The 121,896-nt window shown below is 34.7% G+C and overlaps 2 protein-coding genes across 2 annotated transcripts; both read left to right on the top strand.

The window, feature by feature from the left end:
• The first annotated feature begins 339 nt into the window (after positions 1-339).
• On the top strand, positions 340-113,282 carry NNT (nicotinamide nucleotide transhydrogenase). The gene is made up of 22 exons (XM_074199998.1): positions 340-439; positions 7,626-7,809; positions 10,023-10,252; positions 12,477-12,694; positions 13,376-13,463; positions 17,893-17,981; positions 22,831-23,018; positions 37,169-37,302; positions 38,143-38,334; positions 38,562-38,715; positions 42,092-42,253; positions 44,742-44,852; positions 46,100-46,245; positions 52,798-52,993; positions 54,498-54,731; positions 55,904-56,064; positions 59,184-59,363; positions 67,082-67,241; positions 69,965-70,046; positions 108,786-108,904; positions 109,781-109,896; positions 112,192-113,282. Exons 2-22 carry the CDS (start codon positions 7,659-7,661, stop codon positions 112,339-112,341), a joined length of 3,261 nt encoding a protein of 1,086 aa, XP_074056099.1. The 5' UTR covers positions 340-439; positions 7,626-7,658; the 3' UTR covers positions 112,342-113,282.
• Positions 91,768-95,351, top strand: LOC141503435 (heat shock cognate 71 kDa protein-like). Its single transcript, XM_074208680.1, has 2 exons — positions 91,768-92,074; positions 92,409-95,351. Exons 1-2 carry the CDS (start codon positions 91,768-91,770, stop codon positions 93,293-93,295), a joined length of 1,194 nt encoding a protein of 397 aa, XP_074064781.1. The 3' UTR covers positions 93,296-95,351.
• Positions 113,283-121,896: the final 8,614 nt, after the last annotated feature.

The following is a 121,896-nucleotide window of genomic DNA, read 5'->3' as shown; positions in this document are numbered from 1 at the left end:
GGGGCTGAGGCGGGGCGGGGGCCGGGAGGAGGGAGACAAAGGGCTCAGGCCCCCCCCCCCCCCCCGCGGCTTTGCCCTTCCCCCGGCTCGGAGGGCAGAGGGGCGGGGGGCGGGGGAGGGGGTGTGGGCGCCCAGCCGGAGTCACGTGGCGGCTCTCTCCCGAGCGGGCTGCGCCTGAATTTCCGGGTTGAAGGTGCAAACCCTGGCCGGGTTCGGAGCTCGCCGCAGCCGGGCCGAGCCGGGGCCGATCCGGGCCGAGCCGGGCCGAGCCGGGGCCGAGCCGGGGCCGATCCGGGCCGAGCCGGGGCCGATCCGGGCCGAGCCGGGCCGAGCCGGGGCCGAGCCGGGGCCGAGCCGGGCCGAGCCGGGCCGAGCCGGGCCGAGCCGGGCCGAGCCGGGGCCGCTCCCCGCCCGGCAGGCTCTCTCCCTCCGAGCAGAGGTCAGTGCGCGGGCGGGCGCGGGGCACGTGCGGGCTGCGGGGCCCGGACCGCGCGCCGAAGGAGCCGGTGTCGGCCTCGGAGGGGCGGGGCGGCTACAGTGGGCGAGAGGGCGATTTGGGGCAGGGGCGCGGGCGGCCAGGCCGGGGCTCTGCCCGCGGCGAGGCGGGAGGAGGCGGGCGGCGCGCGCCCGGCCCGGTGCCAGCCGCGCCGCGCGGCGAGGGCATCCCCGCAGGACCAGGGGCCCCCGCAGGACCAGGGGCTCCCGCAGGCCGGGGGCCCGAGCCGGGCCGGGCGCCGGCCGCCCCGCTGCAGAGTATCCATTCTGCGGCCGGACCAATCAGCGCCCGGCAAGGGCACGACTAGCGGTTTCTTTCAGTTGTCGACGTGGTGGGGACCCCGGGGCGGCGGCGGCCCGGGCCCGGGCCCCGCGGGGCTGACGTGGGCTGGGCCCGCCCGCTGGCACGGCTGGCACGGCGTCCCGCCGCCCTCTTGTGCAGCGGAGTTTGCAGCCCTTCAGCGCTGGGCAGCGGCGGCTGCGGCCGCACCAGCGGCTCGTGTCCCCTCAAACTTGAACTTGTGTCCATAGTCGGCCTCGTCCTTCCGCGCCACCTTCCCCGGGCCCGAGCCTGTGACTTTGAACCTCCCGTCTGCACGGTGCAGCCGGGACTGGTATTTACCCGGGAATCTGCCAAGAAAAGCGGCGGTGCTTCATTATGTGCCCATCCACCAGCTCTGCCCTGCCCCCAGCACACCGATTCTGTGCAGCGTGCTGTTGTTGGGGTCTGCAGGGGACAAAATAAGTTGGGATTTTTTTTTCCCCTAATGAAGCTTAATAGGGAGCCTGATGGAAAGTGTAGTGAGAGAGGTGCAGAGCCATTGAGGAGTTCAGAAAAAGCAGTCTCCTTGGGATCATGGAGGAAAGAGGGGAAATAACTCACACTGTTCTCTTGATTTGGACTTGGAGACTGAAAGATGGAAAGGGAACTGGACAGGTGGAGGGAGGACATTCCAACCGGCGGGCACATTGTGAGCTGTTAAGGAGGCAGAAAGTCATGGGACCTATTTGGGGAACAGGTTTGGCTGGAGGGAATAGAGTACAAGGTCAGAAAGGCTGGAGCCAGATGGAGGAGGGGCTTCAAGTGGGGAGTTTATCTCATGGGTAAAGGGGAACTGCCCAAGTTTCTAACAGCTTTGATATGATCAGTTTTGAGGATATACGATAGTAATTTAATAATATCAATAGCAGCCTCATAAAATTATTTTTATGAGAAACAGTACATATACATATGGATGTGTATTTAATTGTCTCCTTATTGCACTGGCACAGGCAATTCCTCTTATTTATATTGTCAAGTCAGCAAGCATTTATTATTGCTGTGTTCCAGGTATATTATTGCCTACTAAACACTAAATTCTGGTGATGCAAAGAGAGGGGCTTTGCTCTCTAGGAACTTACAGTTTTTTTTATTTTTTTATTTTTTTGCAAGGCAATGGAGTTAAGTAGCTTGCCCAAGGCCACACAGCTAGGTAATTATTAAGTGTCAGGTTGGATTTGAACTCAGGTCCTCCTGACTTCAGGGCCAGTGCTCTATTCACTGACACCTAGCCACCCGAACTTATAGCTTAACAGGGAAAAATAACATGCAGAAAAACTTTGTATAAACAAGACATATGCATATATAAATTGGAGATGATGGATAGTGGAAGGATACTGCAATTAAGGAGGATTGCGGAATATGGGATTTTAGCTGGAACTTGAAGGAAGCCCAGGGGAAAAAGAGAAGGTGAAGACGAGGAGGGAAAGAAGTGATTACTAAGAATGCATGAAATGCCTTCTCTGAAGAACAACAAAGAGATGACACTGGAACACAAAGTATTTGGAGGAGATGAATAAGGTGGTAAGAAGACTAGAAATTTATGAAGGGGTTCAAAGTTATGAAGGGTTTTAAGAGCCAGAGGACTTTTTATTTGATTCTGGACTTAATAGGGAGCCAGTGGAAGTTATTGAATGGAAGTGGGGGTGCAAGATAACTTGATCAGTCTGGTGATTAGAAAGTTCACTTTGACCACTGAATGGAGAGGGAATCACCTACTTTTCTGAAACTTAGAATTTTAGTTGCTTGTGGCATTGGGGAATTAAGCAACTTATCCTAGGTTACCTAGATAGTGTGGGACTTTAAAACATGTAATTTTGACTTATGAAGCATACTTTCTTTTCTTTTTAAAAAATTTATTTGTTTAGTACTTTATTTTTCCCTGGTTTTATATAGAAACTATTTTTAACATTCATTTTTGCCATCCCTATTGAGAAAACACATAATTTGCTTTGTTATAAATGTGTAGTTATGCAAAATATTTCTATTATAGTCATATTATGAAAGAAAACATGAAGATCCATTCCCCACCCCAAAGAAACTTCAAGAAAAATAAAATTAAAAAAAGAAAGTAAATTCAGTTTGTATTCAGCACTATCAATTCTTTCTTTGGGAATGAATAGCATTCTTTATCATAAGTCCTTCAGAGTTGTCTTTGGGTCACTTATTGTTGAGAAGACTCAAGTCATTCGCAGCTGATCATCTTACAAAATGATTGTTACTTTGTAAACAGTACATTTCACTTTGCATCAACTTTTGTAATTCTTTTCAGGTTTTTCTGAGACTATCCTGTTATGAAGCATTCTTTCTATTCCTTACTACATATTGCAAGATTACTTTTATAGCAATGTACAGGATGAATTGAACAATGAAGAGATTCAATATATGGATAGATAGGATTTAAAAAATTCTTTTATTTATCAATGTACAAGGTTTTTCCCAAACAAAATTTAAGTTTCTTGAGGGCAGGAATGGTTTCAGTTTGGGTCTTTATGTCAGAGCCTGGTATATGGTAAATAATTGCTGTTTGATTGCTTAAATTTATTTTTAACATTACTCCTCTTCAATTGTTCTTCATTACAAACTGATCCATTTTATGTTTCCAATATGAAACATTTCATATTCCATTCTTTGTGCTATTGTCTCTTCTATGCTCTGTTTTTCTGTCTCTCCACCTTCTAGAATTTATTGCTTCCTTCAGAATTCAGAGAGCACCTCATTTCCTTTTCTGGATCTTCCCATCCCTAGTTGTTAGGACTCTCATATTATTTAGTACTTTTTGGGTACACATACACATAAAAAGCACATATATATATATTTCATACTTTTCAAACTTATCAGTGTATGTTATCTTCTTTTACTATCCCCAGTCTCCCAGTTCCATGTACATTCCTTGAGGGTTGGGTATCTTTTTTACCTTTGTTGCCCTTCCATATGGTTTGATGGCTGGAACATAGCAGGCACTTGATAAATATTTGAGTCAGTAAATGTAAGGTACTAGGCTAGAAGCTATAAGAATACAGCAGTAAATAAGACATGATATATTCATAAGGAGCTTGCTTACACTGTAAGGAAGAGAAGACATTTTCATAAGATAAATGTTGTATAACAAATTACATGATCTATACCATAAATTCTAGCTAAAATTAGTCTATTGAATTATAATTGCTGAGGGTAGGGAGAGAGAGAGAGAGAGAGAGAGAGAGAGAGAGAGAGAGAGAGAGAGAGAGAGAGAGAGGAGAGAGAGAGAGATGTTCTGAAAGGGTAAAAGCTGTTGACTCACTCTACTTAAAGTCCTTCTTGTTAGAGCCCTATACCATAGCCTGGAATTTTGAAAATGTTAAAATGAATAGCCTTGGGAGATTCCTGGCAAGATTCTCTGGCAGGAATATTCTAGAACAGTGGCAAATCTCAAGTCTTGTTCTGTAATTTATTGAGGATGGGATGGAGGCCAAAGGGAGGATAGACTCATTGAGGAGAGACTTGTGGCAGACAAAATCATCCAATAGGTTTTTGCAATTGTCCAGACAATATCCCAGTAGTTGCAGAATCAGGGGAGAGAAGGTGGTTATATTTGAGAGATACTGCAAAAGTTAGATCTACAGACCTTGATAACAGATAAGGAACTGGGAATAAGAGATAGTGAGGAGTGGAAGATGACACCTAGATTGTGAACCTGGAGAACTGGGATAATTTTGGTGTCCTTGGCAGTGACAAAGAAGTTTGAATAGGGGAGAGGGTTTGGGGGAAAGAAAAATGAATTCATTTCTGGGCATATTGAGTTTAAGATATCTGCTGAACATCCAGTTTGAGATGTCTGAAAGGTAATTGAAGATGTGAGACTGTAAGTGAGCAGAGAGGTTAGGATTGGTTAGGTAAATTTGAGAATCTTCAGCATAAAGATAACAATCAAATCCATGGGAGCTGATGAAATCACCAAGTGAAGAGGTTTAAGGGGAGAACAGAAGAAGATCAGCACAGATTCTTGTGGTACATTCACTGTAAGTAGAATGAATCTCTAACAAAAGAGACTAAGAAGTTCTCGATGATTCTGTGTCGAAGAGGTCTCCAATGAAGTATCCCAGGGATCTGTGCTTGGCAGTGTGCTGTTTAACATTTTTATCAGTGACTTGAATAGATATCAGTGGAGTGTTCATCAGATTTGCAGATGATAGATTATGGATTTGGTCACCCAGAACAGAGGCAAACACAGACATATTTATCCAAAAACAAAGAATTGGGGAAAGTATTAACTTCCTGATTGGACTAATAATGAAGGTTGAACTTTCAACAGTCTGAGGGCAGGACAAGTCTTCCAACATCCTGAGCATTGTCTTCCAGAGTTTGTAGTTAACCTAGGAGGAAATAGCCTATGACTTCTTACCCACTAAAGTGAAGGTTCTAAAGATGTCAGCCTTTTTATCGGAAATATAGTTTTCAAAAACTCTTATTATTATTACACTTTGACATTACTCAGAGGACAAAACCAAGAGCTGAAGGTAGAAGTTGCAGAGAGGTTAATTTAGGCTTAATGAATTCCCTTTCTCCTGAGATGCCTCTGGCCCACCATTGCACGGATATTTTATAAGGCATTTAATGATGTCTCAGATTGACTCAGATTGCAACTATAATATCACTAGAATGAATTTATTGTCAATTTCCTCTCTCAGAACATGATCAGGATAAATTAAGAATTTTTTTAGCAGTCTTGGTAAAGTTGAATCTGCAAAACTTATTTATTTATATTAAAATAACAGGTGTTTGCTTGGTTAAACTTATAATTTATAAAAGATGTCATTGTTAGCAGCTAATTAAACCTGCTTTTTTATTTTTATTTATATTTATTTTTTTTTAGGATTTTGCAAGGCAATGGGATTAAGTGGCTTGCCCAAAGGCCACACAGCTAGGTAATTATTAAGTGTCTGAGGCCAGATTTGAACTCAGGTAATTCTGACTCCAGGGCCAGTGCTCTATCCACTGTGCCACCCCTAAACCTTCTTAAGAACCAGCATTTAAGATATATTACAAAACTAATTTAATTATTATTTTTAAAAATAGAATTGCTACTTTTTAAACTTCTTTCATTATTTCAGCTTCCTGAATATTCCAATAAAAATAGAATAAAGGAATCGGCAGTCTTTCAGAATGAAGAATGTAGAGAGTTTAAAGCTCCTCTTGCTTGTTGATTTAAAAAAAAACTCAGATGAAGAAAATGTAACCTTGAAGGCTATTGTTAGATAAAATGATTCCCATGTGAATGTTCAATACTTTCAAACTCCCATAAGAAATTCAAATGGAAGTGATTTTGTTCTCTGATCTTTTGAATATTTACATGAGAGAAATTAAATGTGGTATTTCCCAAGAGAAATTAAACATGAAGATATTCACTGTGGTCATTGACCATGTCTAATATATGGCTCAAATAAAAAAAAATTCTGTCTGTTAAATGAGTTTCTTTAAATATTTGAAGATGACATTCTACTGATAAAATAAAATTCTACTGCATTGAAAAACTTCTTTAGTAAAATTCACTGTAATATAAAGAGAAGGGCTTAACCATCCATACTGGCAGAACAATGTTTTGCCGATTGCACAGATTTTATTTTCTAAAATATATGAGTAGTCTGTGTAATTAACCTGTTAATATAAATAAATTGTATAAACACTCCTGGTAGTTAACTGGACCTGGAATTGAGCAGGAAAAAGATTTGGGAAATTTGGGAGTGTGCTCATTGACATTTGCTTTTTGCAGAAGTGCAAAGTCTCCTGGTAATTTTATAAAACTGCAAGGATATCAGATGTGGCAGGATATCTGATAAGTTAAAATTATAATTTAAAAGGCAGTGATTGATTGCAGCATGTTAGCAGTATGACTTGTGTTTAAATAGTGTGATGATAAGAGCGCTAAAGTTGAGGTCAGAAATGATTGAATTCAGATCCTACCTCAGACATTTCCTGGTTGTATGACCCTGGACAGGCCACTTAATTTCTTTCTCTGTTACCTCATCTATAAATTGGGGATACTATGAGAATCTACCTTATAGGATCATTGTGAGAGTTAAATGAGGTAACATTTAATTGGTGTTTCATCTCTAGTTCAAAAGCCCAGAAAAGAAGGTAGACTTGTCATGTAGCAAGAGAGGAAGACAGTGCTTGGATAGCTCATTTGGTATATTTGTACCTCTGAGATACTAAGATTACTAGATCATTCATTTATTCATTCTTTATTCAATCATTCAATATTCATTCAGTATTGAAGAGCATTAGCTATGCTAGGTGTTAGCAATTAAAAAATCCACAAATAAACAGCTCTTCTCTAAAGGAACTTTTATATTGATTAGACACTTTATACTCAGAAAGTGAAATACAGAAATATATATATATATATATATATATATCAACTAAATACAAAGTAATTTCTGAGAGAAATGCCCTCAGTATCAGGGTAGGCCACATGTAGGAGGGCCTTGAAGGAATCTGTGGAAAGGAGGTCCTTGAATAGGTTAGGTAGATTTTTTTTGTAGGAAAACGTTTGGTGAAGAGGGGGAAGGAATAACTGCAGAGTATCTTTTAATGGGTTCAATAGACTTTACTAAACAATGTTGGGAATCTGGCTATTTACTTTTAACTTTCTGTGGGACATGTTCTGAATTTCCAACAACTGACTTTCAGATTAAATTCTAGAAGGCTTGCTGTGTATGAATTTGTTGTGCATCACCACAGACAGTGATATTTTCTTGTGTATTTTTTTGAGACCTCAAAAGCAAAAAAAATGATTTCCCCCCCATTTTTCTGTTGGATTCATATGCAGAACACTGGAGGGGATCGCTACATTAAGGTCAACATGGCAAGCATATTGAAAACAGTGGTGACAAGTTACTCAAGTCCTCTACTCATTAATTTGGGATCATTTAAGGTGCTACCAGGGAAGACAGAAGTTTTACGAACCTTTCACACCCATCAGACACTATGGTGTAAAGCACCTGTAAAACCAGGTAAAGTTTAAGTCTTATGTGAATCAAAATGCAAAGTAATTTTAGAAGAGAATCAAACATTGTGATATAAAGAACAAAAATGTACTATCTTCTGTCAATTCTGGTTCTCTTTGTTAATCATCCTTAGAAAAATGGAGAAAGGATCAACTTGGATCCTTTTGCCAGTAGAGAGGATCCCTTGCAGAAAAATGCAGATAATTTTTTAGCTGATGTGCAATGTTCCTTTTCCAGTTGAGAAATTTGAGCAATTTCTTAACCCTCCTCCATTAGGTCTTTTGAAGATGAGAATAATGCTTCTCCAGTTTGCTTCATAGTGCCTATTAGTTTAAGAATTTGACTCAGGGCAGGGGTGGGGGGTGGGGTGTTGATTTTTTGAAGCTTCTATTAGTCCTTATTTCTTTTCAGTCAAATCCTTTATACTTTAATTCTTTATCCACTGAGAGCAGGGAATTGACCCTGGCTCAACACTTTGTAATTTTCTTTCCCCAGAATTCACTAGGGTAACTTCCATTTAAATAATTCCTTTGATAACAGGATCACTCTTTGTCATGGGAATAATCACAACTCCATGTTACTCCTTCAGGGATTAGACCAACACAAATCTAGCATGAATCTACTGTAAACATTGTCTATAGAGTAAGGATTGGACTAGGAGAGACCCATGCTATTGAGTGAATGGTGGGCTCAGAGTTGAAAAGTCAACTCCAAATGAAGAGAATAATTGTGTTACTGAATCTACTCATTGGAGTTCTCTAAATTTCATAAGTTAGAGCTTGGCTTCTTAATGTGAGGTGTATGGGCCTCTTGCAGTCTCTAATCATATTTCATAGGATCTGCAGACTTGTCTGGAAATAAAAAAGCTGTGTCTTTATTTCAATATAATTTTTCCTTTGTAATAATATGCAAAATGTATTTTATGTGTAAAAATTATTCTGGGAAGGGATTCATAGGCTTTACCTATGACATTCCAAAAAAATATCCTCTGACCTAGGGAATCTTTGATCTGAGCAAAATTATGTCTTTACTAGTTTGGATTAAATAAAAGCTACAATATGAGTTTCTCTTTGGAAAAGATATATTTTGAGGATATTCTAGTAATAAATATATCAATATATTGGAAAATTTCTGTGCATAAGAAATTTTAGCTCCAATAAAATCTTAATAAGCATAAATCCTTATATATTAAAGAGATCTTTTTTAGACTTTTGCTGTTCTTTGGGCAAAATCATTCCACTAACAATAACTCCTTTAAATATTAGGGCAGGAGTGAGGGCACTGAAAGGATTTGAGAAAAGAAGTATAAGGCAAAGTGTGCAGGAACGCCTAAAGAGGTGAAAAAAAATGAAACAAAGGAAAGCAAAACTTTTGATCTCCAAATACCTCCTATATGCTAAGTTACATGAACATAATGGGGAACTTATCTCTTTTAGATTACTTAATGAATGGTAGTTTAGTTAAAATGACTTCATGTAAATTCTCTTGAAAATTATATATTTTTTCAATACACTATAACTCAATGATGAAGTAAAAACTTGATTAATAATGAAATTTCCCAATTAAATACTATAGTGAAATAATCCCAGAATGTAGGTGTTTGATTTAAAATGATTAGCAAATTCTGATTCACAGTGATAAAATATAGAAACTTAATAATAATGGTAGCTTGTACATACAAAGTTGATAAGTTACAATAAATTTTATATATATGTCATTTGATCCTCATAACTCTGTGAGATAGGTAGGGTGAATATTATTTTCTCATTCTACAGATGAAGAAATTGAGCCCTAGATAGGTGAAGTGATTTATTCAAAGTCATTCAGTAAATGGTAGAATTGGTTTTTATCCTCACCATTTTATCATTTTTATTACATGGCAAATAAAATGGAATTTCTTAACTTTTGCCCAGAGTATATCATTCTTCTTTTGATGCTATAGGATCTGGGTCTCTTTATTTATCCCTGATAGGAACTTGAAATTGTCATGATGTGGTAATAGTTTGTTGGGAAGTTGGCATGTTAATGTTTTCTATCAATTGAGATCTACTTCTAAAAAGAACATTTACATTATTCAGTTTAGTCTTTGGGAAGTGGTGGAGAATTTTTGTGTGCTTTGAACAAGAAAATAGCCTTTTTCCACAATAGAAGTCTGTTATTCCATTGTTTTTCTTTGTTTCTGTTGAATCACATGTGTTATTTCTCTTTTTGTATTACAGGAATTCCATATAAACAGTTGACTGTGGGGGTCCCCAAGGAGATTTTCCAAAATGAGAAGAGGGTAGCTTTGTCACCAGCTGGTGTTCAGGCCTTGGTTAAACAGGGTTTTAATGTGGTGGTGGAATCAGGTGCAGGTGAAGCCTCCAAGTTTTCTGATGATCACTACAGAGCGGCAGGAGCTGTGATCCAAGGGACACAGGAAGTATTAGCATCTGATTTGGTTGTCAAAGTAATTGCCTTTTTTTCCCCATCCACCTAATATGCTGAAATAACTCCATATTTGTGCTTTATTTGATAATGAAAACTTATAACATTTTTTAATTTTAATAAGTGACTCATTGCTGTGAATTTCATTTAAATTCTTATATATATTTTATCAAGTTGTCTCCTTTTAGCCATATGGAATGGAGAGGAAGATTTCAGTGATTACTCCTATAGAAATGTGAGCCTTTTTTTTTAATGACTAGGGAAATTATATGCCATGAAGTTCCATCTCTCTCAGATATTTAAAACACATATTTATGTGATTTTAGAATGAATCAAAGGGGCAGATTACAAACTGGACTTTGCTGTCCCATAATAACTAAAAGCCATAATGATTTAAGGTATGACAAAAGGGGTGGGCTTTACACCAAGGAAAGGTGGAATAACAGTTTATATTGTTAATATGTCAAGAAGGCTGTATTTTAGAATTCTTAGCTTCCTTAGGTGGCAAATCAGTCTAACCTCTTCACATCACCAAATGCAGACTCTCACTTGAGGTTTAAAACCTATTAAAATAATTGATGCAATAGCTAGCTTCTCTAATAAACGTAAAAAAAGTTAAGGGAAGTAAAAATTACTGTTCTCATTGGTATACTTATAGGTTTATGAAATTTATTAGAGATTGTCTAAAAGTCTGAGCAAATTATACTAAGATCATGATAGTTAATAAAACATAAGAAAATTGAAAATTTTTTGATTCTTGATATTTTCTTAAAATTAAAAAATTTATATAAATCCTAAGCAGCATTTTAAAAGTTTAAAATTTAGAGTACTTATCTTTTTCTGATTATTAAAGGTCAGGGGACTAAATCTGACATTTTAGTGATGTAGGAAATACCCTCTATCCAGCAGGATATTTGCACCTTACAGTCTTTTTAGAGTTGCTTAGGCTAGTGTGTCAAACTCAAATAGAAACAACTCCTTTCAAGCCATATGTTGACTTAGAAAACCACAAATTAACATTATGTATTGTATTTTTCTTTGTTTTGTTGGCATTTCCAATGATATTTTAATATTTTTTGGGCTATATAAGAATTCATTATTTGTGATAACACTGAATTGATTCTGGCAGCTCTTCCATATGTTTATAGTCCATTTGGCAAAATGTAGGTGAAGAAAATTACTCAGCCTTCAAATTTCACTAATAAAGGTAAACTTTTAATAATAATAATGATGGCTAACATTTATATAGTACTTACTATTTGTCAGGCACTGTACCAATTTCTTATCTCATCTGAGTTTCATAGCAAACCTGGGAAATAGGTGCTGTTAATGCCCTCATTTAAAAACTGGAGTAGATAGAGGTTATATGTGCTTGCCCAAGGTCACAAAACTAGAAAGTGTTTGAAACTAGTTGAACTCAAATCTCCCTGATTCCAGGTTTGGCACTCTACTTTACCTCCTAGCTTGTTGACATGTTAATAAGGAAAAGCCCATTTTGATAAGAGACTTAAATTAAAATCAGAACATATAATAAGAGCTATAAAGACATTGGAAGCTATGATACTTAAGGGATACTTTGTGTGATGATAAAATATTGATAGTTTGTTATTTGTGGCAGTATTATTTAAATGAATAGTTTATTTCTGAGCTTATTCATCCAAAGCTATTTTATTAGCACAAAAATGTAAGTCTCAGTGGATAAAGATATAAGGCCATCTGAAACAAAATGACAAAATATTCACATGTTTTTCTGTCTTTGGATTTGCAATTAAAGGATTGAAATGGAGAGTGTTGTTAGAAACATCCTCTACTTGATCAGGAGATAGTTAATTCTCTTGTTTTGAGATTGTATTTTTTAATTGTTTGTGTTCTTTTTTTTTAAAGTCATTTGGAGTTAATTGACTTGCCCAGTATCACACAGTAGTAGGTATCTAAGACTAGATTTGAAATCAGGACCTCTTAACTCCAGGGTCTTTGTGCTAATTAGCTGTCCCCATGCTTTAAACATTAGAAACTAAATAAGGTTATTAGATAAGTTCAGATATCACTAGTGGATTTTTTAAAATAAATTTTATATAATCCTACTCAGTGATTTATTGATTTATTATTTATTTGGACTAAAGTTTTAATTATCTTTAATGTTTTAATAGTCTTTAATTATAGCCTTTTTGATATTTTTGATGAAATAGGAAAATATTTTATGTGTTATGGTTTTTAATCTTAAAACTGTTGATTTTTTTCTTCAGGTTAGAGCTCCCATCTTAAACCCTGTATTAGGCACCCATGAGGCTGAGCTTTTAAAGAAATCTGGCACACTGATTAGTTTTATCTATCCAGCTCAAAATCCAGACTTACTGAGCAAACTTTCTGAAAGAAAAACTACGGTTTTGGCAATGGACCAGGTTCCAAGAGTCACCATTGCTCAGGGATATGATGCTCTTAGCTCAATGGCCAACATTGCTGGGTAGGTTAAATATTTTAAAATTAAAAATTGTTCAGTGTAAATGAAAACAGGACTGAATTGTAAAATCACTTTTCATTGTAATTACAGCATTATGCCTTTGATTTTTCTGTATATTTGTTTCTGATTTGACTTTTTGTAGACAATTGCAAGATTTAAGTCTTGTTTCATTTTATCTTTATAGGCAAGGGATCTTTTCCTCCTTTTATTTTGTTGAAGTAATGACTTCTTTATTTTAGCACAATTTCTACTACATTACCTTTCAGTTTGTTTTCATTAATGGATGAATATAGATGATCTGAGTAGGTACTAATAATTATTTAAAATTCATTAAATATATATATATATATACACACAATTTTAGCATATTTGTTTCCTTAATTATGCTTCACTTAATTTACAAATCTGGTGATATTTCTTGAGTGTTTGCCCTCAATTCTGGGGATGGTGTTTTAGGAGCATATTGGGTGAGAGAGAGGGGAAGGCCAGGTTGAGGGAAAAGTCCATAATAGGGTTATTTTCAGGTTCTGTCTTCAGATAAACTCTAAAATATCTTGTGGAAATAAAATATGGAATCGTTCTGGTTTTAACTGTAGTAATAGTTGCAACTGTTGGCATTATTGTGGTGCTTCAAAGTTAATAGTAGTTCATTGTTAATTTTGTATTTTGTTCCTTTCCTTCCAGTTACAAGGCAGTTGTGTTAGCAGCAAATCATTTTGGACGTTTTTTCACTGGCCAGATCACTGCAGCTGGAAAAGTTCCTCCAGCTAAGGTAATTAACAAGAACTCATTACTCACTAGCAGAGATCATTTTTCTGCTATTGAGATTTTTAAGGAAAAGTTTTCTTAGCTTAAGTTTACCTAATGCCAAAAAAAAATGATTGTTTTTGAATTACTGTACTCAGTATTTATTATTCAGCTTGAAGAGTTAAGTTTTTGCCAGGTGAGATGTATACATCTCTAATATTCTGCTTCCAGAGAGGTGGTGGATCTTTTTAGCTCAGGAATTCTAAGTTCTAGTAGGGCTAAAGCTGACTGTCTACATTAGATATGTGAATATGAAAATTCCTTGGTGACAAAGGTCCACCAACTTGCCTAATGAAGGATAAAGTAACACAAATCAGAGCAGATTAGAATGGAAGTCAGAGATGCCAATCAGTTATGGGGTTGTGCCTATAAATAGCCTCTGTACTGAGAGAGAGAGAGAGAGAGAGGTGGGGAGACCCAGTCTGTATCCCCCACTCCTGATCCTTAAAGTGTATAATTAAACTTGCTCTGAGACAGAGTTACAAAACTCTCTTTACTTCTTATTTCCCACCCCTCCTGCTTCTTCTCTTGATTTTCTCTGCTTCCAGTCTCTTCTTTAACCCTATCATTCTTTACATTGGTGCCAAAGTAATCTTCCTCATTCAAAGGTCCAGCAGCATAGATGATAGAGTGCAATTTTAATTTTTCCAATGACCAACTGAGTGCTAAGATCAATTATGACTTTGGAATCATTGTGAAGGGTGATTTTGATCAGGAGAATTAGCTTGGCTGATTCTAGCTATAGTACATCAAGTAGGGAAAAGGTAATGAGAACCTGAATTAAGTTTCAGGCAGTGTGAATGGAGTACAGTGGAGTGGAAGGGAGAAATGTTAGAAACTATTTTGAAGGTAGAAATGAAAGTATAAGTAAAATTGGTCATTGACTTGAGTGAAAAAGGGGAAAGGAGGAGGCCATAATCAGAATTGTCAGTGACTAAAGGAATATGGAAGAAGATAAGCACAGAGAAGAGGACATCGGTTTTTGCAATTTGTTATTGATGACCTTGAAAAGAGCAAGTTTGGTAGAAAATGAGTATTCAGAGTCATGTTGCAGAAGTGGAAGAATGGGCAGATGATAAGGTGTAGATGCAGTGAATATGAATCACTAGAATTTTGGAGGAGAAACATAGTATGATAGATTTAAGGCTTTTTTTTTTCCCCTGAAAGATTAAAGAAATGAATATATTGCTAGATAAAAAAGAAAACAAACAGTAGAGAGGGAAATAGAAGGGGGAAAGAAAGTAGAAAGGAAACAAGATCCAGAGGAAATGGGAGAGAAATGTTCCTCAAAGGAGTAAGTGCAAGAGTTGATCTTGGCAAGAAGACGGTTCCATCACATTTTTTTCAGACTGGAGGATAAGAAAAGAAGAAGGGAGAAGTTAAAAGGCATGGGGGGGGCAGCTAGGTGGCACAGTGGATAGAGCACTGGCCCTTGAGTCAGGAGTACCTGAGTTGAAATCTGGCATCAGACACTTATTAATTACCTAACTGTGTGGCCTTGGGCAAGCCACTTAACCCCATTTGCCTTGCAAAATACCTAAAAACAAACAAACAAACAAACAAACAAAAAGACATCTAGGAAGCAGAGTGTTAAGAGTTCAACATCAAATGATCTGAGCCTTTCAGGAAAATTTAACAGCAGGCCATTTTAGAGAAAGGGATTTTGGACTCGGGAAAAGAAAAGTTGTTGGGAGAATATAGTAGAAGAGAAAATATGTAATCAGTGTGAAGTGCTCTGTGTGTGTGTATGTGTGTGTGTGTGTGTGTGTGTGTGTGTGTGTGTGTGTGTGTGTTTGTGTGTCAATAGCTAGGAGATGAATAAAAGGGTAATCATATAGCAGTGATGGGCCAGCTGAGATTTGATTCATAAACTGGACTCGGGTGATGTTGTTTTGTGGCTTTCTCCAGCAGCTTCATAGATCAGGAATAGGAACAGAGATGAGGACATAGGACAAGTTTGGTTCAGGTCAAGAACATTGGAAAATGAGCCACAAAATGGCTGACTCTGGAATCAAAACTTTAAAGGGAGACCGGCGAAACTAGAACAGGAGAAAGAAGCTGGGGGAGCATGGAGAAAGGAAGTCACTGAAGGTCATGTATCTGTTATGAATATCATTAGAATTATGATTATTTCAAGCCTGGGGCTTCCTTATCACACCCAGGCTTGAAGTAGAGCTGCCACTCATATGTCTGATCCTAATTGGCATAAGAGTTTTACCCTGTTATATATTTTCCATCCTGAGCTAGTTTATTCCTCTTTAGGCAGACTGGTGGTTCTCCACTACTGAGGTTTAACATATAAATGCTAGGCAATCTATTAGACTTAGTCAGTCATTGCTTATAGGCAGGTGTGTACCACCAAGCCTGTTTATCATATGACTTCTTTTTTGATCTCTCTCTCTCTCTCTCTCTCTCTCTCTCTCTCTCTCTCTCTCTCTCTCTCTCAGGTTTTTGCAAGGCAAATGGGGTTAAGTGGCTTGCCCAAAACCACACAGCTAGGTAATTATTAAGTGTCTGAGGCTGGATTTGAACTCAGGTACTCCTGACTCCAGGGCCGGTGCTCTATCCACTGTGCCACCTAGCCACCCCTTTTTTTGATCTCTTTAAAAAAACCCAAACAAACCCAACTTTTTTCTTACAGGATATTCTCTTTCTTTCTGAAAAAAGCTTTCTATTGATAACTTGTTTTTCCATTCCCTGAAATTACCTCTGTATCTTTCTCCTTCCTCCCAGGGAGCCATTTCATATAACTAAAAAAAAATTTTAAACAAAAAAAGAGTGAAAAAATCAGCATAACTAATGAACACATTAAAAAAACCTGAATATATATAAGCAGTGTTTCACACCTTAGATCTTCCATTTCTGCAAAGGAATAGAAGGAACTGCTGCTCCTGTCTTTTCTTTGGGGCCATGCTTGTTTTTTCTTACATGATATTTACATTAATTGGGCAAGGATTATGTTTTAGATAAAGGAACATTTCTCTGGTAGCTAGGAAGAGTTGAATTCTTATCTTGCTACTTATCCAGTAAATAGCCTTTGCTCTTATCTTGTGTTTCATTTTCAGCAAAATGGAAATATTGAACTAGAAGAATGTCTAGTTCTAGAATCCTGTGATTCTGAATTAGTCCTTGTGACTGTTAGGTTCATTTGTTTGTGAAAAATCATGGTTCTGTTTTTAAGGTCATTCCTAGATTTGGGGGGAGGGTAGGTGGTGGAATAGAAGATGGAGAAACAAGCCTAGAATTATTATTTGCTAAAGATATGGGAATTACTTAGCCTGGAATCAAAAAATTGGACATGTGATCTGGTAAGAGGAGTAGTTTTACTTTTTCCACTGAGACTAGAACAATATTAAAAGTGTTTAGTTGAAGCATGAAGGATTTAAGTAGATACAAGAAAGAACCTTCCAACAGAGAAGAAAGTTAGATACTAAATAAGTTACCACAAATGACAGTGTGATCCTCTAGCCTGAATTCCTTCACCAATAGGAATAATTCTCATCAGTTGAGAATTGGTTTTAAATGTAGTCCTTTCCACCATCAGGGTATTGAGAAGATAACCTTTCTAGATTCTGTTCTATATGAAAGATCAATGTATTTACTTGGCAGTTACCAGGTCCCCTACATCCTTTGTTATTTCTCGATGCCATTGCCTGTAGACTAGAATTGAGGAAGTGGTTGACATTTGTGGGTTGTTGTTTGTTTATAAGCATCATTAATTCTGCCTTTAATCAGACTATTTATGGGCAGTGTACCTATTAGGCTGTTTTTGAAATAGTACTCAGGAAATTCTTTTCTAGGTTCATGGACATTGTTTCTACTTAATTCTGGAAAATAGGTAGGCTCTTGTATCAAAAGAATTATAAATTCATGTGATCTCTTATATTATACCCTTAGTAGTCAATCAGTTTCCATTGTTTTAGGTTTTAGTTTAGTAGTATAGTAATGCCAATACTGCATATTTGAGGTAGGCATTGAGAAGACACCTCACTAAAGTTAAACTCATCTTAAATGTCTTAATATTCCCTGAACTTGTAGGGGCAGCTAGAAATTTGAATTAAGAGAAATAACTAATATGTTCATAATTGAGATTTTTGTGGAAGTAGCTTTTATAAGTAGGAACAATTTGTTAATTTTTAGATATCTTATAATATCAATATTGCAATAACAAATTTGTGTATTGAAATGCTAATTGCTAGATTGAATGGAGATAAGTGGTTGATTAAATAAGAAATTTCTATTTTGAAAATCTGTTTAAAGGAAAAAAAAATTGATTTAACGACCTCTTCAAGAATAACCAGGCTACTGCAGCTATATTTACCAACTAATAATCTTTCAAACACTTTGATAATGAATGTTGTTTTTAAAATAATAGATTACGTTTTTCAATCTAGATTCTTATCATTGGTGGTGGAGTTGCTGGGCTTGCTTCTGCTGGAGCTGCTAAGGCTATGGGTGCAATTGTTCGAGGGTTTGATACCAGGTGAGTATTTCATTAGTGATTTTGTTAAGAGGACAGTATTTAATTTCATTCAGAATGCTCTGTTTTTTGCATAATATCTGATTGCCTAATAAATTGTAAAATTTTCTACTTTATGAAATTGCATAGTGAAAACCTTTTCCTCCTAAGCTCCTTATGCTCAAATGAATTTGGGTTCTCATAAATTTTGTAGATCATTAATTGCAACCCATCCATTCTTGCCTGTCCTATGTTACTCTTGTCTCTATCTTTACAAAAATTCATCATAGAGGCTCTGCTCAATGTATTAGAGGGCTCCATTTTTTCCTTACATTGAATGGACAGTTTGTATGTTTATATATATATATATATATATATTCATAATTTTATTATATATTAGAAAATTAATGTTATTATCTGGAGATTTTTAGAAAATGTTACTTTCTAAAAGTTTTTTAAAAGTTCTGGGAAAAGTGAGCAATTTCAATAAGGAACTAACAATATATATTATTAGTAATTCAAAAATAAAGACAACCAGCCCTCCTCCATTCTTCTCTTTTCTATACTTTACACCTTATAAAGTTAGTTTTATATAGATTGTTAATGGGACCAGAGTTGAATGGAATCTTAGAATTTCTCAATCATAAGGGGTAACTGTGAAGCCTTAGCTCCCCAAAATAATATCTTTTACATCAGACCTGAAAATTGGTGATTTGGTCTATTCGTGAATCTTAGGTTTCTCAGTGTTACATGGACTGTCACAAATTGGTTTTTTTGTTTGTTTGTTTTTTAGACTTTTGCAAGGCAATGGGGTTAAGTGGCTTGCCCAAGGCCACACAGCTAGGTAATTATTAAGTGTCTGAGGCTGGATTTGAACTCAGGTACTCCTGACTCTAAGGCCAGTGCTCTATCCACTGTGCCACCTAGCCACCCCATACAAATTGTTAATAACATAAAACGATTGGCACTCAGGGTGTTCTAGTTGCTAGGTCAGTGGACTTATCACCACCCAACAATATTAGATTCAACCTAAGACTTTTCTTTTTCAAGTTAAATATCACCAACACCTTCAGATGATCTTCAGTCATTTGTGTTGTCTCCCCCTGTTAGTGAAGTAGAGCGGAGATTGTTTCACTTTATTATTTATATCCCCAGAACTAAGCAGAATTCATTATAGATAATAAATATTTATAACCAAGTGTCTTTTTTCCTCATTCATCTGCTGGTGATGTGGCTTAAAATCCTGTTACTATCTTATTCACTCTGCTGGTCACACTCTATCTTGTCAATGCCATTTCAGAATATCCTCAAATCCGAACATGGTATTCCAGGATATGTTTGACCAGGGTGGTGGTCAGATGATGTCCATCTTTCATTTTATAAATATGAGGCAATTATACAAGGGGAAAGCAGTTTGTAAATTTTAAGGCACAATATAAATTTTGGCAATAATTATCATCTTCTTTGTTTATAAACTACACTTATTTAAATGTCCCAGATATTGCATTGACTCTTTTCTTGTCAGCCATTTCATACTTTTGTCTCCTATTGACCTTGAGTCAGCTTTCTCTAAGGTCTTTGTCACATGAACAGGCATCTAGCCACATCTTCCGCATTCCATTCTTTTGCACTTGATATTTTTAACTTAAGTGGAGGACTTTACATTTGTCCCTATTAAATTTCATACTGTAAGATTTGTTTCATCATTCAGGCCTGTAGTGTGTTCTCTTTGTATTCATATCCTGTTATTCACCCTCTCTCCTCTCTGTTTTTATCAAGCCTACTTATTTTGTAGCAGACATATACACATTTCCTGAACACTGTTAAAAGATGATGTTGATATTTATGTTTAAATCATTTAAAAAACTGGATAAATATCATTCAGATTAGACTTTTTTAGCATTAAGCTGACAGTTGCTGCTACATTCATATGAGGTAGGCTAGCCAAGAAGTAGAATTGAAGACAATATCAGTCTCAGAGTAGGAATTTTGCATAAAAAGTAGTTTGCCTCTGGTTCCTCTGAGTTTAGATACTGGTATTATTAGTAGAAGTATTGTGGCTAATAAAAAATAAGCTAGCTGAAGTGGATAAATAAGCGATTTTTCAAAGTAAATAGGACTCAGATCAGATATAACTGAAATTATGCATATACTATTTGCTTTTTTACAGCTTACCTTTAAAGTTTTATGAGAATTACTGATAAGAATTATCTTCAGAACCTCCAGATTAGAATTTCCTTCAAAATAAATGAAAAAAGTTTAAAAAAGATATATTACTATATTTATTATAATTTTAATTTTAATAAATATTCTAACAAAATTTAATATTTACTCTAATAAAAATTTGCCTAACATGTAATTATATAATTAGAAGCACTAGTACATATGCTTTAAAATTTACAAAACAACTTGTGTGCATTATTTTCATTTGATTTTCAACCCAATCCCTTAAGGTAAATAGTATAGTTATTTACTATGGTTTGCCTCCATTTTACAGATAAGAAAATGAAAGTTTAGAAAATTTAGATTATTCGTCCATAGTCATGTAGCTAGAATATGTCAGTGGTGAGATTCAGGCTTCAATGTTCCTCACTCCCAACATAATATATCCATTATGTCCCATTGCTATACAGTAGATAACAGCATCTAAGCACTAATGATATTTTGAAATGATTTTGAACTTTGAATAATGGCTACTGATAATAAAAGATTGAATTCCTATAAATATTTAATTAACTTTCATTGTTTTGAAGAGATTCTGAAGGGGCAGCTAGGGTGGCACAATGGATGAAGCAAGTCAGGAGGATCTGAGTTCAAATTCAATCTTAGACACTTAATAATTACCTAACTGTGTAATCACCTAGCTTGGGCAAGTTGCTTAACCCCATTACCTTAAATAAATAAAAAAATTAAATTAAGATAAAAAGAGATTCTGGCATCCATGATATATATGCTAATCATTTATTAGTTGTTCATTGTGTCTACAATCTAATTTTATTGCCAAATTCTTATCCATGTCCAGTGAAGCAAAGGTAAGGATGACAAATAGAATATATAATTGGTTCAACAATGATATGAGCATTGGACAATGACAGTTAATCTACTTTACTAACTTTGGGGAAAACATCTAACATTATTACCAATAACTGAGATTTATCTGTCACTAAAATTTTCAAATCCCTTTATACATGTTATCATATTGGAATCTCAGAACCACACTGTGAAATAGGTATTGCATGTATTATCACCCTTTTACTTAATATATGTGAGGAAACTGACTCAAAAAGATTAAATAACTTGTCCATGGTTACATCACAGGTAATATTTGAATTCAGTACTTTCTATTTCCAAATTCAGCATTCTGCTGTCAGAAGAATGTATTGGAAGAGAGATAATGTAACATATTTTGTAAGGACAAGACTCTCCTATAAGACTGAATAACAATTCAACAACTTAAGGAACTGAGAGTTCTTTGCATATTGGCATTAGTTCAAAAGGTGTGACATTCAAAAGAAAGGAGTTTTACCTTTTTTATTATTATTGACTAATACTTATAATATTTTGACTAGAGTAATTTGAGAGAGGAAAGGGAAGCAGTGATACACATTTGACAAGATATTTTAAAGAGCTTATGGTTGTGGGAACTTTTTAATTCAGTGGAGATTTGGTAAAGAAGTTTGGAAGGTTTTTTTTTTGACTTGATAGTTTTACTTTTGATAATTCAGCACTTGTAAATTGTCTTAAGAGTTTTTATTAGAATGCTAATTCAGTGAAAAATGGAGGACCAGATAATTTATGGATATATTAAAAACCGATATTTGTAATAGTAACAAAATAAAGGGAATCCTAAGTAATAGAAAAGTTGACAGATTCAAAATCTCCTGGCATAAACTTAGTGGTACCCCAAATCTGACACCACCATCAGAATGTGATAGCAGTCTTGTCTACGATATTCCTGCCATCTGTTCATCCAGCTCCTTGTTGAAGGCTTGCAGTGGTATGGAACTCTACTGCGCTCTATGGAAGCCCTTTACATTTTTGGAAATTGATGTTTGAATGTTCTTCCTTAAATTGAGCTGAAATAAAACTGCCTATTCATTCTATCATTCTCTTCTTTTGGGGGTCAAGCAGAATAAATTGAATTCTTCTTTTATGTGATAACATATCAAATACATTATATCCCTGAATTTGTTGTCTATTTTTTTTAAATTGGTAATGATATGTACATTGCTTACAACCCAAGTTTGCTATGAGGAAGGAACTTTGTAAACTTCTAAATGCTATATAAATGAGCCATTATTTTCACTTTCATATTGAAAATATTTTTTATGTATCCTCAAGTCTCTGCTTATCATTTCCTTATCATTATCTCCTTAACTTCTTCAGTTCTCATATGGCAGAATTTTGAGTTTCTTCTTTATTTTGGTTCTTCTCTTCTGGATGTGCTGTAGTTTGTGAGTATCATTCCTAAAATTTTACTCCTATAAGTGAGCATACTATTGGTCTGATCTGGGCAGAGCAATAGCAGGATTCTTGGTTTTAGCTTTTTTTTTTTTATCACATTTTAAGATTGAAATAGCTTTTTTGGCCTACCATCTCACATTGTTGATTCATTTTGAACCTGTAGTCTTATGGATGTGAAAGAAATCCTAGTATGGGTCAGGTGTTTTTATTATTGTTAACAAAAAATTATTGGGTAAAATTATTTTTATTTTTTTCTGACAGGTATAGAAGATATCCTTGTCTTAATATGTTTTTATGACATAAGAATTTCTATGTGAATGCCAAGGTTCTCAGATACAGCTTTTAAAAATGTCATGAATGCTTACTCACTTTTGACCATGAGTGGTTTGTATTTGGTTTTCTTTTTTAGAGCTGCAGCTTTGGAGCAGTTTAAGTCTCTTGGGGCAGAGCCTTTGGAAGTGGACTTGAAAGAATCAGGAGAGGGACAAGGAGGATATGCCAAAGAAATGTCCAAAGAGTTTATTGAGGCAGAAATGAAACTCTTTGCCCAGCAATGTAAAGAAGTTGATATTCTCATCAGCACTGCCCTTATTCCAGGTAATACATTTGTATTATTGTACTTTTTCCCTTTTTTGAATCTGTTTATTTTTCATTTATATTATTATTCTTTGTTCTTAACAAGCTTTTAAACACTTCCTGATGAAACAAAAAAAGCAACCTTAAAAAACTGTGAAAAAAAATATAGGAGACAATAAAACTAGAGCAGCTGAAAATAGGTAGATGAGCTTACAGACTAGCAGGAGAAGAAGCAAGACAGACTTTTAGAGGGATACTTGGAGTTGCTCTGGTTTGTTTCCTGTCTTGATTTTGAATGCCTGAGGTGTGTATAGTGGGCAATGGCCTGTGGAAAGCTGTTTTTTCCTTTGATGCTACTAGGCAGACCTAGGCTGAGATTCCTCTGACTTTAGACTATTTATAGGAACTAGAGCTGACTTCTTTCCTCAACTGGTATGTCCCTTCTCTGGGTGTCCTCAGGCTTTTTGCCATCTTCATGCTCTGTCCTGGACTGGAATGGAGGAGCTTGTTGGTGTTTCCTTTTAAATTTCTTGATCATATGATCTTCTTTTATATCTTTTCTAGGCTATTTATAGCAGAGCAAAAACTCTTCTAATACCTTTCCTATTACCACCTTAACTAGAAATCCTGATGTTGGTGAAACAACTGTGGTATTGAGGAGGAGAAATGATCTTTTCTCTGACTGTTTTTATACTAGTGGTGCTTTAGTTTTCATGCGAATTTTGGCAAATAAACTGAATGTCTTTATTTTGGAACATGGAGCCAGGAGAGGGAGCTAAAGGTCTATAAAGAGAGCTCATATTCCCAAGAGGGAGTTTGCACAGAATAGTAAGTCTTTGTCAGTTGAAGTCCTCTGAAAAAAGAATCTGGTAATTTGGACAGATATAGCAGCATTGTTATTGATGTTAAAAAGTTAAATTAAGTATTGTCACTTGATACAAGTGCCCTGACATGTTATAATGTAATACAGAATGTAATTTTAACTTCTATTAAATTGAATGACAGAGCTCTTTCCCATACACCTTACTTTGGATTAGTTAGATTGACTGACTAACTCAATGAACTTTTCTTCCATTGGCATATCATAGTATATTTCTGGCCTTCTTTTGACTGTAAGGACTGAAGCATTCTTGGTAGTCAGGGTGGCAGTTGGGAGATAATTGTAATTCTTTCCTCATTTATTTTTCCTTTTTATTTTTATTATTATGCATTCTTTTAAAAAGGTATTCTTGATATATTGTTTTTATGTCTCTAATTTTCCAATATGTCCTTCTCCCTCTATTTACCCAGAAATTAGTTAACCAGAATCAACTGAGAATGACAGTATGGTATGTATGAATTAATTTTTAATTCATATCTGTTGTTTTTCACCTTTTCCAGTAAGGGAGGGTGATATGGAGTTTCTTTTTTTTTTTTTAGCTTTTCTAAAGGTCCAGACTTTTTGGTCAGTACAATTGTGCTGCATTTTATTTTTTTTCCTTTACCTGTTCTTGTCCCTATCTCTCTTGATAATCCCCTCCCTCACCTGTTCCTTTCCTTCTCCATCTTCCTTTCCATTAAATTGTTGTAGTTATAGTTATTTCTGATAGCTATCATATTGGCAACAGTTTACACAAGCCTTCCCAGAGAAGATCTATTGAGCCAATCTCATTAAGGAATCTAGAATTCTAGGTTTTAAGGCAATCAGCAATATGTCATCTGTAAATAGAAGCATCTGGAGGACCCACTCTCCATAGGGATTCACAGTATATCTTCTATGATAATGGCAAACCTCCTTGGCAAGTATAAGCCTCCCTGTTTAATATCTGTCTGATGTTGACAATTATCTTAGTATTTTTATCTGACAAGGAATCTTCTGTGATCTTTATATATGCATGGGAGTCAGCCTTTTGGAAGAAAGCCTTGAAGCCTCTATTTTGTTCTATGTGTCAAATGATTTATGTAATCAGGAAAAAAAAGCCAAGTTTATCCTTGAAGTAAAAACTCATCTTTTTAGCTTCAATTTTTCTTCCAGTATGACTTTAAATCATGGAATACCAGACTCTTCAAAGAATCAGACAATTCTGGGTTGATATGGAGTCTTGTAGTGGATTTAACTGATGTTTATCCTTTGATCTCAAAGAAGACCATGGCATCAGGGATGTGATGACTTGACATGAACATGAATTGAATTTGAGTGAGGGACTGCTGTGCTAAATCACCAGACTCACTTTCTCCTCCAGAACCATCTGAATCCAGTGACCAGATATGAATCAGGATGAAAGGAGATAGGTCACACAGCTAGTAAGTGCCAATTGTCTTGTTCTCCTGATTCCAAGGCAAGCACTCAATTCACTGTGCTAACTAGCTGTCCTGTTCTGCAGTTTATTCCAGTTCAATAATTGTGTACCTGAAAAAATATTAAAGATATAAAAAGATGAATGATTAGAAAAGCATTTGCTCAAGTCATTGTAGTGAGAGTGAAAGATACCATATAGATAGCTGGTATGTTCCGCTTTTGAAAATGTAATGTTAGGAGACCCAAAGAAGACCCCTGTATTATACAAAAGTTGTATAGGAAATAAGGCAGGCATGAGTTATTATGTGTACTCTTGGAAAAAGTTTGGATGTTGACAAGAATGAGATTTTTATAATGTGGCAGAAAGTAACTAGATTTGGAGTCAGAGCAGAATAACTTGTTTGTAATCTTGGCTCAACCAAGCACAACTTTTGTGACCTTGAGGAAGTTAGGTCTTAGTTGCTTTTTCTCTAAAATGAGATAATTGGACCATATAATCTTTAAGATCTTTTCAATCTCTAAATCTGTATTTGGAACAGAATCCCTGCCAACTTTGACATGGATTTCTTCTCTGTGTACTTGGTTGTTTTTTTCCTTCCAATCTTCCTTTTCAGTGCTGTTTCCGTTTATTCATATAATAGCACATTGGGGACTCGGGATATACTAATATACTAATTCACTGTCATCAAAAATGATAATTGTTTGTCATAGAGATGCTGATAGCTGTTTTGTTTTTCACTTTTTCTTTTTTTCTAGTTTCATCTGAAAATGCTTCTGAGATAATCTGGCTCAGTTTAATTTCAAATGAAGTGTTCTGATGCCTCTTAATTGCTTTACCCAATTTTGGGAGTTGATACTACTTGTAGTCTTCTCTCTGTTTTGCAAATGGAGAGAATTCTGTAAGGCTTATTCTCCATCATGCTACTCCCCCCCCCCCCCTGCTTATTTCTGCTTTATTCCTTTATCTTTCTTATTCCTCTTTCTTTTTATGCTTTGTTGTGACTGTTCCTTTTACCTATTCATTTTGTCTTTTCCTCTTACTACCTAGGCTTTCAGTTGTATTTGGGCAACTCGGAATCCAAAAACCTTGTTTTACTCTGATAATAGAAATTTGGGTTATAATATCCCTGCTCTATCAAATCCAGGCATTCCCAGGGTCTCTTTTTGTTTTGTTTTGTTTTTTTTAGATTTTTGCAAGGCAAATGAATGTAAGTGGCTTGGCCAAGGCCACACAGCTAGGTAATTATTAAGTGTCTGAGACAGGATTTGAACCCTGGTACTCCTGACTCCAAGGCCGGTGCTTTATCCACTATGCCACCTAGCTGCCCCTCAGGGTCTCTATTTAGAAGGAAGTGAGCTAACCTACTTCAAAATACATGAACTATACACACATGTACCACACCTTCATATATATATATATATATATATATATATATATATGCATATATATATATATATATATGATTTAGTACTTGCTATAGATTATCAAGCAAATGACTTTTACTATAGAGAAGCTGGGGCTATATATTTTTACTTCATTTCATCTCAGCTTCTCTTTTTTTATTGAATGAGGCAGATTTCTTTAATATTTTCTTTTTAAAAATTTTTAAAATTTTTTTGTCAATAAATGTCAACAGCAATGTAATATTGCTTTGTAAAACATAGGTATTTGGGTAACAATGTTGATATCACAGTATTTAAACATTTCCTATTTCTTTTCACTAGTTATGTTCTATGACCATAGTAACATTTAAAATGTTTGTTATGGTCATTGGTTAATCTTTAATATTTTAATGTTTTGTGGATTTATCTTCAGGGGAAAGAATATTGAGTTTGTAGTTAAGATGATCTAAAATTGAAAACCAGTCTTTAGGGGTCAGAGAATTGAATTTGTTGAGGATTGGGGGGGGTGTTTTCTTAGATTTCTTCATTTTTACTTGGGTTTCTAATATCCTTTCAGTTTTAACTGTTCTTTTTAATTTCTATCTTGCCCAAACAGTGGCATTATCCCTTCCTTGTTCCTTCTTTGTTTCTAATATAATTTAAAAAGTTCTTTTTTTCTTTTTTTAAAAATCTTTTGCATTTATTAAAATGCTCAGTTTGCTCTGGAGGTTAACTTCCTTAATGCTTTTAATGCTATTCTTTTGTATACTCCCTCCATTACCTGCCCTTGCTTTTATCTTTCCTTTAAAAGTCAGAGCTTATAAATAAGCTTCCTTTCTATTTAGATGTATCATTTTCCTCACTGAAATAATGTACATCATTGGAATCTTATTGTTGAAATCCTTCAGGTCCTTTCAAGCTAACTATCTTTTTTTTTCTTCTCAGGGCCTTGTAATCCATTCTTTGAATATTCAGGCACATTATAGATTATACTTAGAATTACTGTTTCTTATATCATGAATTTTAAGATGAAATAATCAATATTACTCTACAGGTTCTTTTATTTCTATGTACTACCTTATAGGTCAGAGTCCAGGTAACCTTCACCTTCTGAAACAGGTGTATATTCACCAAGGCACATCACTAATTTTTCATATGCTTTTCTTTTAGCACAGACCTCTAGTAGATTTCAGTCAGAAGTTTCCCTCACAACTAGCTTTGTTATGATCAGAAACTTGCCAAGCACTTTTCCCATATACGTGGTGTGGAGTATATATTTCATGTTGGTATTCTTTTATCCTTCTTTAATATTTGTAGTATAATTTGCATCTACTTCCTACCTTGAGTTTGTAATTTGCCACAAGTTAGCATATCTTCTTGATTTTTGAGAAAATATTTATCTATGTTTGCTTTTGGAATTTGGAGAAAAAAGCAGATATATCAAGTCTCATGTTTATGTTCATTCAATTGCCTTTAAGGAAGATAAAGTGTTTAGTAGGATTTGTTTCAAGTAATTCTATGCAAATGGGAATTTTTAATAGTTGGTATGTCAACATTTCTTGCTTTTGATCTTTAAATCATTTATAATTTAATAGTGGCTCATTAAACTGTATTTTATATTTTTTAAATTTTTTTGGCAAAATGATCACATCAAAAAATTATTCACATCAAGTTTTTCTTTTAGGAATTCTTTAATTCTAACCTTTTTATTGGATTGCTGAGATTATTAGAATAATCGTATCCAAACAATTCTTCAACTATTCTTGAAATAAAACTACTAGTTAGCCTTTGGGCCTAGTCTCATCACTCTACACTACAAACTATAAAGTGAATTCTCCCTCCCCTGCTCCCTCTTTCTTTCCAGGCAAGGGAATGAATTGCCTATTCAAATACTAGGAGGCATCAGATACTTGTAGGGCAAGATTGGGGAATAGCTGATTGGGGAACAGTGAGGTTCAGAGTTAGATGTTGTCAAGTAGTGTGAAATAAATTTGCAAAAACAGATTGTAGACAGACCCTAGAGCCACTTAAATGTAGATTCAAGAAGTAGTATTTTTGTTTTACGGACACCAGGGAACCTTCAAGATTGGGGAATAGCTGATTGGGGAACAGTGAGGTTCAGAGTTAGATGTTGTCAAGTAGTGTGAAATAAATTTGCAAAAACAGATTGTAGACAGACCCTAGAGCCACTTAAATGTAGATTCAAGAAGTAGTATTTTTGTTTTACGGACACCAGGGAACCTTTGGAAGTTATGGAGCAGGGGAGTGACATAACCAGAATAGTTATTAAGAAGATTAATATAGTGCCTATGTAAATGATGAATTGGAGAAGGGAGGGTCTGAAGGCAAGAAGACTAGTTTGGAAATTGCTATATCAGGAGGGGGTAGAAGAAGTAGGATAGAAGCTTTGTGAGTAGAAAGAGATCAGTTAGGGTCATTCACTACAGTAATAATGGTTCTCTATGTGGGGAATCTGAAGGTTCTTCTATTTTGAGGTGCTTTGGGGGCTTTTTTTGGTCAGATGAAAGGTTATCCAAGAATTTTTAATTGAAGGAAATGGGAAAACAAATAATTAAAACTGGATAGATATCCAGTAATCAAACTGCCAGTCAGTGCCAGGAGAATGGCTCCTCAAATGAGGAGCAGAAGCTTTATGGAATTACTTTTCATTTTTCCCTCTTAGGTCTCTGTGTAAATGCTAAATGAAATTCTGTAGGGGAATGGGGGATGAGGAATATCTCCTGACCTATAATTATCATAACTAAGAGAAGGTCTTAATTACTAATATAACTTCATATCAACATGTATTTGCAAATATGTATATGTATTTGAGCTTATTTCCAGCAAGAAACATCAGTTTGTTTTTATCTCTCAGAGGAAAGATAGCATTTACATTTACAAAATTCTAGGAAGCAAATATATCCCCTTAAACCATAAGTGAATGACAGGAATAAGAACAGTGATTTAATTTGTGTAGGGAACTCCCAGGTAAGAAAACTCACTCTTTTAAAGAAGGACAGCACCTTTTCTTCAAGCTCATAGTCTTAAATTGTTGCTTAGAGCATAAAGAAGTTATGTGACAGGGTCACACAGCCAATGTGAGAATACAGAAGTAGGACTTTACCTAGACCTTCCTGACTCCAAAGCTCTTTCTTTTGCTACCATGCCATTGTGCCTTTCCAGGAAAGGATCATTGGTACCCCAGACTAGATACCATTAAATGTACAAGAAGTGAAGAATGGAAGGCATGTTGTGACCTGATTCAATAAGACTTGGAAAATAAATGAATATAGGGAGAGGGAAAAGTCTAGAAGGACTTGAGTTTCAGTCATGGGAAGATATTTGTGCCATTAGCAGAGATAGGGAAGTTGGAATGAAAAGCAAATTTATAGGAGAAGCTGATGAGCTCAGTTTTGAACATGCTGAGTTTGAGGTGCTGGCAAGACATTAAAAGGAAATTATTGGAAATTTAGAGCTGGAATTCATGGGAGTTACAAGTGTTTAGCAGTCAGTGATATAAATTGTTCAGGCATTTCAGTTGTGTCTGATTATTCATGACCCTATATGGGGTTTTCTTGGGAGAGATACTGGAGTTGTTTTCCATTTCCTTCTCCAGCTCATTTTACATATGAGGAACTGAGGCAAACAGTTAAGTTACTTGCCCATATATGGCTAGTAAATGTCTGAGGCTAGATTTGAACTCAGGGAGGAGATAAATCTTTCTGACTCTAGACCCAGTTCTCTATGTGCTATGATAACATCTAGCTCTCCAACAGTGACATAAGAGGTGATAAATATTAGTGAATTAAATTGAATCAAGTTCAGTCTAATTTACTTAGCCTCTCTTGAGTCTTAACAATTGGAAAAAACATTGGTTCTAGAGTCAGGACTTGGTTTTATATTTCACTGTAATGTTTATTTACTACTAATGCAATCCTGGGCAAGTCAATTAAAAGAGAGACTTAGTTTCCTTATCTTGTAAAAGGAGGCATTTGGTTCAAATGACCTCTGATATCCTTTCCAGTTCTGATTCTATTATCCTTTTTTCTCCTCCTTTATAAAATGAGGGTGTCAGACTGGAGGATTCTTGAGATTCTTTTTTTTTCTTTTTTATTTATTTTCACATTACTACAATAGTCTTGTTGTAAAAGTAACCATAGTTCTCCCTTCCCTCCAACAAAGATAGAGAAATCTCAAGAAAAACAAAATGAGAGGAAAAAGTAAAAAATTGTATTTCAATCTGTGGTCAGATACCATCAGCTCTGTCCCTGGGATGGATCATATTTTTTATCATAAGTCCAGCAGAGAAGTTGCTATTTTTTCTCCTAAGTTGCTATTGCTATTCCTTTCATTCTATTTGTTCCCATTTCCATTTTTTCTATTCTCTCTCTCTCTCCTCTCTTCTTGTCCTTTCTCATAAGTGTGTTGTATCTGACTACCTTCTCCCACAATCTTGCCTTTCTTCTATCATCTACACCCCCCTTTCTCCTTTCTTCATCCCTTTCCTCTCCTTTTCCCCCTAGGATAAGATATATTTCTATATCCTATTAGTATATGTTATTTCCTTTCTGAGCCACTTCTGGAGAGAATGAAGACTTACTCATTCTTCCTCACCTTCCCTCCTTCCACTCTATTGCAAAAACTTTTTCTTTACTCTTTTTGCATGGAATATCTTAGTCCCTACTACTCCTTTCCCTTTCTCCTACTACATTTATTTTTTGCTCATTGACTCTATATATTATACCTTTATATTCAGCTCCTTCCTATGCCTTGTCTATTTACACTCCTAACTGCTCTAATAAGTGAGAATTCATTTGAGTTATCAGTATCATCTTCCCATGCAGGAATATAAATTATTAAATTCCTCATAATTTGCCCTTCCTGTCCACCCTCTCTATGCTTCACCTGAGTCCTATACTTCAAGATCAAACTTTCTGTTTAGCTCTGGTCATTTCAACAGGAAAGTGTGAAAGTTCCCTATTTTATTGAATGTCCATTTTTCCCCCTGTAAAAGGTTGTTCAGTTTTGCTGGGTAGTTGATTCTTGGTTGTAATCCAAGCTCTTTTTCCTTCCAGACTATCATGTTCTAAGTCCTATGAGCTCTTAATGTAGACATTGCTAAATCCTGTGTAATCATGACTATAGTGTCTCAATATTTGAACTGTTTCTTCCTGGCTGCTTGTAATATTTTCTCTCTCACTTGGGAGTTATAGAATTTGGCTATAATATTCCTGAGAGTTTTTTTGGGGGGAAGGAGGATCTTTTTCAGGAGGTGATTGGTAGATTCTCTCAATTTCTATTTTACCCTCTACTTCTATGGTAACAGGACAATTTTCCTAGAGAATTTCTTTAAAAATGAAGTTTAGACTCTTCCTGTTTATGACTTTCAGGTAGCCCAATAATTTTTTTTTTTAGGTTTTTGCAAGGCAAACAGGGTTAAGTGGTTTTCCCAAGGCCACACAGCTAGGTAATTATTAAGTGTCTGAGATCGGATTTGAACCCAGGTACTCCTGACTCCAGGGCCATGCTTTATCCACTACGCCACCTAGCCACTCCAGCCCAATAATTTTTAAATTATCTCTTCTAGATCTGTTTTTCCAGGTCATTTGTTTTTTCCAATAAGATATTGCACATTTTCTTCCAGTTTTTCATTCTTTTGGTTCTGTTTTATTGTTTCTTGATTTCTCACAAAGATATGAGTTTCTCTTAACTCCATTCTACATTTGAAGGTGTTATTTCCTTCAGAGAGCTTTTTTAATCTCCTTTTTTATCTGACCAATCCTGCTTTTTAAGACATTCTTCTCATTGATCTTTTGGACTTCTTTTTCCATTTGACCTAAACTGGTTTTTAAGATGTTTTTTCTTCAGTATTTTTTTCTTCTTCACCAAGCTGCTAACTTGGTTTTCATGGTTTTCTTGTATTGTTCTCATTTCTCTTCCCAGTTTTTCTTCTACCTTTTTTACTTGATTTCCAAAATCTTTTTGGAGCTCTTCCATAGACTGAGACCATTTCCTATTTTTCTTGATGGCATTGGATACAGAAACCTTAACTTTGTTATTCTTCTGAGTGTGTACTTTGATCCTTTATGGGACCAAAGCAATTGTCTATGGTCAGATTCTTTTTCTACTGTTGTTTCATTATTTCCTGCAGTCTTTGACCTGATTTAAATACACTTTTCAAGCTTTTGGGATACCTCCCCAGGGACCTTAATTTCTTCAAGGTCTTATGAGAGAGACTCTGACTGCTCTCCTGGCCTGTCCTCTGGTCTGTGGATGATCACAAGCATTCTCTTCTGCCCTGGAGCTATGAGGAGGAGTCCCTGCTCTGCTATGGCAGTATCCAAACTGTGACCTGGATCCAAACTTTCTCCTAAGGAGAGTAGACAGATCACTGTGATCTTTTCTGATTCCCTTATTGTTTGTGGGTCGAGAGCTCTGGAGGCAGCTCCCAGGTGGCTCTGCTTCTGGTTCCTGGTGCTGTGCTGAGACCTATGTTGCACTGACTTCCTTGCTAACTTTTGTGAGGCAGTTTTCCTGCTCACCTTAAAGTTGTTCCTTGGACTGAGAGGTCTGGAGATTGCTCCTGCTGCCCCAGATTCAGGAGTCCCCAGGGACCCAGGCACCCTGTGGGCTATTCCTGGAAGACTGGAATTGATTAGCTCTGGTGGGGCATGGCACGGGCTGCACTGTGATCTTTTCCGACCAACCTTGGTGGGGCAGACCTTTCCTGCAGATCTTGGACCAAGTAACTCATTCTTTCTGTGGGTTCTGTCACTCTAGAATTTGGTTAGAGTTGTAACTTTAAGGCATTTGGAGTGTTCTGGAGGAGAGCTTCTGGGAATTCCTGCCTCCATGCTGCCATCTTGACTCTACCCCCAATTTCTGAGATTTTTCCTAAATTTTTAAGAAATGATGTTTTCTTACTTAGTAATTGCTAAAGGAGGGAGAGAATATGGTATATCTCTGTATGACTGCAGATAGTATTTCTGCTTCTTTTAAAGGTTTTCAATACCAGATCTTAACTTTTGGAGATATCAGAACTTCTGTTTCTCCCAACTATTTTTCTTTGTCATTTTTGATGTTTTATATTTAAATATTTTGATGTATTTATTCTAATGCTTAAAAATTCCTGGTACCTGATTCATTTATTATATTTTTTAAAATTTTTCTATCTTTAAACTTCATTCTGTCTTCTAGAGATGGCAAAACAGCCTCTATTGTATTTTTGTTGACTATCATTGGAACATTTCTTCTAGTTGTAAGATTTGTGTAGAAATTACAACTTTGTATAATTTATAATAATGCTAATTGACATATAGTGCTTTGCAATGTGCAAAGCATTTTAAGTATCTCATTTCCTCCATAAAACATTCATAATGACATAGGTGCTTTCATTCCTATTTTACAGATGAGGAAACTGAGGCTCAGTTTCCTGAATCTCATAGGGAAGTTGTTCAGTTATATACTCTGTGTTAGGATTTAGACTTGAGTCTCTCTGACTCTCTTTCTACTATATCATTTTGCCTTTCTGTTAAAAATTGAGCAGAAGGGGACAGAGAAAAGAAACATTCTTTTGTTTTTTAAAAAAATTTTGATTCTACCTTGTGCTTCACTTCCTACTTTATGTTCACTGATTATTTGTTTATTGTCAGAGTTAGTATTTAAATCCATGGGCTCTGGCTGCAGATTCAGTGTTCTTTTCACTGGGCATAGATGGGCATAAATCTGTAAGATCTCAAAATGCAAAGGATGGTTATGGTTAAAAAACCGTGTTTTATATAATTTAGTTGTTTGTTTTTTCTTAATTTATTTTCATCTTCTCTTTCTATGATTAAAATGAGTTCTCTCTTTAAGTTATTAAGGCTAGCTTTTAAACACAGTACTATTTTCATAATTTCACTATCTATTGCAGTCATAATTATAACTTTGAATTAACCTGTCATTTAGGTAGTCATTATGTTGAGTAACTATTAATATTTGTTGTGAAGACCATCTCTAGTCAACTTGCTCTAAATCTTGCCACTAGACCAAGTTGGTTCTGGAAGAGAGAATAAGGGTGATATCCTTGCATAGCCTTGCTTCACTCAGATCTAATTCATTTTTGAGTCAAGGCACCACCTTTCTGATGTCATTGATCCTCTTTGAGAATGAAGAACAAATAATAATTTGTGATATGGGACATGTTAAATACTAAAGAAAGATTTTATGCATACACACACATATACACATATGTTTGTGTATATGTATGCAATTATCCAAAGAGATTAGAAGAAAGAAAGATCATTTCTTACCTTGGACAGAATCTGGAATAATTTCATGAAAGTGATAGACGAACCTTCAAAGGATGATTGGAGGAAGATTCAACATGCAGATTTTTGAATTTGTGGAATTTGAGTAGTCTAGTTCCATTGCCAGAGATTATCAAGAATGCAAGGTTCCAGATATATGAAATTATACCAAAGAATTAAAAACAAAGTAGATATTCACTAAGTGAAGACTGGACCAACAAATTGTAGTTCTTAAATGAAATGGAATATTATTGTTCCATAAGAAACAATGATTATTAATAACTTAGAATTATGGGAAGACTTGCATGAATTGATGGAGAGTGAAATAAGCAGAACCAGGAAAAATATTATACATAATGATTATAATAATAATAGAAATGGAAAAAACCCAAAAAATTTAACTCAAAATGAGTCATTGGCATGCTCAAGGGCAATGTAACACTCTCCTTTCTTTGAAGAAGTATGGAATTCTTGGTGAAGAATGCTGCATGTACTCTGAGACTAAATTACTGTATTGTTTAATTTTGCTGAACTGAATTGCATCCCCCATTCTTTTTCATTCTTAATTATAAGGAATGATTTTCTGATATGGGGGGGCATAAGGAAAATGTGTATATGGAAATGAAGGTGATATTAAAATATTCTTTAACAATGGAAGGTTATTGTAAGTAGTACCAAATGTTGAGATTCAGAAAAAGCTGTTGGATTTGACTCTTAGGATGTCATTGGTAACCTTTGAGCAGTTTGCCTAGGAGTCATGGGAACACAAGCATGTTATAATAGGTTCAGTGGGTGGTCAAGCAGTGGAGGTAGTAATTGTAGTCTTGTCTTTTTGGAAATTTGGCAATGAATGAAATGAAAGCAATGAAACAGCGAAAGCTCAAGGACCAGAAAGGTCCTAATTTTAAGTTATCAGCTTAAATACATTTGAAGGCTAAAGGACCAGTTGAGAATGGGAGTAGTTGATAAAGCAAGATTCTGGTGAATGGAATTAAAAGCATTGGCTTCTTGATAAAGAATAAGGAACATTTCTTCCTTTGAGTAGGAAGGGGAAAAAAGAGAATGAGTGAGAACACAGAATTTTTTAGGGCTGGAGGAGGGAAGCTGGGGAAACTCACTGTAGCTGACCTTTTTCTCCAAAAGGGATGAGGTAATCCACTATGGATATGAGGGAGCAGGGGCATAGTTAAAGGATTGAGCAAAGAGGCAAAGGTTTGAAACAATCATGGATGGAAAAGTGAAAAGAAAATGAGATGGATAATAGGATTGCTGAACTCCAGGGAAATTCTTGCTGAGGCTTAGATAGCATTCATTTGTTTTGGAAGCAGATAGCATAGGTTTTATGATTCCCCCCACCCCACCCCCAGCTTATTTTGGCTAATGGGGAATTGAAACAGAGTCAGTGAGTGAATGGTGAATGCAACCTATCATTGGTGACTAGAAGGGTGGAAAAGAATGATGAAAGTTCAAAGGGGTTAAAAGACTCAAGTAGGAAAAATACACTGAAATTGTTGATCAGTTTACGATTGGGGGGGGGAGTGAACTAAGATCTGTTGTGATGAACTAAAAACAGGATGAAATAATAGATTTTAGAGAATCTCAGCTTTTGTGGAATCATAGGATTTGGAACTAGAAGGGATTTTAGAGATAGTCTATTGACCTCATTTTACAGGTAACTGAGGAGTAGATAGGTTTAAGTGATTCAACCAAGACTACATAATAGCAGACCTTAATCAGAACCCAGATCTGAGCACTTTTGAGTACTTACTTGTTTGATTTCATGCTGTGTCTTATTTTTCTTAAGTGTTCTGAGGTACATATTTGCTTATTTTAATTCATTTCAATTTTGACTATAGAAAGGCATGAAAATTTTATAATTTAATGATCGTGTTTTATAGCACTTAACAATTTACGAAATGCTTTCCTCACAACAAAACTGTAAGAAAGGAGGTATATCATTGTATCACCATTTTACAGATGAGGAAACTGAGACTTAGAACCAGCAGTGAAATCCACATCTCTGACTCTTAAGATTACATCACTTTGCACTACATTGCCTATATTTTATTGGAAATTCCCTGTAGTTTGGGAACTATTTCCTGTATCCTTAATTATGGAGTCAACATTCAAGAGGATACAGCTGTAGTCATCAGAAGAATCATTGGCATAGGTTACCTGGGTTTATGTTAAAATATATAATTAATGGTTTTATGTTTCTCTAGGTAAAAAAGCCCCAATTTTGTTTACAAAAGATATGATTGAATCAATGAAGGAAGGCTCAGTTGTTGTGGATTTAGCAGCTGAAGCAGGAGGAAACTTTGAAACTACTAAGCCAGGAGAACTTTATGTCCATAAGGTATTGTTACAATAGTAATGGTTACAGTAATAAAACATTTTGCTGATGTAGTGTTTCTGTGTCTAGGAACCAAAATGTTGCTAATAGAAGTAACAGTTCAACAATATTTATCATTTGTCTTCTATTTTCTTAATAATTGTCATTATTAGGGATGTAGAGAAAAAAATGTAATCCTGAGTACCCTCAAGGAGCTTACCCTAGGTTTGTATTTGGGGAGAGGGTTTGTGTATGGGGATTTACAAAGATAAATTAATACAAAATACATAGAAAGTAATTTCCAGGAGGTGGAGTTGGGTATGTTCTGTATTTTTTTTTTTTTAGGTTTTTGCAAGGCAAATGGGGTTAAAGTGGCTTGCCCAAGGCCACACAGCTAGGTAATTATTAAGTGTGTTGAGACCAGATTTGAACCCAGGTACTCCTGACTCCAGGGCTGGTGCTTTATCCACTGCACCACCTAGCCGCCCCATTGTTCTGTACTTTCTAACAGATTTGTGAAGCTGTCATCCAAAATTTATAGTTGGAAAAACTTGAGACCTGGGTGAATTTGTTTCTTAAAAGAGATTTAAAAATCATATTGCTATAATGTATTTATATATGAAATTATTGGTATATTTTGAAAATATTTAAACATATAGGAGTTAGCTATAATTATATATTATAACTAGATTGTAAGTGTCTTAAGGGCAAGGATTTTTTCTTTGGATCTCTAGTGTTTAGTCCAGTGTCTGACACAAAATAGGAGCATAATAAATGCTTATCATTTGACTGAATGGAATTAGATCTATCTTAAGTCTTAAAATTCATTAATAAATTTTATTATCTCTATTTTCTTTTGTCTAGGGAATTACTCATATAGGCTACACAGACCTTCCTAGCCGAATGGCTACCCAGGCCAGTACACTGTATTCAAACAATATTATCAAACTTCTAAAGGCAATCAGTCCAGACAAAGATAATTTCCATTTTGAGGTGAAAGATGACTTTGACTTTGGCACAATGGGCCATGTTATTAGGGGAACTGTGGTAATGAAGGTAAGTAGACCAACTAATTCCTTCCTATATCATATGGATTATCTTTTATGGATGTTTTGCTGTGGCATGTGTTGTAACAAAAATTTTTGGGTGTGTGTGTGTAAGATAAATAACTTTTTTTTTTTTAGCAAAACAAGAAAAGACCCAGAATCGTGACCCTTTTCTTTAAGCATTTTTGTTATTTTGATATTTAATTTTTAAACCCTTTTTTTAAAAATTTCCATTAGGATGGCAAGATAATTTTCCCAGCACCTACACCAAAAAATATTCCTCAGGGAGCCCCTGTGAAACCAAAGACAGTAGCTGAGCTTGAAGCTGAGAAAGCAGCTGCTCTTACCCCATTCCGCAAGACCATGACCACAGCATCTGCATACACAGCAGGTGAGGGATAGTACATTTGCTTCTCCTGTTCCTTCCACTCATATCTGCCCTTCCCCTCCATTGGTATTATTTAATTTGAGATTCATAAATAATGCATTAAGTGTCTAAATTATTAAAAATCTCCTAAAACCTTTTGTTCCCCTTAAATTTCACTGACAATTGAGCCCTTTTAAAATAATTTTCCATTACAACAGAAATTTTTAACTAGGGACCAGTGAATTAAAAAAATTAATACTTATGATTCTTTTGTCATCTATTATATATATTTTATGCATTGAAAAACATGATTTTGAAAATGATTATGATCCTTTATTCTAGAGGAAGATCTTTGTGAAATACTTCATAGAAGAGTGAAATAGTTAAAGAGTTTTGGCTTCTTTTGAAGTTGCAGAATGTTATATATAAAAATATTATTAAATGACTCATTTCCTTTTGTTTTGGTGGGCATAAAACCAACTAACTATGATTATTTACAGAGTTGGGCAACACTGGGAATCCAGGTGTTTGTCTTGAAGAATAAGAACTAGGACACAGGTATAGCTATCATGTATTTAATTAACATTGTGTTAGCTTCATTGAGGGTCTTTTAATTCTTGCCTTACTTACTATACAACTTACTAGTATTTATTTGTTTCTATCTGTGACTTAGTTACAGCTTTAAAATCTGGTTATAGACAGTAACAAACTCACTTTGTAGTTGCAGTTATTCCCTTTGGAATTTTTAAAATAGGGAATGATTGCATATAGGCTTTTAGTTTATAAGTCAGAAATTTCCCTTTTAATTTAGTTAGATCTCTGCCTGGCCAAAAGTAGAAGCATAATTATTAACCATTAATAGGAAAATTTAACTTTCGTATTTTTAGAAGATTCAAAGTTCCCCAGTAAATACTGGGATCTCATCCATCCATCCACCCATCCCTCCATTCATCGATAAATCATTTATTTATTTATTACTAAGTTGAACAAACCATTCTCTTTTTTATAAAGGCAACCTCTGTCTGATCTCAACTCTATGGCTTCTAGTTATGAATGAGTAGATCATCATCAGCATTTATTATTTCATTTAAATATTCTAGTTAATATTTTGTTTCATTCAATTAACTTGATATCACTTTGTCTATAATGAAGCATCTCTTTGAAAGCCTTTTGATATAACTGAAATCCAAGTTAAGGACTTTCTTATCCAGGGACATCATTTATATTTTCTTTGAGTCAAGGCCATTGTATTTAAATGTGAATTCAGCTTGGAAAGGAAGGTATTTATTGGATTTCCTTTTGACTTATGAACTAGTCCGCATATTATTCTTATTTACATGTTCTAGTGGATTTAAATTGGTTAGATGATTTAATAGCATTCTCCAAATGGAGAAACTTAAACAAATCTCTACTATGCCTTTTAGATTACCCTGATAGGAGAAGGGGTCTTATTTTTTTTTCTTAGTTTATCTTTTATGCATAATAATATTTTAAGTAGTTTACAGTGATACCATTTCATTTGCTCTTCCTTTAAATCTCATGAAACAGGGAGCACAGGATTAAAGATCAGTGAGTTTATAGGGCTTGCTCATGTCCACACAGCCAGTCAAGCTAGGGCACAAAGGAAAGTCTTCTGTTTTCACTTCCAGTGGGCTTCCCTTGCACCATACTTTTTCCTTACTATTTAATGTGAAATCCAAATGTCTTTTTAATGTACCTTTTCTTTCATTCTTTGAAAAAGACCAAAGAAGTATCATAATAAAAACTGTTATAAAAATCTGCCCTAGAGGATAATATTGTTAGACGTCCTCCAATTTAGTAATTACAAAGAAAACTATCAAAATATCACTTCAGTAGTGTGAAACATGAAAACGATAGAAAAAAATTCCTGGCTAATCTATAAAGTTTAGTTACTGCTTATCTATTATTCAGCTACACTGCAAATAGTTAAGTAATCAGGCATTTTGAAACAGTCTGTCAATGGAAATAGTACAAGAGAAATGAAAAGGCCTCCTTATAAAATAGTAGATTTAGAACTGGGAGGATCTTAGAATTTATTGAGTTCAGCCTTATGGGTTAAGAACTGAAGACACTTCAGAAGGTATCTATTCCAATCCCTGCACCGCCCCCCCCCCCCATTTTATAGATGAGACAACTGATGTCAAGAGAAATTAAGTGACTTGTCTAAGGTCACACAGCTATTATGCAAGAGGGCTGGAATTTGAATCTAGGTCCTCAGAATGGGATGTTTACTAAATGTTCCAGTTGCTTCATCTGTAGAATGACATTTCTCAAGTAGATTACCCTTTTAGGAAAGTTGAATTCACTTACTATCATTATTCCCCCTCCTTTCCCCCTCACTTACCACTAGGTAAACTTGTTCTTCTTTAGAGGAATAGCCACACATGTGTTTGTTATTAAGGAAGGCGATAATTAAAAATGTATGTTCTGAACTGACTGTATTCTTCTGCACATTCTTAATTTAATTTGTGTTTTTTTCTTTTTAAAATCACATTTGCTGACTTGGTGCTGAAGCTGGCGCTCATGGCCCTGGCCAACAGAACAGTCCAGATTCAGGAGCAATTGCAACACTTTGGCTCCCTGGGCTGGTGGACACCATATGTTTTAGGGAGGTGCCGGAGTGAATGAAATCCTTCCTACTCTTTTTAAACCTCCTTTCCTCATCTAGCCAGATCTTAGAGTGGCATAAATTTGGCTTTGTGAAAGCTATATCCTGGCCAAACTGAAAATGCCTTGGTGTATTGTATACAGGCTTGTGATTTAGAGAATAAGATTTGCTTAACAGCTAGATGGCCCTGTTTATGTTTGATTATAAGAGGGAATAGTCAGAGAGAGAGAGTGGGAGAGAGTTAGAGGAAAATGTGTAAGTTATTGCTGAAGTGACTCATAAATATTATCAACTTTGAAATTTTCTCTTTTTTTAGATTGTTAAGGAACTGGATTTTTTATCATGAGTATCTCAGTCTCCTTTCCTTTATAAAAATTATATTCATTATTTCATTTTGTTGATGATAATTTTTTTAACTTCTTAGTCATTTCCAAATATTTCCTATTTCTATCCATTCCCTATTGCTATCCCATGTAGCAAAGAAAAATGCAGTTAAACAAAACTAACCAACTATCATTCACATGTGGTAGCACAAGTGGCATTTCAGTACCCTACCCCTCTATTTATAGGAGAAATTTGCAATCCTCATCTTTTCTCCTTAATGATCTATTATCATTTGTGAAATTTTACCTTGTCTTATTTTAACCCCCCCCCATTGATTGTCAGAGGAAATAAATGAGCTTTGAAAGTATTGATTATATTTTCTATAATATGGGCTTTTAACCATAGATCATATTTCTAATAAAAATTTTTTATGTTGTTTTTCTGTAGGTCTTACTGGCATACTTGGTTTGGGCATTGTAGCTCCCAATTTAGCCTTCTCTCAAATGGTGACAACTTTTGGATTAGCTGGCATTGTGGGCTACCACACAGTTTGGGGTGTCACTCCTGCCCTCCACTCGCCTCTGATGTCTGTAACTAATGCTATCTCAGGTATGGATCTTTTAGTCTGAGTTTTCCTCTAGGTCGGGTTGCTTGTTATTTGTTATTTGTACTTTAAGCAGTAGCATATGTAAAGCTTATGTGGTTTCATTAAAAAAACCTATTTCAGGAGATCCTGGTATCTTGGGTATTGTGTGTTTTGTTCCACATAGAAATAGGTTTGGTAATTGGTACCAAATTAGGATTTGGTAATGTGAACTATTTTAAAGGCTTTGTTTTGATTGTTGTGGTAAATTTTGGCAATACGATGTGCTTCTCTCAAGCTACTTGGCAGAACTTGAAAATATTTAGGTACCTCTTGATGCATAATTCAGTTAGCATTAATAAGTACCTACTTTATGTCAGACACTATTTTAGTTGCTGGAGATAATATGATAGAAATAAAATTATACCTGCTCTCAAGGAGTTTCCATTTTCTTTGGGGAGGGGGCTGAATGTGTTGATTTACATAAAACTACATTATATTAAAATAGTATCAAGTATGAAAATCAAATTGAATAGTTAATTTAAAGTAGGTGAAAATATTCAGTTACCTTGAAAAGGGACCTGGCATGGGTCAATAGGGACCTTCTCTTGGTATCCCCTAAGGCCAAGAATAGCTTTAGTATTATAAAATATTTGAGGTGATTGGATCATATTGAGATATAATGAGATGAAAGATCCTTGTTGATTGGAATCTTTTGTGTCTTAGTCCCATAGAGGAAACTGCATGGAGTGGCTGATGACTGAATTCCAGTTATTCTAGAGTGGGAAGAGTTCTCACAGTCCATCTGGTCCAAGAATTGGGGCATGAATCTCTTCTATGACAAGAGATCTAAGTTTAGGTTCTTTCTCTGCCCCTTGATAGTTTTAGGACCTTGGGCAAATCACTTCTCTTTTCTTAGCTTTAGTTTCCTTATCTGTGAAATGGGTATGATAATAATTGTACCATCTACCTCACAGGGTTGAATTGAAGAAAATAGTTGTAAGTTTTAAAATATTACTATGTAAATAGTTGTTTATAACTACAAAGGGACTCAATACTACCTTACATATAGTAAGAATGTTTTGTCCTTCATCTCGATGAAGACCATGACATCAGGGAGGTGATGCCTTGACAAGCATGTGAATTGGATTTGGGTGAGGGGAAGTTGTGCTAAGTCACCAGCCTTACTTTCTTCTCTGGAGTCATCTGGGTCCTGTAGCTAGATCTGAATCAGCACAAGAGATGGCTCTGGATGTGAGGCAATCAGGGATAAGAGACTTGCCCAAGGTCACACAGCCAGTTAAGTGTTTGAGGTCAAATTTGAACTCAGGTACTCTTGACTTCAGAGCTGGTACTCTCCTCATTGTACCATCTAGCTTCCTTCTTTTATTTAGTAGGTACTCAGAGGATGGATACCTCCTTAATGGAAAGTAGTTGGAAAACAGCTTTTTTGGTGCTTCTATATATATGCTTTATTACAAAAAGAAATTTTAAACATCTAGCCTATCTTATAAAAAACTCTTACAAGTGTGAATTTGGTGATTCCTTGTGCCATTTTTCATAATTTGTTAAGTTTCATAGGAATATTAATCACAACATTAAAAACCTAATAATTTTTTTATTTTCGTATATCCAATTACTTTTTCCTGCCCACGAAAAATCTTGATCATGAGGTTTATTTCTATTAATCTTGTAAATACAGGTGTCATTTAGAAGCTATTTTATTTCATTCTTTAATAGTCACACAAATCATAAAGTCCCTAGATGAAATCAGTATTCTGCCTTAAATAGCAACAACTAGGTGGCACTTTGGATAGAACGTGGCCTGGAATCAGGAAGACGAGTTCAGATATGATTTCAAATACTAACTGCTTGACCCTGGGCAAATCACCTGAACTCTGTCTACCTCAGTTTTCTCAACTCTAAATTGGATATAATAATATCACATATTTCCTAGAATTGCTGTGAAGATAGAATAGCATTTGTTAAGTATGTAGTGCAGGGTCTGGCATATTCACTCCTTCCTTTCTTCTTCTGAGGGATCTTCGAGTTCTTTTAATACAATCTCTAGTCATTCAATCAATCAACAAGCTTTTTATTAAAGCTGTTCAAAGTGCAAGTTCATTATATGGGTGAAGAAACTTTGGTTCAGATCAAAGTTTTGACTTTTTCAAATTTATAGAGCTAGTAAAAGGAGAAATTGGACCTTCAAATTCAACAAATATTAATGAGACTGTAGGAGTCACTCTAGCTACTCTAAACTTGAGCCCAGATGTTGACTCCCAGATCAGGACTTTTTCCTACATTACCATTCCAAACCTGGGAAAATGTCGCTTAACCAGACAACCTTAAATTATTACTTATATGATTTTTATGAAATAGTAATTAGTTTTGTTAATTAAAAAACTGGAGCATTTCTATATTTAACTACATCTGATTGTGGTTGAAGTGAGATGGAAGCATTATTTTGACTTGACATCTTTATCTGTCACTTACTTTATTCTTCCTTTTTAGGTTTGACTGCAGTTGGGGGATTGGCATTAATGGGAGGACACATCTATCCTTCCAATACACCTCAGGGTCTTGCTGCACTTGCTGCTTTCATATCCTCTGTCAACATTGCAGGTACCTGTATTCTCCTATTGATGAAACTGTACCTGTGAAACTCCATCTTCCTTTTCATCTTTTGTTATAGCTAGAAAATAATTAAAATGTATTGCTAATACTTTTTTAATTGAAGACTGAAGAACTAATATAAATCAACACCAAGAGATTATTTGTGTCAGCTGTGCAAGAATTTAATTGGTAATTAAGAAATCTTTGTTTCAAGTCATGAAACTTCTTTGAAAGGAATGACATACTCATCTATTTTTTTAAAACTATAGTTCTTAGAAGTTCTGTGATTTAAAAAAGAGTTTCTTGCCATAGATAAACTGGAAAACTATTTTAGACATAGTTCTGACTTAAACTGACTCAGATATATTATTATAGCATTTATAGAAATTTTTCTGAAACTACTCTTATCACCCTATTAATATCAATGAGTGCTCCTGAAAAATAAAAAATCTAGCATGACTTGGTGTCCCCTCCCCTTTTTTGATAGCTGAAGAACTTTAATATACTGTGATGCTATTGGGAAAAGTGCTAAGTTTTGTGTCACAGGTTTGTTATTCAATTGTTTTTCAGTCATGTCCAACTCTTGGTGACCTCCTTTGGGGGTTTTCTTGGAAAATATACTGGAGTAGTTTGCCATTTCCTTTCCAGCTCATTTTACAGATGAGAAAACTGAGGCAAAAATAGTTAAGTAACTTGCCCTGGGTCACACAGCTATTAAATGTCTGAGAATGAATTTGAACTCATGCTTTCTGGTGTCCAAATGCTGGTCCTGCCATTTTACTACTTCTTCAGATTTGACCAAGTTTTGAAGCTCTCTGGACCTTAGTTCAATGAGAGGATTGCATCAGATGACATAAAGCTCCTTCTAACTTTAGATTTATGATGTTATGAACTCTTGACATAGTGTTCTTTTGATTGTTTTTATCAGAATTAATTGCAATATTGTTTAATAAGCAGAACAGCAAGTTAGAAATAGACTCATGACCTTTGAGCTTTTGTATTCTTATTCTATTTGAAATGCTATTTTTAGTCATGTGGAAATAATTGGTTCTATACTTTGATAACATTTTTTTCTAATTGAACTTGCTTGCTATAGAATTTACTTCCTTATGTTTTATAGTTACAAAACAAATTTAAAATGATCCATAGGTTATAAAAGTTCCCTTTAACTAGGAATGCCATAGCACCTATTTAATTAACTATCTTCTTCAATGAAAAAATTTCTTTAATTTTCATATTTTATTTACTTTGATCAGGTGGTTTCTTGGTGACCCAAAGGATGTTGGATATGTTCAAACGTCCAACAGATCCCCCTGAATTCAATTACTTGTATCTGCTCCCAGGGGGTACCTTTGTTGGGGGTTATTTAGCTTCACTGTATGGTGGCTACAACATTGAACAGGTAAGAGACTGATTCATTGTTTTCTAGCAGTTTGTGTGTGTGTGTGTGTGTGTGTGTGTGTGTGTGTGTGTGTGTACACACACAGGTATTTTGGAATGGAGCTAAGGGTCATAGAACTGTTTTTGACCTTGCCATTAATTAGTTACATAATGGGGTAAACTCTTATCTTTCTGGGTCTAAGTTTCCCCATTTGTAAATGGAGCATGATGTTTTTGTTGTTGCTTAGTATTTTCAGTTGTGTCTGATTCTATGTTCTTTCCCACCCCCTTTTAAAATTTTTTGGCAGAGTTAGTAGAGTGGTTTTCCATTTCCTTCTTAGCTCATTTTACAGATGAGCAAACTGAGGCAAGCAGGGTTAAATGACTTGACCAGGGTCATAAAACTAGTAAGTGTCTGAGATCAGATTTGAACTGACTCTAGACCTGGTACTCTATCTACTGTGCTGCTTAGCTGCCTTTCTATCATAAAAGTATCATTTTGCCAGTCTAGCTTGCCTGCTTTTCAGGATTATTTGGAGAGAAGAGAAAAATGGATGAATTTTTAAAAATGAGAGTTCTTTACAAGTGTGTTTTTTATTTTTTAAATGCTGGACATTTGAGTTTGAATGGCTTTTTCTGTTCCCTACCAAGCTTTGGCCATTTCTCTTTAACATCTTAGCCATTCAGTTCGATGATCATTTATTATGTGCCTATTATATCCATGATATTGTCCCTGCTGCTCTTATTGCTACAAATAGTTATCATCATCATCATCATCATAGCTAGCATTTATAAAGACAAATTTTATTTCACTTTACCCTCACAATTACCCTGGAAAGTAGGTACTGTTATTATTTTAATCTTGCAGATGAGGAAACTGAATCTCAGAGAAGTTATATGACTTGTTCAGGGACACACATCTAGTAAGTATCTGAGGTCAAATTTGAACTGTACCACCCAGATTATGTTAGAGTACTGATGTCCATGTTAAAGTATGTAGGTTCTTTTTTAAAGTAATGGTCTCATTAAAAAAAAACAACAACAAAGTGGATCCAAAGTTAGGCACATCTTGAATAGATTTAAATAAAATCCTTAAATCCAGTCTTTATCTTTCATCTAACCTTCACATCCCATATAATATATATATATATATATATATATATATATATATATATATATAAAAACCTATTTATGTCCATATTGTTTCCCCTAAAGAATATTAGATTTTTAGTATTAGATTTTTGATATTATATTTATTTGACATGCCAGATTTTGGGGGACATAGTGATTGGTTTTACAAATTTTTTTCTCTTTAAAAAAATTCTTTTCTAATGGGATATCTCTCTGAGAGGGGAGAAGGGAAGAAATTCAACGTGAAATAAAGGCAAAGTGAAAACAAAAGATAGGAGTGAAAAATAAAAAAAATTAATATAATCTTGATGGTGGAGACTGTTTCTGAATTCTTTATAGATAGATTTTAATGTATGTAAATGGTCAAATCAGGACTTGAACTGAGCTTAAGCTCAAAATTGAAATCTATCAATACTTAAAAAATATTTTTGCACTTAAAGGGAAAGAAGATCTTGGTAAAAAAAATGACTTTGATCTTCATAATCCTCTTCTAGGATAGAAAGGTGAAGAAAGTGATTCACTTGTTGAAATGAGAAAATATGCCATAATATATGGAAAGCAATTATCCATTATAAAGATTTATTTAATGACTGTTGACTATAGAGATCTATATTTGGACTTGATAATCTGTATGAAACTATTAACCTTTGGAAATCAACTTAGGGCATAGTCATGGTAGTATTTTATTTAATGTGGCACTATGTGAATATTTATTTAAGCTTCCTAGGATTGATAAGACCTTTTAATGTGGATTTAGAGTCTGTTGGAGAAGCTGTGTTGTCTTAAAAAGTTCACATTTTGAGTATTATTTTAAATGTTAATATTCTCAGTTTCATTGGTGTAAATTTCTTTCTTTCTTTTTTCTTTTCTTTTCTTTCCTTCCTTCCTTCCTTCCTTCCTTCCTTCCTTCCTTCCTTCCTTCCTTCCTTCCTTCCTTCCTTCCTTCCTTCCTTCCTTCCTTCCTTCCTTCCTTCCTTCCTTTTCAAGGCAGTGGGATTAAGTGGCTTGCCCAAGGCCACAGAGCTAGGTAATTATTAAGGGTCTGAGGTCTGATTTGAACTCAGGTACTCCTGACTCCAGGCCCAATGCTGTATCCACTGCGCCACCTAGCTTCCCTGGTGTAAATTTCAATATCATAAAAAATGTTTGAATATGAAAGGAAGTTTAGAACATAGGCTTTGGTGTAGAGCACCTGGGTCTGAATTTAGACCCTGCCACTCACTACTTGTATGAGTTTTAGGTAAGTCACTTAAAAGCTATGAGATTACTTCTGTATCTTTAAAATGATTTGTTTGGACTGGATCAGAGGTGTCAAACATATGTTGCTGAACCAGATTAAAATGTAATTTGGAAAAATAAATATATATAAAATAAAATATTGATAAGGGTTAATCTATGCTTCTTTATGTCATTATGTAGTCCTCTGGGATGATTACATATGGTTTAGTGGACCTCTTCTCTATGTGAGTTTGGACAAGAAGACATAAAGGTTCATTCCAGAGCTAGATAATAATATTTTGACTCTTTTTCTGTCTATATCAATGAGCTTTTTCAACTAAATATCTGAATTTATTTTAATTACTAAGCTTTCTTTATATTATGGTCTTTTTTGACATTTAATTTGTTTTTTGCCTTTTCTCATTTACATGCAAATAAAACATTTTAACATTCTTTAAAAAAAAATTTGAGTTCTAAATTCTCTCCCTCCAGCCCCTCCCCAAATCGCTAAGAAGGCAAGTAACTTTTATATAGGTTATATATGTGCAGTCTTGCAAAACATTTCCATGTTGGCTTTGTTGCTAAAGAAAATGCAGATCCCCCCAAAAGCAGTCCAAGAATAATAAAGTAAAAAAATGTCTGCTCAATATCTCTTCAGACTCCATCAGTTCATTCTTTGCAGGTAAATAGCATTTTTCATCATAAATACTTCAGAATTGTATTGGACCAAGGACAATCAGTTGAGAGTAGCTAAGTCAATTATAGTTGATCATATTTATAGTATGCTATACTATATGCACAATGATCTCCTGATTCTGTTGCTTTTGCTTTCCATTAATTCATGTGAGTCATTCCATTTTTTCTGAGAACTTCCTACTTAGCATTTCTTATAGCACAATAGTATTCCATTACAATCACATACCACATACCACATTCTCCAAATGATGAATGTCCCCTCAATTTTCTGTCCTTTGCTACCACTAAATGATCTACTGTAAATATTTTTATACATATATTTTTCATTTTTGTTTATCTCCTTGGTATTCAGACTTAGTTATGTTATTGTTGGATGAAAGAGTATATTCAGTTTTCTAGCTTTAGAGGTATAGTTCATAGTTCAAATTGTTCTCCCAAATGGTTGGATCAATTTGCAACTCCAAGAGTACATTAGTGTCCCAATTTTCCTGCATTCTCTCCAACATTTATCATTTTCCTTTTCTATCATATTATCTAATCTGATAGTGTGAGGTGGTACTTCAGAGTTATTTTAATTTGCATTCCTCTAATCAATACTGATTTAGAACATTTTGTCATTTGACCAGATTGCTTTGATTTCTTCATCTCAAAACTGTTCATTTCCTTTGACCATTTATTAATTGGAGAATGATTCATTCTTATTTAAAAAAAACTTTATTTAAGGTAATGAGATTAAGTAACTTGCCCAAGGCCACACAGCTAGGTAATTATTAAGTGTCTGAGGCCTGATTTGAACTCAGGTACTCCTGACTCCAGGGCCAGTGCTCTAATCCCCTTCACTGCCTAGCTGCCCGAATGATTCATTCTTTTAAATTTAATTCAGTTCTCTATATATCTGGGAAATGAGGCCTTTTTCAGAGAAACTTGCTGACTTCACTCCTAGTTTTCTGCTTACCTTAGAATTTTACCTGCATTTTGTTTGTGCAAGTCCTCCTTAATTTGATTACATATTGTAATGCTCTCTATCTCTTTTTTTTGGTCATAAATCTTCCCTTTTCCACAGATCTGACACCTAGGTAAATATTCCATATCATTTTCTTTTAAAAATATTCTATTACTTTTATTTTTAAATTAACTTTTTTTTAATTTGTCCCTGCCACTACTATCATCTCCCTTCCCAAATAATTCAAAGATAAAACCTGGAAAATAAATTTTCTTTTAATTTTCTACATTAGTCATGACTGAAAACATGTCTCCTTCTTCATGCTACATTCTTCATCTTTGTATCAGGAGGTGAATGATGTATTTCATTTTCATTCTTTTGGACTTGTAGCTCATCACTGCATTGATAAAGAGTTTCAAAGTCTTTCAAAGGACAGCTAGATGGTGAAGTAGAGAGAACACTGGCCATGGAGTTTGAATCTGGCCTCAGACACTTACCACTTACTTATGTGATATCGGGCAAGTCATTTAACCCTGTTTGCTTTCATCCAGGGACATCTTTAGTCATCCTGATTCATATCTGCCACTGGACCCAGATAGTTCTGGAGAAGAAAGAGAGACTACTAGTGACTTAGCACAGCACCCCTCACTCAAATCTAATTCATAGCTTCATATGTTAATTCATATGATGTCATAGTCTTTTAAAATGAAGCACAAACATTATTATTAAAGTCTTTCAAAGTTATTTTCAAAGTTATATATGATTATATAAATTCATTTCCTAGTTCTACTCTCTTCATGCTGTATCAGTTTATAAAGACTTTGCCAATTGCCTCTGAAATGATCCATTTCATTTCTTCTGGTACTAATATTTGGTTACTTTGTGACAATATTCTGTCGTATTCATAGAACAGAATTTGTTTAGATATTCCTAATTGGAGAACTTTTCTCTTAGTTTTCCAGTTTTAACTGCCATCAGAAGAGCTGCTGTAAATATTTTTACACCTAGAGATTCTTATCTTTTTCACTTTATAAGTGTCCATTTTAAGAATAGCACTGTATTATTTTTTTGTTTTTTTGTTTTTGCAAGGCAATGAGATTAGGTAACTTGCCCAAGGTCATATAGCTAGGTAATTATTAAGTATCTGAGGTCAGATTTGAACTCAGGTCCTCCTGATTCCCAGGCTGGTCTCTATCCACTGTGCCACCTAGCTGCCCCCCTGCCATGTCATATATATATATTTTTTTTTTTAATCTTTTTTTTTGTATGTACTGAATATCTTGCAAAAACCTGGCTATTATATTTCTTTCCAAGGGCAATAGTGAACTATTTTACTTTTTTCTAGATTATCTGATTATTATAAATTTTTTGTATTAGTTCTGGCATTTGCCCTTCTGTCCCTCTCTCCGACTACTACACCACCTACTTGGGGAGATCTGAGCTGATGTTTTTAGTTGCTCTTCAGACAATATAGATTATTTTCATCTTTGGGTGTAGCATAGCACTCAAATTTTTGTTCTCCTGTGGTTAGTAAAAATGCCTAGTAAAATAAATTTTCTTTTAAAGTACATTTTTGGGGCAGCTAGGTGACGCAGTGAATAGATTGCTGGCCTTGGAATCAGGAGTACCTGGGTTCAAATCTGACCTCAGACACTTAATAATAACCTAGCCGTGTGGCCTTGGGCAAGCCACGTAGCCCCATTGCCTTGGAAAAAAAAATCTAAAATACATTTTTAAGTAAACTAAAATTTAGTTATTTAAATTTTGCCCAAGTTTACACAAGTGGCAAGTGTCTTAACTCCAAGCCTAGAGCTCTATCCACTGCGCCACCTAGCTGCCCTTTGAAAAATTTTAAAACTCTTATCAGTAGGGACGGCTAGGTGGCGCAGTGGATAGAGCACCAGCCCTGGAGTCAGGAGTACCTGAGTTCAAATCTAGCCTCAGACACTTAATAATTACCTAGCTGTGTGGCCTTGGGCAAGCCACTTAACCCCATTGCCTTGCAAAAACCTTAAAAAAAGACAGCCATAAAAAAACCTCTTATCAGTGCAATGATGAACTACAAGTCCAATTCAAATTAAATTAAACACTCTGTAGGATTTATATACCATTCCTTAATAGCCATAAAGTGGCACAATGGACAAAGTGCTGTTTCTGGAGTCAGGAAGACCTGAATTCGAATTTGATCTTAGATACTTACTAGTTGCATGACCGAAAGCAAGGTTCTTAATCTGTTTGCCTCAATTTCCTCAACAGTAAAAGGGGGGAAATCATAATGATACTTACTAACTAGGGTTGTTGTAAAGAGAAAATGAGATGTTTTTGAAATGCTTAACAAGGTACGTGACAGGCACTTAACAAATGTTTATTTCCTCTCTTCCTTCCTCTTTCCCCCCCTTTATTTTTTCTTCCCTCTTCTCTTTATTTTCCCCTATTGTAATAACAAATCATGAAAAAATTCCTTGGAATATTTTCCCAATTTTGGTTAAGATTAAAATAAGACCTTGGAGACTTTTCAAGAGCAACTTTCTCTTTTCTAATAAATGGAAAGTTCTGATAATCTTTTTTCTTTCTCTTTTTTAAAAGATGATGTATCTGGGTTCAGGTCTGTGTTGTGTTGGAGCCCTGGCTGGTCTTTCCACTCAAGGAACTGCTCGTCTTGGAAATGCCTTGGGCATGATTGGTGTTGCTGGAGGTTTGGCAGCTACTCTGGGAAGTCTTAATCCAAACCCAGAATTGTTAGCTCAGATGTCTGGGGCAATGACTCTCGGTGGCACCATTGGTAAGCAGTGGGATGTAAAAACTGAACAGATCACCTCTTTTAAAATGAGAGCCACTAATGAGCTTTTTTTTGTGTTTTTTTGGGGGTACATATAATATTACACTTACACTTAGGTGGAGAGACACTAGATGTGAGCTTTGTGCTTTTAGCTTGTTATGGGATTTCTTCATAGGTCTGTGAACCTGGAGATTTTGGATTTTGCCTTTGCTAGGGTGTCTATAATTGCCAGCGTCCCAAAGTTCCATGATTAGTGAGTACTCCTAGACTTCTTGCCATCTTGCCCCATGCTACTGTTTGACCACTCCAGGAGAACATCTAAAATTATTGGTCTAGAAAGTTCCCAGGGCAAATGGGCTTCTGCGGTCTTCCCCAGGGTCTATAAAAATTAGGCAAGTACTGTATCTGTCAAGAAAAATATAGGTTCCTGCTTTACTTTGTCTGATCAGAAAATAGAGTACCATAATACTTGGTAATTATATCAAGTTTAAATCTTATTCTGCTGTAGAAATGCAGCCAGGAAGAAAATCAGCCTCTAGCTATAAGCTGGCAGTGATTTTAAAGTGCTATTTTAATGTATGTGTTCCTGTATAATTATTTTTAAAAACAAGTTTAGATATTAATATATTTATCCAACCACAGAACTTAAGTTTTTTTTGGCAAGAAACATGTTGTTTTATTTATATCATTGCATTTACTACTTGCTTGGTATTATATGTTGATTTTTGTCATAGGAAGGCTTTTTTTTTGGCCCTTGTGTGTGGGATATACATACTCTCTTGAAGGAAAACTCAAGGAATAGTGCTTGAACAGATTATCACATGGCACAGGTTTACAATTGGTCCTGTGGAAGTTTGATGATCATGAGTTCCAATAGTATTATTACTGCATAAACTGTACTCCATAATAGATATTCTGTCCTTCTGCTTTGCCTATTTTTAAATCTGCATTTCTTTCCAGAACACCTAGGTTGCTCTCCTACTAGTCCTAATCTGGAGCTGAGTTCCTTGTAGACTCTATCTCTCTGCTCTGTGAGTGGGTGATTGTAGGGCTAAACAAGGTTTTAGATGGAAGTACAGAATCAGAAGTGCAGAGAGGGAGATGCTGATATTCTTGATTAAGTCAGGGGAAAGGTAGGAATTGAAGGGAAAAGATATGCACATGCAAAGCAAGAAAAAGATTTGGCAAAAAGACAATATGGACCAAAGAATGTTGTGCCTGGATTCTATTTCCCAGGTGCTGAGAAAATGTGTGCAAGAATATATTAGAGTGGAGAGGCATTTTGGGAAGATGGCGGAGTAGGTCAGAAATTTCCATTTTCAAAATTTCCTCCACAAAGCTAATTTGCCTTAATGTCTTAGAATTCCCATAGAATGTGTCTCATTTATTGTAGGATGTTCATTAAATAATTGATTATAAAAATGATGCATATATTTCAGTTGTATTCTTGTTTGAAAGGGGTCAGACTTTATTAAATTTTTTTCTCTTTGTTCTTGGACCTTCACAGGTTTGACGATTGCTAAGCGTATCCAGATTTCTGATTTACCTCAGTTAGTTGCAGCTTTCCACAGTTTGGTGGGTTTGGCAGCTGTGCTTACTTGTATAGCAGAATATATGGTTGAGTATCCACATTTTGCAATGGATCCAGCAGCAAACCTCACCAAGATTGTGGCTTATCTAGGTACTTATATTGGTGGTGTGACTTTTAGCGGTTCACTCATTGCCTATGGAAAATTGCAGGGTAAGTGTTTAAACTTGGAAGTGAATGCATTTGTTTTACTTTTCTTTTTGAGTTTTAAGTTCTTTTGAACTTGTTTTAAGTTTTGAGAAAGTATCTTAACAAAACATCTGAAAATTATTTAAGGAGCAGCAATTATATAATACACAACTGCATTTTCATCTTAGAAGATAGCCTGTATTTATCCATTATCATGTCTCAAAATGACTTGAAAGGGTTTTTATAAAAAGTACAAGCAAGGACATTGAGGTCCCCAAATTTTCTTGAAGTTACAGATTTTTAAATATCATATTGTGAAGATAAAAAACCCCAAGTTATTGCAATCCTTAATTAGAGATGTCTTAGAGAGTCCATCAAGGACCAAAATTGACATTTGTCCTTTAATCTGTTCCTGTAGGAAAGGATGGGTGATAACAGAAGGCACATTTTGGAATATTTGTTTGATTGCTGGCACTATGTATTCTGTGAAACAAATTATTCTACCATAATATTGCCAAGATGGCAGCATTTGGAACTTCTAAATTCAATCACAAGAATAATAGAAATAGGGAATAAATCCCACAGACTTTTCAGTGTTGCCTCAACTGCTTTCCAAAATTTACAATTTAAAAGAAAATTCTTTCTTGCCTTTCCATAATCTCTTCATTCAACTTTAGTTTGAAACTTCCATGAAACTTAAAAATCACAAAAGAACCTCAAGTCTGAAACTTTTTCATTCCCTTACTGAGTCTTTAGCAACAATTAAGCAACAAAGACTCTCCCCTGGGCTCCATTGATATAATCAAGGATGCTCGTGGACTAGGAAAATCTCCTTTAAAGATGCAGTATTGAAGTTTTTAAATAAACAAAACCACACTTAACTAGTAATGTATTGGTCATACCAGAGTAAAATCGCTTTTTAAGATTCCAAGACAGTATTACAAAGGGTAAAGAAATGGTTGTGTTTCTGATCAAAGTAGGAGAAAAAAAAACAGAGTTAAGTTAAACCAGACTCTGAATTTTCCCTGCCCCCAATCAAAGTTCATTTTGAGAAAGTACTTGAATTCCCTGCTATGTTTCAGTATCCTGTGTCATAGTCAGTGTTTTGAATTTTCTTATATTAGTTTTACTATATTTTTAAGGAGAAAAAATTTTTAGCAAAATTTTTAGATTCTGAAAAATATGTTTATTTCTAGGAATACTGAAATCTGCCCCTCTCCTCCTACCTGGAAGGCATGTACTCAATCTAGGCTTGTTGACTGCTAGTGCAGGTGGAATGGTTCCATATATGCTTGATCCAAGCTACACAATGGGAATTACCTGTCTAGGTTCTGTGTCTGCCCTCTCAGCCATCATGGTAAGTAAATAGAAGATTGGAATAAGGGTCATTGAAAGTATTCTATAAAACTATATTCTGCTTATGTTTTATTTGTTAAATTTTCTTGATAGGGGTAATTTAGAATTGTTCATTTTTCTTGTTTTCTGATAATCATTCATCATTTCTAAAGGTGTATCATGTCATTCCCAATTTCTTATGAACTTGTAGGTATTGTGGAACCTTTTTGAATCATTGTATTATATCAGTAATGGGACTTTTTGTGAAGTTTCTCTAATTGAATTACTTACGAAGTTGTATCAAGTAAACTTAAGTGCTTCCCAAATAAATAGCTATCAAATGCTTTTGAGATTTTATGTTTGAGAAGGAGAGATGGATTTGAAACAAATATCTTGACTTTGAACTTTTTTGAGGGAATTTATTTGTATTCCCTGTACTTTCACATCGCCAAACACATGGTAGGTACATAATACATTTTTAATGATGGTCTGACAGGTTATCGTGAAACATTTGTTGCACTTTGCATTTTCAAGTATCAGAGAAATGAATTTTGTTTTATTAAAATGCTTATTTGATTTTTTTACATTGCTGTTTTGATGTCTTTGGTGTTGTAAAAGAAATTTGGTAGGATTCTTTTGTCTATTTTTCCAAATAGTTTATATAGTATTGGGACAAATTTTACTTTAAATGTTTGGTAGAATTCACTTGTGAATCCATTCTGATGTCTTTTAATGTACTTTACTTTTGATTATTGACTCTTAGAGGCAGCTAGGTAGCACAGTGGATAGAACAGTGGCCCTGGAGTCAGGAGTACCTGAGTTCAAATATGATCTCAGATACTTAATAACTACCTAGCTGTGTGACCTTGGGTAAGACACTTAACCCACTGCCTTACAAAAAGACCAAAAAAAAAATTATTGACTCTTTATTTTGTAAATTGTTCTCCAAACTTTGTTTTCTTTGCTTTTCATCAGTTCATATAAATTCTTCCTAAGCTTTCTTGAATTATTCAGATTTGCTGTTGTAATATTTCATTTTATACTATAATTTTTTTCAGCCATTCCCCAATTAATGGATATCCACTTTGCTTCTATTTCTTTGCAACTACAAAATTATATGCTGTAAATATTTTTATATTCATGGAGTTTTCTTTTACCCTTAACCTCCTTATGATATATAGCTAGCAGTAGTATCACTGTCAAGGAATTTGTACAGTTTATTGACTTTCATAAAGGATGCTAAATTGGGGCAGCTAGGTGGCCTAGTGGATAAAGCACCGGCCTTGGAGTCAGGAGTACCTGGGTTCAAATCCGTTCTCAGACACTTAATAATTACCTAGCTGTGTGGCCTTGGGCTAGCCACTTAACCCCATTGCCCTGCAAAAACCTAAAAAAAAAAGGATGCTAAATTGCCATAATAATTCTGAAGTTGAAGCCATTACCAGATAAGGCATTTAGGATCCAGAAAAGAATTCAGTGAGTGCATTAATTTTTTGTTTATTTTTTTCTTATTAGACTTAATTGAAGCCCTAATCATTGTATTGAGTCATTAATGGAGATTCAATTTCTTGTGATGTCTTTCTAATTGATTTACTCTGAGGTTAAGTGTTTCTCAAATAAATAACTAATCAAATGCTTCTGAGATCTTACATTTGAGAAGAGAAGAATTCTAAGAGAATAGCTTGACTCAGAGCTCCTTGAGGTCATAGACTATCTTTTGCTTTTCTTTATTTCCCAGCACTTGGTACTGTATCTGGTGCATGGTAGGTATTTAATAAATTTTATTGATTTACTGACTATTTAACATGAAACATGTTACATATCTAAGAAAGTAGGAAGGAAGAAAACTGTTCCTTTTAAATTTATATTAGATGCTGCTTAGGATATCCTGAACTGCTTTATTTATTTATTTATTTGTTTGTTTATTTATTTAGCAGACTCTAAGCTCCTAGAAGGTAGTATCTCATTTTTGAATTTATGTTGTATGGGATAGAGAATCATCCCTAGAGCCAGGAAAGCCTGAGGTTAAGTCCTACCTTGAATGAATATTGATAGTGTTTCCCAGGACAAATCATTTAACCCCTTTGTGTCACAAACAACTCTCTAAGGCTATATGTTGCATTGTTAGATAAGGTATTTCCTTATCTGGAAATTCCAGATAACAATGAAATCACAAGACCAGTCCCCATCTTACACATACCTAACTTTTAATAAATGCTAGATTGTTGGATTGGATTGCATGGGAGAAAGGCCATTAAGATTATGAAGAATCTTGAAATTTGTGTCACATGAGAAATAGTTGAAGAACATGTGGTGTTTTAGTTTGGAAAAGAGAGAATCAGGGAAGGTGACATAGGATGTGATAATTTTCTTCAAGCTTTTAGAGTTCATTTCTGAATGATTTTAATGATTTAGGTATGATTTAAAAATATTCAGTTTTGCTGTCTTGGTTAGAACATTTGAAGATTTTAATCAAAATTCTTTTTCCTATTACATTGGCTGAGGTTATGATTGTCACTTTTTGAAATCACTTGAGATATACTTGATAAGTTTTGCTTCAATGTCTCAAAATAGTTCAATGTCTCAATGGTAACTCCATTTACTATAATGAATTGAATGATGTCTCTCAAAATTTCAAATAGATTTTATTTCCTTAGAAATATAAGTATCTACCATACTGGAAGATAGTACTGTTTATACTCCATATAAACTCTATTTAGATTTTAGACAATTGAGATATTAAAGTTTATGCTGCTGGGGACCTAGTTGGTACAGTGGATAGAGCACTGGCCCTGGAGTTAGGAGGACCTGAATTCAAATCTGGCTTTAGACACTTATTAATTGCCTAGCTGTGTGACCTTGGGCAAGTCACAACCCCATTGCTTTAAATAAAATTTAAAAAAAAGTTTATGCTGTTGCTCTGATTTGAGGTATATCTGAGCTGTAGGAAGTTTCAAGTAATTGCAATATTTTTTGACTAGTTAAATTTGTGACCTAGTAAAATAAATAAAGACTAGTAAAATAAGGTTATCGTTGATATATCCTTCTACCAACCAGTATGCTGTGATTAAATAAGTGGGTTGTTTAAAAATCTTACATTATTTCTTGATAATTAATTTATTCTTGCTTTTCCTTTGTCAGGGTGTGACTTTAACAGCTGCTATTGGAGGTGCTGACATGCCTGTAGTCATCACTGTATTGAATAGTTACTCAGGATGGGCTCTATGTGCTGAAGGTTTCCTTCTTAACAATAACTTGCTCACTATTGTGGGGGCTCTGATTGGCTCCTCTGGTGCTATCCTCTCATACATCATGTGTGTGGTAAGTAAGAAGACAAATATTTGGGGAAAGATATCAAAGTGACATTGAGAATTTACAGTGAAAAATCAGAACATCAATCATTTTTTTCTCTTTAGGGGATAATCTGAGTTATGGTTTTAAAATTAAAATTTAAAATTTTTCAAAAATTTTAATTAAGGTCAAGATTGATCTCAAATAAGCACATACACTTTGAAAATTCAGTTTTCTTCTGTGATTTTATTTTTTAATGACAGAGGCATTATACTGTAAGTCACTGAATTAAACTGAATAAATTTTATTGCCTAAGTAGAATCATATAACATGTGATACAACAGAGTACCATATCAGTGCTTAAAGAATAGTGATTTTTGCTTTACAAGTAATTGAGGAAGGAAAATGTCTCATTCTTGTTTCTTCAGTTCTTGATATGAGATATATTTGAACAATTCATTTTTTTCCTTTCAATTTAAATTAAAATTTCTTTATAATGATTTTTGGGAGGCTTGTTACATGAAAGGTAAAGATTTTATTGTTATTTTGTTCATACTGTAAAGTAATTTCAGGGTTTTGATATCTTATTCTTTTTTTTAAATTTTTTTTTAGGTTGTTTTTTTTTGCAAGGCAAATGGGGTTAAGTGGCTTGCCCAAGGCCACACAGCTAGGTAATTATTAAGTGTCTGAGACCAGATTTGAACCCAGGCACTCCTGACTCCCAAGGATGGTGCTTTATCTACTTTGCCACCTAGCCACCCCTGATATCTCAGATTCTTTATAGAATTTTATAGTGTGAACACAAATGACTTTGTTGATTTTGGTCATTGGATTAGGATTTTTATATTTCTAATAATAACACTGTTCTCTCTTGAGATTTATTTTTATTGATGAAGCCTTATCAGAAGGAATTATCTGATATTACTTTGTATTTCTTAAAATTCTCTGAAAATGGATGTGATTTATTACAAAAAATTTTACATTGATCTTGTGTCTTTGAAAAAATCTCAATGGCCAGTAGGGGTCAGCAGATTATTAAAATAAGATTTGTTAGTTTTTAAGTTAGCTGTTTTTTTACCTACCTATTAATATACTCAGTCATTAATATGCTAATTTTTCACAGCATCATAGTCATACTTGTACATACTCCTGTGTTCTTTCTGCCTTGATGTCTTTTTAAAAAGTCTTCCCTGTGATCTTTATATTTGTCAGTATTTCACCTCTCTCTCTCTCTCTCTCTTTCATCCCTTTCTTTTCTCTTCTTATTGAGATTCTTTTTAATCTATGTTATAACCAGATAATCATATCCTATAGGATAATAATAAGGAATTTGTAGCATAACTACTTTGTAATGGCACCTGAAGCAATTGTGAGAAACTATTCCTGCTAAATATTTTTTTGTTGGATGTCCCTTGACTTCTCTCTCCCTCCCTTTTTCCCTTCAATTTTCCATATTCCTATTTATTTTATTTTCTTTCAACTGCCATCTTTAGATTTACCATTTATTCAGTATACCCATTCATTGGGCTAAAAGTGTCTTGTTTGAACACTTAAGTGAGAATATAAATGTAACATTGGCTCAGACCACTCTAATACTGTCTCTGATAGTATTACCAATTTGTGATAATTTGTTTCTGAGTTCAAACGTGTTTTAATTTAATTCTTAAGGTAAAATTTCTATTTCCTGCTCAATTTTCTGATTTCTGATACTTTTTAGTTTATTGTCTTTGCCTTTTATTTCATATTCTTAGGTGCAAGCAATTGGCCTTGCTAAGGAGGTGCTTATAGAATATGGAAGGGAAATTGACTGCTTAGTCAGGAAACTACAATGAAGGCACTATCTTTAAGTTTATACTAAGGAAAAATTACTAAGGAAGAACAGGCATGTGTTACTCTAAGTAAACTAGATATAGGAAAATTTAGATTATCTTAATTTAAAAAATCACAAAAATATGTTTATACACATACACAGACAGTTCTTAATTTACATAAATTTGAATTAAGAAAATTTATCTTTCCAGTTCTGACCAGGGCTCCACTTGGCTGGTGGTGGGAGTGTGGTGATGGAGGGGGCTGCAGTATAGGTGCAGTCCTGGGCTCCTCTGTTCTGGCTGCAGAGCCCTAGACCCAGAAGCCTCTCTGGCTATAAGGACCCTAGAGATGCAGAGGGGATGAGACCTCCATGGATCCTCATGAGGGTAAGGGGAGGTCTGCAAAATGGTCCTTAAGGGAGAGCTGTCTGTATTTTGGAGACCCTCTGCCTTGCCTAAAGCAGGAAGTATAGCAACCCAGTCATGGTCTGAGTCCCACTGCTGATCTGTTTGGAAGCTTTAACATCCTCATTTCTGACCTGTCCTTCCTTAGACAACCTGATAACTCCCTTTTCTGGGCTCAGTTGTTGTTTTTGGACTTAGAGTAGGCACTCAATCAGCTTTAGTTCTTAGGCTTCTCAAAACATCCACCAGCCTCAGTCTCCCCCTATAGCAGGGAGTATCAGAGTTCATTACCAAGTCTGCCTCTAAGAGATATGAGCGTTTATTTTACAGAGAGAATCTTCACTCTATAAAAATTCACTGTGTGATTTCTTTACCAAGAGTCTATAGTATATTTAAAGTGTGATTTAATCTAAAAAAATTGGATTGATTCACAGCTGATGTAGAACATTTCTATAGGTTTAACAAATGTGTTATGTTCCAAAATTAAATTTATTCATTTAAAAAATAACAATTCATTTATTTTTATTATTTATGACATTATACATAAGGTTTAATTTCTCAGATCAGCCCATATTAACATCATTTGGTCTTAAAGCACTCTGCTAAAGTACAGGAGATCCTTCAAACTTTATGTTATTGTATTTCAGTGGTAAAATAGGCTAATTTCTGTGTAGCATGCCAAAAAAGCACATTTACCACTATTTTAGTGAGATCTAGAGCAGCTAGCTAGGTGATGCAGTTAACAAACCACCAGGCCTGGAGTCAAGAAGACCCAAATTTAAATCAACTCTTACAACCACTACCTGTGTGACCTCAGGCAAAGTTGCTTAACTTCTGTTTACCTTAGTTTCCTCAACTGTAAAATGGGGTTAATAATACCACCTACCTCCTAGGGATGTTGTCAGAATAAAGAAATAAGAAAATAATTCTAAAACACTTAGCACAGTGACTGGCACATAGCAAGAGCAATGAAAATGTTAGCTATTATCTGAGATTCTTCCCACTAATGAAGTTGATGGATAGAAATATGGACTGAGAGTAGAGATGAATTGGGAATAAGGATCCCTAGGCTTCCTGAAGAGGAGACTTCTTGGTCTGCATTGTTGTCTTCTTTTTTTGTCCCCATTTCTGTTTTTTTTTGGGGGGGGGGGCTGGCTTGTCTACTTCCTGCCATTACTGCCTGTTGTTTATGATCAGATTTTTCTTTCCATTTCTCTGGTCTTCATCTTCTTCCCTGTGTTCCTCAAAGCAGAGGCAAGCCCTTCAGAGACTTTTCTGAAAGAGGGAGGGGGGAGGGTAGGGCACACACACAGACACACACACACACACACACACACACACACACATATTTGCAAAGGGAAACGTGGTCTGACGGAAGTGTGGTATAGTGGAAAGAGTATTAGGATTGGAGAGTCAGGAGACCTGGGCTCAAGACTTCATTTTTTTTTAGAAAGATTTTATTTATTTTGAATTTTACAATTTTCCCCCTAATCTCACTTCCCTCCCCCCACTCCCCACAGAAGGCAGTCTGTTAGTCTTTACATTATTTCCATGGCATACAATGATCTAAGTTGAATGTGATGAGAGAGAAATCATATCCTTAAGGAAGAAACATAAAGTATTAAGAGATAGCAAAATTATATAATAAGGTAAGTTTTTTCCCCTAAATTGAAGGTAGTAGTCAAGACTTCATGTTAATATGGAACTATAATTATAGGGAAATTAGTCTTTTTAAGCCTGTCTCCTCATGTCTAAACTGAGAAATATGTGTAGTTTCTATCTTATAGAGCAGTTTTGAGGAAAAAATGTTTTGTAAGCCTTCATTCCTTGGATGATTCTGAGGTAGTATGCCTTCCCTTTCTTTCATTTAGGCCTTATGACGAAAGACAGTTACATGTAGGTACAGATAGTGAGTATTTGTACTCATAGAATAGAGAGATTATTTGTTTGTATATCAGATGAAGAACAAATTTTCAGTGATCTGGTTATTATATTATGGTGACAATTTGAGAGTAGGCTAAAAGGAAAAACATGGCTTTTAAACTTCCAGATTGTGGGACGTTTGCTCTTTTTATCTTCAGTCTAGTATTGTGAAGGCTCTTCATAAAGGAATGAAAGGGAAGGAACTGAGGAGAGTCGGGAGAGCTGGATGAAGAAGAACTTTCCTCTCAGCCTTCATCGGTCCCGTCTTTGTCCTTTTTCAGAGCCTAAAAAGACTTGGGTACTTACACAGTACTCATTCAATGAGAGACAAAAGGTTCATTTTCCTTCTTTGAAAAGTGCTTCTCTTTAAGATCAGTGTCCACACTGGTTAGGCAAAAAGATTTCGCCAAAATCTTGGCGCTGTCTGGAGAATATGGTGTAACTTTCTCTTTATATACCATTTGTTGACACAATCAAAAGGGCAGCAAAATGAAGCATTTTGTCCTCTAAAGCAGATTTTTATACATAGGGAGACTATTTTAGTATTAATTAACAGGAAACACTGAGAGAAAGATGCTCATAAATGGTACTAAATGATTATTGCTCTGGCTGAGATCATTGTCAGACTTTCCTTTGTTTTCAGATTCATTTATATTAAAATTTAAAATTTTAATTGAATTGAGATTCTTTAATGAAGTACAACTTTTATAATAGATTGTATTTATAATAATACAATTTTTATAATCACTTGAAAGGATCTTTTATAGAAATGCTTTCTTTGTGAGAAACCAAGGACTTTTCAGTATTTTTAGTTCATTGGACGCAGGAAATCACTTAAGTGAAAAAAATCACTTAATCACTTAAGTGACATTGAAAAAATTATAGTGTTGCAATGGTAAATTCACAGAAATGAAAAAGAATTTAGTTTTTATGACACACATGGAATCGGTCTAACTTTTAATTGTGGATACATGTTAATAAGTGAATTTAATTATTAAACTGGTTTGAGTTTTTTCCATTTATCTCTCGTCTTTAGATGTAGCTAGACATTATTAATTAAATATCTACAGAATTCTCTGACTTTTTTTCCTTCAACTCCATTCAGCTTTCTAAGAAAAATAGTTCAACAAATGAATTATTCATATAGTAAAACATGGCCTTCTTTTTGACATGAATTCTTTCTTAAATTCCCCCCTGCCAAATTTACTAGAAAATATATGCATAAATAAAAAAATACCTGTATCCAAAATTGCTGGGTCTAAAATTGGACTCTTTGTTGTCCTCTGAATGCATCCTTCATTGTCTGCACTTTTTCACTTCTCTCCTTCTCATGTTGTTTCTTGTATATGTGCATCATTGTGCCCACCCCAAAACTTTTCCTATTGAAAATTTCATTTCTTTCATGACTTTTCCTTTCTTCAGCCATTATATTTGACTCTTCTTGCTATCAATCTCAAATAGAATTTGATTTGCACCTTTATAATCTAATGCAGTTGTTGACCATAATTTGTATTGTAGTGTTTTATATTACACTTTTTTAATATCCCTCCATACCAGACTTTGAGCTTTTAAAAGGTTAAGGACAACGTCTTTAGTCTTTGCATCTTTTCTAGGACATAGCGCAGAGTTTTATTTATTGTCACCATAAATAAATAAACAAATAATGTTATTGAACTATTTTAAAACCTCTCTTTATGGATAAAAAAGTTGCTTACCCAATTTATTAATTTAATTGTAGTCACGAAAAGAACTTTCAAGAATGTCCCAAAAATTAAAAATGGAAAAGACTAGAAACCTTAAATATAAATTGGGATTTAGTTTTAAAAGGATGAATTGAGGATTTTAATCTTAGTGGCCTCTTTTGATAATTAGTCAACCAGATAATTAAAAAAATTATATGAATCCTCAAATATTTAAAAAGTACCTTTTATAGGCATTTCAATTTTTGCTTTAGAGTATCATAACCTCAAAGAAATTTGTTAGAATTTTGTCCCCTATGGAATGCTTATTTGCAGGGTGAACACAGTTTTTAACTCAAGCAATAGACTGACCTTGCAAAAATCAGAGCTCAAGTCCTGTGTGACTCTTATTATGTGACTTTGGGCAAGTTCAATGTAACCTCTAGTGCTTGAAGGAACTCTCCAAGACTATGGAGTTACAGGTGAGTTGTCAGTTTGCATCAATAGAGGGAGTTTCCACACTGGGAATACTCTCACCTAAAAAATTCACAGATTTCCACCCCAAAACCCAGCAACTATTTCTGACTAGGTTCTGATCTAGGGGCATAAATTTAGAGCTGGAAGGGAACCTTAAAAATCATTGAGCCCAACACCCTTATTTTATAAAGAACCTGAGGCCCAAATATCTGAAGTGACATTATTAAACATCAATGTTGAGAATTAAATCCAAGGACCTCTGACTTCAAAACCATTTTTTCCCCCAGCTGCACCATGCTGTGTCTATCAGCTTAATGTTGGTGCTTCATGTTCCTGGGATACTTTTAATAATTTCACTTGTATCTACTTTGTTTTTTTTTCCCCTTACTGTTTTGTTCCCCTTATCCAGCTTTAATCTTATCTGTCAAGATTTCTTTAACAAAATATAATGTCATGTTAGTCTTTGGATAGAAAAATATCTTTTTTATTTTTTGCCACTGCAGTGCTTACATTGTTAACCACCAGATTTGTTATATTCTGAAATTTAGTCATCTATAAAGAGGCCTATACTTGGTCAGTAGGAAAATAAAATAGGAATAATTTTGGAATTATTTATAAAGTTAACTGTATCCTCTTCACATAGGACCAGTTGTCCTTACCTTATATAATTTGTCTTTGGTTAAGTATTTTAAATCCTCTGTACATCCTGTCTTTTTAAAACATTTTAAAACTTTTATCAGCATTTTTGTTATATATTGCATAGTATTCCAGTTGAATAATTTGTGTGCTGTATGTTTTGGTGGCTTAAAATATTTATTGAAAAACATGTAAAGATTTAACATAAAAATAGATAATAAATGTACTTAACTTTTAATTGAAAACTTTGGAAACCTAGTAACTACATGGGGCTTCATGTTAGAAAGGATATATATATGGAAAAAGTGAGAGGACCCTATCTACTCTTATCGACAACAGGGGGCAGCATTACTCCAGTGAAATGGCTTGGGCCAGTTTGCTTTCCCCCAGTTCTATTGCCTCCTCTTTGCTACTCTGAGCAGCTCATGGTGAAGGCTCATGGTGAAGGCTTTACAGAGAGTCACCTTGTAAAATTCCCATTTCCTGTGATTCCTTGTTATCACTATTTCACACTGCTGAAGGATCTGTGCATAGGTTAGACAGACCATGCCTAATCATGTTTAAAACAGTTAATGAATGTTGTCTGAGCTGGAATTATTTTCATTAAACTGTCCATTTGCAAATTATCTTTTTTATTGAAACATGCCAGGAAAACGTATATCTGTATGAAGGTGACAGTCTTAACAGGTGAGAGTGATGTGGATTAAAACAGCTTGCTTCTATCTTTTACAGAATAAAATTTTTTTGAGCAGAATAAGCAGTTTTGTTCAGTTTAATTTGTCATCTGCTCTGAAACTCCAATGATTTTGAATTTCAGGCCATGAATCGTTCCCTGGCTAATGTGATCCTTGGAGGTTATGGCACAACTTCAACAGCTGGTGGAAAACCTATGGAAATTTCTGGCACACATACTGAAATTAATCTGGATAATGCTATTGACATGATAAAAGAAGCCAATAGCATCATCATTACTCCAGGTAAAAAAAAAAAGAAAAGGGAAACTGTTTATAAGTTCCTTTTTATGAGTTTTTTTTAAAGTGGAAGATTCTTTTTTCTTTCTTGATAATTAAAAAAAATTAAAATAAGAAAATGAAGAATTTCCTGAAGAATGGCACCTAAGTTTTAAGAGTTGTACGGAGACCAATACAAATGTCCCTTTAGGTTCCCAGTGAACTACTTGGCCTTATTTGTTCTTCTTTATTTCCTTTATCGTATTGGTTTTCTGAGCCTGAATTGTGTGCCTCTAAGTCGTAAACATCAGCCGTTTGGGTCTTGCTATTCTTGACCAGAGTGAAGGTATGGATTTCATCTGTTGATTTTTTAAAAAAGATTTGCCAAAAAAAGCCCTTTATTTCAATATCTTAAAATTAAATGACAAAAATGATAAAATTGATAAAAATGATAAAAAGACTGATTGAACTGAACCTTGAAAAACTCTCTAACTTTAATATTAGTAAACATTTGTTAAATGCTCACTATGTAGGAAGTTGAGTGATTTGTACATGATCTCACAGAGAGTGATAGAGAATTTGGATCTGAAATCACATCTTTCTGACTCCAGATCTTGCATTTGATCTTCTTTGTCTCTCCAAGGAAGCTCTGTGGGTTGCCCACTTGAAACTTCTTTTATTGATTTGCTCTGGGCTGCTTTGTGGTTCCACAGAAGCTGTCATTTTAAAAATTGCCATGAATCAGGACTTGATATGGTACAGTAGAAAGAACATGAGACTCCAGATCAGGAGATGTTTTCTCTCTTAATGCTTAGATGCCATGTGACCATAAGTCAGTTATTTAACCCCTTGAGGTATCAACAACTTTATCTCCAATCCCGAATCTTAGAAACCTATGAAATAATTCAAGGGATTGTACTGAGAGGATGGAGTGAGAAAATATTTTAAAGTGCTTCACATATGACAGGCACTTAATTCTTATTCTTTTCCATTAATGGTAGGGGGAAAACACTTAGCAATCTCATCTGTTTAAGCTTCTTGAGTAGAAATTGCTTCATCTTTCACAGTTGAATCCCCAGCACATTGCCCATTTTCAGCACATAGTAGGTGCCTTAATAAACACAGAAATGCCTGTGAATTATTATCTGTTTTGATTATGTTCAACTTTCTCTTAGTAGAAAAACTAACGAAGTTGTATTCTTACAGGCCTGGAAGCAATCATTTTATTATAAATGATGCACTATCAGTGAATGAATGAAATGTGCATAAAATAATGATTGTCTATTAATTTTTACTTTAACAAAGATGCTTTTTGAGTGTGTGTGTGTGTGTGTGCCAACACCAATTATAGAATTTTGGATAAAAAACAAAGTTTGAAGAGATGAGAAGGCTGAAGTACTAATAACAAAGATTGATAATGAAGGAAACCTGTAGGAACCAGATTGAAGTACCATATTCCAAGTAAAAAAGAAATAGTAACAGATTTCTAATTTGGGCTTACTTCTAGTCATCCTGATGCACAGTGTATGTGTGAGATGTTACCAGATTTTAATAAATAGTTCCATAGTCCTGACAAATTTACAAAGGGATTAATGAACAAATTCCAGTTTAAAAACAAAACTCAAATTTCTTAAGTGAAAATGGGATGAATGAAAAGATTCCAAGAATATTAGCTTATTCAGTTTGAAAAAAAACATTCCTTATGTAAGTAAAAGAGAAAATGAAAATTGTTTTGAAACTTCTTACAAAGTAAACCATCTCATATAATTCCCATTTATAAAACACAAAAATAAAAGCAATCATTTCCCCAGTTTTTTATGATGTTGTTAGTTTCTGAATAGAATTGTTCTGAAGAGTTATAAAAATCAGCCTCATGCTATTTGGTAAGAGTAATAGTAATTTAGAAAAAAATGAGATTTTATTGCAAGGTTGGGTTTTACCACTTTGAATTAGTTGACTTAATTATTTTCTCAGATCTAGCCTTATAAGAAATTGTGTTTCATTTCATTGGATAAAAGCTTCTCTACTTCCTTAATACTTTGAAATACTCATTTTTTATACTCTCTCCCCTGACGTAGAGTACTACTGTGATCAAAATAATTTGTTATTCAATTGTCCATTTGATGACAATTTTAGAACTTAGCAAGGGTGGTCCTTGAATGCAGATAGGTCGTTTTTGCCATATCTATGGATGAAGACATTTTGGCTTCAAGGCTATATTGAATTACCATACTAGAATTCCTTCCACACTATGATTAGATTTCTGAGTAGGATGATAGTTTGTGTATGTGTGTATATATCTATATATATATCATGTAGATCTCAAAGATATATATCATATTTTTGCTGTTATGACATGTGATGGTACTATGACACGATTTTTCTGTGGTATTTTCAGTACCCTCTCAATATTGGAATTTAATAAGAATTTGTTAATTTTTCAAACTGGAAGTCTCTTTTTTAAAAAAATTAACTGTTGTCATCACTCATGTACTGATCATCAAAAAAATGAACAATACAATAAAATCCTAGTTTCTGGATTAGCATTTTCAAGTTATAACCTACCTCTATCCCACCCAACAAGCTTACATTTATGATTAGGTCTAGTATTGATTATTCTTTGTTCAAGTTAAATAACTTTTGAGTTGGAAAGCAAAATGGATTTTATAAAATATAGTAGCAACTAAAAATATTCTAGATTAAAGCAATTGCTATAAATTCTTAAATGTTGTATTAAATATTTCCTACAGGCTATGGTTTGTGTGCAGCTAAAGCTCAATACCCCATAGCTGATTTGGTAAAGATGCTTACTGAACAAGGCAAAAAGGTCAGGTAAGTGATTTTATGAGATCAGAAAGTAGATATTAGAATTTTTGTATTTAACAGTCATGCCTCTGTCTATCCAGTTATCTGGATAGAAATATAAAAAGAAATACAGAAATATAAAAAAGGAAAAGAGATGACCTTCATTCTCTTTGAGTGGAAATGTGGGGAAGTAAGAAAGACCTGGTATTCATTCCCACCTCTTGACACAAACTGACTATGAGACTTAATCTTTCAGTGCGCTACATTTAGGCAGCTCTTAAGATTATAAGTTGCAGAATAAATCCTGACATGGTAGAGGGTATTCCTTTATCTAAGGGTTTCTTGTACAAAAGAAAGTAAAGATGCAATTCCTATATCCTTTTTTCTTTTAAATATCAACTTTAGGTGGGATCCCAAGGAAACTGAGTAAACATTCAAAAAAATTCACTTATTCAATTATGATTTTTTTTCAAGGGAGTGGGTTTAAGTGGCTTGCCCAAGACCACACAGCTAGGTAATTAATTATTAAGTGTCTGGAGGCCGGATTTGAACTCGGCTACTCCTGACTCCGGGGCTGGTGCTCTGTCCATTGCGCCACCTAGCCGCCCTGGTTCTGTGATTTTCCCCCCCATTCTATTCTGTTGACTGTTGCTAGTAGCATAAATCTAAATGTGACAACAATTTAAAAAAGAGAAATGTTTTTATCATATCTAATATCAATAGAATTATTTCCAAAAAATTGAAACTTGTTTGGAGTTTAACTTTTTTGAGGAGGAGTTGGGGAGATAAAGCATGATGAGACCTGGAGAACAGATTATTTTCCATTGTTTCAAGATAGAAATAACACGAGAAATGAAAACATATTCATGTGCAAAAGTGTTAGACCCTCCCAAACTCCTTCTTTATTGAGGAAAAGGTTGATTTGGCATTTCACAAACACATAGGATATTTTTCTACATCAATATATATAATATATATGTGTGTGTGTGTATTTGTATATGTATATGTATATGTATATGTATATGTATATGTATATGTATATGTATATGTATATGTATATGTATATATTTTGCCAGGAAGTCTGGGTAAAGGAAGAGAAATGTCAGAATTTAAAATCTGAATGAAACATCAATAAAAAAAACCCCCAAGAATGCTAAGACTTCCCATTGTCAAAAATAATGGGTTTGGGGCATTATACCCTATGGTATAATAGGTTGATTCTACCTGGAATATATTTTTAGAATCCAATCTCTTTTCTCTAATTTCCATTGATATCACCCTATGACAGGCCCTTATTTCTTTCTCCCTTGCTTATAGCACTCATCTCTTTATAGGTTTCCTCTATTTTAAATTATCCATCACAGAACTGCTGCCAAACTTATCTTCCTTTTTTATTTCCTATAATCTGGAAATTGAATTCATTGGAGATGTTTAATGTTAATGGGAGTGTAGGTATATTGGCAAGTAGTTATCTATGATCTCTTAGTTGCTTTTTCTTGACAGTAATATGGTGAATATTTTTAATTTTAGATTGTCTTGAGAATCCCCCAAAATTGTGTCACCTTATGTGGATCTCTTCTTTGTACAAGAAGTCCAGCCATACTCCTTTTTCTCATTTTTGTTCTCCTTAATGACATTTTTGCCTTCTTTAAAAGCACATCTGGGACTGAGATTTTAGTTCAGCTATGCTAACTCTACTGAACATGATGGTGAAAAGAGTTCATTATAAATATATTTTCAGATTTTTCCATCTTTCATCTGTTTATCTCCTCCTTCTAGTTTCATCCTTAAATGCTCCTAAGCTGACATTACTTGAGTCTCTTGCCAAGTTTCTATCAACAAGTTTTCCCCTTCACTGTTTCTTGTTATTTTATGATACACTACTGCTTATTATTTTCCATCATTCTTTTCGGCAGGGTTTTACAAATGAGATTATATTATAAACTGGTGCTGTTTTTGGGTGTAATGTCTTGACTTGTCAACTAAATCAAACGATTTCTAAAGCAGATTTTAGACTCTCTGAGTCTCCCCATCATATCAGTTGATTTACAATAATTACAGTAATGAAAGAAATTATTATTGATGGTGTCAATGTCTTTTACTTGATCTGTTTCCCAAAGTTTGACATCAGTAACTTATCTAAATAGGTCAAGTTATAGGTTTAGTTGTTACCATATCTTGATCTATAGAGGCAACACAGTGGCATGGTGGTTATACGTAGAAGTTGACCTTGTACTTAGGAAAACTTTGGTTTATGTCCTAACCTTGACATAATAGGCCTGAAGTTACTGAGCATACTGCAAAAATATGACATATATTATTTCTTTTCTTTTTTAAGGAGACATTTGAGGTTAAGTGACTTGCCTAATGTTACACAGCTAATAAGTGTCTGAAGGTTGATTTGAATTCAAGTCCTTCTGACTCCAGAACTAGTGCCCTATCTTCTGTGCCATCTAACTATCCCTGTATCTCATTTCTTAATCTAAATTATATTTTTGCCTTTCTCATCTAAACACTGGCATTTAATAGACTATGTGATTATGAGGAGAAAAGACAAAGATGTGATAGTGACAAAAGTAATGTGGGAAGCAGTGCTGGACTGATCAAAAATTTATCCTTTTAAAGGCAATTATTCATAATCAACAAAAGTTAAATGACCAGACAGAAGAATTAATGTCATCAGATTAGAGTCCGTCTTTGAGCAGGAACAATTTGTTGCTAACTTAGATGGAAAGCTGAGCCAATGCACCATTGATAATTGTAGAGCTTAAAAAGAGTGGACAGCTTTTAGAGATTTGTGTATAGCACTGCATTTGCTCACCTGGGTCAGAACACTCAAAAACATCAAGACTGGTTTGATGAAAATGATGGTGAAATTCAGAAGCAGCTTCCTGAAAATTGAGAAGTCCAGAGGGCTAATCATCAGACTAGTTGATCCAACTCTAAGAAGGAGGCATTTAATTCCATCAAAATTAAAGTATAAGCAAAGTTTAGAAGGATGAAAGATTCTTGACTAAGTAAGAAGGGAGATGAAATTCAGATGCTAATAGTAATAATTCAAGTACTTTATAATGTCCTGAAGGTTATTAATGGACCAAAGACCTGTGGTGCATCTCAACTACTTGGTACTGGTAGAATCACTGATTAGTAATGAGTACATTATCTTAGAGAAATGAACTGAACACTTCCATAGTTTTCTTAACAGACCATTGTCAATCAATGCTAAAGTCACTGATCATTTAACTCAGGATGAAGTCAATCCCTCTCCTTAAAGAAGAAGAGGTTTTAAATTCAATTAGGCTCCTCTTTTGTGGCAAAATACCCAGTGCTGATTCTTTCAGTTTAATAATGCTTCTGATTATTAAGAAATCGACAAGCCTAGAAATGGAAAAGTGAATAAAGAAACTTCTTTATTTCTCTAAAAAAAGGAAGTATTGTTCTTCAGTCAGTTCACATGGTTAACTACTGAATTCTGTCATAGAGTTTGAATGTTGCTGAGGTAAAATGAGTAGTTATATTAAAGCAAAATCATTTTTTTAAAAAAAAGTTTCTTGCAGTTCTAGGGAAGAGGGTTTTATTCATGTAGCATGCTTCTTTTTTCTTTCATTTATCAGTAAAAGTGAAGTGCTAGAGAAAAAAAGTTAATTTGTTATTGATTTTTACATGATGGATGGGTTAAAAGTTAGAGAATGTTAGGAAAATATCAATCCAGTTTGAGAGAAGGTAGAAGAAAACAGCAGAATAAGAGGGACTAGGAAGAGTTGTGGAATTTGGGTGGAATTGAGTTCATGTGGAGAGAAGGGGTATTTAAGAACAGATAGATAAAGAGAGTGGTAGGGAGCCTTTATTTATGATGGAAATTTGGATTTTATTCACAGAAAAGTGGACAATATTAGCAGAAGATTTTGAGAAAGGAACTCCAATTACTGTTTTAAACTAATTTTTCTGGTATTGTATGGGAAAAGTAATTAAAAGAAAAAAAGACATTCCTGTGGGAATACTTTGTATTTTATTAACTTTAAATTTACTTTTCCCACATGTCATTTATGTAATTAGTCAACAATTAGCTTGATTCTTGGTATTTTATACACATCTTAGCACATATTTTGGTTTAAAGCATTTATTTTCTAGAATAGAAAAAATATTTTTATTGTTTTTCAGTCATGACAAGATCAGTAGTTTATTTTCATCTCTGTGGCATATAAAAGAAGAAATAAGTGATTTGTTGTTTGTCATTTACACATTGTATTTCTTCTTTTTTCTTTCTTTTTCTTTTCTTTCTTTCTTTCTTTCTTTCTTTCTTTCTTTCTTTCTTTCTTTCTATAGTATGTTTGAGCTGTCAGCATGGACTGTACAGATTTATGTAAATGTTGCAGCTGAATTCCATAAGGCCTTGTTAATGTGGTGACAGTGCATCATCATGTTTTTCCTTGGTTTTTCTTCATAGCTTCTGTGTAGGAGTTTTCCATTTAAAGGAATTATCAAAGATATCATTTAAAAAAAAGTTTTACCTATCAGGTCATCCTTGAATGGAAAAGATTCAGACGATATTTAGGAAGCTATGGATACATATGTATATATATGAATTGGAATTTTTTTTAAAGGGGAGGATGTCTGAACAAGAGTTGACTGCAGCAGTTACCTCGTATTTTAATGAAATAAATCTGTATTTACAGTTTGCGGTAATTTGGTCCTTTCATCACTTTGTGGAGCTCCCACGGTGTTCATTGAGTACAGCTGCTGGGCCCTCTGGTTACAGGAGGTCTGCTGTGCCTCAGGACCCCAGCATGCCCAGCATCCAGATGTAATGACACACTTACACACATCCGTTGTGGAAGAGTGCCAGCTTGGACATACGATTGTCATCAATTAGTTATGCCCAGACTGTGCCAAGAAAAATTGCATCTGTCATACAGTCGTCCTTGCTTCATGGCTTTTGATTGATTTAGAGACACTATTATTTTCCTTTACTTTAGCCCTAGCCATAACATACTAGCAAAGAGCTGATATTATATAATATGGCATATGACATTTTATGACTAAAGTTTATTTTATAAAGCCAAGAGGGTTCAGGAGCTCAGATTTTCTTTGGTAGCTGAACAGTATTACCTCACAACTGCCTGAGAAGCCCTTGTGGCATGTCTGTCTTGAACTTAGACTTTGATAGAACTTGTTAAGAAATATGCTTATGCTACAGGACCACTGGACATTTTCCACTTTACTTTTCCACCATAACCAAATTAAATTCTAGTGTGTTGATTATTGAGCCAAATGAGACCAAGCCCAATGAATGGATATTTGGTAGAAGCAGTTATTGTTATTATTATTATCTCTTAAAGAGAATGCTTCAATGACAGTTATTTATTTTTCATTAACCTATTTTCCTAGATAATAAATATTTGTTTTCCCTCTTACCTATTTTGTCTTGTAACAAATATTCATAGTCATCATGCAAAACAAAGTCAGATCAAGAGGTCATATACAAAAATATGTATCTCATTGTGCATATCTGCCATCTCTCTGTTAGGAAGTAGATTCCATTCTTCCTCAGTGGTTCTCTGGAGTCATAGTTGATAGTTACATCGAACATAGTTTTTAAGTCTTTCAAAGTTATCAATGTTTAAAATGTTGTTAAAGTTTAAGTTGTTCTATTGGTTCTGCTTACTTCTCATTGTATCACTTTATACAAATCTTCCTAGGTTTTTCCACAACCATCAGTAAAAGTCTAATTTTTGAAGTTAATTTAACTAATTTTTAAGGTTTTTTCCCAAATACAGGTGTTGTTTAGAGAAGTAAAAATGAGTCCTAGTGGTATCAAGCATTGAAAGTTTTGAGTTGTTGAGAAAAGAACTGAGCATAATTTAAAGTTTTTTCTTGCTTCTCTTTTCCTTTTTTTTTTGCAAGGTGTTAAGTGACTTGCCCAAGGTAAGGAAGTATTAAATGTCTGAGGCCAAATTTGAACTCAGGTCTTCCTGGCTTCAGGGCTTGATCCAAGGTGCTTTATCCACTTGCCTCTATTTTTCAAAGATCTGTGATTTGATTAGTATTACTACTTCCTCTGGAGCCCCCGACTCCTTTGTTAAATAGTTTTTATGAGTTGTGACCCCAAAAAGTTCCTTAGCAGGTGATCAACTCTGGTGTTTCTCTTATCATTTCTATATCCATAACATCTCACATTCATTTTAGTTCAATCCCTCTTTAGTTGTAACCTGAATTATTACAATAGCATCTTAATTGATTTTCCTGCCTTTATCTCTCCCCACAAGAATCCATTCTCCACACAACTGGATTTTCTAGATTTTCCAGACCAGTGAGCTGAACCATGTTGCTACCTTAGTAAAATTCACTCACTCATCATTTCAAGGGTAATATATAGAATTTTTAGGTTTGATTTTTAACCTGACCTCAGTCCACTTCCTAGGCTCATTATAAATGAATTCCCTATCCACGCTCTGTAGTTTAGCCAATCTATCTTTGTTCTCTATACCTTTGTTTTAGTTGTTCTTCATTTCTGAAATGTACTTTCCTTACTTCTATCTTAATGGAATCTCTTAGCTTTTAACATTCATCCAAACCACCAATTTCTATAGTCTTTTCTGATTTTTCCACCTTTTTAGAACCTCCTTTCTCTAAACTGCCATATATTTATTTTGAATTTATTCTGTGTATACTGGTCTCTCTTGAGAGTATGTGGTCTTTTTGATAGCAGATGCTTTTTTTGACTTTTTATATCCCTAGTGACAATATCTAGCACAGCACATATTTAATAAAAATTTGTTTGCTTGCCACTGTGTAGTGAGTCTCTCTTAATTATTGCAGATAGCATTCAGATAACAGAACTGTCTGTTTTTGGGGTCATGCTTAAAGCCTTTCTGGAATGGTAGGGACTTTATGGGCTTGAACATAAGTTTAAAATTTTACAATTTAGGGTTAGATCCAATGCTTTCTATGAAGGCACTGGAGAACAGTACTTGAATGTAGGTTCTAGTTTATAGTTTATATGGGCTTTCTGATTGGGCTAAGGACCCAGCCTTTGGTGCTGTTTGTATTGGAATGTTAGTCTTAATGAAGGGTGCAAATTAGGAACTTTCAGTTACCCAGCAATACATAATACAAAAAAAGATGTGCAGTGTCTTTCTGGGTAATGGCATGCAAGAGGAAGAGTGCCATGTAATTTAAGAGAGATATCATTTATATTGGAAGAAGTTTGTTTCATGAAGAGATGTTGGGTGGGCTCTGTAGGAAAGAGAATAGCAAGTAGATCATGGACCAATTTATCTCAGATTGTATTTCACAGGACCACAAGCAGATTATTGAAGAACTCGCATCATGTTGTCTTTGAGAATTATGTTTGTATTAAGTCAGTCTTTGTAGTCTGGCATTTTCTGATTTGGGGGAGGTTAATAATCACATTGGGATCCCAAATCATAGCATTAAAGAAGAATAAGCATAAATTTAACAAAGTTATTTTAGGATGGCTACAAAACTTGTTGATCACTTGTGTCCAACTCTTTGTGACCCCATTTTAAGGGGTTTTCTTGGCAAAGATACTAGAGTGGTTTGTCATTTCCTTCTCCAGTTCATTTTACAGATGATTAATCTGAGACAAACAGGGTTCAATGACTTGTCCAAGATCACACAGCTTACAAGTGTCTGAAGCCAAATTTGAACGTGGGAAGATGAATCTTCCCAATTCCAGGCCTGGTATTCTACTCACTGAGCCATTGATATGTTGGAAAACTATAAACTAGTTTTTGGCAAAAAACTAGACAACAGATTAGTTGTTTTAGTAGTTTTAGACCTGTGAAAAAATTTAGTTATCTCAACCAAATAATTTCTCAGGGGGTTTCTGCATTCCTTTATACATACTGCAGGTATACCCCTCTATCTTTTCTCTAGTACTAGCCACAGGAAGTCATGATTTAGCATGGTTTGTCAAACCACTGGCTCCTCAAATAAATTGAGAATAGAAAACTATGGAAAATGTTTATTTTTATCCTTATCTGCATACAACCCATTGCTAAAAAATATCTAGATATCTAATTTGTGACGATTTTGTCCAACAGCTACACCAATTGTGCTTCTAACATTGCATTCTCTGTGTGGGAAATACATATAGTTTATTGTAGATGAATGGTAAAATGGACAATAGCTAAGACAGAGTAGTCACATTTACCTAAAAGTACCACTTGAAGGTGTTTGATAGAAATTTGACTTTGTTATTTTCTTCTGTTAATATCTTCCCCTCTGTTGAAGCTTAGATGATTTGATAAAAATCAGCCCTTGCCACAAACTTACCGTATAAATGTGGACAAGTCTCCTAATGCTCTTGACTTCATTTTCCTCATCTTCAAAAGAAGGGAGTTGGATCCTTATAATCTATAAAATTTTCTCCTGCTCCAAATTTTTCTTGGAAATTTGTGGTATATTTAACTCTTGAACTCATTAGAAGCAACCTTGAAATTAGTGAAAATGATGCCTCTTATCCCTGAAGCCAAGTTATTTTTAGATCTTTTAGTGTTGGATATTTTTGGGGGTTTTTGAGTCTTATTTTCTTCTATGTAGTTCATGTAAACTGCACAAAATATAAATAAATAAAATTCTGCTTCTCAGTCCATGTTCAAATTCTTGTATGTCTTGGTTATAATAATAATTTTATTTTATGGCGCCTGCTAGCCATAGCATTTGAAGAATCATGCCACAACACTGTTAAAATAATCAAACAGATAATATCATCTATAAATTATACTGAATCACTGTGTGTCAGAATGTAGTATCCTGGAACATTAATCAAATGAGATGGTGTATATAAAACATTTTGTCAGCCATGAAGCATTATGCCAATATAAACTGCTTATCATCTTAATAATTATTAACTAATAATAAATACCACATAAGATTATTGTTCCAAGTTTTTTCATACATTTCTTGATAGTGTGTCTTTAGGTTAAGTATATGTTGTTTAGATATAAAAATACTGTTTAATCAAGTTTCCATTTGTTTTGAGACTTAGCAAGTTACCTTCCATCACAGACTCACAGAACGGGTAGGGACTTCACAAACCAACTACTAAAACCCTTAACTGTGCCAAGAGTTTCCTCCACAACATCACCGAATATTCTTAATCCAGCTTCTGCTTGAAGTCTTCTAGTTTTCAATTTATGGAAGTTATGAGAAGTCTCTTTGCAAAGGAGTCTATTCCATCCTTAAGTTAGAAAAAAATCTTTATTAATACATATTTTGGACTTAAGCTATAACCAGTTTCCTCAAACAGAATTGTATAGTAGTAAATGACAGTTTCTAGAAGAAAGCTATATTTATATATGTCTATGTATAATCATAGGACCCAATTCTTCCTTAAATACACATTATTGATTTTTTGAATGCCCACAATATGCTAGATACATACATACATACATACATACACACACACACACACACACACACACACACACACACACACACACACATATATATGTACACATATGGGACGTAGCTTTCTGGAAGCTATTTCTTTTTTTATGGTAACAAATATTTTTCATTTCACTTTTATTTGCACTCTAATGTCATATTTATTCTCATGCCATAAGTTTTTGTTTCTTCAGTTTCTTCTTGGATATCTTTTTCTTTTGAGCAACTTCCTCTTCTGGTTTAGGAATAATTTTTTCCTTTTCAGTAAGTATCATCTCAATAGGGCAAGGAGAACTCATGGATGGGTTGATTCGACTATGAGCCCTGTAAGTACACCATCTCATTTTGGGAGCCTTGTTAACCTGGATATGCCAATGACAAGAGAATCCACATCCAAACCCTTTAATTTAGCGTTGCTCTCTGCATTTTTAAGCATATGCAGCAGGAACTCAGCATTCTTTTTTGGCCAATTACCCTGTGTCCAACCCCACTGCTTAGCCTGGACACACCTGCCAATGCCATAATTATATTGATGGAATGGAACACATTGTTTCTTCAGTGTGACATCTTTCAAATACTTGGTAGCTTTTCGGATATGCATGCTCTTGATGGCTTGTGCTGTTTCATGGGTGTTCTTGAAGCAGACCTGGAGATATGAACCCCTTGACTTGCATGATTTTGTGGGGTTCTCTGGATCAAGCGAACACCTCACCATTTTAAATGATAACCTAGGATGGTCCAAGGGAAGAGGTGGAAGCTATTGCTTAAATCTAAATCTGCCTGAGGAATAGACTTATCTTTTGATTCCTTTGGAGTTTTTTTTTTGTTGTTTTAGTTTTTGCAAGGCAATGGGGTTAAGTGGCTTGCCCAAGGTCACACAGCTAGATAGTTATTAAGTGTTTGAGGCCGGATTTGAACTCAGGTACTCCTGACTCCAGGGCCAGTGTTCTATCCACTGCACCACCTAGTTGACCCTGATTCCTTTGTTTTTGATGATAATTTTTCCCTTATACTTTAGATGCCACTTTGGCAAACTTTAATCTTCATGAATTTACCCAGTTTCTAAAGGGAGGACCATGGACTCCTTGTTCTTCTCTTGGTTAGTATCAATTCTTAGGATCTGAGAGTACAGTCTTATCTATATCTCTGAATTTTAGGTGGTAGTTTTCTAAATAAGTGGAACTGTGGGAAAATGTTCCAGAAAATTAAATATCTTTTCCTCCTTCCTTTTCAAGATCATATGGTTTATAATCTTAATTCTCCCACTAATCTAGGAAGGCTTTAAGCCTCTGTAAAGAGATAAATATCAACCTTATTGTTAAAGGTCTCCATGGAAGTTGATTTCTACAACTCTTCAGTAATCCACTGCAGAGTTTAGAAGCATTCACCTATCAGTAAGATTTTCTATATTTTTTGCTATTTCTGTTTTAAAGATGATGCCATGCTCATCTTAGAACTGGAGTCTGTAAACTTAAAAAAAATTTGATAAGTATTCTTTGTTTTTTTTTTTTCCTTTTGGAAAGTATTCTTTCTAACCCATTGTCTATTCTTGGTTGGTTCCTAATGAGATGCATATCCTTGAGATCTGAAGTTTTTTAAAAAAAGGATTCTTTATTAATTAGGCAGGAGACTGGATTAGTTGAATTCTTGTTTTAGAAGTCTTTTGAATTGCGATTTTATAAGTATTATCTCTTATGACACTATTACAATTGCTTTAGGATTTGCAAAATGAGTCCCCTTTCCCCTTTTGTTTCACTTCTTTTACCTAGCAAATTTATTGGCATAGATATTTAGAATTATTGTTTATTTGAAATTTTTTTCAAGAACAGACTTTGGGATGACAGAATTCTGAGAAGTTATGTTAAGTCATCCTTCAGTATATAGTTTGATTTTGGATAATTGGTAAATAATTGGTAAATAATAGATCATTAATTAAGTTTTCAGTAAGAAAAAATTATGCAAAGACTTTGAAAAGATATTCTCTTGTGGTTATTATATTCTAGGAAGAGTTTAGATGTGTTCTGCTTTTTTCTTAAGTAATGTTACTTTTAGAAGTTTTTTGATTTATTTTTTTAAAGCTAAAAAAGAGAAAGTATTTCAAATACTTAAGAAATGGTTCCCATAATTTTTGTCCTTTTCTCTGAATTGGTATCCTTAAGACTGTGGTTCCTTCTTTTGATAAACTAGTGATGTATGTCTAGATATTTCTGTGATGCAAGAAGAAAATATGGTTTACTTTAATAGTCCTAGTGGGATACATGCCGTGAATGTTTTATTCCCTTAAATAGCTAAGTATTTCCAAGTATGATTGCTTCTGTGAAGCATATTCAGTAGTACATGTTGTACCCATGCCCATACGGGCAGAAAATCAAGTAACTGTATCTTCCTCTGGAATATGTGGAATCTGAAATGCAGCATGAGATTACAATGAGAACCATTTCCATAACATTATACATTATAAGGAAAACCTTGGGGGGGAAGGGCAAATCTTCTGTAATGTTTTTGCATTAGCTTACTTCTCAGATTTTACCTTGACTGCATTTATGAGTTCTTGTCTGTTCTCTTCCATTTAATCTATTTGTATATTTATTTATTTATTCTTTTTTTGAGTATCTATTATTTAATTTGTTTCTTCATCTGTCTGTCTGTCTCTATCTGTGGGCCAACCTGAAAATATTATGGAATCGGGTTAGAGGTAATTTCCTCATATGATTTATTTTTATTTTTAAGTTTTTTGTTGATACCTTTTTCTTTACATTGAAATAATTTCTTATTCCTGCCCCCATCCTACCCCCCCATTGAACTTTTCCTGTAACAAAGAAATACAATTAAACAAATATATGATATAGTGATCACATCTGTCAGTGTATGTACTAATTGTGTCCTAGTAATCTAGTCTTGGGTGTGTTCTCCTGGGATCATTATTTCCCCCACTTAATTTGGAAGATTTTAATTTTCCTGTTAGACTATTTTCTGTTTCTGATTGTTCCATTGAAACTCTGGTCAACTCATATTTTTTAGTAAGAAGGAAATGGTATAAGGTGTTTACATTTTTCTAACTGGGTATTAAGGTATAACTAAATGATGATTGGTGCATTTTCAACACAATCAAGTGGACAAAGTCACTTTTGCCACAAATATATTAAAAAGTCCAGAAATAATAATTTGTTGATATTTGAATTTGTTGCATTAAAGGCTGTGGGTTGTGACCAAAGTTCAGAACCACAGCATCACCTTCAGTTGACTTAGAGTATGCTTTGATAGGATTTAAAGTATCACAGCATCCTGTCTTTTTGCAACATATATTGGAGATCTACTTTGGTACAGCAGGAACATGGGACATGGAGGCAGAAGATCTGGGTCCAATCTTTCATGGTGATTCTAGGCAAATAATTTAACATCTTTGAGCTTCATTTGTCTCAGTTGTAAAATGACATAATAATATTGCTATACAGGGAAATGTTTTGTAAATAGCTAAGTAAATTTGTGCTCTTGTTATTAATAATTATCATTTGTTATTTATCCAGCTTGGAAAATTTTAAGAATCAATATTAAAATGCTTTTTATTTATTGTAAAAATATTGGTAACTGGGTATGATAGCTAAGTATTTAAAAAAAGAAAAGTGAAAATTTGGTCAAGTATGTTATAAAAGGCACAACAAAAATATCCATAAAATGCTTATAGTTCAGTTTAAAGAAAACCTGAGGATCATTTGTTTCAGCAAACCAAATCTTGCACTGCCAAAAAATTCCCATGGTTCCATAATTCTGTGTTTTTATTATTTTCTGTGGGTTTAAACAATTTTATGGTAATGACTGGTTTGATGTCATTTCTAATAATTATTTTTCTTTGGAACACAATAAATTTTGTCACAATTAGTGAAAGCTTCAGTACTACTTTTAAATACAGTTTCCCCTCTTATTGCAGTGGTGAAAACTAAGAGCTTGGTAGCCTTTCCATATCAAAATCCTGGATGATCTTCATATGCTGATGTAACATAATAATGTTGGGAAATCAGCTTTGGCCATCATTTCCTGGAAATTGTTGGTGTTCGCCAACCAGTGTCTGAAATAATTTATTTTAATACATATTTTGGGGGGTAGCCAGTTGCTTTGGCCAGAATTGATAGTTTCTTATGATTACAAATTACTAATTGACTCACTAGAATGTCTGTTTATATGTATGTGTTTTTGATGTGTACTGTTGTTTTCTCCTATACTGGAATACTCCTATAATGCTGTCTAATGTCTCAACAACTTTAAAACTTTGAAATCTAGTAAGTAATGTATTAAGCATGATACAAGACAAAAGTTGGTCGCCTCTTGTACTTCTTTGTTATTGTTTTGTTTTTTTTTTTAGGTTTTTGCAAGGCAAATGGGGTTAAAGTAGCTTGCCCAAGGCCGCACAGCTAGGTAATTATTAAGTGTCTGAGACTGGATTTGAACCCAGGTACTCCTGACTCCAAGGCTGGTGCTTTATCCACTACACCACCCAGCTGCCCCCCGCCCCTTGTACTTCTAAGGAATAATAAGGGTAATATATTAGCTAGCTTGAGGTTTTTATTTCTTTCTTATTAACTACAGAGCAAAAACAAAATTTCATATTTATATAATTTGAAATCAAAGATCATAAAATATTTTTCAAAAAATAAAAAATATTTTCAGTGGTTTTCTGATTTATTTCCTAGTGAATTCAACTAAAGTATATGTAATCAAAAGATAGTATTTTAAAATAAAACAAGGATTCATTAAGAACTATTTTAAAGGTATTTAGGACATATGCATTAGAAAATTATGAATCAACTGTTCTTATGTTAATTATTCAATTAAAAGAGAATCCTTTTATAGAGAAAATGACAATTCACAGAGCCCTGGAATCTCATAGTTAGAAAGAACTCCAGTGAATAACCTAATCTGTCCTTTGATCAATTCAATAGTTTGTTCTACAATGTGATGTTGTTGAAAGACCATTAGGAAAGACAATGTTAGAGTAAAAATGTTACTGGCTTCAAATTGTACCATTTGTGTGACCATCAAAACTTCAGTTGCTTCATATTTAAAATGAAGATCAACTGATCTCCAAGACCAACTCTATATCCTAAAATTTTTGATAGATTCTCATCCAACTTCTGCTTAATTAAATTCACTTTATATCAATTTTTTTTTAGTTTTTGCAAGGCAATGGGGTTAAGTGGTTTGCCCAAGGCCACAGGGCTATGTAATTATTAAGTGTCTGAGGCTGGATTTGAATTCAGGTACTTCTGACTCCAAGGCCAGTGCTCTATCCACTGTGCCACCTAGCCACCCCTGCTTTATATCAATTTCAATGGATTCTTGAATTATTCTTAGAAGAGGCTGGTAGACTTAATTTTAGTTAATTTTCTTGCCCCAGAATGGAATATGTAATTTCAGATGTCTCTCTAACTTCAAGAAAATCTTTAGAATATTAGGGCAGTTTTCTTTGATAATTTCCTGAAAGATATTGTTCAGGATTTTTTGTTTGTTTGTTTGACTGTGGCTTTCAGGTTGATCAATGATAAATGATCTTTCCTGGATCTGTTTTCCATGTTGGTCATTTTTCCTAAGAGGTACTTTACGTTTTTTTCTATTGTTTCAGCCTTTTGGTTTTGTTTGGTATTTAAATAGAGTTTTTAGTTTCCAATTATCTAATTCTAATTTTTAGTTTTATTTTCTTCAGTTAGTTTTTGTATTTATTTTTCCAGTTGGTTTGTTTTACTTTTTTCCTTTCTTTCTTTCTTTTTTTTTTTTTTTTGCTAGGCAATGGGGTTAAGTGGCTTGCTCAAGGCTACACAGCTAGGTAATTAAGTGTCTGAGGCTGGATTTGAACTCAGGTACTCCTGACTCCAGGGCCGGTGCTCTATCCACTGTGCCACTTCACTGCCCTGGTTTGTTTTACTTTTAAAAGAGTTTTCCAGTTGTAAGTTTTACTTTTGAAGAAGTTGTTTTCTTTTTTAAATTTTTCAGTTTTAATTTTAAAGGTATTGTTTTCTTCAGTCAATTTTGGTTCAATTATTCATAGCTCTTCATAATTTTTATTTCTTTTTTCAGTTTTTCTTCTTTCTCTCTTCTTTGGTTTTTAAAATCTTCTTTGAGCTCTTCCAAGAGGATTTTTTGCAGTTGAAACCAATTTCAAATTCAAAAAATCTTTGAGCCTTCACATGAAGATTTTTTTTGTCACTGCTTTCTTTTTTCTGAGATGGCATTTTTTACTCCTCCCTTGTCAGCATAATTATGGTTGGTGCTCTTTTTATTTTTTTGCTCATTTTGAAAGTTGAGCTCTGCTCCTGGATATAGGGGGTACACTGTGAAGCATTTTTTATTGGGAGCTGGGGGGGGGAGTCTGGTCCTTGTTTTTCCACATTGGCTTCTTGCTTCATGTGTTAGGGTAGCCTGATCCATTCCCTCCTGTTGCACCAGGGATCTGGATTTTGAAGTTTACCTTCCAGTTGGGGTCCTCATTGCTGACCTGCTGAGCTGGGATCTAGGTTATTGAGCTACACTATACCTCCCCTTTTACCCCTGTGAGATAGACCTTTCTTGATGTTTCTCCAAGACATCTTGAGCTGAGAAGTTGTTTCACTCTGTTTTTTGTTGCTTTAGGATCTATTTAGATATTTCATTTGAAATCATTTCAAAGAAAATCATTAATAAGTCAACTAAAATATTTAAACTATGCTCAAAGTTTTTTGTTTTTGAATTATTTCTATTGTATTTAAAATCCAATTCCTTAGGGTGAAACTAGGAAATAGTAATTTATTCTCCTGTACAAAATATTTGTAAACCAGTTATTAGTTTATTCTTATCTTCTAGTTAAATTATCTCAGTTCCTTCCTATTTTTAATAATCCATTAAAGTTCCATTTCAAATCATGCTTTTTGTAAATGATACTTAACATTATGATTTCAAATTTCTAATCCCACCAAAATGACATTGGCCCTACTTTGAAATTTAATTGCATCTTTGATTTTCCAAGTATTGCTACTATCCCTCCCTTTTCCATGTCTTTTCTTTCTTTTCGATTCTTTTTTTTTGCCTTTTTTTGAAAGGCAGTGGGTTAAGTGACTTGCCCAAGGTCACACAGCTAAGTAATTATTTTAAGTGTCTGGATTATTTAAGAGGTTGGATTTGAACTCAGGGCTGGTGCTCTATTCACTGTGCCACCTAGCTGCCCCCTCTTTTCAATTCTTGAACTTGTATTTACATATGTGTTAAGTGTATGGGGCATACATTCATAATATGCTCTATAGAAGATTAGTGTGCTGGAAGTTGTCTTCTGGTTCTTTTTATATCTCTAGGATTGAGATGAGGGTTTTCATTGTACTTTTTGGAATATAAATCTCTTGTCTATTATTCTAGCTATATAGTCAATCTACTTCCTTTTTAGTTGTTTCCATGTTAATGTATCTATTCTCACTCTTCTCCGGCTCAAATTATTGAGGCTGAACCTATTTAGATCCATGCTTATTGTGTACTTTTCCATTGCCTTTCAATTATTTGTAATTTTGATTTTTTGAGATTGTGGTGTCTTATGATTTGTAGCCATGTAGTATCACCAGGATAATATTTTGTTAAGAACTTTGAGGAAATGAGTTTAGGATTATTTTAAAACACTGCAGTTTCACAATGTGGTCCAGTCTAAATTTTCTCCTTCTCAATTCTTAATTCAGTTAAGTATCCTTATATAGTGTTTATGTGTGTACTATAGCATATATGTATGTATTGAAATATCTTTATATATATATATATATAAATATGTATATGTGACTTATAAACTTATATTTTCACTTGTATTTTATCTTTTTATGTCTGTACATATTAAATTGACTGACAACTCAACAGACCACCTTTACAACTGTATGGCCCAATTTGGGCAATATGTATTTTTTCATCCACTTTGTTTTACACTCTTCCAGGGTTTATGAATTTGTATTTTAAAATGTTTTGATAACTTATTTTTACTATAATTGACTCCCTTTGTAATTCTGTCTATCACCAATGAAATTATACAACTCTAAAATTCTCAAGTAATGGTTCCCAACCATTTAAATGATTTAAAAATTATTGAGGACCCCAAAGAGCTTTTGTATTGTGGATTACATCTATCAATATTTAGTAAATTAGAAGTTAAATCTGATGATTTAAAAAATAAAAATAATTAAGCCTATTAGGCTAACAAAAATGATAAATTTTTAAAAATTCTATATTTTTGAAGCAAGAAAAAATTTGAGAGAAAAGGAACATTGTTTTATACATTTTTGCAGATTTTTTTATGTCTGGTTTAATACAAGACAGCTGGATTCTCATGTATGCTTCTGCCCTTGATCTGTTCTGATACATTGTTTTGGTTAAAGTATATGAAGAAAATCTTTCCTCATATAGCTAAGTAGTTCAAAAAGGAGGAGTGTATTGATAGGAAAATAACACCTTGGTAATATTTTGAGAATTGCTTTGACCTACAGGTACTCTGAAAGGGTCTTGGGAACTCTAACCCAGAGTCTACAGAACAATCTTTAATAATTGTTCTAAAGAATGTAAAAAATATACATAAACATATTGGACAGTATTTCTCCTTTTCAAATTTTCCAAAACACTTTGCTTTCTGCTTTGACCTTCTCACACTGTTGCCTTGATAAAATGTAGAACACTCTATAGACATTGAAGGCAAGGGCTTTGCTAGTTCACATTTATGTACTTAGAACTTGGATATTTGGTGATGATGGTGTTTGTCCTTAATGCCTTTTTTCCTTTGGCTAGATAATGGGGTTAAGTGATTTGACAAAGATCATACAGCTAAGTAATTTTTGTGTCTGAGGGCAGATTTGGACTCAGGACTTCTTGACTCCAGGGTTGGTGCTTTATCTACTGTGCCACCCAGCTGCCCTTGCCCTTCATTCTTGAAGAAGACCATGCCATCAGGCAGGTGATGCCATGACAAGCACAGGAATTGAATTTGAGGGGGTTCTGTGCTAATTCATCTACTTCTCTTTCTCCTTCAGAGCCATCTGGATGTAGAGATCAGATGTGAATCAGGATGACTGGAAATGACTTTGGATATAAGGCAGTAAAGTTAAGTGACTTGCCCAAGGTCACACAGCTAGGAGCTGTCAGGTGTCTTGAGACCATATTTGAACTCTGGGCCTCATGACTCCAAGGCCAGTCTCTATCCTTTTTGCCACCTGGCCAGTGTTCAATAACTGCATATTTAGTTGAATGGAATAGTGAAGATACTATTGAATTCCCATGTCTTAATCATAACCTTTGCACAGTATATTTCTTACAACTGCACACTTGTTTGTGTGGTTTCTCTCTAATTAAAATGTGAACTCCTTGAGGAGGATAGGGGTCATTTTTGATTTTTGTTGTATCCCCAACACTTAGAATATTGCTTGGTATGTAATAAGAGTTTAATAAACTTGATTGACTGAATTATGCTAAGTACTTAACTCAGCGTAGGCTAAAAAAAGAAGCTTTAAAGTATACATGCTCCTGGAAAAAAAAATATATAATATAATCCCCCCCCGGAGTAATACCTCCCCATTCCCATGCTCTACCTAAAGAGTAAAAAAAGTCTTAAATTTCTGCAAATAAAAGCAGGAAACTAGTTGGGGGATCACAGCAAAGATCAAGCTGAATGAGGGTCTGTAATGTGCTTTTGTGTCTTAAAAGGCTAATTATAAACACAAGTATATGTATGTATGGTAAATATTGTTTTGCTTGAAGATATGGAGAAAATATTATCTATATTACATAATGCATATAATATATAATTCATGATGTGTTATGTATATTTACCAACAAATTGAATGCTGAAGTAGATGTGAGAATTCAGCTATCTTCTATTAAACCATACCTGAAAAAAGATTTACAAATATATGTAAAGCAATACCTCTTTAAATTTTTTTTTGGAAAATATAAAATTTAACATAATATGTCATATGTGTTAGCCTAATGAATTTATTTTAAATATTTAAAATTATTATTTTCCATTTCTGTATGATAAATATTGATAGCTATAACTAACAGAAACAGAAACTCTTTGGAATCCTCAATAATTTTTAAGTGTGTAACAGTTTGAAAACCACTGCTTCAGAATTTCAAGGATGCATGTAATTTTATTGGTGTGGGTATTCTTTGCATGGACAGTTTGCAACCCCTCTGGACTTTAGTAGGTGGTCTTTAAGAGTTATTATAACCAAAAAAAATTATCAACTGCAGCCCTGCCTATCTCTGAACTTTTTTGAATTTAGCTTGGCTGTTCCTGAATGAAGAAAATAAATAAATAAATAAACAAATAAATAGGTGTGTGTGTGTGTGTGTGTGTGTGTGTGTGTGTGTGTGTGTGTGTGTAATCCATACTTGAATCCTTATCAGTTGGAAAGACCTGCCAGAACTTGCTTTAACACTGACAAAGCTTTTATGGACTCACAGTTTCTTCTAAACCACAGTAAAAATTTAGAATCAAATGAATCAAAAAATTTAGAATAAAACATTTAGAGTCAAATACACACACATGGATGTGCGTAAACTGGGTTCAAATGTTAGTTCTGATATTGACAGATTTGTGACCTTTAGTTCTCCTTAGGCAACTTCCTAGTCCTCAGTTTCTTGTGTGTGTTTTTTTCTTGTGTTTCTTTTCTTCCTGTGCCATGAAGTCACTGGATTAGATGACAAGTTTCTTTCAGAAATTCTTCTGAAAATTGATGATATTTCTTTGGAGAGAAATTTCCTCAGAATGTTTTATTTTTCTGCTCAATGCTGATATAGTTAAAAGGGTATATAGTAGGATTTATATAAAAGCGTTAAACATTATGGAAATTCATTATCTTGAGTCAGTTTAAAAATAACTGTATTCGTGTTACATGTTTTTTTAATCAGCTAGGTGATGCAATGGATAGAGTGCCAGAAAGACTCATCTTCCTGAGTTCAAATCTGGTTTCATACATTTACTAGCTTTTCCCACATTCTCTGTAAGATTTACCATTTTCCTTTTCTATCCTATTATCTAATCTGAGGTGTGAGGTGGTACTTCAGAATTATTTTAATTTGCATTCCTCTAATCAATACTGATTTAGAGAATTTTGTCATATGACTAGATTGCTTTGATTTCTTCATCCCCAAACTGCCTGTTCATTTCCTTTGACCATTTATTAATTGGAGAATGATTCATTCTAATAAATTTGATTCAGTTTTCTATATATTGGAGAAATGAGGCCTTTTTCAGATAAATTTGATGACTCTCCCCCCTCCAGTTTTCTGCTTGCCTTAGAATTTTACCTGTATTAATTTTGTTTGTGCAAGACCTCCTTAATTTGATGTAATCAAAATTAACCATTTTACATATTGTAATGCTATCTCTTTTTTTTGTTCATAAATTCTTCCTTTTTCCACATATTTGACACCTAGATGAAATATTCCGTATTATTTTCTTTTAAAAATATTTTCTTTTTATTTTTAAATTAACTGTTTTTAATCTGTACCTTCCACAACTATCCTCTTCCCTCCAAAATAATCCAAAGATAAAACCTGGAAAAACAGTTTCTACATTAGCCATGACTGAAAACATATCTCTTTCTTCATGTTACATTCATCACCTTTGTATCAGTAGGTAAATGATGTGTTTCATTTTCATTCTTTTGGACTTGTATCTCATCATTGCTCTGATAAGAGTTTCAAAGTCTTTCAAAGGACAGCTAGGTGGTGAAGTGGAGAGAATGCTAGCCTTGGAGTCAGGAGAATGGGACCTTAGACACTTATCACTTATTAGTTGTGTGATCTTGGCAAGTCATTTAACCCTGATTGTCTCACATCCAGGGCCATCTCCAGTTGTCCTGATTCATATTTGGTCACTGAACCCAGATGGCTCTGGAGGGAAAAGTGAAACTGGTGACCTAGTCTAGCATCCCCACCCCCCCAAACTCAAATCCACACTTACTTGTCATGGCATTACCTCCCTGATGTCATGGTCTTCTTTGAAAATGAAGGACAAGCTATTCAGCACAGCAGCAGCCCTTTTCCTCCTCCGGTGCGGTCAGCGATGACCTCCGACTCCCCAGTAACCTTGTCAAAAGGACCCACAGTTGGCATTGATCTTGGCACTACTTAATCCTGTGTGGGAGTTTTCCAACATGGGAAAGTGGAGATCATTGCCAATGACCAAGGAAACAGGACCACCCCAAGCTACGTTGCCTTCACTGACACAGAACGTTTAATTGGTGATGCCGCAAAGAATCAAGTTGTAATGAACCCCACCAACACAGTGTTTGATGCCAAACTTCTGATTGGTCGAGGATTTGATGATGCAGTTGTGTAGTCAGACATGAAGCATTGGCCTTTCACGGTGGTGAATGATGCAGGCAGACCTAAGGTCCAAGTGGAGTATAAAGGGGAGACCAAAAGTTTCTACACAGAAGAAGTATCTTCAATGGTCTTGACTAAGATGAAAGAAATTGCTGAAGCTTACCTTGGGAAGACTGTCACGAATGCTGTGGTCACAGTACCTGCCTATTTCAACGATTCCCAACGTCAGGCCACCAAAGATGCTGGAACCATCGCTGGTCTCAAAGTGCTCCGTATCATCAATGAGCCAACTGCTGCTGCTATTGCTTATGGCTTGGACAAAAAAAGTTGGTGCCGAGAGAATTGTGTTGATCTTTGACCTTGGAGGTGGTACTTTTGATGTCTCCATTCTTACCATTGAAGATGGCAACTTTGAGGTCAAGTCCACAGCTGGGGATACCCACTTGGGTGGAGAGGACTTTGACAACTGCATGGTCAACCATTTCATTGCCAAGTTCAAGTGAAAGCACAAGAAAGACATCAGTGAGAACAAAAGGGCTGTTCGCCGTCTCTGCACTGCTTGTGAACATGCAAAACGTACACTCTCTTCCAGTACCCAGGCCAGTATTGAGATTGACTCCCTCTATGAAGGTATCGACTTCTACACATCAATCACCTGAGCCCGTTTTGAGGAACTGAATGCTGATCTTTTCCGTGGCACCCTGGACCCTGTGGAAAAGACATTAAGAGATGCTAAGCTAGATAAATCACAGGTTCATGACATTGTCCTGGTGGGTGGTTCCACTCGCATTCCCAAAATCCAGAAGCTTCTGCAAGACTTCTTCAATGGCAAGGAGCTCAACAAGATCATCAATCCTGATGAGGCTGTTGCTTATGGTACAGCTGTCCAGGCTGCCATTCTATCAGGAGATAAGTCTGAGAATGTGCAGGACTTGTTGCTTTTGGATGTCACTCCTCTTTCCCTTGGAATTGAAACTGCTGGTGGTGTGATGACAGTTCTGATCAAACGTAATACCACCATTCCCACCAAGCAGACACAGACCTTCACCACCTATTCAGACAACCAGCCTGGTGTGCTTATTCAGGTTTATGAAGGTGAAAGAGCCATGACAAAGGATAACGACCTGCTTGGCAAGTTTGAGCTCACAGGAATTCCTCCAGCACCCAGGGGTGTTCCTCAAATTGAAGTGACATTCGACATTGATGCAAATGGCATTCTCAATGTTTCTGCTGTGGATAAGAGCACAGGCAAGGAGAACAAGATCACCATCACCAATGACAAAGGTCGACTGAGCAAAGAAGACATTGAGCGTATGGTTCAGGAAGCTGAGAAATACAAGGCTGAGGATGAGAAGCAGAGAGACAAGGTGTCCTCCAAAAATTCCCTTGAATCTTACACTTTCAACATGAAGGCTACCGTAGAGGATGAAAAAATGCAAGGGAAAATTGCTGATGAAGACAAACAGAAGATTCTTGACAAATGCAATGAAATAATCAACTGGCTAGATAAGAACCAGACGGCTGAGAAGGAAGAATTTGAGCATTAGCAAAAAGAATTGGAGAAGGTCTGCAACCCCATTATTACTAAGCTGTGCCAGAGTGCAGGGGGAATGCCAGGAGGCATGCCAGGAGGCATGCCTGGTGGGTTCCCAGGGGGTGGAGCAGCCCCATCCGGAGGTGTTTCTTCTGGACCCACCATTGAAGAAGTTGATTAAACAAAGCAGAAGAAAGAGCATTCCACACAACTTCCCAAAAATTGAAGAACTCAAATTTTAGCTAAGGCAGTAGCCAGTTTAAAAGTAACATTTAAGCTACTGTATAAATCTGGGCATTCTGAATACTTGAATGTGTGCAGAGGGAGAAGTGAACAACACTGCACTTTATCAGTATTGTAAAAAAAAGTGGAAATACAATTCTTTGTCCTGGAAAATAAAGTATTTAAAATTGGCACCTAAAAAAAATGAAGGACAAACCTTAGCTGTGTGACCCTGGGCAAGTCACTTAACCTTATTTGCCTCAGTTTCTTCATCTATTAAATGAACTGGAGAAGGAAATGGCAAATCACTCACTCCTGGATCTTTGTCAAGAAAACCCCAAATTGAGTCACAAAGAGTCGGGCAGGATTCTTGCTTTAATAATGACTGAAATAACAACAGCAGACTTTAAATTTTTTTTTTACATATTTTATTTTGCCCTTAGGAATGATTGAAATTCTGGATTGGTATAACCTGTAATTCAAATTAAGTGTGTGATAAGAAAGCAGTCTTATTTCCAGAGATTGTTTTTATAGAGAAGTGATTGGTGGGATTGAAAGAGACAAGAGCTTTTTGACCTTCATTTTATTTGATGAAATTATAAGGTCCTTGAGGGCAGGGCTATGGTTTGCACTGGTTTATTTCCATATTTTATACAAAGTAGGCAATTAATTATATGGATTGCCTTGACCAAGAATTAATCAATAAATTTCCAGCTTTCTCAGCAAGAAGATATTATCTTTCCCTAAGTCTATGTTAGAACTTATTATGTTATTATTTATTATTATGTTAGAACTTATCAGAGCTTTGAGAACTGAGGGTCACCTCCACTATGAAGAGGTATTGGGGACAAGGCTTTTATCAGGCTCATGTTGGGTAGACACCCCCCTCCCCCCAAAGGATTCACAGGCACTCATAGATCAAAGACAAATGGAGTGAAAATATACAAATAAGTTGCATGGATGGTTGACAAAGGGGAGTATTCACATCAGCGAGATTGTTAACAATGAGAGAAATATATCTAAATATAGAAGGAAGGAAATAAATGACCATTTATTTGATTAATAGGATATTGACTCCTATGTGTAACTTGGTTGATAGACTTACAAATATTTTATACCTTTCTGTGGTTATTTTTTCCCCACTGGGTTTTATTGATAACACACAGGAATGCTGATGATTTACTTTATACTGTCACTTTGCTAAAGTTATTGTTTTTCCTTTCTAAAAACTAATATATATTTATAACCTTTTTTCTTTTTAAATTTTGAATTCTAAATTCTCTCTCTCTCTCTCTCTCACTCTCTCTCTCTCTCTCTCTCTCTCTCTCTCTCTCTCTCTCTCTCTCTCTTTCTCTCTCTCTCTCTCTCATTTCTCCCCTATCCCCGAGAAGGCAAGCAAAATGATATCAAGTATACATATGAAATCAGGAAAAATGTTTCCATGTTAGGTATATCGCAAGAGAGGCAAAAAATATTAAGCAAGAAAATTATAATTTAATTTGCATTCATAGTTCCTTAGTTGTCTTGCTGGAGGTAGATAGCATTTTTTTTAAGCATGAGTCTTTCGAAATTTTCTTGGATTATTGTACTGATCATGATGATAGCATTTCTGTTACTGCCCAGTGCCCTCCCAATTCTTCATTTTACATCAGTTCATATAGAACCCTCCCCAACCCTGAAACCATCTCCTTGTCATTTCTTTTTTTTTTTATTATTTTGCAAGGTAGTGGGGTTAAGTGACTTGTACAAGGTCATACAACTAGGTAATTAAGTGTCTGAGGCTGGATTTGTATTGCAGTCCTTCTGACTCTAGGGCTGGTACTCTATCCATTGCACCACCTAGCTCTGCCCCCCCCGCCCCCCCTTGTCATTTCTTATAGCACAATACTATTCCTTCACAATTATATGCTTTAATTTGTCCAGTCACTCCCTAGTTGTTGAGCATTACCTCAATTTCTAATCTTTGCCATCATGAAAAGAATTGCTATAATTATTTTTGTATTTTCCAATCCATTGACCACTTTGAATTTTCAAAATTTGCTAATATATTGAGTACAATACTTTAAAAATGTTATCTTTTAGGATTTTAACTAGCCCAGCTGGAATTCCATCACTTACACTAATTGCCTTACTGTTAGCAATGCTTCCTAAGGGCCATTTGACTTCCAGGATGTCTTAGTCTAATCTATAATCATATGATTTGTAGTTATTGGTGATATTAAGATTTTTTTTCATATAGTTCTTTTATTCTTGCTCCTTCTTAATCTTTTTTTACTTCTGCTAAGTGTCTACCATTTTTTTCTTTTATCATACTTTTTTTGCATAAAAAATTCCCCTGATAATTCTAATTTTCTTGAAATCTCTCATCTTTCTCATTTTATTATCTTTTATTTCTTTGCATTGTTCATTTAAAGAAAACCTTAGTTCTTTTTGCTATTCTCTGAAATTCTGAAATTAGTTGGATATACCTTTCTTTTACTTTTTACTTTTTTTATATTCTTAGCTATTTGTAAAACCTCACCAGACAGACATTTTTACTTCTTTTTCTTCTCTTTCTTTGGAATTTTTAAAAAATTGTTTCCTCTTTTACAATATTGTGAAGTTCTGGCTGTAGTTCTTCAGGTATTGCATCTATCATATTTAATTCCTTAAATCTATTCAGCAGTTCCATGTCATATTCATTGGGGATGTTATTTAGATCATACCTCTTAATTTAAGTCTGAATTTTAGACTAAGAAACTCATAATCTGAACTACAGTCAGCTCCAGATTTTGTTTTAATTGACTGTATGAAGTATCTATCTCTTTGTCTGCAAACCATATAATAAGTCTCATTTAAGTATTGATTATCTGTGATGTTCATTTATAGAGCCATATTTTGAATTATTAAAAAAAGAATTTGCCATGACCAGTAAGTTATCTTGAAAATTTTTTGCTTCATTTTATACTCCAAGGTCAGACTTGCTCAGTATTACAAATATCTTTTTATTTCCCATGTTAATATTATAATCTCCAACGATGAAAATGACTTGTGTGTATTTGTGTGTATGTATGTGTGCTATTTTTAGAAGATTTGTAGTTTTTAATAAACCAATTCTGCTTTGGCCTCTTTGGCACCAATAGTTGGAGCTAAACTTAAATTACTGATGTTTGAATTCAAACAGCTATCATTCTCTCATTTTTGAGATTATACCCCACTACTGCTTTTCTTATCTTTTTTATTGACTATGAGACTACTCCAATTCTTAGGGATTCTTGAATTCAAATCATCCATTCCTGTCCATTTAAATTTCCTGACACTGAAGATATTGATATTTAATCTTTCCATCTCCTGTTTGACTCATCTAGCTTACCTTGGTTCACAGATCTTATATTACAGGTTCCTATCCAATACTGACCTTTACAACTTTGGACTTTTATATTACTAGCTGGGATTCTTTTTGACTTTGCTCCAGCCATTTCATTAGTTCTGGAGCTACTTGAAACTGTCTTCTCTTCCCCAGTAATATGCTAGACTCCTCTGGTGTCATTTCTTTTTATAATTTTAATACTGTTCTCGTCAGTACTTGGCAAAGATATTGAAGTTGGTTTGCCATTTCCTTCTCTAGTAGATCACTTTTTGGTTCTTACCATACCTCTGATCTTCCTAGAAAAGGTATTTAGTATTTCTCCTTTAGAGACAGTATCTAATATTCCTCCTTTAGAGATAGTAATATGACTTTCTCAATTTGTTTTCTGAGATTGGGTATATAAATTCTGTTTCCTGTTCTATTATTTGTATATCTTATATTTTTATAAATATTCATTCATTTAATGTTATGAATGTTGTTGCCATGTATCTAGATAGATTAATTTCAGATAGTTTCTTTCATTTTTCTCAGATTGTTGTGAATTATTTTTCAATTTGAAATGGGTGATTTTGTTTGCCTTCCTATCAAAATAACTGTTTTATCTATATTTTTTCCAAAAAGCAATCCCTGGTTATTTTTTCAGTTGTGTCATTCTTTTTGCTTTTAATTTTGTTTCTCTCTTTTGATTTTTTTCAAGAATTTAATTTTTGTGTTTATGCAAGGTTTTTTAGATTTATTATATTTCTAATACCTTTAGTAGCATGCCTGATTTATTGATTTCCTTTTTTATCTTTTTTGTTGATGACAGTGGCTAGAGTTACTGCTTTGGCTATATCCCCAAAGTTTTGGAATGCTTTCTTCTTGTTGTCTTTTTTTTTTTGACATAACTATTTTCTGATTTATTATTTGAGCTATTCATTAAATTACTTAATCTTTATTTAAGTTTAAAGTTTATTTTCAAAAGTCTCATTGCACATAATTTGCATATTATTAATTGCATTTGGGTCAGTAAAAGATATGTTTAGTATTTCACTTTTCTGCATTTGTTAGTGATGTTTTTATTCTCTATAACAATGTCAGTTTTCGTAAGAATATCACATACGGGAACATGGACTCTTTTTCTTATTTGGTAATTGCTAAATACTGATCACATAATTAAAAATCTTTTACATCTTTCTTGATCATTTTATTAAATTTTCCTATATCTGGGGGCAGCTAGGTGGCACAGTAGATAGAGCATGGGCATTGGAGTCAGGAGAACCTGAGTTCAAATATGACTTCAGACACTTAATAATTACCTGTGTGATCTTGGGCAAATCACTTAACCCCATTGCCTTGCAAAAACAAAACAAAAAAATTTATCTGTCTGTCCTTGATATCCTTATCTACTCTAATTTTGAGGTTTATTTCTCCCCATGATTCAGTTGTCTTCCTTAAATACTTAGATGCCATGCTATTCAGGGCTTATATATTAAACAGGGGCATTATTTTTTATTTTCTTTGATGCCTTTAGTATAATGTAGTTTCTTTTGGTATTTCTTTTAATCACATTGTTTTTTGCTGCTACTTTGTTTGGAATCATGATTAATGTACTTCCTTTTAAAATTTTATCTGAAGAGTGATAAATTCTATTTTGTCCTCTCATTTTAACTCTATGAATTTTATCTCAAATGTGTTTCTTTTAAACAATACATTGTTGGAGTCTACATTTTTAGTCATTTGTTTACTCTTTTGTTTTGTATGTGAATTCATCCTATTGATGTTTATGATTATGATTGTTCATTGCATTGTTTCCTCCATCATATCCTTTTAGTTTTTGCCTTTTTCCTTTACTCCTTTATCCTCACCCTTTACAAAAAAGAGGTGGTAAAACAGGAATAATAAGAGCAAAGTTAGTGAACTATAATTGAAGCAGTTTACTTCTGTTACATTGCCCCAACTCTCTTTTTCTTACCTAGACTCTAATAGCTGTTTATTATTCTTTCTTTCTTCTCTTTCAGTCACACTTTATAATTAGCATCTGTAGAGGCAAACTGTATTTGACTTATTCTTCTCTGGTCTTGACTTTTTCTAACTTCTTAAACCATTTTCTCCTCTATCTCTGTCTTCATCTGTTTTCCAGTTGTTTAATGCATTTTTTACAATGTGTGTGTGTGTGTGTGTATATATATATACATATATATATATATGTATATATATATATATATTCAATCCTTTCTCTAATTCAGAAAAGAGTCAGGTTCATGGGATATCTGCTCCCTCCACCATTATTCCATACTTGTAATCTCTTCTTTTTTTCTTCAATTGTTTTGTTACATTTTAAGTTTTTAACTATCTCCCCCACCCCTTTCTTACCCGGTCCTAGAGAAGGTGTGTGTGTGTGTGTCTATATTCACATACATATACATACATATGCATGCAAAACTATACTGTGCATACCTCTATATGAAAGTAGATAGCATTTTCCTTTATAGGTCTTTTTTAGTTGATTTGAATATTTATAATATTCACAATAACTTAGGAGTTTGAATTATTCTTCAAACAACATGACAGAATTTTCAGCTTGAAAAGGCTACAAGACAAGACCGAAGTGGAGGGTGTGTTGGTGCATGAGCTTCTGTTTATAGATGATTGGGCACTCAATGCAACTGCTGAAGCTGAGATGCAGCAAAGTATAGTTCAATTCTATAATTTTGGTCTAACAGTTAACACCAAGCAAACCCAGGTGCTCCATCAGCCAGCCACACCATCCATATAAAGAACCATCAATTACAGCAAATGGAGAAGTTTTGAGTACTATGGACAAGTTCACTTACCTTGGCAGTGTCCTTTACAGGGAAGCACACATTGACTGTGAGGTTGACACTTGCTTTGCCAGAGCTAGCTGAGTATTTGGGAGGCTTGGAAAGGAGAGAAGAGGTATTAGACTGACTATCACACTGAAGATCTACAGAGATGTTGTGCTCTCCTCATTGCTGTATGCCTGTGAAACCTGGACAATCTACCAACATCATGTCAGGAAACTGAATCACTTTCATTTAATTTGTCTTAGGAAGATTCTGAAGATCACCTGGCAGGAGAAGATACCAGACACTTAGGTCCTTTCTTGAACTAAACTACCTAGCATTCCAGCATTACTGCAGAGAGTGCAACTATGATGGACTGACTAGACACATTGTTAGAATGCTAGACATACATTTGCCAAAAGAATTATTTTATGGAGAACTCATACAGGGCAAGCACTCACAAGGGTATCTGAAGAAGTAATACTGAGTACTCCCTGAAGTCTCATTGAACAACTTTAGAATTGATTGTACAGCATCGTTGACACTGACACAGCCATGCCCAGCATGGCATGCCCTTATCAGTGAGGGTGCTGCACTCTATGAGGAAAGCAGAATCAAAGCATCTCAAACGAAATTTGAAGTATGTAAGTTTAGAATACCCATCCAGGGTGTTCATATGGACTATTTGTGCCTGACCTGTGGTAGAGCATTCTGAGCTCATCTGGGTCTGATCAGCCACAGTTGAACACACTGTAATTTGTCTCAAACATAGTGATGTCATTTTGGTCTTCTTCAATAACAAGAATCAACCAATCAACCATTTTATCATCATTATATACCAAAATGTGTTTTACCATTTCCTAATTAATAGGTATCTCCTCCATTTCCAGTTCTTTGCTATTACAAAAAGAGTTGCTATAAACATTTAAGAACCTGTAAATTTGTAATAGCTTCTTGCATACTTTAGTTATGAGAAATAATGAGTTTTACCTCTTTCATTTAATCCATCCATTCCTTTTTGCCTTCTTTTTCTTTCCTCTTTTAAGATAATCAAGCCAGAGCAAATTCATCCCTGAAGCCTTCAGTTTTTGTTATTTAACTTGTAAGACCCCTGAAATAATTAGATTTCTTGAAGGGATACTTTCTCTTTACCTCCCCCACTCTGCCCTGCTAATTAAACTATAAGCACTTCATTATCATTTATGCCATTCTAGTTGCTCAAATATATTTACATTTTCTCTTGATTCTTTGTTTTCTTTTTTAAAGTTTTTTTTTAAGATTTTTGCAAGGCAAATGGAATTAAGTGGCTTGCCCAAGGCCACACAGCTAGGCAATTATCAAGTGTCTGAGGCCAGACTTGAACTCAGGTACTCCTGACTACAGGGCTGGTGTTCTATCCACTACGCCTTGTTTGCTTTTTTAAAGTTTCCATTTCACTTTGGTCTTATTAGGAATGCTTTAAAGGTCTCTATTTCACAAAAATTCCCTTTTCCTCTTGCAGGATTATAAGAAAGCTTGAAGAGTAATTTTTTTCTGGTTATTAGCCTTTCTCTTTTGCCTTTTATTTTGTTATTTATTAATGTTTAATTGAAAGATTGTCTACTCTTTATTGTATTTGCTTCAAATTCTTGAATAGTCCTCTGTTTTTTCTGTTTTCTCAAAGCAATTTTTTTTTGGTTTTGTTTTGAAAGCTCTGGCTTTTGACCATAACCTTTATTGGAGCAACTTTTTCAGGAGATATATGGTGGATGGTTTCTGTTTTCATGTTGTACTTTGGTTCTAAAAGATATGAATAATTTTATTTATGGTTTTTCGAAATATGGTTATCCAGGTTTTTGTTTGGACATGTTTTTTAGGAATTAGGATGATGCTCAAATTGTGTCGTCTTGACTTTTTTCTAGGTCAGTTGTTTTAAATAGAAGATAGCTTATATTTTCTTTCTTCTTTTTTTTGAATCCTGTGATTTTACTCTAATATTTCTTTTTGTCTCATGGAGTGATTGAGTTTTAAGTGGTGGCTTTGATTTGAGGGGAGTTCATTACTTGATAATAATATTTTTCCCTTTTGTTCCAAGGCTTTTTTTTCCTACTTTAATTTTTTTACCCCAAATATCTCATTATAATTTCACTTTTTAATCTTTTGCTTCATTTATTCTAGGTAATACAGATTCCTTATAACCAAGCTATTTGTTTTCCTTTAAAATTCCATTTGTAGTTGCTATAAAGTGACTTTCAGCTTCTGAATTTACTGCTTGGACATCTCATACTTCTTAATTGTGTTTGCTGTTGTCTTCTATTTTCTTATATACCTATCTTTGATTTCTCATGTAAGACTTTGTGCCAAGGCTAGGATTTACTCCTTTCATACTCCTGGATGGAATGGTCAGGGTTTCTTTACTTCTGACCTTGAGTTCTAGTTTCCACTTCCCTGGCTTTTTCTGTACTCAGAGTACTGAATTCTCTGAATAATCATTGCTCATACTATTAGAGACATCCATTCCCTGCTCTGGAGCTTTCATATCAGAGTTCTATTGGTTACTGACCCATATTCTCAGTCAGAGCACTATCAGTTTCTGATCCCTCCCTGCCCATTCTCGAGAATTTCCCCTTCTAAATAGTACAGGTTTCCTTCTCCCCTGGGAGAAGAGCATTGCAGATTTAACATGATCCTGTAGTGTCTCCTTAGACTAAGTGCAAGCAGGCTTTTGACTTGGTTACCCCTTCTTATGATAACTTCCCTGGCTAAGTGATTCAGTAGGATTCTGACGTTTTGTACAATTCTGTGTTTGATGAGGCAGTCTGAGGAAGTTTATTGTTTGTCCTGTCATTTCTTGATCATTTTTCAATGCAATGCTCTTGTAAGAGTTTTTCTATAAGACATGTGGGACAGATAGGTTTCCATATGACATTTCATACCACCAACTTAAGCAGAATCAAGACCATACTATGATTGATCAGTAATGTTTACCATGTGATAGAAGTTGTTTTTTTCACTTTTAAGACAATTTATTTTACTAAGAAGCACTAGAATTATGCTTGGATTCCCATTCTATATGGATATTCTTAAGCATTGGATGGATTAGTTAGTTTTCTAGGATGATTTAGGAGCCTCAGAGTAGGAGGAGCAAAAACTTTAATGATCTTTAATAGCTTTTCACATTGCTGGTTGTTCTTCCACTGACTCTCCTTGATTTCAGTCTGGTTTCTAACCGAAGATAGTTCACAAATTATAATCTTAATAGTGTGGGTTTTTTTGTTTACTTTACTTTCAATGGCCAAAAAAGAAAGTTTTTGGAACACTGGAAATAAATACTAACCTCTCTTTGTTTCAGTTTCCTTGGCTCTAATTGGCATTGTAAAATTATACTGAATTATCTCATAGAATTTTTATGGGGAGTAGAAAGAAAACTATAAAATGAGATTCTGTGGATGTGTGAAAGATTATGTGAGCAGATTTCTCTAGTGCCAGTATTCATTTGAAAATAGCCATCTTTTATTGTTATCATTAGATAGCACATTGTATCTTTTCTTATAAAGATTATCCCTAATCTAAAATTGTATTCAAAACACTTTAGGGGCAGCTCAGTGGCAAAGTAGATAGAGCACTGGCCATGGAATCAGGAGGACCTGAGTTCAAATCAGGTCTTTGATATTTCCTAGCTGTATGAGCTTGGGCAAGTCACTTTACCCAGTTACCTAGTTAACTCACCAAAACAATTAAACCATACCAAACTATTTTAAAAGATTTACTTTTAGCACTGGTTGTTTTACATTTAAACAGGTAAATATTTTTTCTTTTATTTAGACTCCCTCTTTGACAGGGTCTCATGGGATAGATAATTTCACTTTTGGTATAGATTTGATTGGAATACTTGAATTATTTGATAATAATTATAGATTACATTGTCAGCATCTTAGTAGTGTGTCTTTAGAATTGTCTAAGTAAAGAGGTCAATGATTTCTCTAGCTCAAAGTGTCAAAGTATTGCTAAGCAGTGTTGATGGATTAGTCATAAGGCAGACAAAGAAAAAGGATGAGGAATAAGAATAAAAGTGAAATAAAAGAAGAAAAATGAGATGTGTAATGATTATATTAATAGCCGCCATGTAGGGTATGTACCTCATATGGTAGGAGGTAGAAAGTTGTAAGTTCAAGACAGAATAGAAAATACATTTCCAAGTAGCTTACAAGTAAGTTGTTCTAGGATTTAATGACCTATGAAAATGAAGGATTGAGCCTCCATAATCCTTGGTTTTCATTATGATATTTAATCTTTATATTATTTGTGGTCCTCTTTTTTTTCTTCCTTCCCATGTATTCCTTTAGTTTTGCCAAGTTTTGCCTTTGAAAGGGAATAAATATATTACTGTAAAATTACTTTGGGTATCTATAGCTATGCATATAAATAGAAATAAATGGTAATATTATTTTTACTATATTGATTTTTTCCCCATCTTTTCCTCTTTCTACCCTCTATTATAACTTTCTATTTATCACTGTGCTAGAGTAGATGGTTAATACTTTTCTATTTTTAGATCTCATGTTTATTACAAAGTTGCTAAAGCAAAGTGGTAATACTAGTAATATGTTGGAATTTTTATGTAGTTGTCAGGCAGCTGCAAAATACAAGAGACTAAACTGGATATTTATAAATTTTCAATGTCTTAGACTGTAGCAGTGAACTTTGTACTATATTAGAGAATAAATGGTAATAGCACATACATGATAATACACTGATTTACCACCACCAGATTATCTTCATTTATCTGATGTCAAAAGTTATTCCAAAATGCTTTAAAAAAGAATTAATTTTAATCATTTTATTAGTTAAAATTGTTGTGTATCAGTTTTTGGATAGGGATAAGTTCTCAGTATTTTGGAGAGTTTGATAATTGCTTCCTTTAATATACTTTCTATGACTGTTAGATTTTTCAATTTAATTTAAATTCTCCCTCCTGATTTCTGACTCTTGGCTTCTTTAGCTTTCTTGAAGTCCCAGCTAAAAATCTTATTTTCTACAAGAACCTCTCCTGTTTTCCCTTTATGCTAACCCCTTCACTTTGTTCATTATCTTCATTTTTTTTTGCTGTAAAGCATATTTGTACATAGTTGTTTGCTTGTCTCCCCATTAGTTTCTGAACTCCTTTAGAGCAGATCTTTATTTTTATTCCCATCAGTGCAGAATATCAATGTTGTTATTGACTGACTGGCTGACAAGAAAAGGGAAGAATGAAAAGCATGACCAAAAAAGAATAAAGAAGAAAACAGCAGCACTTTTCAAAATATCAATCTTTATATAGATAGAGTTTGATAACAAAAAATTAAGAAAATTCAGTATCTTTAAAAAATCAGATTTCCTTCATGTGTCTATACTTTATTCTTTCATGTGTTCAAATGATATAACATATGAGCTACTTTGTGAAAATTAAAATACTATGTAACCACTACAGTTATTATCCTTATCATACATCCTAGAATTATGGGGTTGTTTTTGAAATGTTCCTTAAAGGGTACAAACTGTTGATAATAGCAGCTTTCTGAGTCTCCCAACAACATTGTTGTATGATGTCTCATCAGGATCCAGAGGTTTTTGCTCCCTTAAGCTTCTTGAAATCTGGAATTATTATTTCTAGAAATATTTTAAATTTTGCCATGCAGTTTTTTAAAGGATTAAATTAAAAGGATAAAACAGGGGACATCATTGTCTTGTACATCTTTCCAAAAATCTTATCTGAAACTATTTTGAGGGACTCTTATCTTACAATAGCAAAAAAAAAAGTGAAAGGTGAAAATTCAGTGTGAATTCCACTATTCTCTTTTTCCATGAGATGCATTCATTTGATAGTGTATAATGAGCTTTGGCTCAATGGGAAGACACTTAAGCACTGGTATGGAATGTAGGTTGTATTTGTGTGCTACAGCACCACCTTCTTCTGCCATCACTGCCACTACTGTAGAATGTAAGTTTCTTGAGGTCTTTATAGCCTAATTCCTAAGATATAATTACAATGAATAGACATTTAACAAGTGCTTGTTGGATTAGATTGCTGTTTGAAAATGACTGTACTCCAGATCAAGGAGAGGGAGGATAGATTGTGAAAATATTGAAGAGAACTCTGAAGACTTGGCATAAGGTCTATGTGTGCTCCCCAGGGAAAGTGGGAAAATTGTGTTCCATGAATGTTATTGTTTGCTGAAAGCTTTGAGCCTTCTCTGTGATATATTTGATCCTAGTGTTCAGGGTTCTGGGTTTTGAGTCAGGAATGACTCCAATTCATATCCTACCTTTTGAAAGTTATTGCTGGGGCGGGTAGGTGGCGCAGTGGATAAAGCACCGGCCCTGGAGTCAGGAGTACCTGGGTTCAAATCTGGTCTCAGACACTTAATAATTACCTAGCTGTGTGGCCTCGGGCAAGCCATGTAACCCCATTGCCTTGCAAGAAAAAAGTTATTGCTAGTGTGACTATGGATGAGGCTTTGATTTAGTTTTCTCAAATGTTAGAGGAGAGTGATACTGTCTGGTACTTAAACTCTGATTTATGAGTACTTCAAATAAGTGACAAAGAAGATAATTTATGTAAAGTGCTTTTGTAAAACTTCAAAATTCATTATTAATGTAGTTTTCTCACATTAAAATGCTCGTCAAAATGACATTTACAAACTCCACAGAGGAAAGCTACGATCAATGGGTGGAAGGTATTAAGGAGCTCAAATTTGGATTAATCTAAGGAAAAACTTTCCAAGTATTACTTGCCTAACGTTGAAATATTGTTTCATTTTTGAAGAAGACCATAACATCAGGGAAGTGATGCCATGACAAGCGCATGACTTGGATCTGAGTGGGGGGTACTGTGCTAAGTCACCAGCCTCACTTTCTCCTCCAGAACTATGTGGGTCCAGTGACCAAGATATGAATCAGGAAGACTGGAGATGGTTAGATAGTCAGGGTTAAGTGACTTGTCTGAGGTTGGATTTGAACTCCTGTCCTTCTGAGTTCTAGGCCAGTGATCTATCCACTGCATCACCTAGCTGTCCTACAATGAAATAAAGACTATTGTGGAAAGCAGTGAATTTTTGGTCAATGGGTGGACAACATAGAGATTGATGAGGGTTCAAGAAACCTGTTTTATACTGTCTGTCAGTTAAGTTAAGCATTCTTTAAAAGACTCCTCTGTTTGCTTGTTAAGGATCTACTGTTTAGATAAGCCTAAGTCTGTTATCTTGTGATTCCATTATAGAAAGGAGATAGAACAGAATACAGAATTGTACTGGAGAATATATTAGAGAAATGCCAAGTTTAGGTGAGCTCCGTAATGGAATGACTAACACAGTACTTTGCAGAAAGATAAAAGAGATTTAATAAATGTTTGATTAATTGAATGGATTTTTATGTGAAAGACACAGCATTTGAGATGGGTTCTAAAGGCCAGAGAATTCCACTATTGAAGATGAGGAGGGAAAAAAGGAAAATATTTTAGTTGCAGTTGACAGTTTGGGCAATGGTAGAGAAAAAAAATGTAGAAAATTTCATTGTGGTTTTCAGTATATTGGAAAGAGAACTGACTGTGGAATCAGAGGAGGCAAGTTCAAATGTGACCTTTGATGTTTTCTACCTGTGCACCTTAGACCAAAAAAACCATCAAAACACTTTGTCTCTGTGGGCCTCAGTTTTTCCATCTCAAAAATAAGGGGATTGAACTAAATAGCCTCTAAGGTTCCATCTGTCTCCACAGTGATGCTCTTGTGAACCCATGTTTAAGAGACAATAAGTATACAGTAAGCAAAGGGGAATGATGTGAAATTTGACTGGAAAGGGAGGGTGGCCCCAGATTGTAGGAGATCTGGAAACCAGGATAAAGGGTTGTAACTTTATTCTTGAACCAATACAGAATCATGTTTATGCAACATGATTTATTTATAAGGAAGACTAGAGAATATGCCTTTTCTGAAAGGTTCCCAGACCTTAATAGAACTGGTTTTGATCAATATCAGGTTTCTAGATTTTAATTTCTGTTTGGTCTATTTTAGTGTTCAGGGAGTCTGTTATTTGGATAAGATTTACAATTTCTTCTTCCAGCTATTTATTCTCCTTCCACATTTTTCTTATTCGTTCTCTTTCTTGCTTCATTTCTTCTAGGTATTCATGTAGTCCTTATAGAAAATTCCTTATTTCCCTTTTGAATCTCTGCTTAGACTTGTTACAATCTCAAGAGTTATAATATTTTTCTAATCCTGTTGTATTTGTTGCTATATTAATATCTCCAGCTTTTAGTTCCTATAATATGACTTTTTGCTAGGTCCAGTCTGCAACCCTTTTGGGGGGTATTGGTCATTGGTTGGTTTCAGCCTGGATCTTGTGGATTCTTCTGCTATTTTCCACCTCCTAAAATTAAGGAGCATCCTTGTCCTAATGCCTTTCCCTCCCCTTTTATACATGCAGATTGAGAGTTGAATGTCAAGTCAACATTCCCTTATTTGGAAATTTATTCTTCATGGGAACTTTCTTGTCCCTCAGTATGCTTCTATTTGGTCAGTCTTGTGCTACCATCAGTGGATTTTTGCCCAGGGAAGCAAATTAATTTTAATATTAGTTAAAATCAAATAATTATGAAGAAAGCTCAAAGCACAAACTTCTTAGTGCAAGCCCATAGACAAATAAAGTTTTTGTGCTATTCACTGTTAAGAATTTTCTGTGCTGCTACTGCCTTAAATTAGTATTAAAGAATAGAAAAAAGCTTTGGACCTGAATGGTTGTTAGTATTAAATCAAATAATGTCTGTGAAAAGACTTTGGAAAGTTTTTTAAAGTGCTTTACTCATTATGGCAACATTATTATTTATTTTTATTATCGAAGATTCATTGTGCTTATAACATATGCTTCAAAGGCAGCTCTCAAAGCTACACGTGTATTTTTCTGAGGGAAGTTATAGTTTGTATATACTTAGATATTGAATGTCCAAACTTGAATGTTTGTGAACTGCCCATATATCTGGACTAATTGTATTTCTGCTTGTACAGATCAGATAGTAAACATGCAGAAATATAGAAGCCAAGAACAATGTGTGCAGATTTGGAGGTGATGTTGGGGTCCCTTTGCAAATTTTGGCCCATAGAGTAAGGCCAGCTGTTCTTTTGTTTCTTGACTAGGTTTGGAATCCATCCAGTAGCAGGCCGAATGCCTGGTCAGCTAAATGTACTTCTAGCTGAAGCTGGGGTCCCATATGATATTGTATTAGAAATGGATGAGATCAATCATGATTTCCCAGGTAAGAAGGGGTAAAGTATCTTCAAAAACATTTTTGCTGAAAGCATACCAAAGTGAGACAAAAAAAAAGACCATGAGAATGATGGAATATTTATTGTTCAGTAAAAGACAATAATGTTTAAAATTCAACTAATTTTTCTTTGTTGGTATTCTTGGGGGAAGACAAAAGGTTTCAAATCCACCTAACACTTGCCAATCTGTGAAATTTTCTCATCTTCCCTTTATACCAATCTATGGTATTTTTGAAGGATAGGTTTATAAATTGAAAGAGATTTTTAATTAGTCTCAGTGTTAGTCTATGACTGCTACTGATTAATTTCTGTATGGATTGTTATTTTTGCCTAATGTATAATGTGTAGCATTGCTAAAATTAAACAATTTGCTCTTCTGAAAACTTAAAGTATCCTAAATGTGGAAGGAGGAGGAGGAGGAGGAGGAGGAGGAGGAGGAGGAGGACAGAATGCACCTATACTTTAGTTAAATTCTAGAATTCTTATATTTTAATACTTAAAGATATTTTTATTTAGCTACTTTGTAATTCATTTATTTAAATTTCACTTTTAAAGAGTTTTCACTTTTGCCAGAAGTAACATTGAAAATAAAGTAAATGGTCATTCACTTATGTGACATTGTGGATACAATTACAATATGTGATTAATATATCACTGCCCCTAATTTGTCTTTCTTGAAATTAAAATGAGATGATTTACTCTATCAAAAATAATGCAACTGACATTATTTTGGAAACATAAATAAAAAGGATTTTGTAATTATTTAGATAAAGAATGTTATTGAAAAGACAGATACTTCAAAGGAAGAGTTAAAATGATGCACTTAAATTTTTAATTTTAATTTTCTTTTTTTTTTTTAATCATAGATACTGATTTAGTTCTTGTTATTGGTGCAAATGACACTGTTAATTCAGCAGCTCAAGAAGATCCCAACTCTATTATTGCTGGGATGCCAGTTTTAGAAGTCTGGAAATCAAAACAGGTAAACTTCAAAATATCTATTTTAAAGTAAATTTTTAATCTACATTTTTAAGCATCAAATTGCCTCCAATTTCATGGTACACAATAGCAGGTGCCTGAATCTGTCAGCTTTTATTGTTTAGAGTAGAGGTGTTAAACATGGTCTGTGTTAGGTTACATATGACCCACAATACTGCCAAATTTGGCCTTAACCAGATTAATGTATAATTGAAGAATATTTTTCAAAATAAATAAAAAAGCAATGAAACATAGCTAGAATTACAATTTAAAATAAAACCAATATATACCCCTCAGAGATCCTTATTTACAGTTTAGAGGCCCCTATTTCTATTTGAATTTGCTACCACTGAATTAGAACATGATGTTATGAGTTTGGGGGTTGAGATTTTAATTTCTTTATGAATTTCATCCTGTTCCATGATTATAGACTCAACTGAGGTGTGTGTTTGTATGTGTGTGTATAATATATATATATATATATATATATATATATATATATTTTTATTTTTATTTTTATTTTTTTTTACAAGGCAATGGGGTTAAGTGGCTTGCCCAAGGCCACACAGCTAGGTAATTATTAAGTGTCTGAGGTCGCGTTTGAACTCAGGTACTCCTGAATCCAGGGCCGGTGCTCTATCCACTACGCCACCTAGCCGCCCCCTCAGGTATATATTTCTGACTGTGAGTACAACTGGGTATTATAATGTAGATTAAACTCTGTAAATTCATCCCCTCAGCTGGAAGAATAATTCATACCATTTGAATATTAACTGAATGAAATCTAGATTCAGCTTGGTATAAATAACTAAGAACTGGACAGCTAGGTGGCTCAATGGCTAGAGCACTGGCCCTGGAGTCAGAAGGACCTGAGTTCAAATCGACCCTCAGACACTTAATAATTACCTAGCTGTGTGACCTTGGCCAAGTCACTTAACCCTATTGCCTTGCAACCCCCCCAAAATAACTAAGAACAATTGAGTTCACTCTGTGACAACAAATTAGCAAATGTTTTCTTCACAAAAGGATAGAATTATTTTCTTCTATTATTTTACAAGAGAATTTGAATATCTTTGATAAACAATGTTTTACAGAAAGGTGACCCAAAAATAAGTTTCCTTTCAATGAGTTCAGTTTTACATTATTTCCAAGGAGGTTAATGAAGATAGCTTCTAGAAAGTTCTAAGCACTTAGCAGCTATTTCTCCTTTTCTTCCCCACAAAGTGTGATCTGGATGGCAATGGCCATATTTTTTGTAAATAGGAGGGAAAAAAAAAAACCTTTAAATTATGTTCTTGTGAAAGGGGTAAGTTAAAGTAAAAAAGAAAAACCCCAAAAAGCATCTTTGATTTAGAATGGTAGTTGGCTTCACTCTGAGGTCATAGTGTGGTAGATAGGGAGTTGGTCTCAGAGCTAAGAAGATATTGGGTTCAAGTGTCACTTTTGACACACAAAAGTTTGATGACCTTGGGCAAGTTACTTAAACTTTCAGTTACTTAAACTTTCAATCTCCTGGCAACTCTTTAAGATGCTAACCTGCAGAGAAGGTGGTGACCTGCTTCAATAGAGAAAGTTCCCTTATCCAGGAATTCTCTGTATTAGTAAAATCACTCTGTATTATAAGATCTGAACTGTAGCTATTCTGTGTCCTTTTTATAAATATTCTCTCTTTAGGATATAAGTACTGTTTGAATTAAGTAAATATAGATGATGTGAACACTTGCATTTCTGCGTTCAAAGTTTATTGCATTATCAATTCATAATTGAATGTCTCCTGCAGTGGGGGAGAATGAGAGGAGGCTTCCTGCTTGGTGTTGTGTGTTACAAATGAAAATCCTTTTTAATGTCTAGTTTATTGAGAGCCATGTGTCCAAAAGCTTTAGAAAGCTTGCTTATTTTAGTGAAAAGTCTTACTTTTAGTAACCATTGCCATTCATATTGACCCACTAGGATTGCATCATGTCATATGTACATGGTTGTGTTACACTTATAGCATATAAAATTAAAGTTCATCTTCCCTATCCCTTTTATTTTGTTGAAAATAATGTTTAAGTAATTGTTTCTTTTTCTTTTTTTGAGAGATAGAAATCTTCCCCTAGAGGTCTTTTGTATTGGAAGATTTTGACAGTTTGAGATCTAGTGACTAAAAGGTTGAATTAGGACTCCTACTCTACCTTCTCTCTCAATTAAATTTTCAGTAGATGCTCATCCATTTTTCAGCCCATTTATTTTTGATGTCTTAATAAGAAAGGAATGAGTGACCCATGTTATTAAAAAATTGATCAACTTTGTGTTTCAGGTAATTGTTATGAAAAGGTCTCTAGGAGTTGGCTATGCCGCAGTGGACAACCCAATATTCTACAAACCCAACACTTCAATGCTTTTAGGGGATGCCAAGAAGACCTGTGATGCTCTACAAGCAAAAGTTAGGGAATCCTACCAGAAATAGATATCTGTAGCCATTGTCTAACTCAGCTCCTTCATGTTTGAACAGAAGAATATCTGTAAAGGTATAAATCATGTCTTTGAGAAAGACAAAACTGTGAAAAATACAAACAAAAGGACAGATACCATTTAAATATAGTGAATTGTCATAGTTTTAAAAGGAACATCAAAGATGCTGTCTCTTTCTGTGCATGTATTTGATTGGATAATTCAGAAGCATTTTACAATCATTTTAGGTAATACCCAGTTGAAAATTTTTTTCTCCCTTTACTTTTAGTAGTGAACAATTTTTTAAGAACCAAAATTATGTTATAGGTCATGATGTAAACATTGTAGGCACCTGCATTATTCCAAATTTTTTGTTAACCAAGTGAGGGTTAATTTAAAGCTTTATCTACTCTTGAGTTGTCCACTTAATGTTTAATCTTGTTTAAATTAACTATATCAAGCTTTTCATTTTTCAGGTTGTTGTTTCAAATTCTGAGTTTTGGGGGTTATTTTTGTAATAATGTACTCTTAATGGCTCAGCTAACATCATTGAAATTCTGGAAAACATTAAAGTTATTAACTTTTGTATGTTTCCCTGGAAGTTATTTGTGTTGAGCCATGATGAAATATGCCAATTTGAAATCTGTTATGCTTTTAAAATTCAACTCCCTTTATAATATTATAAGAACTTTGAGTTCATATGGTAGGTTTAGTTGAGTACTCAATTTATGTTGTGTAGGACTGTTTTATTTTTATTATGTGCACTTGAGTGGAATTCAAATATTTGACTAATAAAATGAATTTGTCATGTTTGCATAATGATGTAGCAACTGTTTCTGGTGACAAAGGCTAAATACAGATAGTTGTACTTGTGTTAGAAAGCATTAACATCTGGGGAAGAAATTCGACTATGAAGTAAATGAAATTAATTCATCTTAACTGTTTAGAAAAATGATTTTTCAAATCATTGTGTCTTGTTCTTATATGATTGATGACATTTGAAAAATGTGTGCAATTTTCCCAATACCTCTGTATTTATGCAAATACCAGTAAAAAGAAACTGGCCTTACTTTTTTGAAGCAGAAATATAGATTGTTGGTTTATCTTGTCTGCTGTGACACGTTTCATATATTTTTGACTTTGTTGTAAATGTGCACACAAATACATTTGATTAATTTGAAATTCATTTGAAATTCATTTCCCTCTACAGAATTCAGTTATCTTTGGTTAACAATAGATTTTGTCTATGTAATCATGCTGAAACAAAAAAAAGATTATTTTTTTGCCATGTTTCACTTTGAAGAATTTATTCATTAGGTAAACAGATTATGTTTTTATGTGCCTCATTTAAGCTCAGTGTTTTCCATGTATGGGAAGGTATCATTTCCTTTGCATTTTAAGCACCAAATACAGTAGGCTAATGAATTATGATTCACTTTTACTTCAGAATTGTATTTTATCCTGAAAGATTTATTTGAAAAAGTAAACATTTCCTTCCTGATACTATTTCAGTATGATGGGAGCTATAAATGGGAGGGCAAGCATATTTATTCTTTGGAGATAGCTGCTACAGTCAACTTATAACTTGAATCATTATTATTATTATCAATGTCATTTTTAGTCGCCTTTTAACAAATGTCAGTGAGGTTTCCAGTGATCTCATGCTTTTGCCACTTAGCAAGCCCTTGCCATACAGTTCTGTTAAGTGAAATGAAAATTATTTGAGAGACTTATTTTTGAAGCTATTATCCTGTTATTAACCCCTTCTCAAAATTGGTGATCTTAAATTATAAACTACAGTTAAAATTTTAAAATGCCAAATTAATTTTTGTTTCCACATAAGAATATTGATATTAGTGGATATTCTTATCTTAAATTTTGTAGTAGTAAACCACTCATGTGCCTGTATTGTTCACCATATATTTTTGCTTCTTGTTCTTACATGATTCATATCTTTCTCCCTCCTCTTCCCCCCACCACTTCATATTCTTACATTGAAAAAAATGACTTAGTATTTTATACCCTACTATACCTCAGTAAGCAGCCTAGGGATTCATGCTTACATTCATGTAGTGTTTAGCTTCTAGTTTCCATGAATCCTTTGTGTTTTTCTTTTCTGCTGAAGTGGACTGTTTGTTTTGAAATCAATCACCTTGCTCAACAGGCCTCTAAATGGTTTAATAAATGATGCCTAAAATGTTTTGTGAATTTGATTATCTTTTTCTTCATGAATTTCTATAGTCTTTGCTACAATATGAAACCTATTTGTTAACATTAGCAATTTCTTTTTCCTGATAGGAAAATTGGATTAGGCATGTTGGTTAATTAATTGATATAGTGATGAATCTGGTAATAAAACTTTCAAGAATGTAATCCCAATTAAAGCAGAGACTCTACTTTTATATATGGAATTTTAGATGTAGACTCACTTATACAAATCATCAAACAAGTTTATACTCAATTTGTTTAACCTTATGAATGTCTTCTGTATATCAAATTTATCAAAACCCTTATGATATATGTAATCAATAAATAACTTTTTGAATCCCTCAGCAACAAAGGCAGTGAATTAAATAATATACATTTTGAGAAAATTGAGCGACTCTATTGGAAATCTAGGAAAAGTACTTCAAATATTTAATTTATAGATTTTGCTAGTGTTTGAGAAATTATGACAACAAAGGTGATTGGGCTAGAATGGTGAAAAATATTCCTCTGCTCCAAAGGTAGTAATTTGTATAATCCAGCTGCTCTTGAGATTTTCCAAGGAAAAAAGTATTAGGTTAATTGGAAAAGGAAAAATACCTCCAAGGGAAGCTTTTTATAGTCTTTCTTTAATAAAGAAGTAGAAATGTCATGTTTATATTTAAGAAGCACTCAAGATTTCAGGGCTCAAACTATTATCTCTTAAGTAACATTCAGAACAACCATGGTGTTAGGATCAAATGACTTATGTAGAATACCTTGAAAATCTTAAAGCATTTTATAAATGTGAACTATTATTTTAGGAAGACTTATTTGTAGATAGAATGTGGGATGGATTAACATTGTGAACTGTAATAAAAGTAGAGAACTAATCTAGATTGCAATTAATTAATATCAACATGGGATGATGACGATAAGGCCAAGGAAAATAAAAAAGAACAAATAAAAAGAAAAGAGAAATCTCTTCTCACCCATCCCCAGTTAGTTGGTGATTTTATCCATTCATTTGGATTCAATTTGTAACTCAGGTAGCATCTGCATCTATATAGGGTGTCCCAAAAGTCTAAGTGCTATTTTAAATTATTAGACTTTTATTCACCTTCTTAAGTTCCTTCTTGTTTATTTTGTGGTTAGATTTATTTAGTTCTGAGAAAGGGAGATTTGAGTTCCCCTATTAAAGTTTTGCTGTTTATGTCTCCTTATAATTTACTCACCTTTTCCTTTAGGAATTTGGATGCTATATCACTAAGTACATAGATGTTTAGAAATGATATAGCTTCATTAACAATGGTGCCTTTTAAGAAGATGTAGTTTTCCTTATCCTTTTTAATGAGATCAATTTTTGCTTTTACTTTATCTGAGATCAGGATCTCTACCCCTGATTTTTTTTTTTTACTTCAGCTGAGGCATAATATATTTTACTCCAACCATTTACCTTCACCCTGTGTGTATCTCTGCTTCAAATGTGTTTCTTGTGAACAACATATTACAGGATTCTGTTTTTTAATCCATTCTGCTATCCACTTCCCATTTATAGGATAGTTCATCCCATTCACATCTACAGTAAGATTACTAATTCTGTATTTCCCTCCATGCTATTTTCTCCATTTATATTTTTCTCTTTGCTTTTCTCATATTCCTCCTTAACAACATTTTACTCCCTTTCCCCTTTGACTTTTCTTTTAAAATTTAACTTTCAATTTATTTTTACTTTTTTCCTTCACCTTCCCTTTTATCAATCTCTTCTTTCCTTATCTTTCCCCTTCCTGGTCCCCTGATCTTTGTAGATTGGGATAAATTTTTAAACTCATGTTGGGAATGTATCTTATTCTCTCTCTGGGCCAAATCTTTTGATTTGGCCTCTCCCTTCTTTCTAAAGTTACAAATCTTTGTGCCCCTCTACCAGTTGTTATTATTGCTCCAGTACTATTTTTTGGGGGCAAGGCAATGGTGTTATTTGCTCAAAGTTACACAGCTAGGTAATTATTAAGTGTCTGAGGCTGGATTTCAACTCAGGTTGTCCTGATTCCAGGGCCAGTTCTCTATCCCCTTTGCTGCCCACCCCCCCTCCCCAAGCTTCACTACCTAGCTGCCTCCAGTGCTAGTATTATTAATCAGGTGTTATCAATCACAGTTTGATTATTTGATTACTTGATAAACATATTATCAAAGTATCATCACAGATTGATTACTTGATAAGTAGCATTGTCTCAAATTACATCAAATTATAATCATAATCTTTTTTTGTGCTTAAAGATTTTATTTATTTTGAGTTTTACAATTTTCCCCCAATCTTACTTCCCTTCCCCCACCCCAGAAGGCAGTTTGTCAGTCTTTACATTGTTTCCATGATATACATTGATCCAATTTGAATGTGATGAGAGAGAAATCATATCCTTAAGGAAGAAACATAAAGTATAAGAGATAGCAAGATCAGACAATAAGATATCAGTCCCCCCCCCCCCAAATTAAAGTTAATAGTCCTTGATCTTTGTTCAAACTTCACAGTTCTTTCTCTGGATACAGATGATATTCTCCATTCAGCCCCAAATTGTCCTTGATTGTTGCACTGATGGCATGAGCAAATCCATCAAGGTGGATCATCGCCCCCATGTTGCTGTTAGGGTGTACAATGTTTTTTCTGGTTCTGCTCATCTCACTCAGCATCAGTTCATGCAGATCTCTCCAGGCTTCCCTGAATTCCCATCCCTCCTGGTTTCTAATAGAACAATAGTGTTCCATGACAAACATATACCACAGTTTGCTAAGCTATTCCCCGATTGAAGGACATTTACTTGATTTCCAATTCTTTGCCACCACAAACAGGGTTGCTATGAATATTTTTGTACAAGTGATGTTTTTAACCATTTTCATCATTTCTTCAGGATATAGACCCAGCAGTGGTATTGCTAGATCAAAGGGTATGAACATAATTATAATCGTTTTTTTACCTTACCCCTTTTCAAGTACCCTCCAAGGACACACAATCCTCATGAGCCAAAGTATCATCCAAAGGCAAATCATTTCTTGAACTATTTGTGCTCCTCTCCCCAGGCTTATTTTTTCTCACACTTTACCTCTTCCTCTCCCCCCCCCCCCCAAGGTTCTTAACTCCTTGTTAAGTGAAGCACAATCTATTTTCTCTCACACTTCACACTTCACCCCTCCTCCCTCACTCAGGGTACTTAACCCCTAGCTAAGTGAAGCATGGATTAAGTTAAACCCTGATCTAATGAACTGCAAGAATCTTAAAGATCTCTAAATTCTGGCAGACTCTGAAGGTCTCTTCCGAGAACTTACAAATCATTGTAAGTTATGAGAGACACTGACTCAGGACTGCCCAGTTTATGGTGCTTTAAAGGGCTCTAAGTATTAGGAGGCTCTGGAGTTCTCACCTGAGAATTTTACAAATGATTGTACTTTATAGAGACATTGACTCAGGTCCTCAGAGTTTATGATGCCCTCATTAGACAAGGTGCTAAGCACAGAAAGATTAAAGTGGGTCAAAGGATATTAAGACATTTAAGTTTAAAGTTAACACCTCTACTTTTCTTCAGACATAGTGATGTCATCTTAGACCTCTTCAATGGAGAGACAAGACTCAACTATACCCATATTCTTCAAGTCCAATCTCTTCAATTATATTCAACCCTTTAATTATCCGAAGGAAATAAAGTTCAAAAGAATTAGAAGAATTATATCTTCTCTTTTAGGATTGTATACAATTTGATGGCCTTGACTAACATTTCTTTTGTTTTTTCCTTCCTGTTTTCATTTAACTTTTTAATGAAACTCTTGAGTCCTGTATTTGGTGATTGAATTCTCTATTCAGTTTCTGGTCTTTGTGTCAGGAAATTCCATAAGTCCTCTATTTCATTGAATATCCATCTTTTACCTGACAATATATGCTGAATTTTGTAGGGTAGTACATTCTAGGTTGTAATCCCAGGTCCTTTACTCTCCAATATATGGCATTCCAGGTCTTCTGATCCTTCATTGTTGAGGATGATAGGTCCTGTGTGAGTCTATTTGGCTTCCTTTGTATTTGAATTGTTTTCTTTTTGCTGCTTGCAATACTCTCTCCTTTATTTGAGAGTTCTGGTATTTGGTTCTGGAATTAACAGCCCTTGGAGTGTTTATCCTAGGGGGTCTCTTTCTGGAGGAGTTATGTGGATCTTTTTCAATGGTTATATTGTTTTCTTGTTCTAGCAGATTTGTCCAGTTTTCCCTTATAATTTCCTGCATGATGTTTTCTAGGTTCTTTTTTTTTTTGATCTAGGCTCTCTAGAGTCCAATCATTTATAGATGGTCTCTTCTGGATCTGTTTTCCAGGTCATTTGTTTTCCCTAAAAAGTACTTTACATTTTCTTCATTTTTTCCCAGCCTTTTTATTTTGTTTGATGGAATCTTGAAGTCTTGTAGATTTATTGGTTTTTATTTGTTCAATTCTAATTTTTAGGGCTTTATTTTCTTCAATTACTTTTTGTGTTTCCTTACTAAAGATGTTGAATTCTCTGGTCAATTTTTCATAATTTTCCTGCATGACTCATTCCTTTTTTCTATTTTTCTTCTTCCTCTCTTCTTTAGTTTTTAAATTCTTTTTTAAGCTTTTTGATGAACTTTTGTAGTTGAGTCCAATTTATAGACTATTTTGATATTTTCCCTGTGAGTGATTTTTCACTGACTTCTTTTTCAGACTTGGCATTGCTGTAGTCTTTGACTATAAAGTAGTTTTCTATAGTGAGTACTCTTTTAACTTTTCTACTCTTTTAGCTTTTCTGCTCATTTTTGTTGTTTTAACTCTGCTCCCGGGGCATGGGAAGTACAGATCCAAACTTTTTTGGTTGGGGCTGGGGTCTGATCCCTGTCTTGTTGTTGGCCAAGATATTGTGTATGCAGTCCAGGCCTTGCCTTTGTTTCTTCCTTTATGTCCAGGTTCTGACTTAGCAGTGGTTTGTTGCCACCCTAGTCCTGTCTTTTACTCAGGTGTTCCCAGGGTTCAGACTTTGTTTGGGCTTGGGATCCTCCCTGCTGGCTTGCTATCTAGCTGCCAGGACTTCTCCTGTTGTCCAGCTGTCAGGACCTGTATTGCACTGTGACTAAAAGCCTCCTGCTGGCTTTTCCCGCTCTCCCACCTGCTCGGCTTTACTTTCCCTTTTCCCCCAAAGAGACAGACCATTCCTGAAGATCTTCCATGATATCTACCGCTGAAAAGTTCTTTGAATCTTCTCTTTTTCTTGGTGGTGTCTGTAACTAGAATGTCAGAATAGAGGCTTCATTATTTTTTTGGTAGGGAAAAGCTCTGGGAGCATGTTAGCTTCATGCTGCCATCTTGCATGCATGCCCCTGAAGTCAATCATTAGAATTTTAAAAGACACTAAGGCACATTTATGTCACCTGCACTTCTTGGAAGACTAGTACCTTTGGTGTGAGGGCTTTTCAGTCCTTTTTAGGGCTGCTTCCCACCTTTGATGTCCACCTGAGCCACCTAACTCACCTGTGGCTCCAAGAATCTGTAGCATGCACAGCAGCTATGCCCAGCAAACAGTTTTGACAGGCGGGCTAAACTAGTTTGAGGGTAACTGAGGGAACTCAGACTCATTCATTGGTGAGTTGTGTGGGGTGTCTACATCAAGCATGTGAAGTTTTTCTACTTGTGGAAAGGCCAGATGAGAACACTTCATTCCAGTGGCCATGAAGCCAGCTGAAGCAGGTGCTGTGGAGCACTTCAAGCTTTTTTAGACATTGAAAGGTCAACCATTACATCTACAACCATCCCTAGTTGTCTTGAGTCTGTCTTGCTATGCTGGAACATGATGATTTTGGAAGAGAGAGTGAGGTGAATGACTTTGCTCTCACTTAAATTCAATTTATGTCTGGATCAAAAGACATTATCCCATACTTTCATTTCTCAAAGTCTTGTGGTGACAGGCAAGTGCTGCTGGGATATACTGGGAGCTATAGTCACAACCCTGCACACAGGTGGCCCAGGCCAGAGGATTGTTTACCCACTGAAAGCACATTTGAGATTCAGTAGCCCCCTGGGTGACTGAGTAACCCTTTTAAGGCTTGCACTACTCACTTCCTGATGTGAGGAAGGGGCTAGAAAAGGTATATAAAAATGTCTGCATACCAACCCTGACCTGATTACCATGGCATACAGGGATCCTACAGTGATTGAAATTCAAAAAAAATCTAAGAAGATTCTACTCACCATCAGTTCATTGAATGTGTGCACACTCATGGATAACACAAGATCCAAAAGATCTGAAAGATGAATAGCTATTGTTGCAAGAGAACTCAGCAGGCATTATATCTGGATAGCTGCTCTGAGTTAAACAAGGTTGGCAAATGCTTACTGAAGTCAGAGCTGGATACACGTTTTTCTGGAGTGGCTGCAGTGAAGGGGAGCACTGTGAAGCTGGGGTAAGCTCTTTAATCAAAACAAATCTGGTCAACATTCTTAAATGCCTTCCAAAAGAAGTAAATTCTTGCAACTTCCAGGAAAATGCTATGCCACCAGTACTTATGATCCCACCATGACGAACATTAATAAAGTTAAAGAAAAATTTTATGAAGACCTGGAGACACTTATCATCAATGTACCAAAAGAGGATAAGCTCATAATTCTGGGTGATTTTAATGGTAGAGTTAGGATCAGATTAGCAGGCATGTCAGGGAGTCCTTGGGAACAATGGAGCTGGAAACAACAATAGCAATGGTCACCTATTACTGAAGACTTGTGCATCTCATAACCTTCTCATCACAAACATTGTGTTCCATTTACCTAAAGGCAATAAAACTTCCTAATTAACTCTCTTGGAAAACATTGCCATCTATTAGACTATGTGGTTGTAAGGAGAAGAGACAGGATATGAGAGTGACAAAGGCAATGTGTGGTGCAGAGTGCTGGATTGATCCTCTCCAAACTAAATATTAACATTCAACCAAAGTGGAGGCCCCAGGACAAAATGAATACGAGAATTAATGTCAAAAGATTAGAATGTCTGTCTGAGTGGAACAGTTGGTAGTTAACTTGGAGGGAAAACTGAGTCAACACATAGTTGGTAACAAAGGAGCAAAAAAAAGTGGGCAGCTTTCAGAGATTTGGTGTATACCACTGCATTTGCTCAGCTGAGTAAGAACACTCGAAAACATCAGGACTGAGAAAATACAGAAGATGCCAAATGAAAAACTAGAACTCCAGTGTTTACCAGCAGGATGGTTCATCCATTTCTAACAAGGCCACATTTAATTCCATCAAAAATAAAGTACAAGGAAAGCTTAGAGAGATGCAGGTCTCTTATCTTAGTAAGAAGGCAGATGAAATTCAGTTTTATGCAGACAGTAACAAACCAAAATGCTT

The sequence above is a fragment of the Macrotis lagotis genome, chromosome X, assembly GCF_037893015.1.
Source record: "Macrotis lagotis isolate mMagLag1 chromosome X, bilby.v1.9.chrom.fasta, whole genome shotgun sequence".
NCBI classification, from domain to species: domain Eukaryota; kingdom Metazoa; phylum Chordata; class Mammalia; order Peramelemorphia; family Peramelidae; genus Macrotis; species Macrotis lagotis.
Note: the sequence above shows the minus strand (reverse complement) of the source record. Positions and strands in the feature narration are given on the sequence as shown.

What these genes read in the sequence shown, in the direction of transcription:
- LOC141503435 (XM_074208680.1), top strand. Translation starts at nt 91,768, where the DNA reads ATGAAGCATTGGCCTTTCACGGTGGTGAATGATGCAGGCAGACCTAAG. An exon ending in TTATGGCTTGGACAAAAAAA is followed by an intron (nt 92,075 to 92,408) that starts GTTGGTGCCGAG and finishes CAATCACCTGAG; the next exon opens with CCCGTTTTGAGGAACTGAAT.
- NNT (XM_074199998.1), top strand. Translation starts at nt 7,659, where the DNA reads ATGGCAAGCATATTGAAAACAGTGGTGACAAGTTACTCAAGTCCTCTA. An exon ending in TAAAGCACCTGTAAAACCAG is followed by an intron (nt 7,810 to 10,022) that starts GTAAAGTTTAAG and finishes TTTGTATTACAG; the next exon opens with GAATTCCATATAAACAGTTG. An exon ending in ATCCTCTGTCAACATTGCAG is followed by an intron (nt 44,853 to 46,099) that starts GTACCTGTATTC and finishes TACTTTGATCAG; the next exon opens with GTGGTTTCTTGGTGACCCAA.